This window comes from Rana temporaria, chromosome 3 (assembly GCF_905171775.1).
Source record: "Rana temporaria chromosome 3, aRanTem1.1, whole genome shotgun sequence".
Classification (NCBI taxonomy): domain Eukaryota; kingdom Metazoa; phylum Chordata; class Amphibia; order Anura; family Ranidae; genus Rana; species Rana temporaria.
The window spans coordinates 409,475,049-409,619,227 of record NC_053491.1 but is presented as its reverse complement, the minus strand read 5'-3'; the positions used below and the strand labels follow the sequence as shown (position 1 = coordinate 409,619,227).

The window sequence follows — 144,179 nt, the reverse complement described above, 5'->3', positions numbered from 1 at the left end:
TAAAACTGTCATGGCTTGACCCTGGGTGTTTGGCACGGACATGCCATATGAGGCCATGTGCATCCACAATCATCTGCACATTTATCGAATGCCAATGTTTCCTGTTGCAGTAGATATGCTCGAGGAGCCGGGGGGGGGGCGTAGTGCCACATGGGTACAATCTATTGCACCCACAGTGCGTGGAAATCTGGCTAATGCATAAAAATCACTGATTGCCTTCTGCCGCAGGTCAGCCATGGTTGGTTTGAGAAATTGTGTGCCCATTCGTCTGAGTATTGCAGGGATCACTTGGTGCACACACCTGCTCATGCTGGATTGGGACATCCCCGCCACCACTCCACCTGTGCGCTGAAATGAGCCACTTGCCAAAAAATGAAGGGTTGCCACTACCTTCACCAGTGGCTGCACTGCCTGTCCCCGATGGGTCGGGCTGCTGATGTCATCCTGCAGGATTGTTACCAACTCAAGGATGACCTCAGGGCTAAAGCGAAACATGCGATACACCTCAGTATCAGTCATCTGAAAAAGGTTGTAGCGCCCTCTGTAAATCCTCTCCCGTGCCCTCCTACGAGTCGGCTCAGTCAATATAATATCAAGAACCATAGCTGCCCCTGGCATGTTGGTGCACAGATGTGAGGTCCCGAAAATGTGGGTGCTCTGCTTGTTCAGCTCGTCTGTCTAGGTGCTGCTGAAGTTGCGCGCTCCTTCAGATGACATTTGGCCATCTTTTGCTAACTTGCCCCTGCTTTTAGCAGGAGCAAGTTTGCCCAGGGAAAAAAGCTTGCGCGCTTCCAGCGCAAGATGCGCATCACACGCGCATGTTTCTGAATCATCGGCAGTACCTAATTTGCATATTCGCTGAGGGAATTCCATGAAGGCGCAACTTACACCCCGCGCAAAATTGCGCGAAAATTGCGCCGGAGCAGCTAGGCTGCGTGCGCGGGAAAATGGCCGCATTTCTGGCTTAACTGGTTTACAGAATCAGCGGCAAATTTGCATGGGAGCAAATCAGTACTTGCGCGGCGCAAATCACACTTGCTCCCGCGCAAGTCGTACCTGAATCTGGGCCAATATCTCTAGGATACAGACTAGTTTCGAAGGTTTCCTCCATCTCGTTTCCTAAGATCAAGCGTTTCCAAGGACCCTATAAAGAGGGGATCTTTATTCCAGGCACTAGACAGCCTGCTATCTCAGGGGGTGATCATAGAGACTCCCTTAGAAGAGCAGGGAAGGGGGTTTTATTCAAATCTCTTCACAGTGCCACACCAAACGGAGATGTCAGACCTATTCTAGATCTCAAGGGTCTGAATCAGTTTCTAAACATCCGCTCGTTTCGAATGGAATAAATTCGGTCGGGGGTAGCCACTCCTAGCATCCATAGACATCAAGGATGCGTATCTCCATGTCCCAATATTCCCAGCTCATTAAATTTCTGCGGTTCGCAATAGAACAGCGGCATTTTCAGTTTGTGGCCTTGCCCTTCGGGTTGGTCACTACACCAAGGGTGTTTACAAAGGTGCTGGTACCACTTTTGGCAAGACTCAGGGCCCAGGCTATAGCCGTAGTAGCATACTTGGACGACCTATTACTGATGGATCAGTCCGTAGCAGGGCTAGACCAGAGTGTTGTCCGCACGGTCAGTTACCTGGAACGTCTAGGGTGGATTCTCAACCTAGGAAAGTCTTCCTTACGGCCGCAAAAAAGACAGGAATTTACAGGAGGGGAAAACCATCATACCAGTGATTTGGAGGATAGTAACGATTAATGCCAGCCTCTTGGGCTGGGGAGCAGTCCTGGAGGGGAATACCATCCAAGGAAAGTGGTCGGAATTCGAAAAAATCCCTGCCCATCAATATTCTATTTTTTCAAAGACCGTTTGCCTTACATTCCTTGGTTTGGGCCTTTATTCAGGGGGTGACACGGATAAATCCACCAGTTAGGTCACCTCTGTGCTCATGGGATTTGAATCTAGTCCTGTCGGTTCTCAGAGAACACCCCTTTGAGCCAATGGAGGAGGCTCCGTTGCTCCTTGTGACAAAGAAATTAGTTTTTCTAGTGGCAGTCACCTGCACAAGAAGGGTTTCTGAGTTGGCACCTTTTCTTGTAAAGAGACATTCTTGGTGGTTCATAAGGACAAGATGGTGTTACGTCCTCATCCGTCTTTTTTGCCGAAGGTAGTGTCTGGGTTTCATTTGAACCAGGATATTTCCTTACCTTCATTTTTCCAGAGCAATGCTCTGCAGAGGAAGAATTATTACACTCTCTAGGGAAGCCTGAAGACTTCACTGCCGGTTTCCTTTACTTACAATGCCGGTGCCTGCCCTTGAAACCGATTACCGAACCGGCTCAGGTTGCCAACATCATGGGATCCCTGGACAGGTAAGTTTTCTTATATAAAAAGTCAGCAGCTACAGTATTTGTAGCTGCTGACTTTTAATTTTTTTCAGACTGGAGCTCTTCTTTAGGGCTATCCAAACAGTGTGCTGAGGATCATGTGATTTATTTAATTTAGAGGCTATGTTTCCATTATTGCGACCCCAAAGTTGTGCAATTTAGAGTGAGACTTTGAGTGCAGCTTTGGTCCATCTTTACACTCTCTGGATCAAAGTCCCATTAAAGTAGTTGCAGGCACCTTTTCAAAGTCACTGATTTTCAAAGTCGTATAGAATGGGTGCCATTGAAATCAATGGGCTGTGACTTGTCATGCGACTTTGTGTTCAAAGTCACATTACTAGTTGCACTAGTGGAAATGGAGCCTTACTGTAACTAGTGTTGTAGAGCTTCCTTGTTCACACATATTTATGCATTTAGGTTATCTGCTGATAAAAATCTGTGTCACTTCAATTTTATTTATATTTGTTGTTTTGGGTGCAGCGCTGTCTGTTTTCACCTTCAACAAACATGTTATACTTACCTGCTCTGTGCAAAAGTATTGCACAAAACAGCCCCAAACCCCCTTTGAGGTCCCATGCCAGCATTTCTGGCTCCTCCTCTTCTTTGTGTACCCCCATAGCAAGCAGCGTGAATAGGGGGAGAAGATCCTGGTAACTGCTCCTCCTTCATTCACAGAATGTAATGCATTATGTGAGAGTAGTAATATGACTTTTGTGATTGGTGGAGAAGTCAAAAGGAGGAAGGTAAGCGGTTCAACTTTTCTTAGTAGCAGCTGCTGCTGTTAGCCTTCACAGCATTAAAAGACATCCGCTCAGAGCAGCATTTTTTAGGAGAGGCAGCCACCTGCAGGTAACACCATTACAAAAAGGAGGGAGATGAAGCAGCCGTGCATGATCCGAAATGTGTTACCGCCCACCACCTTCATCTGATGTCACATGTGCGTTTCAGCTTGGTTCCAGAACCTGGGCCCCTCATCGCATCTTCACCTTCTCGCCAATCCACGTCACTAGGGATTCTGACAGCTGCAGGATGGCTCTCTCTCTCCCCCAGACGAGGATTACAGCGATCCGCATGAGGACAAATCATTATATGCCTATGATCTCTTACTATCTTGTGTTTTTAACCCCATTGTGTCTGTAATAAATCTTTTAACCACTGCACTTAGAGGTGCCTTTCTCTTTCCTTTATGAACATCATTTCTAAACCTGATGTGTTTTGTGTAGTTTCCCAAAAACAAATTATAGTGAACTTCAGCTAAACCACACCAAGCAGAGTGAACCATGAATACTATGTAGAATTGCTTCAGTTAGATAAAGTGCATAACAAAATGGAATACATCTGTTAGGAAACAATAACATTTTTTGTTTTGAACAGGGTGAGAACAGAAGAGAGAGCAAAAATGAACCATCAACATTCTTGAAAATGTACCAGAATACCAGTCAACAATACAACATTTCCGTCTGGACATGAGTATTAAAGGGGTTGTAAAGGAAAAAAATGTTTTCCCTAAATAGCTTCCTTTACCTTAGTGCAGTCCTCCTTCACTTACCTCATCCTTTGATTTTGCTTTTAAATGTCCTTATTTCTTCTGAGAAATGCTCACTTCCTGTTCTTCTGTCTGTAACTACACACCGTAATGCAAGGCTTTCTCCCTGGTGTGAAGCTTTAAACTTCATGTTCAAGATACTGTAGAGTAGAAGGAGACGGGTCGGGCTATTAAAGGCTTCTCATTTGATTATATTTCCACATGATGAAATCTAAAATATCAACAAATAAAAATAAATTTATATGAGTGTGTGCGATTGTATCTGTTAGGACCCATTCACACCAGAAACTGCACATAACTATGCATTTTTGTCTGCATGTTTACATGCGTTTGAAGCGCGCTTGACTGTATTTTGCATGCGTTTTGCACTATGTGTAGCAATGCGTTTGCAGTGCATTTTTCTATATGTTTTTAGGCTTGGCTTTATTGGCTTAAAGGGGTGCGGTGCGTTTGAAGCGTGTTTGTAGTGTGTTCCCTACAACCAAATTGTCCTGTCTAACAGTTCATGTTAAAAACAGGGATTTAGGCTACTTTCACACTGAGGCATCTTTCAGGCACTAAAGTGCTAAAAATAGCACCTGAAAAACACCTCCCCTTCCACCCCAGTGTGAGTGCTTTCACACTGGGGCAGTGCGCTTGCAGGATGGGAAAAAAAGTCCTGCAAGCAGCATCTTTTTGGTGTGAAAATGCCCCTGCCATTGAAAGCAATGGACAACGCTGCCGAAGAGGGCTTCGGCGATTTGCAGGTGCTTTTAACCCTTTTTCAGCAGCTAGCGGGGTTCAAAAGCGATCCGCTAGCAGCCTAAAACAATGGTAAAAATAGCAGCACTTTACCGCTGGTGCCCCCCTGCCCCAGTGTGAAAGTGCCCTTAAGTTAGCACACATTTGCAAAAACATGCCTGAGCTGGAGAGGCCGCGACAAGGCACCCTAGTATTATCTGAAGTCCTAACTCCATACATTTTGATAGCCTCCATAGTAGAAGCACATATATAGTAATGGATAGACTGAGGGCAGGGAATTTTTCTTTGTTGTTGTTTCACATGTGTTGCCCTTCCATGTGCTCTTTGCTGTTAAGGCCACGTATAGGTTGGGGCAGTTGCCGTTTGTTTGTACTGTTGGTTATTCGGTAGAGGGATGGACTGGACACCTTTGCTGCCATTTACTGGGTGTCCAGTGCCTTTAAGGAGGGGTGGGCTCCCTCCAGGCAAACCTGCCTTCAATCTATCCATTATTATATATGTGCTCCTACCATGGAGGCTCTCAAAATGTATAGCGTTAGCAGGGCTCAAAATTTCAAGTCCTGAGCTACTAGCCAGGCCTTAAGGGTTACTTACCACCAGTTGCCCCAACCGATCCCTACACGCCCTTATAAATTATGTCATGAACTTACACTTAAATGTTTTATGCAGAATTAAGCTACAAAAATAAATATTAACAACTTTATCAGTGCAGCCTCACTAGTGTCCATCAATGCAGCCTCACCTGTGCCATCATTGCAGCCTCACCTCACCTGTGCCCACCATTGCAGTCGCAGCTTACCTGTGCCCACCATTGCAGCCGCAGCTTACCTGTGCCCACCATTGCAGCCGCAGCTTACCTGTGCCCACCATTGCAGCCGCAGCTTACCTGTGCCCACCATTGCAGCCTCACCTCACTTGTGCCACCATTGCAGCCACAGCTTACCTGTGCCCACCATTGCAGCCGCAGCTTACCTGTGCCCACCATTGTAGCCGCGGTTTACCTGTGCTCACCATTGCAGCCTCTGTTACCTGTGCTCACCATTGCAGCCTCAGTTACCTGTGCTCACCAAGTGTGGCGTGCATTTGTAATCAGCCCCCTGAGTCAATACTTTGTAGAACCTCCTTTCTCTGCAATTACAGCTGCAAGTCTTTTTTGGGGATGTCTCTACCAGCTTTGCACATCTAGAGAGTGACATTTTTGCCCATTCTTCTTTGTAAAATAGCTCAAGCTCTCTCAGATTGGATGGTGCTGTTTGTTCATTAAGGTTCTCTAACAAATCTCTGAGGGCTTCACAGAACAGCTGTATTTATACTGAGATTAGATTGCACACAGATGAACTCTTTTTACTAATTAGGTGACTTCTGAAGGCAATTGGTTCTACTAGATTTTAGTTAGGGGTATCAAAGTTAAGGGGGCTGAATACATTTGCATTTGCACATCACACTTTTCAAATATTTATTTGTAAAAAAAAAAAATTAAGCCATTAATATTTTCCACTTCATAATTATGTGCCACTTTGTGTTGGTCTATCACATAAAATCCAAATAAAATAAGTTTAATAATTTAAGTTTTCGGTTGTAACATGACAAAATATGGAAAATTTCAAGGTGTATGAATCCTTTTTCAAGGCACTTTATGTTCTTGCGTTAAACAGTAAATATTATCAAAATGTTACGGGTAAAGTTCAGTTTTAACAAAAACTAATCTGCATACATAAATACTTATTACTTATATTTTATGAAAAACTGAAAAAAAGATACTCCTATAAAAAATCAGTAAATGGAAATTGATATATATATACAGTATATATATATAATTTCCATTTACTGATTTTTTATAGGAGTATCTCCAGAAGTTGTAAATCCTTATTGAACCCCATAGAGGACCCTGTGCACATATCATTTGGACACAGTGGTGTGATCTTGAAATAAAATTACATTTCTTTTTTGTTTGAGCTGTGGCTCCACTGCAGGCTAAAGCCCAACGATTGGGCATTCCTTTATGTACACAGCCACAAGAGGGCAAACAGTCTGCATGGAGCGTAAATAGCTGGCATAAGGGAGCCACAGGTGCAATGTACAGCCTCAAATTGCAATGAATGGCAGTGCACTGTGACTGTTATACGATGTACAACCCAAGACAAAAAAGTCTGTACACCTTGTGCATGAAGTGCATCTGTATCTGAGAGATGAATTATTAAATACTGTATATCCCTTTCATGCCTATGCCTATGTATGACATTTGGTGTTTACAAGTTAAAATCCATATTTTTGGCTAGAAAATTACTTAGAACCCCCAAACATTATATATATATTTTTAGCAGAGAATCTAGAGAATAAAATGGCGATTGTTGCAATATTTTATGTCATACGGTATTTGTGCGGCGGTGTTTTAAACACAACTTTTTGGGAAAAATTTACTTTCATGAATTTTAAAAAAATGAAAAAGTAAAATTAGCCCAATTTTTTTGCATAATGTGAAAGATGATGTTATGCCGAGTAAATAGATACCAAGCATGACACGCTTTATAATTGCACGCACTCGTGGAATGGCGACAAACTACGGTAACTAAAAATCTCCATAGGCGACGCTTTAAACTTTTTTTACGGTTACCAGGTTAGAGTTACAGAGTAGGCCTAGTGCTATAATTATTGCTCTCGCTCTTACGATCGCGGCGATACCTCACATGTGTTATTTGAACACCGTTTTCATATGCGGGCGCGACTTCCGTATGCGCTTTCTTTGCTGCGCAAGCTCGCGGGGAGGGGGGCGCTTTAAAAAAAATTGTTTTTGTTTTCTTATTTATTTTTTCTAATATTAAATTTTTTTTTTTTTTTTTTTTTACATTTTGATCACTTTTATTTCTGTCACAAGGAATGTAAACATCCCTTGTGACAGCAATAGGTGGTGACAGGTACTCTTTATGGAGGGATCGGGGGTCTAAAAGACCCCCGAGCCCTCCTTTGCACTTCAAAGTATTCAGATCGCCGAAAACGGCGATTCTGAATACTGTGTACTTTTTTAAATCCGGCGCCATTGGCATCTGAGAAACCCGGAAGTGACGTCATGACGCCGCTTCCGTGGTTTCAATGCGGACACTGAATCAAAGCCGTTTACGGCTTTGTTTCAGAGCTCGCCGAGACGCTGGAGGCGCCGGATCGTGGATCGGGTCTCCCGGTGGGACGGGAGGCCCGGTCAGAGCGGCGAGAGGCGGCGGGAGGGGGGGATGTCCCCTCCCGCTCCTCCGGCATAACAACCGAGCGGCTTTTAGCCGCATCGGTTGTTATGTGTGGAAAGCCGATCGCCCGCTCTAAACAACGGTACCGGGATGATGCCTGCGGCTGCAGGCATCATCCCGGTATAACCCCTGAAAGCCGAGGACGCATATATGCGATCCGTCGGCGTGAAAGGGTTATGGGACTCTCTCCCAGAAGATGGCAGTGTTCACCTGCGGGCTAAAAGCTTTGATTTATAACAATGGATCCATCAGCCTGCATTTGATCACTAGGCCAGAGTTTACACATTGATAATGATTGAGAGCCACTCTGTTATTGGTTTCCTAATCATCAGTGGGCACCCCAGCTGTCACTGACAGACAAAATTGAGTACTAGCAGCCACACAAAGTTTCAGTTTTAAAGCGGATAATATATATTAGGATACACTCGGCACAGATGAACATGCCAAAGATCATTAACCACTTCAGCCCCGGACCATATTGCTGGTCAATGACCGGGCCACTTTTTGCGATTCGGCACTGCGTCGCTTTAACTGACAATTGCGCGGTCGCGCGACATAGCTCCCAAACAAAATTGGCGACCTTTTTTTCCCACAAATAGAGTTTTCTTTTGGTGGTATTTGATCACCTCTGCGGTTTTTAGTTTTTGCGCTAAAAACAAAAATAGAGCGACAATTTTGAAAAAAAAAATATTTTTTCCTTTTTGCTATAATAAATATCCCCAAAAAATATATATAAAAAACATTTCCTCAGTTTAGGCCGATACGTATTCTTCTACATATTTTTCATAAAAAAAAAATCGCAATAAGCGTTTATGGATTGGTTTGCGCAAAAGTTATAGCGTTTACAAAATAGGGGATAGTTTTATGGCATTTTTATAAAAAAAAAAAATTATTAGTAATGGCGGCGATCAGCGATTTTTATCGGTACTGCGACATTATGTCGGACACATCGGACACTTTTGACACATTTTTGGGACCATTGTCATTTTCATAGCGATCAGTGCTATAAAAATGCATTGATTACTATAAAAATGTCACTGGCAGTGAAGGGGTTAACACTAGGGGGCGAGGAAGGGGTTAATCATGTTCCCTGGGTGTGTTCTAACTGGTGGGACTGACATGGGGACATGCAAAGAGTTTGAGTATAGCCTCAGATTGGTTTAATGGGAAAAATTAAAATGTACCATCATCCGAAATTAGTTAGGAAATAAAGGGACACCAGGAATAGAGGGGTAGTGGCTGCTAGTACCACAGACTCACACAGACTATTACCTAGTAAAGATGTGTATCAATGGACTTTCTCGGTACTAATAACATGAGTCGATATAATAAAAAATTACATTTATTATACATAAAAACATACAATGTTCCGTAAATAAAACAAGGCTAGGACTAACAACCCCACATAGAGATACAGAAGATGTTATTGCAAAATGGAAGGAACCGTGAGGTATCAGCATATGTGAGGGGGGAGTCCTAGAAGAACCTCTACCGGTTTCGCGGCGAACGTTTATTGAATGGTCTGTGCAATAAACAATACATTTGTCAAGACTAGCAATACATAAAACATAAGAAACAATTAAAACATTAGGGAAGTCAAAAAATGACACATTACACCACACAACCGCTTACCCGGAGTCAAGGACCGCAGTGCAAATTCGCTGACCAAAGTCCACCGTAGCGAACAAGGGGGAACAAAGAGTAGGTAAAAGTCTAATGCCGCATACACACCATCACTTTATGTGATGAAAAAAAACGACATTTTCTGTGAAGTAAAAAACAACGTTTTTGAAACTTCAATTTTCAAAGACGAAGTTGCCTACACACCATCGTTTTTCTCACAATGTTCTAGCAAAGCGAGGTTACGTTCACCACGTTTTTCCATTGAAGCTCGCTTCATAACTAGCTTCTGGGCATGCGCTGGTGTAAAAACGTTGTTTTAAACAACGTTTTTTGCTACACACGGTCAATTTAAAACAACGTTTTTACACCAGCGCATGCCCAGAAGCTAGTTATGAAGCGAGCTTCAATGGAAAAACGTGGTGAACGTAACCTCGCTTTCCTAGAACATTGTGAGAAAAATGATGGTGTGTAGGCAACTTCGTCTTTGAAAATTGAAGTTTTAAAAACGTTGTTTTTTACTTCACAGAAAATGTCGGTTTTTTTCATCACATAAAGTGATGGTGTGTATGCGGCATTAGACTTTTACCTACTCTTTGTTCCCCCTTGTTCGCTACGGTGGACTTTGGACAGCGAATTTGCACTGCGGTCCTTGACTCCGGGTAAGCGGTTGTGTGGTGTAATGTGTAATTTTTTGACTTCCCTAATGTTTTAATTGTTTCTTATGTTTTATGTATTGCTAGTCTTGACAAATGCATTGTTTATTGCACAGACCATTCAATAAACGTTCGCCGCAAAACCGGTAGAGGTTCTTCTAGGACTCCCCCCTCACATCTGCTGATACCTCACGGTTCCTTCCATTTTGCAATAACATCTTCTGTATCTCTATGTGGGGTTGTTAGTCCTAGCCTTGTTTTATTTACGGAACATTGTATGTTTTTATGTATAATAAATGTAATTTTTTATTATATCGACTCATGTTATCAGTACCGAGAAAGTCCATTGATACACATCTTTACTAGGTAATAGTCTGTGTGAGTCTGTGGTACTAGCAGCCACTACCCCTCTATTCCTGGTGTCCCTTTATTTCCTGACATGGGGACATGACAAATCGCTGTTCATACATTGTATGAACAGACGATAGGTAATTTCCCCCCCTGACAGGACCAGGAGCTGTGTGTTTACACAATCAGTGTAATGTCCCTTTCACACAAGGCGGTAATCGTCTCTCCTTATGCTGTCAGTGTGAGGAAAGGAATGCTGATAACCGGCTTGTGTTTACATGGTGATCAGCTGTGATTGGAAACTCTCATGCCGCGTACACACCATCACTTTATGTGATGAAAAACGTCCTTTTTTGCTACACACGGTCAATTTTTGTGAAACAAAAAATGACGTTTTGAAAAACATGCTTCAATTTTTTTTTGTCGTTTTTCACAAGACATAAAACTACGTTTTCCCCCACACACGGTCATTTAAATTGACGTTTTTAAAAATGTAGTTTTTTTTTCATCACATAAAGTGATGGTGTGTACGCGGCATCAGACGATTTCAGAGACATCTGTGCGGTTTCCTGCACAGACGTCTATTGAAACTACTTTTGGGAATCAGTGCGGCGCCATAAAGTCGGCGTTGCACCGATATGGACAGTTCCACTGTTGGCATGTCAAATCGCATCAATGTAAACCAAAGCTGAACGTGGTTTTCATTTGGTAACGTCATTTCATTGTAAAATGTAATGTTAAAATCTGTGGAAGTTATGAAGTGCATCTAAACGGCATTCGTCATCCAATGTACTGAGAATTTATCAGTGAATAGTGTATGGCCTTCTATCCAGAATAATAAAAAAAAAGAAGTTCAGTCTTCAGTTCTATTATAAAGAGTATTCTTCCTCTATGTAAAGGAGTGGATGATGGTTTGGTAAGCTGAGGCAATGGTCACATAAAGAGAACCTCCCTAAATACAAGGCACTGACACCAATGACTTCTACAACATCCCAATTCTATGCAAAATGTGAAAAAATAAAAAGTCCTGACACCTCTATGGCAGTAATTTCACCCTACGACCGGTGTCACTGACTGGTGTCAATTTGTATTCGAGCACTAGGGAGCAGAGGCGTTGCTAGGGGGGTGCGGGGGGTGCGGTCCGCACCCGGGTGACACCCGCTAGAGGGGTGACACCATCCCGACGATGAGAAATTTTTTTCGTTTTTTTTTTTTTCAGCTGACCCGTTCGTTGGTTCACCGCTGGGCTGGAACAACATTCCACTCAGACACCTCCTTCTTCCTCCCCTACTGAGCCTCAGACACCTCCTTCTTCTTCCTCCCCTACTGAGCCAGCGAGCGGCGAGCCCCAGCTCAGCCTGCGCCTGTCACACTGCACTGTGTGATGATGTGACGTCAGGCACGTCACTACACAGTGCTTTCCGTTTCTCCGCCCGGGCGGCGCGGCTCAGCGGCTGCACCAGCCCCGGCTCTAATGTAATAGGCGGCTGCGGGAGTGCGGGTTAGTGCAGAGAACCTGGCCGGACAGGAGGGGAGGAAGGAGCGTGTCTTGAAGGTCATGAGGAGCCTGACAGGAGGGGCAGGTCTCGCAATGGATTAAGCCGCGCTGTATCTGAGGTCTGTGTGAGGGGTGATTTTTAAAGTGGGCTAATTATACAGGAATGGGGATGGGTGTCTGTGCTGGGAGAGGGAAGACAGTCCTGCACCCATCTGCACTCTGTACTCACTTGCATCCTGAACCCACCACCCACCTGCACCCTGAACCCACCACCCACCTGCACTCTGTACCCACCCACCTGCATCTACCACCCATCTGCACTGTGCACCCATTCCTCTGTACCCCCCTGCACCCTCCTGCATTCTTCACTCTGTACCCTGCACTCTGAACCTACCTGCACCCACCTACATTCTTTACCCTGCACCCACCTGCACTCTGTACCCACCTGCACCCACCACCTACCTGCACTCTGTACCCACCTGCACTCTGTACCCACCTGCACCCACCACCTACCTGCACCCTGCACTCTGTACCCACCTGCACCCTGCACCCACCTGCACCCTGAACCCACTTGCACCCTGCACCTACCTGCACTCTGTACCCATCTGCACCCTGAACCCACCTGCACCCTGTATCCACCTGCACCCACTTGCACCCTACACCCACCACCTACCTGCACTCTGTACCCACCTGCACCCACCTGCACCCTGTACCCACCTGCACCCTGTACCCACCTGCACTCTGCACCCTGCACTCACCCGAACCCTGCCCTCTGTACCACACCTGCACCAACCTGCACCCTGCCCTCTGTACCCCCCTGCACCTACCTGCACCCGGCACTCTGTACCCCCCTGCACCCACCACCCACCTGCACTGTGCACCCATTCCTCTGTACCCCCCTGCACCCTCCTGCATTCTTCACTCTGTACCCTGCACTCTGAACCTACCTGCACCCACCTACATTCTTTACCCTGCACCCACCTGCACTCTGTACCCACCTGCACCCACCACCTACCTGCACTCTGTACCCACCTGCACACTGCACTCTGTACCCACCTGCACCCACCACCTACCTGCACCCTGCACTCTGTACCCACCTGCACCCTGCACTCTGTACCCACCTGCACCCTGAACCCACTTGCACCCTGCACCTACCACCTAACTGCACTCTGTACCCATCTGCACCCTGAACCCACCTGCACCCTGTATCCACCTGCACCCACTTGCACCCTACACCCACCACCTACCTGCACTCTGTACCCACCTGCACCATGCACCCACCTGCACCCTGTACCCACCCTGCACCTACCACCTACCTGCACTCTGTACCCATCTGCACCCTGAACCCACCTGCACCCTGTATCCACCTGCACCCACTTGCACCCTACACCCACCACCTACCTGCACTCTGTACCCACCTGCACCATGCACCCACCTGCACCCTGTACCCACCTGCACTCTGCACCCTGCACTCACCCGAACCCTGCCCTCTGTACCACACCTGCACCCTGCCCTCTGTACCCCCCTGCACCTACCTGCACCCGGCACTCTGTACCCCCCTGCACCCACCTGCATCTACCACCCACCTGCACTGTGCACCCATCCCTCTGTACCCTCCTGCACCCCCCTGCATTCTTCACCCTGCACTCTGTACCCTGCACCCACCTGCACTCTGTACCCACCTGCACCCTGAACCCACCACCCACCTGCACCCTGAACCCACCACCCACCTGCATCTACCACCCACCTGCACTGTGCACCCATCCCTCTGTATCCCCCTGCACCTAACTGCATTCTTCACCCTGCACTCTGTACCCTGCACCCTGCACTCTGAACCCACCTGCACCCACCCGCATTCTTCACCCTGCACTCTGTACCCTGCACCCACCTGCACTCTGTACCCACCTGCACCCTGAACCCACCTGCACCCTGAACCCACCACCTACCTGCACCCTGCACTCTGTACCCACCTGCACCCTGCACTCTGTACCCACCTGCACCCTGAACCCACCTGCACTCTGTACCCACCTGCACACTGCACTCACCTGAACCCTGCACTCACCTGAACCCTGCACTCTTTACCACTCCTGAACCAACCTGCACCCTGCCCTCTGCACCTACCTGCACCCGGCACTCTACCCCCCTGCACCTACCTGCACCCGGCACTCTATACCCCCCTGCACCCACCTGCATCTACCACCCACCTGCATCTACCACCCCCTGCACTGTGCACCCATCCCTCTGTACCCTCCTGCACCCCCCTGCATTCTTTACCCTGCACTCTGTACCCACCTGCACCCTGAACCCACCTGCACCCACCACCTACCTGCACCCTGCACCCACCTGCACTCTGTACCCACCTGCACCAACCTGCACCCTGCCCTCTGCAACCCCCTGCACCTACCTGCACCCGGCACTCTGTACCCACCTGCACCCTGCACCTACCTGCACTCTGTAGCCTGCACCCACCTGAACTCTGCACTCTGTATGTAGCACCCTTATGGTATTTAATGACCCTTTTGGACCCTCCCACACCCAGTTGCTGTAGCACGCTCCCCCCCCCCCCCACCCCCCTACTTTGGGGGAAGGTGTGGTGCGAGGTTGAGTTCCTGCACCTTTTCCCCTGAGAAGAATGCCCTGGGTGACACTATCAATTAGCACTGCGGCAGGCTGAGGGACGACGACGTGAGAGGCGCGTGATGCCCCTATCCTGCTGGGGGGGGGGTGACGCCATGTTTCATCGCACCGGGTGACACCAACCCTAGTGACGCCACTGCTAGGGAGGACAGGATTCTCCCCTCAGAGGTGCCAATGACTGCAATGACACCTTTCACACATGAGGTAAAAACACAGACAACTATCCTATATCCTCTGTATATATCTTACAAGTCTCTTATTCCGATAAGAAACACTTTTCCGCAGTTCAGAGATCATTTTGGCGCCCTGCAATCTCTTCCTTCTGCGCCACATCAGACGATCCGAGAACCTTATCGGTTGTAGTTCGTTCATTCGCCCTGCAGATGTCGCTGCCCTTCCTCGCTTCCTCTACCACAAGGTCATACGTACGATGCCGCTGACCGGGACTCGTTGGTACGCTGGAAGATGGCGGCGTCCATGAGCAGTGCTGTGTGTCTATTACAGGTAAAGACTTTGTATCCTGTGCGGGGTTTTTTCTTTCTTGTGTGCCTATTATTCCCTGTCGCAGTAGGCTTTTTAGAGCATTGTGCTGAGAGATTTCCAGTCATGGCGGTAGGAAGGCAAATATCCTAGGTCCTCCTGCACACTGCAGCCTGAAAAAGCTCAGTCCAGATTTTTATTTAAAAGTTTGAAAAATATTAGATGAGATACAAATAATATTTCAATACAGAAAGATTTATACATCCCGAAGAGGAAATAAATCGTAATAAAATGTATCAAAATAAGCAGGTAGAGGAGGAGAGAGGAAAGGACATATAAAGGAGAAGTATTGAGGATAATATATCAAAGCAGGAGTCTAGGCGACAAAACGCCTGAAGCGCGACGCCCGTGCCGCTGGAGGGGAGAATTTCCATTGAAAAAAAGTCCCGGACCCTTTTTTTCAGGCGGCATTGGCGTTCGGCCATAGACATCAATGTAAATTATTTGTGGAAAAAAAAAAAAAGTTAACTAATCGTGGCAAAATACGCCGCGTCCACGGCGTTACAATGTGAATGGAGCCAAATCTCTTTATTTTTTACTGAGCTAAAATACAGCCCGTTTACCACTTAAGGACTGGAAGATTTTCCCCCTTAATGACCAGACCATTTTTTCGCAATACGGCACTGCGCTTTAACTGACAATTGCGCGGTCGTGCAATGCTGTACCCAAACAAAATTAATGTGCTTTTTTTTCCCCCCCACAAATGGATTTCTTTTGGTGATATTTGATCATTTCTGCTGTGTGTTTTTTTTTTTTTTTTTTTTTTTACGCTATAAACGACAATTTTGAAAAAAAAATGTTTTGCTATAATATCCAAAAATAAATTCATTTCTTCATCAGTTTAGACCTATATGTATTCTTCTACACATTTTAGGTAAAAAAAATAATCACAATAAGTGTATATTGATTGGTTTGCATCTACAAAATAGGGAATAGATTTATGCCATTTTTATTATAATTTTTATTTTTTTTTAACAATAATGGCGGTTATCAGCGATATTTTTTTTCTTTTTTTTTTTTCTGAACTGTGACATTGTGGTGGACAGATCAGACACTTTTGCAACTTTTTTGGGACTAGTGACATTTACACAGCGATCCGAGCTAGAAATAGCCACTGATCACTGTATAAATGTCACTGCCAGGGAAGGGGCTAACACTAGGGGGCGAGGGGCGGTCAAGGGCTTAAATGTTCCCTAGGGAGGTGTTTCTAATTGTGGGGGCAGCGTGGACTGACTGGAGGAGAATCTCTCTCTCATCCCTCCCCTGACAGAACAGGGATCTGTTTGTTTACATTGATATATTCCCGTTCTGGCTCCCTGTGGAGCGATCGCGCGTTGCTGGCGGACATCAGTTCCCCCGTCGTGCAGCGTGCGCGCCTGCTATAGCTGTAAAACGGGCTGATGTACAGCTACGGTGATTCACGGGAACGAGCTGACCTGCCGCGGTATGATGGCTGGTCGGCAAGTGTTTAATTGTAATGTGCCCATGCACACAGACTCATAAACAAGCGCCGTGCATTCTTCAGTACAAAAAAATAAAACCGCATTTCTGGTCAGTAATTTACGCTTCATGCGCAAATGTACATTTACATACTGCAGAACAAGAATGAGTTTGTTTGAAAATACATACAAAAAAAAGTTGAAAAAGTAGATGCTCAAGCAGGAGTTTCGTGTGCAAGAGGCCTAGAGCGGTATTAATCATTTGCCATCCGGACTAATTCTGACATTTCTCTCCTACATGTAAAAATCATCATATTTTTTGTAGAAAATTACTTGGAACCCCCAAACATTTTTTTATATATATATATATATTAAAGTAGATGCTCGCTGCCCTATATCATATAATCTCTATCAGAGACACTATAGAATAAAATGGTGTGTGGTCGTGTTTTTTATGTCACATGGTATTTGCACAGTAATTTTTTGGGGGAAAAAATACTCTTTGATTAATTTTTAATGCAAACAAAAACACAATATTTAATCCAATTTCTTTGGGTAAAATATAAAAGATGATGTTACGGCAAGTTAGTAGATACCTAACATGTAACGCTTTAAAATTGCGCACACTCGTGGAATGGCACCAAACTTTGGTACTTAAAAAAAATCTCTATAGGAATTTTTTATTTTTACAGGTTACTTGTTTTGATCTTTAAGAGGAGGTCTAGTGCCAGAATTATTGCTCTAACGTTTGCGACGATACCTCACATGTGTGTTGTGAATGCTGTTTACATAAGCAGGCGCAACCTACGTATGCGTTCGCTTCTGTGTACGAGGGGACAGGGGCACTTTAAAAAAGGTTACGTTTCTTTTTTTATTAAATTTATGATTTTTTTATTACAATTACAATGTCCCTTTTTAACCACTTGCCACCCACCATATAACAGAATAACAGCGGCAAAGTGGTAGTGGGAAGAAAATGCAAAAAATTTAGTTTGGGTACAGTGTTGTATGACCGCGCAATTTTTATTCAAAGTGTGACAGCACTGAAAGTTTTATCCCTATTGTGGGGTCACCAGTACGGTATTTGTACATTGACATCATATCCCCTCTCAAGCGTCTCTTCTCCAGAGAGAATAAGTTCAGAGCTCTCGCAACCTTTCCTCATAACTTATATCCTCCAGACACTTTATTCGTTTTGTTGCCCTTCTCTGGACTCTCTCCAGTTTCAGTACATCCTTCCTGACGACTGGTGCCCAGAACTGGACAGCATACTCCAGGTGCAGCCGGACCAGAGTCTTGTTGAGTGGGAGAATTATCGTTTTAACTCTGGAGTTCATCTCCTTTTTAACGCATGCCAACAATTTTTTTTTTTTTGGTTTCAGGTTTTACCTAAAGGACTAGATTTTATTCTTCCCAGATATTGTCAAATTCGTGCCATTCAGACAACCTCCATATGTCTAAAGGTGAGTTGCCCATATTTTGTTTTCATTTTGGGATCCTCCAGAGACACTATAGGCTCAATTCACAAAGCTTAAATTAAAGCGGGAAAAAACCCTCCAATATGTTACAGCCAGGGAGCTGCTGCCATTTTGCCCTCTGTTTGATCTGCAGTTGCCTTGGTGCTGCACATGTGGTCAATTATGACACCAGCCATTCAATGGCTTGATAGTAATTTACTTGTCAAAACTAGGTACCCCCCTTTTTGGGTGAAATGCAGAGAGTGCATTACGGTAAGAAACCATTAAACTTTAAAACCACTTTAAGTATTTATAAAGGATTGATATAAGGCAGTTATGCTTGAGGTTGAAATTAACTAAAAATAAATGCATTTTGTTAATGGAACAAGCTTTATAAAATATTTCTCTTTGGGGTACACAAGATTCTACAGAATTATAGGTCCACTTTATGATCTGAAGATGTGATCACATCTTCACAAGATGTAAGGACTGATTTGAAAAACTACCATTTAAACCAAGGTCACAGCTGATTGTATATATTAATGTATCTTCATCTTGTCCTAGAACCGGGCAGCACGTGTGCGTGTGAGTAAAGGTGACAAGCCTGTGACCTATGAAGAAGCCCACCCTCCGCACTTTATTGCTCATAGGAAAGGCTGGCTGTCTCAACACTCAAGTAAGAGCTGTTTAACCTCAGTATTCGTTATAAATAAGAACTGTGCCTTTCCTTTTGAGTATTGTAGTATGTTCCTGAGATATAGCTACTTGATATAGCATAATAGCTAAACGTTGGTGACATTGTAAATACAATTAAAACATTTTCAAGTTGACACACAAGTAAAAAGAGGCACTAACTTTCTGGTGGCATGCATCTTGAAATGCCCTAGATCTGCTCCTGAGCTGCTGCAGGTATTTGACCAGTCAGGTAAAGCAGTTGTTTCCCCTGTCACATTGCACAGTGGTTCCTCCTGACAGTTGTATGCCCTAATGTGACATACTAGCTAGAGGGACCAACCACTGTGTGCGGTGGGGGTAGCAGGTATTCATACGCTCAGTGTTAAAGTGTTAAATATGTGCAGCAGCCAGGGAGCAGCATTTTGTGACACAAGCCACCAGACAGTAGATATAGTGCCTCTTCCTTTTACAGGTATGTCTCTACTTGTTTGACCCTTATGCAATACAGTCACTTTAAGATCTACAGGATTTTACATATAAATTTATGAAAAATGATGTTAAAGAAAAACCTGTTTAAGAGGAATGAGTAGGCTGCCATCGTTGACCTTCTGAAAATGCTTGGCTACCATGCTTTTTCAAGAGCCCTAATGCTTTTGGTTGCTGACTCTATTTGATCACATCCTGTTTTTTTTATTATATAAAAAAAAAAGAGTGGAATTTTAGGAAAAATAATCCCAATATTTTCTACTTTCTGTTCGAAAACCTATTCAATAAAAAAATCTATCAAATTTCTTCATAAATTTAGGCCAAAATGTATTCCGCTACATGTCTTTGGTAAAAAAATCCCAATCCCAATAAGTGTATATCAGTTGGTTGTGCAAAAGTTATAGCATCTACAAACACTGGTGTGTGTATATATACTGGAATTTAAAGGGGGTTGTAAAGGTAATTTTTTCCCCCCCTAAATAGCTTCCTTTTACCTTAGTGTAGTCCTCTTTCACTTACCTCATCCTTCCATTTTGCTTTCAAATGTCCTTCTTTCTTCAGAGAAATCCTCACTTCCTGTTCTTCTGTCTGTAACTCCACACAGTAATGCGACACTTTCTCCCTGGTGTGGAGAAAGCCTCTTGAGGGGGGAGGGGGCAAGCAGGAGGGTGAGGACGCCCACTAACACACAGCTCCTTTCTCTATCTGCAAAGTAGATAGCGTCCTGACCCTCCTGCTCGCCCCTCCCCCCTCAAGATGCTTTCTCCACACCAGGGAGAAAGTGTCGCATTACTGTGTGGAGTTAGACAGGAAGTGAGCATTTCTCAGAAGAAATAAGGACATTTAAAAGCAAAATGGAAGGATGAGGTAAGTGAAGGAGGACTGCACTAGGGTAAAGGAAGCTATTTAGGGAAAAATGTTTTACCTTTACAACCCCTTTAAGCAGCTATAGATGCTATACTGTAATGGCGGTGATCACTGACTCTGGTTGGGAGAGTCACTAACTGACGTCAGTAGTGACACGAATACAGTGATCAGTAATATTACTGTACTAATGTCATTGTCTGGGAAGGGGGTTAACATCCAGGGCCTCTGTGAGTGTACACTCACACAATCAGCAGGTTTCAGACAAAACCATTGGCTGAAATCTGTGGCTAAACTCATCCAATCATCTGTGGACAGGTGTCTTTTATACAGGTACCAAGCTGAGATTAATCTCGGCTTGGTACCTGTATAGTAGACACCTGGGATCTAGAAATCTTGCTGATAGGGGATCAAATACTTATTTTACTCATCAAAATGCAAATCAATTTATAACTTTTTTGAAATTGTGTTTTTTTGGGGTATTATTGTTGTTCTGTCTCTCACTGTTAACCACTTAAGGACCGCCTCCTGCAGATATACGTCGGCAGAATGGCACGGCTGGGCACAAGCACGTACCTGTACGTCCTCTTTAAGTGCCCAGCTGTGGGTCGCTGGCGCGCGACCCGGTCCGAAGCTCCGCGGCCGGAGTCCCGCGATCGGTCCCCAGAGCTGAAGAACGGGGAGAGCTGTGTGTAAACACAGCTTCCCCGTTCTTCACAGTGGCAGCTTCATTGATCGTGTGTTCCCTGATATAGGGAAACACGATCAATGACGTCACACGTCCAGCCCCACCCCCCTACAGTTAGAAAAACATATGAGGTCACACACAACCCCTACAGCGCCCCATAGTGGTTAACTCCCAAACTGCAATTGTCATTTTCACAGTAAACAATGCATTTTTTGCTGTGAAAATGACAATGGTCCCAAAAATGTGTCAAAATTGTCCGATGTGTCCGCCATAATGTCGCAGTCACAAAAAAAATCGCTGATCGCTGCCATTAGTAGTAAAAAAATAATAATTAATAATGCAATAAAACTATCTCCTATTTTGTAAACGCTATAAATTTTGCGCAAACCAATTGATAAACGCTTAATGCGATTTTTTTATTTTTTATTTTTATTTTTTTATTTTTTTTTTACCAAAAATAGGTCGAAGAATACGTATCGGCCTAAACTGAGGGGAAAAAACGTTTTTTTTATACATTTTTGGGGGATATTTATTATAGTAAAAAATATTGATTTTTTTTCAAAATTATCACTCTATTTTTGTTTATAGCGCACAAAAATTAAAACCGCAGAGGTGATAAAATACCACCAAAAGAAAGCTCTATCTGTGGGAAAAGGGCGCCAATTTTGTTTGGGAGCCATATCGCACTACCGCGCAATTGTCAGTTAAAGCGACGCAGTGCAGAATCGCAAAAACTGGCCAGGTCCTTTACCTGCATAAAGGTCCGGGTCTTAAGTGGTTAATAAACCTACCATTAAAATTATAGACTGATCATTTTTGTCAGTGGGCAAACGTACAAAATCAACAGGGTATAAAATACATTTTTCCTTCTCTGTATGCGATCCGATTCCTGCACTGCGAACCTATCTGGGGGTGTCATTAACTCTACATTGACACCTCAGCAGTTCACAGATGGTCAGTGTGAACCAGTGTGTCATTCAGGTGCGATGCGGGAACCGGCACTAAATCGCAGGGTTTCCCACATCGCACCAGTGTGAACTGGGACTAAATATTTGTGAACCTGCTTTTACTCTTTTGATAACAGAATCCCTCTTTTATAGGGCATTTTTTTTAAAAAAAAGGTAACATTTTGCATTTAAAATGTTTGTGGTTTCAATCAATAGATAGGCTGAATCGTTAAAATACAAAGGCAGAGATGTATAAAACCTGGGCAAAATGAAGGTTAGGATGGTTACAGACAGCAAGTCCTTTAAATGACAGCTGGAATCAAGCAGCATAATCTGCCTTCATTGACCCATGGAAGCTGATTTCCAGCAAGTCTGTTAACCAATTAAATCTGTGTGATTTGTGGATACATCATTTCACATCGCCTTTGTTTTTTTCACTGCTGCAGTAAAATGCGTCATAGACAGGCCTGAATAGAACAGTGCCACCTTCTGGTTGTACTATAAATGTTGCTGTTTTACAGCAACTCCTAAAGATAGACATTTCCCTTTCCTGATGGCGTTCTGTTTTTATCATTATAAGGAGTATAATTTTAAAGCGTTTAAGAGGTTCTACATAAATGATTCAACAGTCCCTAAACAGGAAAGGCAAAATAGTTCAACCTTCCCGTACATTGTTTTCAAAGTTTCTTCCTTACTGTTGCACTAAGAAAAGTTTGTACTTTGTAATTTAGTTTTTTACACCCAGGATCACCAGTGCACTTTTTGCCAAGGCCATTTCTGGCTTCAGCACTCCAGGTCACTGGCCCAGAGCAAGCATGTTACAAGTGATGTTGGAATAAAGTTGTAACTCTTCTTGGTTTCTTGTTCGAGGTCAGAGACCCAGAAAGCATTGAAGCCACTGGATTTGTAGGGCAGTTAGGCAAAAAGCAATTTGAGAAGTGGTGAACGGGAGCTGCCTATAGTATTACTCTCCAAAACGTGTTCAAGGAATGCGTGTGTGGGGGACCTTCTGTTTGCGTTTGAGCTTCATGGATTTCCAGGGTGCTCATTGACATAACGGATGCAGGCAACTTAAGTCCCTGCTTTTAAAACCTGTACTGAAAATATGGAGGCTCCCTTTTTGAAAATGCTACTTGCATGGCTGTGACACTTCTCTAGTAGCTTCCATACTTTTTATGCCCCTGACATGGTATGAGTATGCAGATGAAGACCTTTTATCTGCTGTTGGTTCTGGGTAAAAATTCAGAGTACTGAATTAGGAGTCAATTGGCTGACTATTATTAGCAGATGGTCCCAATTGGGAAGTGACAAGTTTGCTCTTAACTTTCAATACACATCGGTGGTTTCCTCTCTTAGAGGGACGTTGTCATTTCTGGGCACAGTTTCCACAGCTAAGGACCACCGTTCACCAATATTACCTGTGGTGCCATTGTAGCTGTACTGTCTCTGTGGGGGGGGGGGGGTAAATTTGCTTTCTCGTTTCTCAGGGTAAAATGTTTAAGAAGCAATAGGGGAGGTGCTGGGATCTACAGAAATGTTTTGTATTCAAGGTGCCTTCTGGGTTCTCTGGGGGTGCCTCTAAAATTGAAAACAAGGCGGTAGGTGGATTAAGCCTGCCTTTTTGTTACAGAAAGCTACAGATTTAATTCTATAGCATTACAACCTTAAACACTGTGCAGGACAGCTGCTGGCATTCTAACAACTGTTGATGTCATAGGTTGATAAGGACATCGGACGCCTGAAGTTATTCTTATTTGTCCCTCCCTGTCAGCGCTGGAGTTCATTTAGCTGAATGAGTGAGAGAAACTGAGAAGAGAAATGCAGGGATACTATTACTTTATAAAAAATATCACCTCCAATGTTGGTTGTCCTATGTGTGTGCCGATGCAGCTGCGTTATGTAAAACTATTTGTTTTTTGTTTTTTTGCATTTTAGAATGAGATGCCTTCATAGTGGTTATAAAGCTTTGTTGTGTGTGTTATTTTTATTAAAAAACATGTCATACTTGCCTCCTCTGTGCAATAGTTTTGCACAGAGCAGCCCCGATCCTCCTCTTCTGTGGTCTCCCACCAGTGCTCCAGGGCCCTCTTCATGGGGTGCAACTTTCCCTTGGGGCACCTGTGCATGCTCGCTTTTGAGTCCCGTTGCGTCCATTGACACAGATATGCTGCTATCAATCTGTCCAATGAGGAGAGAGACAGCGGCAGGAGCCACAGTCGCTGGATCTAATCGGTCTCAGGTAAGGAAAGGGTGGGGAGTCTGGGCGGCAGCTGCGGCACAGCAGGTGTTGAAAGGGGTAAAGGAAGAACCTTTCACTGCAGGAGGCAGAAGTGAGCAGCACAGTAGTGATATCACCAAATCACACAAGACTGATATTTACAAGCACTGTGTTTTAAAGCTGCCCTTAAACTGGTTGACTTTCATTCGGTTTCTGATGAACAGGCCATATTTGAACAGTGGGTGGCCTTGTCAGCACTTGCCTGTCTGACATCCTTTGATTCAAAAATTGAAGGAACCGGATTAATCTCAGCTGAACTGTTTGTCTCACTGTTTGCCCACTGCATTCTGACAGCCAGCAGTTTTAGCTGTCAGACTACAGTAGCCTCAGTGGGAGATGGAGAAATCTATTAGATTTTTTTTTTTAGGTCAGCCCGCGGGCTAAAAGAAGAAAAAGATTCTATTAGTGTATAGCAAGTTTTGGATTAACACTACAGATGCACAGCTTTGGGGATCAAGGCACAGGATTGCCTACCTGTAGGTCCAGACACATGACAGGAAGTGCACTATTTTGAGGAGAAATTCAAGTGAAAAGATACATTTTCCATTGGTTTAGGCACAATTTACATTTCTGGATGTTTCTCTATAAAATTACAAATCTCAACTTCTCTTTTTCTTTCTTTTTTTTTTTAGTCCAATTTAATGAATTTAGCTGTAAATTATAGCTTTCTGTATATAAGTCTTTGACGGCTATTGTGAAATCTCCTTTATCCTGTTACTGTTTTTTTTTTTTCTCTTCAGGTAACTTGGATGGTGAAGAGGGCGCTGCAGGGCGTACTATAGAAGATATCTACATTCGAAAATTTATGTTTGGCACTTTCCATGGCTGTCTGGCTAATGAGATTTTGATCAAGAGACGAGCCAATGTTATAGTGATCTGTGCCATCCTTCTCCAAAAGTTTGCTCCAAACAAGCTCTATTTTATAACTGGCTACACCGAGACCATGCTGTCTTACTTGTACAAATGCCCAGTGAGGCTTGAAATACAGACTGTAGAAGATAAAGTCTTTTACAAATGGTTGTAATTCCACCCTTAAGAGCTAATTTTCCTTGTCTGAGTGATCAGCAATTATGGATGATCATTTTTCCAAAATCTCTAAAATGTGTGTAAATAAACTATTTGTTTTTTGTAGCCTTGCCTGTTAGTTGTGTGTTGAGTTTTGCTTTAAGTGTAACTATGTAATGGGGTTGATTTACTAAAACTGGAGCGTGCAAAATCTGGTGCAACTCTGCGTAGAAACCATTCAGCTTCCAGGTTTTATTGTCAAAGCTTAATTGAACAAGCTGAAGTTAAGCTGATTGGTTACTATGCAGAGCTGTACCAGATTTTGAACTTTCCAGTTTCCAGTTTTCGTAAATGAACCGCAATGTTCTAGGATTTCCAAGAATTTTTTTAAATTCCAACTGTTGATTTTGTCGTTTCATTAATGGAGTAGAGCGTATTTACTTTGAATATTTATTGAATTGGGATGAAGCACCCAATGACCCTAAATATTTTTATTCTGGGTACACAACAAAAAGTTCGAAAGTAAGGGGAAATCCCATTGGTTACCTGAGCACATGACACAGAAGATTTTCCTTCTATTCCTTCCTTATTTCTAGTGACAACTCTAAAATCTTGAATTTTCAATTTTTATTATTTTTTTTTTGTCCCTGTGACCATGGTGTCCAGGACCAACAGAGTAATTCTTCCCAGCAGTGCCACAGAGTAATACATATCTAATGGATATTCTATCACACTGTTTTCTTCTGATAGCTCTAATGGATCTTGCTGAGAGAAATATTGTCAAGTCATTTTTAACCACTTAAAGCGGGAGTTCCGCGGGAAAACAGTTTTTTTTAAAGAGCTTTTTGTCACGCTGGTGGTACATAGAAAATAGTACTCACCAGTCTCATCCTCGCTGCCGCTAGCACTACGATATCGCCCAGAAAGATATTTTATAAAATTTTCTGATGGACATTGCCATCTTTACTACTGGCACTCTGAAGCCGTCCTGCAGGATCTTCCGGGATGCGGTGAATGCTGTCCCAGCATTCACCGCTCTATCCCGCGCATGCGCAGTGTGACGGCGAGGCGCGCCGTCAACACTGCTGAGTTGCTAGGACAACGGCCGGCAGCGTCCTGAAAAGGACACTCCCCGCTGTGCCTAGCATATAAATTTATGTTTACTATGGGAGAATTGTATCCGCCCCCGGTCACATGACCGTCACCTGACCGCGTGCAGTCAGGTGACGTTCGAAAGATCGCGAGATTGCTTCTCTAGCTGCTGTGTCTCGTCACCGTCCAGAGACACACGTGTTAGCTCCCAAAATCCTTTGCGGAGCTAGCCGACACGCCCATTCCCGAACCCCTACAACCCGGATGTGCCTGCTCGAGATGCTGAAAAGGGGGTATGTAGATTTTTATATTTTTTTGGAACCGCCAAATCGTCAGGCACACCGGGGGGACTGTTATATCAAACAAAGTGACCTAATAGGGTGAACCTCCGCTTTAAGGACCGGACCAATATGCTGCTAAATGACCCAAGGGGTTTTTACAATTCGGCACTGCGTCGATTTACAGACAATTGCGCGGTCGTGCGACGTGGCTCCCAAACAAAATTGGCGTCCTTTTTTCCCCACAAATAGAGTTTTCTTTTGGTGTTATTTGATCACCTCTGCGGTTTTTATTTTTTGCGCTATAAACAAAAATAGAGCGACAATTTTGAAAAAAAAACAATATTTTTTACTTTTTTCTATAATATCCCCCAAAAACATATATGAAAAAAAAAATTCCTCAGTTTAGGCCGATACGTATTCTACCTATTTTTGGTAAAAAAAATCGCAATAAGCGTTTATCGATTGGTTTGCGCAAAATTTATAGCGTTTACAAAATAGGGGATAGTTTTATTTTTTTATTTTTACTACTAATGGCGGCGATCAGTGATTTTTTTCGTGACTGCGACATTATGGCGGACACTTCGGACAATTTTGACACATTTTTGGGACCATTGTCATTTTCACAGCAAAAAATGCATTTAAATTGCATTGTTTATTGTGAAAATTACAGTTGCAGTTTGGGAGTTAACCACAGGGGGCGCTGTAGGATTTTGGGTTCACCTAGTGTGTGTGTACAACTGTAGGGGGTGTGGCTGTAGGACTGACGTCATCGATCGAGTCTCCCTATAAAAGGGATCACTCGATCGATGCAGCCGCCACAGTGAAGCACGGGGAAGCCGTGTTTACACACGGCTCTCCCCGTTCTTCAGCTCCAGGGAGCGATCGCGATGGGGCGGCTATAAACGAATAACCGCGCCGTCGTCCCGGATCGCTCCCCGCGGGAATCCGACCGCCGCATGGAGGGGGGGCGGGGGGGGTCCCGATCGGAGCCCCGACCCACGTCTAGGCAGGGACATACAGGTACGCCAATGTGCCTGTACGTGCCATTCTGCCGACGTACATATACATGCGGCGGTCTGGAAGTGGTTAAGGGCATATAGAGAGAACAAATATAAAAGCATCGATTTGTAAAGTTGCTGGTATAACAGTGATCACTAACGGTCTCATGTAATATTTATTCTGAAGCATGCCCCCATTCTTCAACTCCTATGGTAAGTTTGCAGTCTTTGACCATCTCTGGTAACATGTTTATAGACTTTAATGTCCTGTGGTCTCAGGCAACTTTTTTTAGGAATCGCATTCACTGAACAGTATGTTCAGTCCTTTTGGTGATATCAGGTTCTGCACTTGAGGCCCCCTGCATTTAGAGACTTGTCAACCACTGATCTAACTTTTTCACATTCTATCCAAATCAAAGAAAAACAATATATCTTACTAATACAACATGAGTTATAGGCTCGTACCTTCAGGTGACTTGACACTGGCAAACTCCACTAGTTTTTCTCAAGTGTCTGTAGAAGGACCTTTTACCTGAGAAATTATTGTATCTTATAAATCTTCGATAAATGTTTAATATCTTGTAATACCTACACAGAAGCAGGATTGGTGTAACCTCAGTAAAACCTAGGGAACCATACAGGCCGAACCCACAGCATGGGGTCCTTGCAATGTTGCTTCGAGCACTGGATCCTGTGTGGGGTGTTCACCATGCCTTTACATTGAGTTGGCTGCAGGGTGCTATACAGGTCCAATGCTGAGATCCATCGCTATGTAACCCAATCCTTTAAGACCTCTTTGGGGGTATGCCCACCATGATGAGTGAAGTCTAGACTTTATATACAGTCCAATTTCATGGACCGGTAAAACAGGGTCACCCTGAATCTCTGACCCTTACTGTGTAAAATGGGGCCATGTTTGAATGAAATGTTTTCACTTCACAGTGCGCAATTCAAAACTGGTGCTAAAATTCAGCCACTCTGAGCTCAGTCTCATGTAGATGACCAGATGTTGCATTACATCACACCATTGGTCACGCACTTTAACACTTCCTCCTAGAACCCTTAGGTACTCTGTGTTTCCTCTCACCCTTTCACCACAAGGATTCGTTGCAGTATGATCTACACCTGGGTCATTGCATACTACTTCCAGATAGGCTTATTCTATCTCCTACACTCTACTGTGAGTACCCCATGGGGGAATACCCTCACTTGTAGTAATTGTTAGGATCAGCTTAAAGGTAACAAATTCTATAAACAGATAAACGAATAAGAGAAAGAACAATAAAAAGATGGCTAGAGAGGGATGGGAGGGGAAAAAAAGAAATTGGGATAGAGAGAGATAAAAGGGAAAGAAAGGAGAACAAAGAGAGTGGTACATCCTAAAATGCAGAGTGGAAGGGACTCAGGGAGAATTAAATGTCCATGGGTTAGGGGCACAAATCACTTGTCTTGCCTTGGGTGCTGACAACCCACGCTAAGAAAATTATTTTACTGTTAGGGGTCCCCACAACTTGGCAAATTTTATCAAGGGGTCATGGCACTAGTAAGGTTGAGAAACACTGTATTAAAGGGTTTGTAAAGGTAAACATTTTTTTCCTAAACAGCTTCCTTTACCTTAGTGCAATCCTCCTTCACTTACCTCATCCTTCGATTTTGCTTTTAAATGTCCTTATTTCTTCTGAGAAATCCTCACTTCCTGTTCTCCTTTCTGTAACTACACACCGTAATGCAAGGCTTTCTCCTTGGTGTGAAGAAGGCCTCTTGAGGGGGCGAGTAGGCAAGTAAGGACACTCTCTACACATGGAAGAAAACCATCGGGCCTTCAGGAAAAAACTGAAGACCCACCTCTTCTGAAGGATAAGGAAGACAACGGATGGAATAAGCGCCTTGAGGCGATTTAGTTTGCATGTGTAGCGCTATACAAGTTATTCACTCACTCAATTTGCAGATAGAGAAAGGAGCTGTGTGTTAGTGGGCGTCCTGACACTCCTGCTCGCCCCCTCAAGAGGCTTTCTCCACACCAGGGAGAAAGCCTCGCATTACGGTGTTTAGTTACAGACAGAAGAACAGGAAGTGTGGATTTCTCAGAAGAGATCAGGACATTTAAAAGCAAAATCGAAGGATGAGGTAAGTGAAGGAGGACTGCACTAAGGTAAAGAAAGCTATTTAGGGATGTTTTTTTTAACCTTTACAACCCCTTTAAGCCAGTGACATTGCCCATCAGTGAATGCAAAACATACACTTTTTTTTTTTTATATATATATATATATATATACATTGTACTTGTACTAGCATTAACCGTAGTGCTTGGTTGTCATGCAATGAATGGTTTCTGGGACAAAAACAAATTCAATCATAACCCAACATCATTTGAACCCCCATTGCACGGCTGGTTGGATGCGCAGCTTTTGACGAAATGCCTCATTGAATGTAAACCAAGCAGACCCACCAAAACCAGATAAAATGCTGGGGTATAAGCAAAAAATTGGATTTTTGTACTCACCGTAAAATCCTTTTCTCTGAGTTCATGGACGAACACAGCACCCACCCCTCCTTTTTTTGTTTGTACTGCTTTTTGACGAACTAAGCTGCGAGACGCAGGGAGAGAGGCTGTACCCAGAGGGACCGCCCCTGGGTGGTACTGTACAGTTTTTGATGTGATTAACACTTTAACATGTTTTTCTGCCTAGTCCTCTCCTGATTGAAGGCCAATACCCACAAGTCAAGACTGCTGCTGGGTCCGTCCGTGAACTCAGAGAAAAGGATTTTACGGAGAGTAAAAAAATCCTTTTTTTCTATTCCGTTCATGGATGGACACAGCAGCAGTCTTGACTTGTGGGACGTCCACAAGCAGTTTCAAAAACGAGGGGTGGGAAAAACAGCATCAAAACAAACTTCACCCCAACAACCAGAGCTCCTCAACGGAGGAGTTGCAACTTTAAACAGCCGCCTGCAAAACCTTGCGGCCAAAGGAAGCATTCGAAGATGCACTCACATTAACCTTGTAAAATTTAGTGAAAGTGTGAACGGACGACCAGGTCAACGCCTTACACACCTGGGAAACAAACGCTAGATGTCGGAAAGCCCAAGAGGCACTTATTGCCCTGGTCGAATGCGCCGTGACAGGAAAGGGGGCGTCCGCCCCTTTTTGGCATAAGCCTGAATCGCGATCTGTCTGATCCACATAGAGATGGTGGCCGACGAGACCGCCGGCCCTTCTTAGGACCAGCCACCGAAACAAACAATGAGTCCAACCTCCGAAGCAGTAGAAGACAAGTACACTTGCAGAGCTCGGACAACGTCCAAGGAATGCAGCTCAGCCTCCTTAGGGTGCGACGGAAGAGGACACAAAGATGGAAGTACAAAGTCCTCATTGAGATGGAAAGCCGAAAAGACCTTAGGGAGAAAAGAAGGCCGTGGACGCAGCACCACCTTATCCTTGTGGAAGATCGCATATGAAGCCTTGCAGGACAAGGCTGCCAGCTCAGAAACCTGTCTGACTGACGTAATAGCCACCAAAAAAGCCACCTTCTAGGAAAGTGTCAGTAAGGGAATCACCCTATTGTTCTTGAACGGTGGGTTCTGAAGCACAGAGAGGACCAGATTCAAGTCCCATAGAGGTAGTGGAGGACAGACCAGAGGAGCCACAGGCCAAACCCCCTGCACAAACTTACTCACCAGAGAGTGAGCCGCCAAGTGTCATTGAAAGAAGACAGCCAAGGCAGAAATCTGCCCCTTAATCATACTTAAGGCAAGCTTTTGGTCTACTCCATGCTGCAAAAACAGGAGGACCCTGGAAACCAAATAAGTGCGCGGATGTCACCTCCTCTCCTCACACATGGCTATGTAGGCTTTCCACGTGCAATGATAAATCTTCCAAGAGGAAGACTTCTGTGCCTTCAGCATGGTAGAAATCACCAAATCCGACAGGCCCCGGTCTCTTAGCACCTGGATTTCAATAGCCATGCAGTCAAAGCCAGCGACTGTAAAGCAGGATGCAGTATGGGACCTTGCGACAGCAGGTCCTCTCGCACCGGTAGACGCCAAGGGACGTCTGCTACCATACGCACTAGGTCGGCGTACCAGGGACACTGAGGCCAATCTGGAGCAATTAGGATCATTGGAATCCCCTTGGCCTCCACTCTGCGAAGCAGATGGGGAGGAAGCTTCAGGGTAGGGAAGGCATCGATTAACCGATACTGGCCCCACGTCTCCACCAACGCATCTGTTGTGTCCGCCCAGGGGTCCTTTGACCTGGCCACAAACCACAATACTTTACGATTCAGTCGAGAAGCCAAGAGATCTACGTCCGGCTCGCCCCATTAGGAGCTGAAACACATCCGGGTGTAAAGACCATTCTCCCTGGTCCAGCAGCTGGCAGCTCAGGTAGTCCGCCTGCCAGTCTTCCACGCCTGGAATGTATACGGCCGACAGGGCTGGTACGCTCCTTTCTGCCCACCTCAGCATGTGAGCGACCTCCGATGCTGCAGCCAAGCTTCTTTTTCCTCCTTGATGGTTGACATACGCCACCGCCATGGCGTTGTCTGACTGGATCCTGACTGGGCGCCCCTGGAGCCTCTGAGACCACATGGAGAGGCAACACCTGATCGCCCGAAGTTCTAGGACATTGATTGGCAGGCGGGATTCATCCAGAGTCCAGCGACCCTGGGCCGACTAAACCCCCCAGACTCCCCCCCAACCGGTAAGGCTGGCATCTGTCGTGATCACCGTCCAGTGAAAAGGAAGGAACAACTTACTGGAAAGAAGTGCCGGTGATGTCCGCCACCAAACCAAGGAGGGCCTGACCAGGTGGCTCACCTGGATCTGACAATTCAGTGATGACGGGCGCTTGTCTCATCTGGACAGAATTTTCCTCTGCAACACCCGAGTGTGGAATTGAGCATACGGTACCGCCTCGAAGGAGGCTACCACGAGACCCAGGACTTGCATGCAAAAGCAGAGCGACGACCATCTTTGGGATGTCAACTGCCGCACCGCAGCCCGAAGAGTCTGTAACTTTTCCACTGGGAGAAACACCCTCGCTTCTGAGGAGTCCAGAACCAACCCCAAGTATTCCAGGCGTTGAGTTGGTACCAATACTGACTTCTGAATGTTCAGCACCCAACCAAAATCTCAGAGGGTCTGACAGGTTATAGACACGTCCTCCTCCAAGTCTGAACTTGAAGTAGCTCTCAGAAGAAGATCGTCCAAGTAGCCCACGATAGCGATGCCACGCTGTGGGCGAGCACCTTGGTGAACACCCTTGGCGCCAATGCCAGGCCAAAAGGGAGAGCCACAAATTGATAGTGATCCTCCCTGACCGCAAATCGTAGGAATCTCTGATGGCTGGAGCATATGGGGACATGCAAGTATGCGTCCTTGATGTCCAAGGACGCCAGAAAATCCCCTGGATGGAGTGCAGCGACAACAGAGCGAACCGATACCATCCGGAACCTTCGTACTTTCACAAAACAATTGAGGGCCTTGAGATCCAGGATTGGACAGACCCCATCCTCCTTTGGTACCACAAACAGATTTGAGTAAAAACCCTGAAACCGTTCCTGCAATGGAACAGGTATGATCACCCCGCGTACCAGCAGATCCCGGACTGCCCCAAACAGGGCTTCCCGACGAGTCGGGGGAAGCTGGAGGTTGGAGGGGAAAAATCTGTTTGGGGGGGCAAGAGAGAAACTCTATCTTCTACCCTTAGGAAACTACTTTGCAAACCCACCGGTCGGAAAGCAGACGTCCACCGAGCCGGCGAATCTGCGAAGACGGCCCCCCACCCGAGCGTGGGGCGGGGGCAAACCTTCATGCGGACGCAGATTTGTCCGCAGGCTTGTTGGGTTTGCGAAACCAGGGACACTTTTGTCCCTCAGCAGGCGCTTTATCGGCCTGGGAGTGTTTACCTGCAGCACCGGGTGGACGAAAAAAACGCTTGTGCGTGGTGAAGGAGGGCCCCTGCCTACGGCGTGGCTCCTTATCCTTTTTGGATTGCGGGAGTAGAGTGCTCTTACCCCCCTGTGGCATCTTTAATAATGTCATCCAGAGAGGCTCCGAAAAAGCCTGTCGCCCTTAAAAGGTAAATCCATCAGGGCCTTCTTAGAAGATTGGTCTGCAGACCAACACTTTAGCCAGGTCAGGCGGCATAAGACCACCGCAGCCTTCTTGTCTGCGGGGTCCTTGAAAGCAGGAGCCCCTTCCACTGGAAGCGTGGTCGCCTTGTTTAATCTGGACACGGGGGTCCACTATCGGGGGGGAGAAGTCCACTTCTTCAGGAAACTCTCCTCAAAGGGGTAACGGATCGCCAAACTTTTTGGGGCCGAAAAAAACTTTTACGGTCTATCCCATTGCTTGTACAAAAGCTTATCCAAATAGGATACACAAGGAAACACCTTAGCAGTGCGGGTCGGCTTACGGAATCCGAAAGGGACCGACATCTCTGTCGCTTCTGCCATATCCTCCATCTTAAGAGTATCCCGCACCACGGTAATAAGTGCTCCTACAAGTTGCTTATTACACGCCAACCCGGACCCGGAGTCATCCTCACTTTCCAAACGGTCACGGCCTGCATCCTCTGACACATCAGAACCAGGGCCAGGAGGCTCCATGTCAGAGTTGTCCCTGAAAGATGGCAGGGGGAGGGGACGCTTTTTACCCCCCCGTGTTCCCATGCACCGCTTCCACCCTGGCAACAAAAGCCTCCAGGACCACCGACATAGCATCAACAGATACCACAGGTGCAGTGGCACCAGTTGCTAACTCAGGGATTTCAGGGGAAAAGGCGTCCACTTCTGACGTCATGCTGACCCACGTATCTGACACCAGCAGGGACGTAAGGCAAGCACACAGCCCACCCCCCTAACTGCCACAGGGCACGAGGGCCCCCCCAGAGGACTCACCACCCGAGCCGGTCACTGCAAACAGCTGCCGTCCGTCTCCCGCTTGAGGTGCTCACAGCACAGCCACCCGTCACTCTGCCGCGTGTGTCCTGACCGTTCGCGCCGTACTGACCAGCACTAGAGGTCAAAATCCCTCCCAAAATGGCCACAGAGTGGCCGCCCTGTGGAAAAAGGCGCGCGGCTACAAGAAAATGGGCGCCGAGGAGAGATAGAGAACAACACAGCGCCCGGCGCCGCCAAAATGGCTTCATGTAAACAAAGTAAAAACACACACATCACAGCAGTGAACACCCAGAGTCCCCCACAGAGGCAGTAAATAGCACCCCCAGGAAAGCAGACCCACACAGCGCAGACCCCACCAGCGGATGGAGCCCCCCCACAGACGCAGCCAGCCCAGGGAGGAGGGGAAAGTAGAAAGGGTGGGAACCCCCTACTCGACCTTTCCAGGAATGTCCAGCCATGTCCCCCTACCGAAGCAGGGGTACTGCTACTTACCCTTCCTGCGTGGACTCGCTGGAAGCATCCCAGACAGACCATCTACCGCACGGTTACGGAGGTGGCTGTCGGCCCAGCACACTGTGACTCAGACACAGAGCCCGGTCATATGCGTGCCCCGGAGCATGTAGCTCACCGGCCACCCCTGGAGCGAAGGGGCATGTCATGAACGGCCCAGCGTGTAGCTAAAGGGCGGAACACGCTCGATGGCCGAAACTGGGGAGACTACAAGGATCTGATGTCCAGTCGGCAGTTGATGGCAGATCTCAGGAACAAAAGAAAAGTAGGAAACAAATAGAAAAAGAAAACTCGGAACCCATGTCCTACTTTTATGCTACGCAGTAAAAAGCTGAGCTGCGAGATGGGCGGTACTGTACAGTTTTTGATGTGATTAAAACTTTAACATGTTTTTCTGCCTAGTCCTCTCCTGATTGAAGGCTAATACCCACAAGTCATGACTGCTGCTGTGTCTGTCCATGAACGGAAGAGAAAACCAATTCAAAATGGATTGAGTCACTGGTCTGCGTCTCTCTTCCTCTGACTTATCTCTTTTGTCAGCTTTAACCACTTCCCGACGGCCGTACGACTATATACGGCCGCCGGGTGGCTCTACTTCTCTGGGAGGCCGTGTTTTTACGGCCGCCCCTTTTCGCGTTCCCCGCGCGCGCTCCCGAGCGCGCAGCGGGGAACTGCTGTGCTGGCCGTGTCCCTTGGACACAGCCAGTCACAGATCGCCGTGAACGGCCAATCGGAGCGGCCGTTTCCTAGGCGATCTGTGCGGCCAATGAGAGATGATCTCATATGTTTACATATGAGATCATCTCTCATTCCCGGCTCTCGCAGACAGCGGTGCTGTCAGGGGAGAGAGGAGACGGATCTGTGTCTCTTGTACATAGGGACACAGATCGGTCACCCCCCCTCCCCCACAGTTAGAACACTAATTAGGATACACATTTAACCCCTTCCTCACCCCCTAGTGTTAACCCCTTCCCTGCCAGTCACATTTATACAGTAATTAGTGCATATTTATAGCACTGATTGCAGTATAAATGTGAATGGCGCCAAAAATGTGTCAAAAGTGTCCGATGTGTCCGCCATAACGTCGCAGTCCCAATAAAAATCGCAGATCGCCGCCATTTCTAGTAAAAAAAATTTTTTATACAGTAATTAGTGCATATTTATAGCACTGATTGCAGTATAAATGTGAATGGCGCCAAAAATGTGTCAAAAGTGTCCGATGTGTCCGCCATAACGTTGCAGTCCCAATAAAAATCGCAGATCGCCGCCATTTCTAGTAAAAAAAAAATTTATACAGTAATTAGTGCATATTTATAGCACTGATTGCAGTATAAATGTGAATGGCGCCAAAAACGTGTCAAAAGTGTCCGATGTGTCCGCCATAACGTCGCAGTCCCAATAAAAATCGCAGATCGCCGCCATTTCTAGTAAAAAAAAAAAATAATAATAATAATTCTGTCCCTTATTTTGTAGGCGCTATAACTTTTGCGCAAACCAGTCGCTTATTGCGATTTTTTTTTTTTTTTTTTACTAAAAATATGTAGAATACGTATCGGCCTAGACTGAGGATAAAAAAAAACGTAAAAAAAAAAAATTGAGCTATTTATTATAGCAACAAGTAAAAATATTATTTTTTTTTTCAAAATTGTCGCTCTATTTTTGTTTATAGCGCAAAAAATAAAAACCGCAGAGGTGATCAAATACCACCAAAATAAAGCTCTATTTGTGGGGAAAAAAGGACGTTAATTTTGTTTTCGAGCCACGTCGCACGACCGCGCAATTGTCAGTTAAAGCGACGCAGTGCCGAATCGCAAAAAGTCCTCTGGTCAGGAAGGGGTTTAAGTGCCCAGTAAGGAAGTGGTTAAGTAAAAGAAATTGGCAGAAGGCAATAAAGATAATAAATCAATATATAACCCCTGCCAAATGTTTCTTTGACAGCTGCTGACAGATGATAACCCAGAGGCAACATAATACATGGAATACATTTCTTGCAACAATTCTCAGTCACTCCCATGTTTGCCAGGCTGACGAGGTGTCAAGTCAGCTCCGGGTGACGGGTTTGCGGGGCAGAGACAGCCGCTGACCAAACACCCGCCGAGACAGGCATTATTTGAGGAATATGTATATTAAAGCGGGAGTTCACCCATTTGTAAAAAAAATTTTTTTATCCCCTTAGCTTCCTGCTCGTTCGGTCTAGGGGAATCGGCTATTTGTATTAAAATATGAGCAGTACTTACCCGTTTTCGAGCTGCATCTTCTTCCGTCGCTTCCGGGTATGGGTCTTCGGGAGCGGGCGTTCCTTCTTGAGTGACAGCCTTCCGAGAGGCTTCCGACGGTCGCATCCGTCGCGTCACTCGTAGCCGAAAGAAGCCGAACGTCGGTGCGGCTCTATACTGCGCCTGCGCACCGACGTTCGGCTTCTTTCGGAAAATCGTGACGCGATGGATGCGACCGTCGGAAGCCTCTCGGAAGACTGTCACTCAAGAAGGAACGCCCATTCCCGAAGCCCATACCCGGAAGCGACGGAGAGGATGCATCTCGTAAACGGGTAAGTACTGCACATATTTTAAAATAAATAGCCGATTCCCCTAGTAAAAACGAGCAGGAATCTAAGGGGGAAAAGTGCCCTCTAAGGGTGAACCCCCGCTTTAACTAAGGGCATATCAAAGACAAATTTTTCTAAGGAAGATGAAATAGAGGACAGTTTTGCAAAAAAGTCTGGCTCACTGCTTCCTAAAGGAATATCTGCTGCAGACCGTGAAGGCAGTGGGAAGAACACTGCACAGGGAGAGGTTCCGGGACGGACAGACTACCACATCTTGCTCTTCCTGCTGGGCGTGACAAACCGAAAAAAAGCCTCTTTTCCAGCCGATCTTCACTGGTCCCGGAGCCACTTGACCCACAGGTAAGAAAAGACACACTGCCTGAGTCAGTTTTCACCTCCAGCCATTTCAGGCCTGCTCCAGAAGCTGCCAAATGAAGGTCTCCATGTTGCCAGAGGAAATGAGAGCCTGGCTGTATTATAGCTCTTCTGCTCAGCGCTGTTTAAACTCCTTCTGGTGACTGGCAAAGACCCCCTTGGCACCTTGCTTAAATAGGAGGCTTAGGAACTTCTGGAACAGTCAGCTGACCTTAAATGACCTATCCTAGCTGACCCCTCCAGAATAGTATATATGTGAGCTAGGGGGCGCTATAAATGGTGATAGTGTGGATAGTAGTGTACCCATACAAATACACATTATATAACATAACTTAAAAACCTTCAAAATAGCGTGAATAGGCAAATGATCACTAATACACCTGTGCAACACTGTGAAAAAAAAATAATAATAATAAAGAGTCCCAACAATATAGAAACACAAAGTCCATAAAAAAATCCAACAACGGAAATCTTGCAACTGTGATGATATCTTCAAATACGGCAATTAATATGTTATCCTTCACCAAACTGTGATAAGTCACCCAAAGTGATTAAATATGTAGTCTGCTTACCAAAAAGATTTGACTTCTTTAACCAAATAGAAAGTCAAACAGCTCTTATGCAGGATTGTGCCTGCTCACATGGAATTTGGCTGGAGATATAAGTACACCTTCCTCCTCATAGATACAGGCCGGATATAAAATGAAAATGGAGGACATCCATAGCGTAATAAAGTTTATTAAAATGAGCAAATTTAAAAAGTATAGCCAAATGGCTACTTACATTTAAAAGTGCCTATTCCGGCACTGGGGCTGCTAGCTTGTCAAACGAGATGTGTGGGGACCGCAGTGATCACGTTTGTTCCACCTGCTCCAAGACGGCAACCAGCAGGACCGGAAATGGCGTGACCAGGTATATTCACCAGAATATTCCCTGATCAGCTGACCTATCAGAATGCCCCCACTAAACCAAATCACAAGGGGATCTGAAACTTCCCACCACCAGGATCCCATGAGGTAGAGGGACATCCTTTTCCCCCCTCACATTCTATACGAGACCATTAACACCTCCTGACATTAAAATTTTTCAGACTCCTTCGTCAAACTCTTCTCCTCTTCCCACATAACCGACCTTTCCTCTTAACTTTAAGGCCTATTTTTTTCTACTGATCCTAGGAGCATTTGGTGTTATTTTTGTTTTCCTGTCTCTAAACACCCCTGCGTGTTATCCCAACATAGGCATTCAGGTGAGTTGAGGCAGAATTATTTTTTAAATCCCACAGCCAGTATATTCAGGAGCAGCATGCTAGGCATGTTTAGAGCTTGAGCATTAATCCATTTCCAAAGAAATAAATAACAATTACCAACATTTAGGCGCTATAGTCCTTTGAAAAAGAGACAAGACCATGAAACGCATTGTCATGGCAGCTGGGTTGCTTGTGGTTCAAGCCTCATTCCTGTGAGCTCATATGGCTTCTTCCCAATCCTTCCGCAGTTCCTGAAGGCACTTCTGGTGCGCCAGCCCAGTGGTATTCGTTGTACAATTTGTCCATACCGTGTACCATCGCTCCAGCCAATTCTGGCCTCGCCTGTTTATTCAGTGATCCCCACAGCGCTGGTATGCTATTACTGTCATCTTTGCCACCACATACATCATCATCATTTATTTTCAAAGAGACATTTTAATTGTTTCTTTAGATATATGCCTTATTTTATAAGATATATATATATATATACTTCTAGACTGTAAGCTCTAACGAGCAGGGCCCTCTGATCCCTCCTGTATTGAATTGTATTGTAACTGTACTGTCTTCCCTGATGTTGTAAAGTGCTGCGCAAACTGTTGGCTCTATATAAATCCTGTATAATAATAATATACACACACACATATGCATCAGTCCATCCAGTATAACTCATCTACTGTGCTTTAGCACCATCTAGTGACCACTTACCAACAGCACTCTTGTTTGTGTGTATCCAAAGAAATAATACGCCCTAGTGTGTGGTGCACCTCAACACGTTACACAAGTTTACAAGTGTCAGATGGCTTTTCTGCCAAAACTGCTGCCAGGAGGAAAAGAGAGTTAGCAAAGTGTCCAATGTGTATGAGACCTTACCCAATCCATCTAAAAATCTATCAGCATCAACCTCCCAAAATAGTATATATATTTACTAGGACATATCTGTAACATGCCCGTTCTGTTTACAAAACTGGTTGTGAATTTTCACTCAGCTGTACCTTAAGGCCCCTTTCACAGGCGTTCCAATTAAGTCTGCCTGTCAGTTTTTCAGGTGGACCTGATCGGAAGGTCCATTTATCCTTCTAGACAAGCAGGTGTAAATGGACTTGTCTGTTTACACCCACCTACCTCTGGGTCAGCTTAAAATAAATAATTATGGAAGGGGATTTAGTCTTCTCCCGTTTAGGCATAGCAGATTGGAGGCAGTCAGGTGTAAAACCAACAGCAAAGTCCATTTCAGCAGCCCATACAACAGAGCGGGCTGTCGGTGTCCGCTCTGCAGAAACTCAGTGGACACAGATGTAATATTCGCCCGCTCTGCTCCAACAAACAGGGGAGTGGTGAGGCAATAGGCCTCTTTCACAGCGTGGATTCTGTTCCCAACTGGCCTCATGCACACTGGACGTTAAAATAACGTTATAAAAACGCCAGTAGCTTTGCAGTGAGTTTTTCAATTTTTTTTTTTTGCTTTTTTCAATAGCGTTTTTCAGTTAAAGAAAAAAATGTTATTTTTTTCAATGGATCAAAAGTTAAAAACCCTGGTGAGTGACGTTTGAGCGTTTATTAGCGTTAGAGTGTTTTTACAGCTGAAAAACGTCTCTCAGAACCCACTAGTTTTTTTTTTTTTACTGCTCAAAAATGCCACTGCCAAAAACTGCTGATAACAGCCTATGTGTGCATGGACACATAGGATAACACGATGGAGAGTTTATTGACTGTAGAAAAAAACGTCTACTGCCAAAAACAGCTGCTGTAAAAACGTTTTTCACGTTGTGATTGCTCTCCAGTCTGACTTGCATACACACATTCATGCAAAAAAAAAAACGTCCGACCAAAGCGCGGTGATGTACAACACGTACGACGGGACTATAAAGGGGAAGTTCCTTTCAAATGGTGCCACCCTTTGGGCTGCTTTTGCTGATCCTCGTGTTAGTAAAAGTTTGGTGAGAGACGATTCGCGCTTTTCAGTCCGTTACAGAGTGACGAATGTGCCATTTCCATTCTGAACGCTAGTTTTACCAGAACAAGCGCTCCCGTCTCATACTTGATTCTGAGCATGTGGGTCTTTTCCGCGTGGAAAAAAAAACCACAACCGTTTTTCGCGATGAGAAAAAGACTGACGGGAAACACGACGCAAAAAAAGAGACCCGGTTTCAATTTTTTGTCGGGTAGTTGTTTTGTCGAGAAAACAGCTAGGGAGCATACACACGACCGGTTTTCTCAACCAATATAAAAAAAATGGCAGTTTTCTTGCTGTGAAAACCGGTCGTGTGTACAAGGCATAACAATTCTTTGGCCAATCTCCCCAGGATTTTTTTTTTTTTTTTTTTTAAACCAAGGATTACCCAGTGAAAAATTACATTCCCTGACACTTGGCAATAGGTTTTTGAATAGAAAGGGTCTTTACCCCCATTTCAACCACGTGGCCAGACCATTTTTTGTTATTCGGCACTGTGCTACTTTAATTGGCAATTGCTTGGTGATTAAACACTGTGTATATATATATCACTCACCCCACACACTTGATACAAAATAGAGCATGCAGAGCCCACATACCCATTAGCACTGGAGGGAGGGGTGCTTTTGTCCGTAATGGAACATGTTATCAGAGCTCCAAATATGTTCAGTAATATTACAAAACTCCTTGATGAGGCACCCGATGTGGACAATGTTGGGGTCTCTGGAACTTGAAAGTTAAGGGTTCGTTAAAATAAAAAACACATTTGTAACTATATGTATGGTTTACCAGGGAGAGTGTGGGTAGGTTCTGCACATGTTCTTCAGATCTCAATGCCTGGGTACTGCCATTGTTCAACCAGTTTTATACAATGTTTTAACTGCAAGGAGCCATGTTTGTCAATTTACCTGCTGCAGTGCACTCCTGTAGTCAGACTGCTAGAAGCAGGCGGTACCCCATGTTAGCTGGTTAATAAAATTGTCTGTCTGCAATCTTAGGCTCAGGGCATGTTAAAGATAGCTCCCATAACGGATACAATGAGTTGAGAATCTTCTTAAAATTGTAGCGGTGTTCACCGATTGCCCAATCACATGCAGATAAAAACGACAACTGGAAGTGAATTATTACCAATTTTATTAGGTAAAGGATTCTCCACTTTCTTAAATCAGCCTCAATGTCTTTTTATAGAACTGTGTGCGTCAAGAAAACCATGACAACATTACAAGAGATTGTTTTATGTTTGGATAGAGTTACCCTATCCTGCTTTGGTCTATGGAGCTTACCTGCCTCAGATCAAGTGCAAGGTGTTCCAAAGAAAAAATTTCTGCCCTTTAACATTTTTTGGTACCATAGCTTTCTGCATCACCTCTAAACCCAGTGCAGTACATTTATACTAGTTTGCACACATGGTGGAGCTAGGTCACATGTAAAAGCATACACTTGGCTGCATATAGTTGTGTGTAGAGCATTATGCAAAAGGTTTTGATTTTTTTTTGTGTAACCCATCAAAAACACAGCGAGACAGAATCCTGTATCTTCATGGTCTGACACTTAGCAGCATTAATATATTTTCTATAAAAAACACAAGACTTTTCTCCCTGCATCCCATTGCATTTACTGAACTGTATATAATGTTAGGTAGTTGGAAAGCGGTCACAGACGAGTGAACACCGATATGGTGGAATTAGTGCGATTTATTTTTGCTTCACCAGTAACAGATGAAAACAGACTAGTGAAATGGACACTATGCAGGACAAAAATCCTTATTTGCATTATCACAAGTCTCCTGAATAACCAGAACTGCACCTTCACAGAGGGGAAAGGAAGAATCCCTATACCCCCAAATCCCAAAGACAGGACATCCGCAACAGAACAAACATACTTTGGATTCTGCTATGATATATAAAAAAAGAAAAAAAAAAGAAACTATAATGGGACATGATTTCCCCACTGATGAGATGAGCAATCTAGGTTAAGATTTCACATTGATAAAGTATCTGGACCTGGTTTGAAGTAGTAAATTTCCACTCAACCATTCCACTGTCAAGCCATGCAATGATCTGCAGGCCTACAGAGAGCAGTGGTGAAAAGTGATATGGAGAAGAGAGAAATAAACATTTTAGAGTCTCCTGGGTGATATAAACAAGATGAGCAAACATTTACATTGGAAAAGAAAAGGCTGACTTACAAGCAGGTTTTATATACAGAAACATTAATACTGAGGAATGATCAGCATACGTATACAGGTAGATTGGGTTGATTTTTTTCTTCTCGTATACTAAAAAGCATTAAAGCAGTTTTACAGCACTAAGGGAAGGCTAGATAATCCTGCTTCAAATCCACATCTTACTCCTTGTTAAAGATCTTGCCCGTCCCTTGCAGAGGGAGCACATTGCATATTCCAGATGTATATTCACAGCCCGTCTTGCAGGGATTGGGAGGGAGGCGATTTGCTTGTGTCCTTAGCAGCTCATGGAGTTTGCACTGATGGGCTACGTGCAGTGGATCTTTGGTCCTGAGAGACTATTCTGGCTAGCAGGTGGTATGACGTTGCATGATCAAACCTGGAAGATGGCATATTTGAAGAGTGCCATAATGCCTGCACTGATCAGGCCAGAGATTGGCACAGTGACAAACCAGGCTAAGAAGATATTTCTGAACAGGCGCCAGTCCACAGCTTTCTTAGAACGCAGCCATCCCACCGACACCACAGAACCAACCTGAGAACAAAATCAGAGAAGTCATTAATGCTGAGATACCGCAAAATGTATTCTGCAGGATAAAAGCAAAACTATCAGGAGGCTCAAGCATTGCAATCTTAACAGCCACTCTCATTTGAAACACTGTAGAAAAACTATATTATCAAAATATACCAGATACCAAATATCAAAGAAAGCTCTATTTGTGGGAGGAAAAAAAAACATAATTTGGGTACAGTGTTGCATGACCACGCAATTATTATTCAAAGTGCGACAGTGCCAAAAGCTGAAAAATGGCCTGGGCAGGAAGGGGGTTTAAGTGCCCTGTATTGAGGTGGTTAAATAAGCTGGAAATTTGTTTCATATAGCTGTTGCTTCAGACGCATTTAGTCCTCAGTGGGTTGGTATCACTTAGTGACTGCCATTCACCAACTACCACAGCACAAATTCTGCCTGACAGCAGCAAGGTCATCCTTTAGCAGCAGCTGCTCTGCAACCAGCAGTGATAAAAACAGAATATAATGTTAACAGCATTACTAAAAAGGTTAGGCCAGTATGGTAGTCTCTGTAAATGGTAAATTGCAGTTTTTAGTCAAAACATAATCAGTAAAAAAAAAAAAGGGGGGGGGGTAAAAACCAAAAATGTCCAATTCCTCACCTTGCAATGTGTAGTACTGATCGGCAGACCAACATTAGATGCAATCACAACAGTTAGAGCAGATGCCAACTCAATGCTGAAACCACTAAGAAAAAAAAAAAAAAACACAGGAAAATAGACAATCAAAGTTTTTATCTGAATAGACAAAAGCAAGATTAAAAATGTAAAAGACTAGGACCACAAAAACTGATTACTACTAATGGTAAACTCCCTACTTTGCTTAACAAGTGGGTACACCACAAGCTGCACCCATCCCTCAAAAACCAAGCACTCACAGGGCATGACACATTACTAAAAGCGATCCTGTCATTACAGCAAAAATGTATACTTGTAAAAAGAAGCGGCACTATACTTACCTTTCCAGTGGCCTGTGTCTTGACCCAACACTGGGATGCTGCTCCGCAACCACTGCAGGTATTCAACATTTCTGTGTGTGTGTGAACACCTGGTGTGGTTTCTCCCACTGGCTCATACATTACTACAGGATGTATAAGCTGGTGGAAGAGCCACTGCATGCTGTGGAACAAACTAGTTTTCCAACTCATCCAACCAAATACTTGCAGCAACCAAGAAGCAGCATCAAGGTGGCATTAATGCCTCCTAGCAGCAGAAGGTTCACTCCCAGGTGGTAAAGATCCTAGCAATCAGTTAAAAGGTACAACAAGGAAACAAATATCTTCTAAGGGAGAAGGCGTTGCCTATACTAGACCATTTACCGCCTCCCGACCCCCCGCCAATTATACTGTGGCAAGGTGGCTTGATAGTACAAAATCGCCATAGGTGTACATCGGTCTGCGCTTGTGATATAGCGGGCCTGTTGCGCGCTGCAGGAGTGCGCCCAGTGGACTCGATGTCAGCCGGCGACCCGCAATATACAACATGGATCTGCCTATGTAAACAAGGCAGATCCCCATTCCGAAAGGGGGATGTGGAGATCTGCTGTTCCCAGTAATCGCAAATAGCAATCTGTGGTGTTCCAGGCAGCCCATCCCCCCTACAGTTAGAATACACCCAGGGAACACAGTTAACCCCTTTCCTGCCAGTGTCATGTATATATTGATCAGTGTTTTTTTTTTTTTAAGCACTGAACTATTTAATAATGTCACTGGTCCCCAAAAAGTGTAATTTGGGGTCAGATTTGTCTGCCGCAATTCCGCAAACAGTAAAAATAATAAAAATCTCTATATCTATCCCATAGTTTATAGACAAGGTAACTTTTGCGCAAACCAATCGATCTATGCCTAGAAGACGACAATTTTGTTTGGGTACAGCGTCGCACGACCGCGCAATTGTCAGTTATAGCGACGTAGTGCTGTATCGCAAAAAATGGGCCGGTCAGGAAGTGGGTAAATCCTTCCGGGGCTGAAGTGGTTGAGTGACGTTAGTGTGTGCGAATAGTCCTTTTCTATTCGAACTCCTCTGCCCTCTATCCTCTTCCAGGTATGCAAAATTGAAAGCATAGTTTTGTACTCTAAAGTGTTTGTGTAGAATTAGACATGTAGACCTTTGGCAAGGGTAGTGGGCGAAAATACATTTAGGATTTGTGCATGTTGCTCCTTACCAGCCCCGCTTTAGCATTAAATAGCAACCCTAAGGTTTTGAGCACTGTGCATCCACATTCAACGCAATTTCAATACTTTAGTATACTGCTGTTATAAGTTATGTAACCTACCTTGATGGTGTAATAGGAGTTAGATCTTTGCCCATAGTCTGGATGACCCTACGTCCCAAAACCCACAAGCCAATGCAGATACCGATGCCTCCATACAGGAGCAGCCAAATAGGGGTAGCAGCTTTGCTGGTCACATCTCCAGTTTCATAAACCAGCCACAAGGCAACCAGTGGTCCAATAGCATTGCTGCAATAAAGAAGTTATTATGAGATGATCATTTAAAAAAAAAAATAATAATAATAATAATAAAAAAATAGCTTTTTGTTGATAGCGGCTTCACATGGGAAATAACTATGTGCCAAACCCAGCAGAGGACTCAAGATAGCCAACACACACACACACACACACACACACACACACTTCAAAATTCACTTGAAGCATGCTTTTTCTAGGTCAGAGACTAATGCCGCGTACAGACGGTCGTTTGTTGTGATAGAAAAAAACGACGTTTTATGCGATGAAAAAAAACGACGTTTTTCAAACTCCATTTTCAAAAACGATGTAGCATACACACCATCGTTTTTTCCAAAAGCTCTAGCAAAGCGCGGTTACGTTCAGCACGTACAACGGCACTCTGTTCCATTCAAACTCACGTCCTAACTTGCTTCTGAGCATGCGCGGGTTTAAAAACGTTGTTTTAAACGTCGTTTTAGCCTACACACGGTCATTTTTTATGACACAAAAAACGACGTTTGGGAAAAACGACACAAAAAATTGAAGCGTGCTTCAATTTTTTTTGTCGTTTTTCAGAAGACATAAAACAACGTTTTCCCCACACACGGTCATTTAAAATGACGTTTTTAAAAACGTTGTTTTTTTTACATCACATAAAGCGACCGTGTGTATGGGGCATTAAGCCTCGTACACAGGCATGGTTTTCTCGGCAAGAACCAGCAAGAGCTTTCTTGCCAAGTAAACCGTGCGTGTGTACTTTGAGGTTTCTCGTCAAGAAAACTGCCCAGAATCTAGACGAGAAAAATAAAGAACCTGTTATCTATTTTCTCGTTGTGAGATTCTCGGCAGTGTTTTCCTGCTGAGAAATCGGAGCGTGTATATACTTACCTCTCCATGGAAACCCGGGCATGCTTGAAATGACTTTGCCGCATGCGCGGTAGCTTCCAAGGCATTGGTAGGGTGAAACAAGAAGGCGGCGACGGCATCGAATATGACAAGCGCATGCTCATCGTAGTCGATGACGTCACCGCGTTTGTGCCATTCAAAAAGAACGGCAGTTCTTTTGAATGGTGTGTGTCTGCACACTCAGCCGGCAAGAGATTCTTGCCAGGAAGCTCGTCAGGGAAAAAAAATACTTATTTTTCCTGACGAGAATCTGGGTCGTGTGTACAGGGCTTCAAATATATTCAAGTTCAAGGGACCAGCATGTCTGCCAGAACTTTCAAAAGAAAACAATAGGTCAGCACTGAAGAGGGCAGGGCTGTGGAGTCGGTAGATAAATGTTCCGACTCCGACTCCTCAGTTTTATGTACTTCCGACTCCGACTCCTCTGTATTAATATGCAAATGTATTTTATACATTCCTTGAGGGAAAGAAACGCAACCTACCACAGGACTACTGGCTGGGAAGCCAACAGTCTACTGCAGGGATTCTCAAACTACGGCCCTCCAGCTGTTGTAGAACTACACATCCCATGAGGCATTGCAACACACTGACATTCACAGACATGACTAGGCATGATGGGAATTGTAGTTCCTGAACATCTGGAGGGCCGTAGTTTAAGGATCCCTGGTCTACTGTATTGCACAGTTTAAGCAAAAGACAAACACAATGAAAACAATCAAGTGACTGGATAGTAGCAGCAGGCATAAACATCAGGAACAGGATCTTTACCAGTTCAAAAATACAAACCACATTATTTGGTTGTTTTAGAACAAAAACAAAGCTTATCTATAATGAACCAAAAACAAAATCTGCAAAACCTAGAAATGGTTTATATTAATCTTGAAATGTAGTTCTAGGCTTAGCAAATGCAAATCAATTCAATGTAGAGTTCTAAGGAAGAGAATTGCCTCTGCCAGATCCTCTTTCATAGAGGCTCTTAAGTCAGACTTTATTATTTTTAGGGCTGAAAATAATCTTTCGACACTGACTTGGGTGGGTGGCATTGCAGTAACTATTCTGGCCACATCACTAACGATCTCTGGATAAACAAGGATGGCTTCTTCAACAGTAAGTTTTGATGAGCGATCATACTTTTCAACTTCTTTTAGTGCTTTATAAAACTCATGTTGGAATTTTTTTATTTGGACACTTACTGGTTCTCTAACATGCGTTCCCTGTAAAAGCAGAACACAACACTATGGAAAGTATAAGTATTGCAGCTCCTAATTGTGCGTTGCGTGCCATATAGTGAAGCACATGAAAAGCATTCTTCTTCACGGTCACTTAACGTGTATGTTTTGCGGTTACGTGAGGCACTGCATGCATTGGTCTTTATTCTTACAGTAGAGAAGTCATTAATTATAACTTTTTGTGAATTGGGACATTTAAACTTGCTTTTTTTTTTTTTTTAATTCCAATCTAAATTTAGTAGGAGTCGGAGTATTGTTTGCCGACTCCGACTCCAGGTACCCAAAATTTCCCCCGACTCCGACTCCTCGACTCCACAGCCCTGGAAGAGGGTAACTGCTTAGAGGACATTTTTCACATTAATAAAAAAAAAAGCCCCCAGAAACGTACAAAATCACACACACACACACACACAAAAAATAAAACAACTCAAATAAACCAGTTTGTAATTTACTTCCACAAGTTATACATGTTTTATGGTGGAAGGATTAATGCAAACCTTTACTTTGCCCGTCCAAAGCAATTTAACAGGCTTGCTGGGTTGTAGGCAAGCTGAGGAGTCTTTACTCCCTCACATGTTATGGGACTCAGAAGTCTTTTGTGTTCAGGTATAAAGGGAATCATTGAACACTCTAAACATGAGATTCTGCCTGATTGCCCCAAGTACCGTCACCAGCCCTAAGTTCTGTGTAAGCTCCAACCCTGTTCACTTTCTAGAATTTCTATGAAAAAATCTGTTCCAACATTGAACAAGCAGTGGGAGAAAGAAGAGCACATGTTCTTTACTATGCCTGCTATTGCCTAGTATGGCCAAAGTACAGGTTCATGTTAAAATATCAGAGAGTTGTGCCCTGTAAATACTAACCTGACATCATTTCCACCATGAGCAAAGGAGCCAAAACAGGCAGTGAGGATCTGCAGGAACTGGAAGAGAAGGGACACCTCAGGCTTATCCTGGTCATGCCATTCTTCTAACGAAGAGTTGCTACTCTTCCTGTCTATCACTTCTTCCTCGGTATTGCCTTCCTCATGTTCTCCAACATCCTGATGCGTATCTGCCACAGCATTGCAATAACTGGTGTAGCTGTCCATGCGAGCCCTCTTCTTCCCATCTGCTGCATGCCAAGTCAACTTCTCAGCTTCTTCAGGGCGTGCCTCGACCTCGCGGTTTCGGAAGGAGTCCAGTGGCATGCCGCAGATTGCCATGGTGTATGAGGTGTAACTGTTGTTGCGGCGCAGAGGCTTCTCACCCGAGTCTCCCATACAATCTCCTACTTTGGCCAAATGCAATTTGTGTAGCAGCTCTTTGTACAGGCCTGAATCTTTGTGCACCGTGTGGTACTGATACTGACCACTAGAATTCATTTGATTACTAACAGCTTGGTTGAACTGAACGTGGTTTCCATTTGGCAACTGTACGGATCCTGGGGAAAAAAAAAAAGAATAAAAAAAAAGTTTAAAATGGTCCACTCATGCATACCATTAAGGTCTGTATATTATTTCACCATGTAAGCCTGCATAGCATAGGCATCAACACATGGTTCAAAACAGCATCTAGGTTTGTAAAACAAATGCCAAAAATGTGGCATATAGTTCTTAACAGCAGTTTAAATAATCGGTGAAAAAACTAGGAACTTGTTTTAAAATTATCTGATGGTTAAAAAAACGATCGGAAAAAAAAAAACGATCGTCTGTGGGCACGTCCATCGGTTAAAAATCCACGCATGCTCAGAATCAAGTCGACGCATGCTTGGAAGCATTGAACTTCATTTTTCTCAGCACGTCGTTGTGTTTTACACCACCGCGTTCTGACACGGTAGTTTTTTTAACGGATTGTGTGTAGGCACGACTGATGAGTCAGCTTCATCGGATATCTGATGAAAAAATCCATCAGTCCGTTTTCATCGGATAAACCGATCGTGTGTACAGGGCATTAGGCCCCATTCATCTAGTGACTGCAGAGCACTGCATTTTTAAATGCATGGTTTTTGCCACATTTTTGGAGCAGCATCATTCATTTGAATGGGTTACTCTCTGCTCCAAAAACATAGCAAAAGTAGCTCTTACCTTTGTTTGGAGCCAACTTTGGCGCATTTGAGCGTTTTGCCAGATTCTGCAGGCGATTCAAGAACATCCAGATGTTGTGAATAGAGCATTAAAAAAAGGGAAAAAAAGGGGGGGGGGGTGCAGCTATCATTTGCTATACATAACAAACCCAATCTGTAGGTCAAACAGTTATTGCCGGTTCACACAGGAGCGGCTTTAAAGTGGCCCGAATCTGAAGCCGCCCTGTACAGCGTGACTTGCAAAACGACTTCTGTATAGAAGTTCTCTATAGTAGTACAGGAACCTTTTTCTAAGTCTGAGTGACTTGAATCGCTCCACTTAGAACGGTTCCATTGCAATGCATGGAGCGCGACTTGTCAGGCGGCTGTGTGAACCGGCACTTAGCATTGCAGAAAGAAGATAAAAGCATGTGTCACATGGTGGTTGTGCTTGCTTGAAAAAGGTAAATAGTACATTATAGGTAGTAGGTGAAAGGCAACATTTTCAGCTGCTCTCTGGTCACATGATTAGCCTGAATGTGTGTAACACTTAGGAGTACAATACAGCAAAAGGCCAGGGCCAGGTTATTTGCCCCAGTAGTGCTATGGCTACATTACTTGGCATTGTCCCTATTGTAAACTATGCTGGAGCCACCAAAGCTGTATTTGACATTCCAAGACAACTCCAAAAAGGGATATTCTGCAGACAAAAATACAAATTTTAAAAAGTACTGTAGATTGTCACCATTTCTTTGGTGTATGCCATTTTGAGCCCTGACATGTTTGTTATCCATTTACCTCAACAATCACATATAGATAAAAAAAAAAAAAAAAAAAGAGGGCATTTTATTTTTTTCGTGTGCTAAAACTAATTTCAATGGGTTTTTGCCTAAAAAATAAATAAAAAACACAGACAATTGATAAAACGGCTGCGCAAATATCGCAACAAAACTGCAACAGCCACCATTTTATTCTACAGGGACTCTTTTTTTTTTTTAAAGCAAAGTGTTTATTTAAAGTAATTTTCTTGCAAGAAATGTGTGAAAATTTTTAAATTGCCCTGGACAGCAGGTGGTTAATGAGTACAGAGCAGAATCTGTTTCCTTGTATTAACCTTTTAACTACAGGTTAAATATAAAACATTGGCTCGTCTGAAAAGGTGAATATTCCATATTCCTCCATCCGTTTCTAACCTTTAGCAGAGACTACCAAACAATTTCCTGCACATCAGAGAGAAGTAATATTTTTCTGCTAGAGAGGATCACACAGATGCAGCTGGCCAGCACAAGCATGAATGGGGCAAGGAATTGGTCTTCAATACAGGCATTGGTAATGTCTGTTCCCTCCCTCTCCTAATCGTGCTTACCCTGTATCAAAAAAATTTAAAAGTTGCCCATTTTTGTTCTGCTTGGGTCACATGATCCTGCAGCTCTGTTTAAGGAACACTCGTCAAAGTCTCTGAATTTCCAGGAGTCGTGATGTCAACCATAGCCCACCTGTTAACAGCATCCCTCCCCCGCAGCAGTCATTCACTGACACAGGGGGAATAGAATTGTGGGATCACATGGCTGGACCCAAATGGATTCGAAAAAGGCAAGTATACAGATTTTTTTTGTCTTCTAACAGCTCAGGACAAGTAAGGGGGAAAGGGGAAATTTTTAAGGTTATGGTTGGCCTTTTCCTTAACATTTACTGCAGGGGGGTCTGGTGGCTATTTAGATAAAATGTGCTGTAACATACAACTATAGTCTATTTTAACTGCCTCTCGTGTTACAGGTAAAACAAATAAACATGAAGGTTATGGGGAGGACTGGCTGGCACATGACAAGAAGCATGTAGCTATACTGTATCATACTTGCAAATATTTGCTCAAAGACTATGTGCCTAGGCTTCACATTACAAGTTTATATGTAGCTTGAAGGGATGGGCAAGCAGAATGTTTATGCAAAGAAAAGCATTCAATACGTGAAGAAAAGCATGTACTATACATAAATACGAAAATACTTTAATCTGTCCTGTATGGTTTAAACGGCTAGGCCCCTTTTAAAATGGGCAGATTCCATTCCGATCAGCTCACAGATCCCCTGCTGTTCAGAGCAGAGCTGGCAGGTGACACATCCATGTCTGCTCAGGTTCTGCAGTGTGGACACTGACAGAACCCACTCTGCTCTATGGGTGGCCAGGAGGCAATGGACTCCGCTGTCAATTTGCACCCGACTATCCTCTTCCTAAATGGAAGAGGACAGATGCCCTTTTATTTATTTTTTGATGACTAGATCTGACTGCATGGACCTTTTTATCAGGCCCACCTGGAAAAACTACCTTGTAGCTAAAAATTATTTACATACCTCCATGGCTGCTCAGAATGTTAACAGTGATTGCAATTGTTTAAAAGGCCTGGATTTCTAAATAAAAATTATGATCACAAGGCAGTCGATGATCATATAACCCTCTACTACATGGCCAGCAGCTGGGACGAGGGGGGAAAATAAAACCTCCAAACACACACACACACACACATTAATTTTGTGTAATATGGGACAAACATATTGGTGCATAAACCAGTGCAAATGTAATATAAACTGAACACAACTATACTCACCACTGTTTGGCTGGTCAATGTTGGTCTCCATACTTTGACTCTTCTCTCTATCTGACACATCATCTCCATCACCCATCTTGAAGGTCACAGTACGTTCCTCTACTGCCCGGGAGGGTATAGGCACAGACACCATGTCTATAATGGGCACCTTAGTCTGTGCTGCGATACCGCTGCCAAGTGGCAGCTTCACCTCTTGATCTGGTTTTAAGATATGGCTGTGATCTCTGTTCTTTTCCATCAGTGGAGATTCTGAGGGGCTGGACTTGATTTCACCTGTTGGAAGAGCCGAAGGGATGATTAAACCTTTTTAGACATTTCAAACCAATAAACTTCAAAAGAGCTGCCAGCTAGTCTTCATTTGCAAGACAAGTCATGAGGAGTGGCTCTCAAGTCCACATGCGTTCTTCCTGTGCCCATGGGTATATAATCCATTGCAGAGGACTTCATGTCATGTGATAAGACAATTCAGAATTGAACATGTCTGAGCCAATTTCAGACTTCCAACACATTCACATCTGACTTTACACTATATCTATTTATACCAAAGCCTCTAGATAAAAATGGAAGAGACATGAGACACTCACGTTCTATTTTCTTCTTCATCCTGGGACAAATGACGAACCAGACTATCACAGCACAAATTACAGCACATCCCACAGAGATGAGAACGATGCCCCACAGAGGAACTTTGTCAAATCCAAGAACTGGAAGAGAAAAAAAAACAGATACATATGAAAACCATCCCCTCCTATAATGCCTACATGTGGAACAGAATTCCGCAGCTTCATCCAAGGGGGTCAGCTTGTGGGTCCAGCCAAAGCCATCACATAAGTGATACACAAGACTAAAACCTGTAGATTCAGAACTCCTTCACATTGTAACACTACACATAAGGAGGCAAACTGTGAATGCTCTTATCTATAGCAGTTACATAAGCAATTATGTGTTGGCAGAAACTTTCAGCCATAATAAAAACTTTGTAATTTCAGAGAAGAGTTCTCTTTAGGGCCCATTCACACCATGTGCAGTTAGTTACCTGCATTTTTCCATCATAGATAGATGCAGGCAACTGCAGCGACATACAGAAAAATGTATTTTGATGTCATGTTCACACCAGAAGGGGGTATTTCTCTGCACTCCATAACTGTGTGTCAGTATGCAGCATGTTTGTGTAATATTGCCCCTCCCAATAGGTCACCACACAGCAACTGTAGTGCACTACTGCGCGCTGACATGAATTAAGTGTCACTTCACATATTACACACAAAAAACAAAAACACATGTGTGATGCGATGCTGCCCGCTCACTAAACCCCTACAGTTTAGTGTGCAGGCAAGTGTGAACAGGCCCCAATAAAAAGGGTTTTGGAGTTCAACATTTAGAAACTTAAACATCACTCAGCAACAAGAACAGGCAACAGAATATGGGAGCTACCTTTACTAAACTTTTTCTGACAATGCTAGTTCCCTCTATTAATACGTTAATGTATAAAACTAGAGTCAAAACTTTTCTCCTTCAGTTTTGGAAAGAGTGGAGAGGGATTAGAACACGTCTGGTTTTATTAGTCTGTGCCCCAGTCAAGGAATTTTCTGTTTTTCATGTTTACCATTATTACTGGAAGGAACAGAAAATCTCCAGAACAGGAATAGAGGGGGAGGTCTCCGACTTCTTGGTTATTGTGGGACTGAAAATAAAGGGCCATCTCTACGATGGGACACAGATGGCAAATTGACAAGGGGGTTTTATAATCCTCTCCAACTCAAATGGGGGGGGGGGGGGGGCGGCACAAGCTTTGTCTTTAGTCCTACTTAAAGGGCAAGTTTATCTTTATAGAAAATCTGTAAGGTGTACCTACGCTGAACCCCCCCCCCCCCTCCCCAGTCCCGCTGTACCTGAGGCTGGCGATCACCCGCTAGGAGACAGACATCAGGTCGCCGTTTCACCAATCTGGGGATTTTAAATCCCTGCGGCCCAATCTCCTAAATTTACCTCTTAAAAAAAGGTACGTAATAGGCCTTCTAACTGGTCAGCGCCGACCAATTAAAACCCGCCTAGCCCATCCTGTCAGCGGGGGAGAAGAGAGACAGCCACAGGGATTTCAAATCCCCAGACCGGTGAATCGGCGACCCGATGTCAACATGCGGGAGATCGCCGGCCTCAGGTACAGCAGACCGTGGGGGGTAGGAGGGTACAGTGTGTGCGTTCACCTTACAGATCTTCTGTAAAATGTGAACTTATACTTTAAGTTATTGACCCAAAAAAATAAAATAAAAAGAACACACACACACCACCACACACATTTAGCATATAAAGCCAGGGTTTCAGATTTGCATCCATCTTCCAGGTAAGCAGATTAGAAAAGTATTAAGGTTATTTAGAGCAGCAAGGCAAAGGTCAGCAATGCCAGGATACATTTTTCCCCACAGTACGTTTTGATAAATTCAAACTGGTTGCTAGTGATTTGGAATTATGGGATGGCAGCTGGTAAAACTCCAGGCTGACCATTTAAAGTGGAACTAAAGTTCTGCTGTGACCAGGTCAGGGCAGGCTGGATTTTATTGCAGATATGACTTGCACCCAGGAGAAGATGCCAGCGAGGGACAGGACCATGGAGGAAAGGCACGTTTTGATCTGGGGCTGAAACAACGAATCGATTATGAAATTAATCGATAAAGTCGGCCAGTAACATAATGGGGTTAAAAAAAAAAGAAAATTAGCCCTTTATAGTACAAAAAGTGCAAATAATCTCTACTGTAAATATTACTTTCACTGTTCCACAGTAAAAAAAAAAATATATGAACACCTTAACAGTAAGCGATTTGCTCTTTTTGTACTATAAAGGGCTAATTTTAGTTTTTTAAACCCCATTATGTTACTAAATGTCTTAGGCCTGGTTCACACCTATGTGTTTTTTCGTGCTTTTTACAGAAACACACTAGTTCATTTAACATGGTTTTCTATGGGACACGTTCATCTACGTTTTTTCAGCTGCTGCGTATTTGGAAAGGGTCAAGGATGTTTTTCAATGCAAACATTTTGCTTTTAATGTGCTGCAGAAAAGCATGTAATACATTTTTGCAGCAATTTGTGTTTTTTAATCTGCCCAACAAATTGGCAAAAAAAAAAAAACAGCAAATCACAGCAAAAATTTAGTGTGCACAAATCAAACCGTACAGCAAAAAGCACTGTAGAAACAGATCAAAAGCAAACTGCATAGGTGCTTACCGAGCCTTATGCTGGCCACACGGATCAATTTTCAGACGAGAATATTAATTTGAAAAATCTTTGTACATTCGCTGAATGAAAGAATGTTTGAAATATTCACTTGTTTTAGACCCCTTTCACATTGAGGAGTTTTTCAGGCGGTACAGCGCTGCTATCCCGCCTGAAAAACTCCTTCAATGCAGACTCAATGTGAAAGGCTTTCACACTGAGGCGATGCGCTGGCGGGAGACAAAAAAATCTCCTGTCAGCAGCATCTTTGGAGCGGTGAGAGGAGCGGCATGTATACTGCTCCTTCACATTGAAAACAATGGGAAACCGCGGCAATACCGCCTACAATGCGCCTCTATAGAGGCGCATTGCGGGCGGTATTAACCCTTTGTCGGCCGCTAGCGGGGGGTTAATACCGGACCACAAGCAGGTGATTCGCGAGGCAATCCCGGCGGTATAGCGCCGCTATTTTTAGCGGCGTTATACCGCCACCGCGGCTCCCGCCCCAGTCTGAAAGGGGCCTAACATTCTGTTTTAAAATTAATTTCATTTCTGAATGAAAACCACATACACTGTCTGAAAATTCCTTTGACCAATAAGTTTTCCATTTCAGATTCACCCTTTAATAGTATATACAGTATATCTCTTCTGTGTTATTCTCAGAGTGGATTAGAGATTTTGCTCCCTAACCATATGGTTTGTTTTTTATATTTACCACTGCATAGAGATATTTAGGAAAAAAATTGCCTTTTTTGAAACTTTACAGATTGACTAAATTATACAACACTTTTTTTTTTAAGGTTATTAACTGATTGATCGAAACAATATTTGGCCAACTAATAGTTCAGCTTTAGGTTACAAACAATACTTTAAAAATGATAGAAATAAAAATTGCATTTAAAAACAGGCTAAACAATCTAAACATTTGAGAAAATATGGGCATTGGCTGACCTGCACCAAAAATTGGATGAATACCCAACCTTGACCATTTTTTAAGAAATGGTTCTGCCTGAATCTAAACTGTCCGATTGGAGATACCAGGAGGATGCAGCTATGGGCGATTAGCAGCTGCAGCTCCTCACGTATTCAATGTTGCAGAACACAAACACATGAACACTAAAGCGATCTGATATGCAAACAATTGAGATCGTTGTTTGCCTGCATATGACTAGCACTTTTAATTTATACACCTTTTCTAATACAGCTGACTGTTTTTTTTTTTATGTCACAATGTAGATAATAATATTTCCTATCATCTGTGCCCAGTCTTGCCACACAGAGTTAATCCAGCTCTGAGCAATCCTCTTTTTATTGTTCAGGGAAATAAAACAAACTTCCAGATAAAAACCAAAGTCCTTGCTTGAGTGACGGTTTATTTACATATCTCGTGCACTGCTTGCAGACATACACAGCTTCTGTAAAAAGTGCTCAATTCACACCCCCCTCCCCTCTTCCCTCTAGCTCTATGTATATTCTGACGGCTGTCGCATTTTCTCATGGCACTGAACTGTGACTCACCCCATATTTTGAAAACATTTAATCAAAACACAGGGGAGGGGATGTGAATTGTGCACTTTTTTTCAGAAGGAATGACTTTGGTTTTTATCTGGAAGTCTGTTGTATTTCACTGAACAATAAAATATGATTGCTCAGAGCTGGATTAACTCTGTGTGCACAGATGATAAGAAATCTTATACTCTACATTGTGACATAAAAAATAAAAGAAAAACATTTTTGAGGTTTACATCCACTTTAAGGACAGATCTGCAAACAAAAAATTCTACAACATTTAGCTTTTCAGCCACTGTGAAAATGTAGATGGTGGCATGTAAGCAGGCAGACAGTAGACCTTTGCTGCCTTAGGCCTCGTACACACGATCAGTTAAACAGAGGAAAACGGTCTGATGGACTGTTTTCATCGGTTTGTGTGGGCCCCATAGGTTTTTTAACTATCGGTTAAAAAAAAGCCAACTTGCTTTAAATTTAACCGATGGATTCCTAACCGATAGGACTAAACCGATCGTTAGTAGGCACGACCATCGATTAAAAATCCACGCATGCTCAGAATCAAGGCAACGCATGCTTGGAAGCATTGAACTTCGTTTTTTTTCAGCACGTCGTTGTGTTTTACGTCACCGCGTTCTGACACTATTGTTTTTTTAACCGATGGTGTGTAGGCGCGACGGACCATCAGTCAGCTTCATCGGATGGACCGATCGTGTGTATGCGGCATTACAGGATTAAGGCAGAAAAGTAACCATTAGTAACGGCTCAACAGCTGTTGAATGTTCAAAAATGAACTCCAAGTGTGCAGTGCTCTCCAGACTTTCAAATCCTCAAAAGCTTCATGCTAAATTGAAGAAAGACTATGGGACTGGAATTAAACAGCTTACAAAATGTAGGAGCAGTGCTGTAAGACGAGTCGCAATACACAAGTTTTGAGTAGGACTTCCTGTCCCACTTCCTCCTTCCAACCGCCTAGGCAACTCCTCCTCTCCCCCTAGACGGCCCCTCCCTCTCGACAATCTTCTGGGACACGTCACAGGTCCCAAAAGATTGCCTGTCCACTGGTAGAGCGCAGCGTGACACGCTCATGCGCACCCAGCCGTGAAGCCGCAACCTTTCAAGGCCGGGTGCCCACAGTTTCAATGAAGGCACCGCAGAGAGGGGGAAAGGAGTGAGGCTCCGTGCGACCGCATCGTTGGACAGGCAAGTGGCTGTTTATTTAAAAAGTCAGCAGCTACACTTTTTGTAGCTGCTGACTTTTAATAATAAAAAAAAAAAAGCCTGGAACTCTGCTTTAAACTCATGAATAAGACAATCATTAAATTATAAAAATACTCTTGCAGTTGCGGCTCTGCAGTTTGCAAAGGTTACCCATTAAGAGAGAGTCTAGGGGCACAGTAATAAGGTGCATTACACCATACCTCAATCCAGCAGGCTCCCTCCATCTGTGGTACCATTCCCACTGGGCTTCTTCTCAAAGGCGCTCCAGCCTTTGGTGGTACACTTACTTCCTTGCATAAAATGCAGGACTAAAAAAAGGCCAGCATTGTATATGAGGACTGAAGGATCACCCACAGCCTGGAGTTTCAGGGAGAAGGCCAGTGATGGCGAAAGGAGTACGGTAAGCAATACAGCTGCTTCCTCTACCCCAAGACTAAAAAAATAGGATTTTTGTACTCACCGTAAAATCCAGTTATGGACGGACACAGCATCCTTTGACCTTAGGTTATATCCGCTTTCTTCCAGGAGAGTTAGGCAGAAACAAAGCACTTTAAGTGTTAACAACACTTTCCTCAGTGCAGCTCCTCCCAGGGGGCGTGGTTCTCCGGGTATAACCCACACCCTGCTCTAGCAGCTCCAGTTCGTAACAAGCAGTACAAACAAAAGGAGGGGTGGGTGCTGTGTCCGTCCATGAACTCAGAGAAATGGATTTTACGGTGAGTACACAAATCCAACTTTAAACTGCTGCCTGTAACACCTTGCGGCCGAAGGAGGCATCAGAAGATGCACTCACATCCACCTTGTAAAACGTTGAAAAAGTGTGGACCGACGACCAGGTCGCTGCCTTACACACCTGTACCACAGAGGCTTGATGCGGGAAAGCCCAAGAGGCACCGATCGCCCTGGTCAAATGTGCCGTAACCAGAAAGGGAGGCGCCCGCCCCTTCAGGGCATAGGCCTGAAGCACAACCTGTCTGATCCACCTAGAAATGGTGGTCGACGAGACTGCCAGACCTTTTCTGGGACCAGCCACCGACACGAACAGTGAGTCCGACTTTCGGAACGGAGACGTAGCAGATAAGTACACTCGTAGGGCCCGAACCACATCCAGGGAATGTAAAGTGGCCTCCTTCTGGTTTTTCGGGTGAGGACTTAAGGATGGAAGAACAATGTCCTCGTTAATGTGGAAAGCCGAAACCACTTTCGGGAGAAAAGATGGCTGCGGCCACAGCACCACCTTATCCTTATGGATGACCAAATAGGGAGCCTTGCAAGACAAGGCCGCCAGTTCAGATACTCGTCTGATCGAGGTAATTGCTACCAGAAAAACCACCTTTTGTGACAGAGTCAACAAAGGGATCTTTCGGATTTCCTCAAAGGGAGCATCCCGAAGCACCGAAAGGACTAAATTCAAGTCCCATGGGGGTAGTGGATGGCGCACCGGAGGAGCCAAATGTCGGATCCCCTGTACAAACATACGCACCAAGGAGTGCGCCGCCAAGGGTCGCTGAAAGTAAACGGCCAGAGCCGAAATCTGACTCTTAACCGGACTCAAGGCGAGAGCCTGATCCACTCCCCACTGTAAAAACAGCAGAATCCTAGACACCACGTTTGAACGAGGGTGCCACTTCATCTCCTCACACATAGAGATGTAGGCCTTCCACGTACGATGGTAAATCCTACGTGAGGTAGACTTCCGTGCACGCAGCATGGTAGAGACCACCGAGCCTGACAGGCCTCGGTCCTTCAGTACCTGGCTCTCAACAGCCAGGCCGTTAAAGCAAGGTGGAAGAACGGACCCTGCGACAGAAGATCTTCTCTCAGAGGTAGACGCCAGGGGGCGTCTGCCACCAAACGCACCAGGTCTGCGTACCAGGAGCGGCGCGGCCAGTCTGGGGCGATCAGGATTGTTGGAATCCCTTCGGCTTCCACTCTGCGCAGCAGGCGAGGAAGAAGCTTCAGAGGAGGGAAGGCGTAGATCAGTCGATAGTGACCCCAAGGAGCCACCAACGCGTCTGACGCGTCCACCCATGGGTCCTTCGACCTAGCCACGAACCGTGGCACCTTCCCGGTTGAGACGGGACGCTAGAAGGTCCACGTCTGGAGTGCCCCACTTTTGGCACAGACACCGAAACACCTCCGGGTGAAATGACCATTCTCCTGGGTCCAGTGTTCGGCGACTTAGGTAGTCCGCTTGCCAATTCTGAACACCCGGAATGTACACGGCCGATAGAGCCGGAACGGACCTTTCGGCCCACCAAAGGATGTGCGCTACTTCCAGCGCTGCAGCCAAGCTTCGTGTGCCTCCCTGATGATTGACGTAAGCCACGGCCGTGGCGTTGTCGGACTGGACCCCAAACGCCCCACCAGTCGGAGAGGCTGGCATCCGTCGTGACCACTGTCCAGTGACATGGCAGAAATTACTTCCCGGCCCGAAGCACCGGAGACGGCAGCCACCACACCAGGGAAGACTTGACCAGTTGACTCAACTGAATCTGGTAATCCAGAGAAGGAGCCTGTCCCAACGTGACAGAATCTCCTTCTGTAGTTCCCTGGTGTGGAATTGGGCATAAGGAACTGCCTCGAAAGAGGCCACCATCAGACCCAGAACCCTCATGCAGAATCGAAGAGACGACCACTTCTGGGATTGCAGAGTCTGAAGTTTCTCCGTTGGGAGAAAAACTCTTGCCTCCGCGGAATCCAGGACTAGCCCTAGGTATTCCAGACGCAGAGACGGAACCAACACTGACTTCCAGATATTCAGAAGCCAGTCGAACTCTTGGAGAGTCTGACACGTGATAGACACGTCCTCTACTAATTCTGAGCCTGAGGAAGCTCTCAGGAGAAGGTCGTCCAGATATCCCACGATAGCGAACCCTCGCTGTCTCAGCAGGGCCAGTATCGGGGCGAGCACCTTGGTAAAAACCTGTGGTGCCGAGGCCAGGCAGAAAGGGAGGGCCACAAATTGAAAGTGGTCCTCCCCGATCGCAAAGCGCAGAAATCTCTGGTGCTTTGTGCATATGGGAACATGCAGGTATGCGTCCATGATATCCAAGGATGCCATGAAGTCCCCCTGATGGAGCGCTGCTATTACCGAGCGAATCGACTCCATCCTGAATTTTTGCACTTTGACAAAGCAATTGAGGGCCTTGAGGTCCAGGATTGGACAGACCCAGGGCTCAAGTCCTGCGGGAACGCATGGGAACGGAGTTCCTGCACTTTTTTCACAGCAGGAACGCAGTTCCCTTTGCAGGACTAGAGCAGCCGAGCCGCCTGAGCCAATCCTTCACTAAGCGCCGATTCCCAGCTCGAGTCACTGTCAGGGCCAGGCAAACCTTACTAATTCTTTATGTTACTGGCCGCTTCCTGAATATGTATTCATCGGGTAGTATTCCGTCACTTCCTCAATGCCGCAATGTCTCCTGGGAGCTTCTGTCATTGTTCCCAGGAGACATTGCGGAGATCTGCCGCGAGTTATCGCGGGATTTAGAAAGAACATGCTTAAAAAAAAAACATGCGTTTTAGTAATTATGCATATGAGGGTATAATTTTTTATTTTTTTTTGGTGGGGGAGTGGATCTTGGGTGGGAGTTCCCACACTTTTTTCCCCAGGACTTGACCCCTGGACAGACCCCTTTCTTTTTGGGGACAACAAACAGATTGGAGTAAAACCCCTGAAACCGTTCCATCGAGGGAACTGGCACAATCACTCCCCTGACCAGAAGATCCTGGACAGCCCCTGACAGAGCCTGCCGGCGAACCGGAGGAAGCTGGAGGTTGGAAGGAAAAATGTGTTTGGTGGACAAGAGAGAAACTCCATCTTGTACCCCGAGGAAACTACTTTGCAAACCCAACGGTCGGAGAGGAGAGACCTCCACCGAGCTGCGAATTCGCAAAGCCGGCCCCCCACCCGAGACCCGGGCAGACCTTCATGCGGAAGCAGGTTTGTCCGCAGGCTTGTGGAACCAGGGGCGCTTCTGCCCTGCAGCGGGCGCCTTAGCACCTTGCTCACCCTTAAAAGGCAAATCCACCAAGGCCTTCTTGGAGGATTGGTCCGCAGACCAGCATTTCAGCCACACAAGGCGGCGGAGGCTCTGGAAAGCAAGGGAAGCGTATCCAGGGCCGACTCACAGACTCATTTTTAGACCCTGAACCAATTGTTCAGCCAGGTCCTTGCAGGTCTCGGAAGCATCCTGCTTCTCCAGCTTCTGCAGCAACAACTTTGCCCGTTCAGTCAGTGTCTGCGACACCAGAGACCCGGCCACGACCGGTCTCACAGCCGAACCCACAACTGTGAGAACATAGAGCGGGCCACAGACTCCACTCTCCTATCAGTGGGGTCCGTAAAAGCGGGAGCCCCTTCCACAGACAATGTGGTGGCTTTACTCAGTCTGGACACAGGAGGGTCCACTGACGGAGGAGAGACCCACTTTTTTAAAAAGTCCTCCTCAAAGGGATAACGGACCGCAAAGTTTTTAGGAACAGCAAAAACTTTGTGGCGTGTCCCATTCCTTACATAGCAAATGCTCCAAATAAGGACTACAGGGAAATACTTTTGTGGTGCTGGGCGGCTTGTGGAACCCAAAAGGGACCGGCACAACTGGTGCTCCCGCCAAATCCTCAAGTTTATGAGTATCACGCACCGCAGAAATAAGAGCTCCAACAAATTCCCTATCATTTACTGACCCTGAGGCAGAGTCATCCTCACAGTCCGTGAGGGTGAAGCCTGCATCATCTGACATTACAGAACCAGAAGCAACAGCAGGCAATGAGTCTGTGTCAGAGACATCCCCAAAAGCAGGCTCAGGGAGGGGGCGCTTTGTACCCCCCTTCTGGGCACTAGCTGCTTCAAACCTGGCGATAAACGCCTCAAGTACAGCCGACACTGCCTCAACAGATGCGGCAGGAGTAGGGGGATTAAAGTATAACTCAGGCATTGCTGGGGCAGAAACACCAGGTTCAGGTTCCATGTTGCCCCACTGCTGTGTACTGCAAGACAGAACAACCCACCGGTCACCTCCTGGCTGCAAAATAGAAGCAGAGGCCTCCCAGGGACTCACCACCCCACCCAGCTGCAGAGAGAGCTGAAAACCTGAGGTGTGCTCTGATGTGCTGGCTGTGCTGTGTCTGTCACCTCAGGGAAGAATCACAGCATTTCACAGCGCTAAAACTGTCACAAGAGGCCAAGAGATTTCCAAGATGGCCACCGTGTGAGGTAAAAATCACCAGCGGAACTTTTACTGTAAAAAAAAAAAAATCACCAGCGTGCTACAGGAAAATGGCCGCCAAGCTATGTATATCGCGACCACGGCAAAATGGCGGCCGTGGCGCAGTTAAAAATCCCCAGTGACGCACCAAACACCTCATACAACACAGTAGCACCCCCTAGAGTAACAACACAGTCTCCCAACAACACACGGGCCCCGGTGGTAATAAAGAAAACCCAGGAGGCCCCCCTTCACAGCCGCTACCCAGTCAGGGGAAGGAGGGAGAGGAAGGGGAGAGAGGAAAGCAGGGCAGACCCCAGTCGACCTCCCCAGGGAAAAACACCACCCATACCACCTTGCCAGGGCAAGGGGCCACTACTTACCCTACCTGCGAATACCGGCTGGAGGCATCCCGGACAGAACCAACGTCCACTAACGGCATGGCTGTCGGCCAGACACACTGTGACAAGGCCATAGAGACCGGTCATATGTGTGTCCTGGAACATGTAGTTCCCCCGGCCGCCCCTGGAGCAATGGGGCCTGTCGTGGATGACCCAGAGCTGAGCTGAGGGCCGGCACACGCTCGATGGCCGAACATGGGGGGACTACAAGAGTCAAGACCCAGCCTGTCACCCAGTCGGCAGTTGATAGAAGAATCACAAAAATGCAGGAACAAAATAATTAAAAGCAAGAAAATCGCAAGAAAAAAATCTCCAGAGTACAGGACTCCAGAGTGCCTGTCCTCTCCTGTCGTTAGGCAGAAAAAAACTGGAGCTGCTAGAACAGGGTGTGGGTTATACCCGGGGAACCACGCCCCCTGGGATGAGCTGCACTGAGGAAAGTGTTGTTAACACTTAAAGTGCTTTGTTTCTGCCTAACTCTCCTGGAAGGAAGCGGATATAACCTAAGGTCAAAGGATGCTGTGTCCGTCCATGAACAGAAGAGAAAGAGAGGTATGTTTTTTTGTTCCCCCACCCCCAGAATCATACTTCCCTAGGTGGATACAACATCTGTCCCCTGGCGCCTCTGCACTGAGAACCAAGCGATCGAACACCGCTGATGGCTCGGTTCTTCACAGCTGCTCTAGCAGAAAGCTGATGACTTGCCAGTCAGCAGCTCTCTGCCCTGCACCCCCTCCCCCCCCCATGCTCACTGCTGGAGGGCTGAGCTGTGGAGGGGCCGTCTCAGCCTCTCAGCTACTCGCTGAGAGGCTGAAACAGGCATAAGTCCAGGCACCTGGCGGATCCAGTCTGTCACGATGACACCGTGTCTGGACTGTATTATGTGACATCAGCAGAGAGCGAATTGCACTCCTGTGACCCATAGGAGAATCCCAGCCAAACAAGCTTAGGCTGGACTTCTCCTTTATAAAACATTAAAACTCTTACAATATGGGAAGGGGATCCCCACTGCAAGGGTACATCACCCAAGTGACGACACATCCCAGAATTCTTATACTAACCTGTTATTCAAACATGAAGATGGAAATACAGCAAAGGCGGCTGGTGAGCTACCACTTGGCAGCTAGAGGACTTATGTTACAAGACCTCTAAAAACAATGCAGTCACATATTTCCTCTACTCCAGGGTAAACAAATCCTAGGAGCCAGGAAGCTTATGTGCCAAAGGAATATACCTAGTACTTGGGCATATTTCTATTGCCATTATAAGCTCCCTCACTGTCATGAGGGCCTGATCCTTAGACTGGCTCCCGAATTCACCCACTTCTATGGAGGTTATGTAGGGTAAAAAATAATAATAATGGAGCTGGCATGCAGCTTGCCAAGCCGTTGTGACTACAAATGGAAGCAGCAGATCATGTTCTGAATGGTAAAAACACCATGAACAGTTAGGAGACAATTAGGAGGGCATTATGACTTCAGAATCTTTCCTACTACTGGTAACCCAGAACTAAACAGCCGCACTTTGCGTTTCAAAACAGTAGATAATAAACCCATTTATTCATTCATTCGGATCAACTGAGCTGTGTAGAGCTACTGTCTCTCCAAAGAATGCCAATAGCTTGCTGATCCCAGTAGTACTAGAGCCTGGCAGTCTATGTATTAACAAAAAATATTATAAAAAAGGGGCAGTCAAGGCTAAAAGATGTCTGAATGCTTTTGCTTTTTCTATAGTTGAGCTGTAGAAGGGATCTAATGTACATTATATAACTACCATTTGTGCAAAGGTTCCTGATGAACCATCTTCAACCTCCCTTGTGGAGTCATTAATCTGTGTGACAATGCATTAAACATTGATCAGCTAGTCATGAGTTACTCAACTGGTTCCATGCTGCATACACCTTAAGTGCAAGAAAACCTGATGACCCTTATTCCAAGTCATATGGCATAATGGTGAAGTTTGGCAAATTAAACTATATGGGTAGTGCCTTGTAGGAGTGACAAGAAGGAAATAAGTGTGAAAATAAGATTCTTCTGCATTTCTTCATAGCCACCGACAATGCTGAGGGGGAAGTAGTGGGGAGAATAGGCATAACTGCTGGAGGATTTGGGAGGAAAGGGCTGTAGGGATTTAGCCAGGTTGGTTAACTAGTTAGGTTAGAAATGTCAGCATACACTAGCCTGCAGCCTTCTTTAACGGATACAGGCCAGCAGACTTCTAGAAGATTTCAGTCCTGTAAAGTAAAAAGTAGTAAATTTTGGGTTTAATGCTGGGCTCTAAAGTACAAGCCAGAGGTAAATAGACCAACATCTTACAATAAAAGGTTTACTCACGTGGAGCGCCTGAATACATGATGGAGAACAGGTTTATTCCAATTGTGCAGGCATAGAAGACAGGCAGAGCTCGCAGTCCATTGGGTACAGGGTCAGCCTGCAAGAAAAAGAAACACCACAATTAAAAACCAAACATCTCCAGAGCATGGAAAAGTTGAATATCCTTCCTTTACACTGCACCAAGTGCACCATTGTACATATGACAAGTATGGAGGGAGTGTACTCTACTCAGGACAAAGTAAAGAAAACTATGTGCATTCTATGCAAATTCAGCCCCTTCCCATCATATCACATACTATGCCCAGAAAGACTATTACAGGCACTGAAGTCAAATAGCACTTGATTTGTGCTAGAGGCTTGACCTTAAAGAGTTTGTTCACCTTTACTAAAAAATTGCCTACATTTCTGTAAATCTAAAACTGTGCAGATTTGCCTAAAGTTGAATAATGCTCTTGCTATAGGTGTAGGCCATTTACATACCTCCTGAAGCCTGACTGGAATACACCTAGGACATTGCCAAGTGAGACCTATTCATTACTGCTCACATTCACCATTGCAGAAGTGAGCGCTCAACTGCTGAGCTCACAGTTACTGCATCAGGGGAAGAGAAATAACACATGAGGGGGTTTGAATCAGAAATAAAAGCACACTCCTGTAATGGTGGAGGTGAACAATAACTAGGTCTCACTTAGCAATGTCTTTTTTTTTTCTTTTTTGGTAAAAGGGAGCTAACCCTGAAACATGACACATTATGCTCCACTGGGGCCAAGACTGATCAAAAAATGTACAGGCGGTCTCCTAGTTACAAACATCTGACTTACAAACGGAGGGAGAAAACACAAAGTGAGATGAAATCTACTTCTAGGAAGGGAAATTCACTCCTGTAAGGCCCCGTACACACGAGAGGATCCATCCGCTGAAAAATCTCAACGGATCGGTTTCAGCGGATAGATCCCCTGGTGTGTACGTTCCAGCGGATATTTATCCGCGGATATTTCCGAATTCCAGCAGATAAAAATTTGTAGACATGCTTACAAATCTATCCGCTGGAATCGGCACCAGCGGATCGATCCGGCGGTCTGTACAGACTCACCGGATCGATCCGTCCGAACCCATCCCTCGCATGCGTCGTAATGATTCGACGCATGCGTGGATATCCTTATATGACAGTGGCGCGCACGTCGCCGCGTCATCATCGCGGCGACGGCACGACACGTCACCGCGATGGGAATTCGGCGCGGATTTCGATCCGATGGTGTGTACACTCCATCGGATTAAAATCCGCAGAGGATTTATCCGCGGATAAGGTCCGGCGGACCGTATCCGCGGATCAATCCTATCGTGTGTACCAGGCCTAAGAGAAATTATGGGGGGAAAAAAAGGTACCTCCACTAATGCTTTAGCATCAAGGCTTGTTTCCACAACAATCCAAAATTTTCTAAATCCAATTGTCATTGGGACAGGAAGTGAGGTAAAATCTTGTAAACAGGGGCACAGACAGCAAAACAAACGGGATAACCCTTCCCTATGTTATCCAAAAAGCTTAAAAATAGTTTTTTTTGGCTGGAGCTACAGATTCAACGTAAGAACAAACCTACAGACCCTGCTCTTGTTTGTAACCCGGGGACCACCTGCATTAGGTACACAGACTTTATTCGGAACAGAGAGGGGCTGTATTTTGCCATATTACAAAGTGCACTAAGAGCAGTGTAAAATGCAGACTGATGGAAGCATCAAGCACCCATCTTAATTTACAGTCTGCTACATATATGTATAGCAAAGGGGTTGATTAAAAAAAAAAAAAGGGAAGAATGGAGGAGAGGATAGAAAAATATTGAGTTGCCACAGAAAGTTGTAGGCTCCAAAATCATCTTCATCTTGGCAATGACTCTTTTGTAGCAACCCCAGGATTAGATTATGGCCCTGGCACCCAGTTTACTATTCTCACTCTGTACTGTACAACCAAACCAGGTTCACACATATCCAGCTGCGGTTTGCAGTAAGTCCAGTACAGTTTTGTTTACCGGTTCAAATGCAAAATTTCTACTTGAATTCACACCTGAACTGGACCTAAAATTGCACAGAACTATTAAAAAATGAAACGCATCTAAAATACATCACTTTCCATTGTGGAGTAGTTTCAACGCTCAAACGCTACGAAACCACGCATAGGGAGCGTTTAACTCTTGTAAAATGCCCCATTCTAAAGCTCACTGACACCTGTCTGACACCCATACTAATGGTATAAAGAAGCTTTAGGAGTGTTTGTTGAGCATCAGTAATTTAGCAAGTGTGAATAAGCCCTAAGGGAAAATAAAACCCCCCCCCAAAACTTTTTTTAGGCCTTTAAAAACTTGTCCATAAACAAAAAAAAGTCAAAGGCCCTAAAAACACCAGTATTTACAAACTGTAGCAGCGCTTAGATCAAACACCTGTTTGAAAGATTCTTAAAAGTGTATATAGGAGACAGTAGTGCAGCTGATGGGGATGATTGTGATAGGTCAGAAAGTCTTTACAGCAGTGCTTATTTCACCAAAGTATTAATCACCACGTGGCATTTACATTTTGGTGAGTGCATCCCCAAAGGGGATTTGAATCCCCCCACGTGGTGATTAATCATTTGGTGAAAGACGCACTGCTGTAAAGACTTTCTGACCTATCACAATCATCCCCATCAGCTGCACTACTGTCTCCTATATACACTTTTTGGGAACCTTTTAAACGGGTGTTTGATCGAAGCCCTGCTAGTGTTATTTTGGACTCTGGGACATTAAGGAGTTTTAATATCACTGTTGATACATATTTATGATTTTTTAAGCAGCAGCTATATGTTTTAGATTTACACATTTATAGCCAGATTCAGAAAGACTGGCTTAACTTTGAGCCGGCGTAGCGTATCGCATACACGCTACGCTGCTGTAAGTCAGAGAGGCAAGTGCTGTATTCACAAAGCACTTGCCTCCTAAGTTACGGCGGCGTAGCGTAAATGGGCCGGCCTAAGCGCGCCTAATTCAAATGAGGAACAGGGGGGCGTGTTTTATGTTAATGACTCGTGACCCGACGTGATTGACGTTTTTAACAAACGGCGCATTCGCCGTCCGTGGACATATCCCAGTGTGCATTGCTCCAAAGTACGCCGCAAGGACGTATTGGTTTCGACGTGAACTTAAATTACGTCCAGCCCCATTCATGGACGACTTACGCAAACTACGTAAAATTTTCTAAATTCTACGCGGGAACGACGTCCATACTTAACATTGGCTAGGCCAGCTTTTTGTTCGACTAACTTTACACCGGAAAACGCCTTACGTAAACGGTGTATCTTTACTGCGACGGGCAAGCGTATGTTCGTGAATAGACGTATATCACTGATTTACGCCCTAGCGGCCGGCGGAACTAGACACCTAAGATACGACGGCGCAGGCAGTCGTATCTTAACTACATTTAAGTGTATCTCAATTTGAGAATACACTTAAATGTACGACGGCTTAGATTCAGAGTTACGAGTCTTACGACGGCGTATCTACTGATACGCCAGCGTAAACCTCTCTGAATCTAGCTATAACAGTTTTATTTTCCTTAGTGATCACATTCTAAGCGCAAAGTGGTGCTTTTAGATAGTTTGTTTTTTTAAGTACTTTTCTTGGTATTTACCAACTGTCTATGCGGGCCTGTGAGTTAGGAGGTGCATTGAAGATGCTGGACAAATATCTCTATAGATGCATGCTCCATTTCCAAAATGATCAATTGCAGAAGTCACAATGCTGTTTTTTTTTTTTTTTTTTTGGACAAAACCAATTTCACCAGCGGCAGTGCAACTAAAATATTTTAAACACCATTTCAAAATACTTCAAAACCTCAGCTCATGGCTATGACTGACAAACTGAAATAGGGCTCAGACATAGAGTCACAAGCTGCAGCATTTGACTGTTTTATGCCCTCTCATAGTCATGAAGTATTTTACAGAATAAGAAACAGCTATAGAAGAGATATCTTCCAACAGGGAGCTCAGCAGCAGGCCCATATAAAGAACTAAGAACACAGAAAGACAAGCAGCAAAGCAAAATTACAACAATCTAATGTTCGTTCACTTTTCTGGATACAGAAACAAAGATTTCTCAACTTTAGGAAGCTTAAAAAGGGCAATTGGACTAGAATTGTGGAACCTTTTTATTACTGCAAGTGGCATTTTCAGTTACAAGTTAAAAAAAACAAAAAAAAACACACTGTTTCCCCATTTTAAATAATGGTGGTAAATCTTTCTGGTCTTTACGGTTTGAGATTCCCCAGGTAGGTTTAAGTGTTGCAGAAGCAATGAGAAATTATGATAGATAGGATCTCAAACACATGGTTTATATTTTGCTCTAGTGCCACTAGACTTCTTTTGTGAGCAAGCCAAATCTTTTTACACTAAATCATGTAGACACCATAAACAAGTTGTTCTATGCAAGCATTCCAGGGTTTCATCTTGCCTTGCCAGGAGATACATTCATTTAGTGTGAACATGCCATCTGTGGATATTGTTCCATCTATGGTGGCAATGAGGAGTGAGCAATCCCCTGTGGTCATTGTGCAGAGGGGAAGACGCTTAAACAGGACAGAGCAAGACCTAGAAGTGCCAACTACTATAGTGAGTGTCAGGGCGTGGCCAGGACAGGCATGTGAGAAGAAGAGTGTCTCGCAGCTCTGCTCCAGCACAGGCAATTGATCCTCTCCCAGCAGTAACAGACGGCTTCCCACCCGGTCAACCTTCTGGCCCTCTGCACCTACGGAATGGGCAAACAGAAAAATAAAGAAATAAAAGGATTTCTTGGGCCCCGAATTCCAAGAATTCCTGGTCTTTTTATACATCAGAAGCAGTACCGCCGGCAACCATTGGATGGCGCATGGATACACACAGTTGTACAGAACTGTGAGAAATATTAATACATCAGAAGCAGTACTGCTGGCAACCACTGGGTGGCGCATGGATACACACTACAGTTGTACAGAACTGTGAGAGAAGCCCAGGCATCCATCCAGTGGTGCAGGCTGCTGACGTCGGTTCCGATATCGAGATCGCGATCGCGATCTTATTACGATTAATCGTGCAGCTATAATTCATATAATACAAATCTTTCACTCAATGGCTGAGTAGTACTCCACCCAACTCAATTTTTTTCTGGGCGTTGAACGAAATTAACCATCACACTACTGAAATACAGCGCTATATACACTGTATGTAGCCGAGGCTGCATACCGTTCAGAGCCGAGAGTCGCTGCATGTCTTAGCAAAGTAAATAGTTTACTTGGTCCAACTATTTAAACATCACTAAAAGCTGAAGATAAAACTTTAATCACTTTAAAGCTGGTTTTGTTTTTCACTAAAGACAAACATGTTATACTTACCTGCTCTGTGCACTCGATTTGCACAGAGCAGTCCAGATCCTCCTCTTCTGTGATCCTGGCCCCTTCCTCCTTTTGCATGTCCCCACAGCAAGCAGCTTGCTATGGGGGCACCAGAGCAGAGTCACAGCTCCCTGTGTCCATTTAGATACGGAGATGCAGCCTGGCCCCATCCCCTCTCTCCCGATTGGCTGAGACGCAGCAGCGGCGCTATTGGCTCCTGCTGCTGTCAGTCAGCCAATCAGGAGGGAGTCTCGGATGGCTGACGGACTCTTGGACATCATTGGAGAGAGAGGTATCTCAGGTAAGTATTGGGGGGCTACTGCACACAGATTTTTATCTTAATGCATAGAATTTAATACTGTAGTCCATCTGCTTTAATGTTTACTACGGTAGGAAAGCTTTAACAGAGAACATATACATGCCGCTTTTTCTGCATGTAATAGATGGTTAACAAAAAGGCAGTTTTGTTCTTCCTAAAAGACCGCTTGGAATTGTGATCAAGTATGTGTAATAAGCTGAAGTATATCAGATTTGCACATCAAGTCTGCTCATTCTAATGATTTTTTTAAGTGCTAATAAACCCAAAATCAATCGTTTACTGCAGCTTACCAAATCATAGATGCAATTACAGTGTAATTATTATTTTTTTAGGCCCCCTTTATTTTCATCCGGTGATCTGACAAGACTAACAGAAAAGGAAAATGCATCTACAGAAGGAGTAAGCTAGAACTGAATCAGTCACTGACAGATTCACTTGACCAGTGTAAACAAACATACAGAAAATAAATAAATAAAATCTTGCTAGCCAGTCTTGCTCAGGCAGGCCAAAAGCACCAACTTGAAACTACTTTTTAATCTCATGTGCATAAAAAAGTTTCAAGGGAAAATAAAGCTTAAATAAATAAAGGCTTTAATGATGGACTAGGACACCTTTGGAGCAAAATAGTTAAAACCTATCCTATGGCCAACCAGCCGCCATCATTATCCTGCGGCAGGTCGGCTCGTCATTGCAGACTGTCATCCTCTTGAGTCTTGAGTGGGATAGCGGGTGCACGGCACAGCCGATGCTTGTGACCGGCGGTCGCGATGACAGATGGCCACGAGAAGCAGAACAGGGACATGTGTGTTTAAACACACACACACCCCTGTTCTGTCCCTGTTCAGATCATGATACCTACAAGCTGGGAACCATGATCTGTCATTTCCTATAGCGAGTCCCCTCCCCCCACAGTTATAACACATTAGGGAACACAGTTAACCCCTTGATTGCCCCTAGTGTTAACCCCTCCCCTGCCAGTCACATGTACACAGTAATTAATGCATTTTTTATAGCACCAATCGCTGTATAAATGCCAATGGTCCCAAAAATGTGTCAAAAGTGTGTGATATGTCTGCCATAATGTTGCAGAAAAATAAAATATAAAAATAAAATATATATTAGTATTATTATATAGCAGCCATTATTAGTTAAAAAAAAAATATAGCAGAGGTGATCAAATACCACCAAAAGAAAGCTCTATTTGTGGACGTCAAAGGACGTCAATTTTGTTTGGGTATAGCGTCGCACGACCGCGCAATTGTCAGTTAAAACGACGCAGTGCCGAATCGCAAAAAAATGCTCTGGTCATTGAGCAGCCAATTCTTCCGGGGCTAAAGTGATTAAGGCACAATTTTTTTTTATATGACAGAGGTATACGAGTCTCCAAAGCCGCTAGTATACAAAATGTGTGAAACCGATATGACTGGCTAAAGGCATTAAAACTACAGAATTCTTACCTTGCGCAGGATGAACATTCTCACAAGGAAGAAAAGAAGAGCAGACATGATTCCAGATAGCAGCGGAGAAATGAACCAGGACAACACTAGATGGAGAAACACATGGATCAATTAGATGCTCATGTAAAACAAAAACAACAACAAAAGTAATAGTAATATGTGAAGGGTTCAAGCTACATCTGGGAAGCAGATGTCTCTTATTTGCATCAGAGTTCAGAAGGCTAAAGTAAAGAACTCCTGAACTGCAGCTACTATAATCAGTGTATTTATTACTAATCAGTACATAAAGTGTTACTAAACCCAGGACCCTGCATTCACTATATCTATGTGCAGGCGCCGTGAAGAGCCAAGCCTATTTCGGCTATTTCCGGAGAAGCGTGACGTGCCAGAGCCGGCCGTCAATCATCCTCCGTCTGGAATCTGGATAGGAACACCCATTCCCCGCGGGGAGTCGGTATCTTCAATGTAGGATTGCACTGTGAGTACCGCGCTAAAAAAATCAAGACAGGCATACTGTAGCTCGCGCTACTATGCCTTAATTTATGCTAGAAGAAAACATTTTTTTTTTTTTGTTTGTTTATAGGGTGAACCCCCGCTTTAAATGTGATAAATGATTTTAGCAAATGGCTGCAATATAACAAAGTGTGAAAAATTTAAGGGGGTCTGAATACTTTCAGTACCCACTGTATATATATATATATATATATATATATATATATATATATATATACACACACACACACACACACACACACACACTGTGCTATTGTATGCCTATGGAAGGAAGCCTTCCCCACTTTCAGAATACAATGATCAGCGCTGCAGCTATAGCCTGCAACACTGATCAATAAAGGAAAATATAATAGGCTGGTTGTACAGAAGTTGATCGGTGTTGATGCGATTATTTTATGGTCCATGCAACCGCGATCAAATTTTAAATTGGTAGTTACAAGACAACATGAACCCTAATAAACAAGGCACACTGAGCTTAGAAGATCCAACTAGGCAAAATATTGCAGAAGTTCACTTGGAGGCCATTGACCAAATTAACCACTTCCCTACCGGCCCATAGTAAAATGACGTCCACAAAGAACTTCTGCCGTTCAGAGTGGACGTCATATGACGTCCTTGGCTTTCCGGGTGGATATCTGAATGATGCCTGCAGCTAAGAGGCATCATTCAGATATCCTTCTAAACTGCCGGCGATTCTGCACAACGTAAGAACGATCATAGCGGCGGTTCCGCCGCTAGATCGTTCTTACAGGCGGCGGGAGGGGACATCCCCCCCCTCCCGCCGCCATCCGGTGCTTCTCCGGGCTCTCCCGTGCCATCGGGGGCCCGGAGAACGAATCGTCCGGCGCTCGCAGGAAGCATAGAGATGACTGGTGACCAGATGGTCACCAGTCATCTCTATGACCGTCGGAGGACCCGGGCGCGATGTGATGACGTCACGCCCGGGTCCCGTAAGTAAACAAAGCCGCGATTGCGGCTGCTAAGCAACCACAAGCATGAGATCGGTGAATTTTTTTTCACCGATTTCATGCTTTCCAGCCTGGAGGAGAGATGTGGGGTCTTATTGACCCCGCATCTCTCCATAAAGAGTACCTGTCACACACATTCCTATTACAAGGGATGTTTACATTCCTTGTAATAGGAATAAAAGTGATAAAAAAAAAAAAAAAAATTAAAAAAAAAAGTGTAAAAAAGAAATAAATATATATATATAAAAAAAGAAATAAAAATTTATTTTTTTAACGCCCCTGTCCCCGGTAGCTTGCGCGCAGAAGCGAACGCACACGCAAGTCCCGCCGACATATGTAAACGCCGTTTAAACCACATATGTGAGGTATCGCCGCGTGCGTTAGAGTGCCAGCAACAATTCTAGCACTAGATCTCCTCTGTAAATCTAAACTGGTAACCTGTAAAAAATTTCAAATCGTTGCCTATGGAGATTTTTAAGTACCGAAGTTTGGCGCCATTCCATGAGTGTGCGCAATTTTAAAGCGTGACATGTTAGGTATCTATTTACTCGGTGTAACATCATATTTCATATTTTACAAAAAAATTGGGCTAACTTTACTGTTTTTAAATTTTTTTAATTCATGAAACAATTTTTTTCCCAAAAAAAGGCGTTTGAAAAATTATTGCGCAAATACCGTGCAAGATAAAAGGTTTCAATGACCGTCGTTTTATTCCCTAGGGTGTCTGCTAAAAAAAACATATATAATGTTTGGGGGTACTGCGTAATTTTCTAGCAAAAAAATTATGATTTGTACATGTAGGAGAGAAGTGCCAGAATAGGCCCGGTATGGATGGGTGTATAACTGCCCGGTATGGAAGAGGTTAAACCCACCAGTTGGTCAAATTTACACAACAGTATCATTGCATAAAGGCTGAGCTGTATATGGGGGGGGGGGGGGGGGAATTTGAGGACTGCCTAACTCTAAGGCCTCATACACACGACCGTTTTCCTCGACAGAATCCATCAAGAAACTTGGTGGCAGAGCTTTTTTGCCGAGGAAAACGGTCGTGTGTATGTTGTTCGTCGAGAAAACTTTTGTGGTTCTCGACAAGAAAAAAAGAGAACAAGTTCTCTTTTTTCTCATCGGGAGTCTCAATTTCCTCGTCGTGTTTCTCGTTGGGCTGGTTTACAACGAGAAACACGTTTGTGTGTATGCTTAGAAACCCGCGTATACTCAGAATTAACTATGAGACAAGCCTGACAAGGAACTCGTCGAGGAAAACGATGTTTCTTTTACGACGAGTTTCTCGGTCGTGTGTACGAGGCCTCAGATGCTACCTGTTGCTTTTATAGATCATTGAACCCAAAAAGCAGAGTTCCACAGTGTACATTCGCAATTGTCAATTTTGCCAAGCACGCTGGGTAAAAGAGGTCTCGGACTGCCGCACCCCTTAAAACGAGTAAGCATCACACGATGTGAAACATGTCAGCCATCCTTTTCCTTTTGTTCACTTCTTTTTGACTGCAACATTGTTGGTTGTTTTTTGGATTTCACTTGCTGAATAAAGATATCGTTTTAAGGAGTGCGGCAGTCCAGGACCTCTTTTCATCCAATGCACCTGTGCATAGCCAGCACCCTTTTGGCTTGGTGGGACGGAAGCAAAGCCAGGGGATCAGCAGTTTTCTGAGCGGTATTATTTCTCAATTCAAGCACGCTGGGTAACATGGAATTGGATTGGAGCATGGCTACCAAGACCTCTTGCTTTCCTTGGATTGGAAGCTTGTTTGGGCAATCTCCTTCCCATCGTTTCAAGTACTTGTGTTTATATTGATGCCACTGCATGTCCTCACTCTTAAAGGAACACTAAAGGTTTTTTTTTTTTTTTATTAGATCAATTGATTGCTGCAAGCTAGAGCATTTAAATATCACTTACCTCGTTTTTCCTTTTGACCTCCAAAATACAGTAATCCAGGTTTGAAAATGCCACTTCCTGTCACTCCTCTTCTTGCTTTCCACCAGCATCTGAGCCGTTTTGCATGGTGGAAAGCAGAATGTGCTCACCCCCTCCCTAGGACTACAGCCCTGCATGAAGATGCTCTCTTATCCCTCACAGGCATGGAGGCTAAGCCTAAAGGGAACTGCAGTTCCCATTAGGCCGTGATGTAGCAAGAATGAATGCGCACCGCAAACCAGGAAGTCAATGAGAATAACCTTTCAGGAGTGACGGAGGTGAATAAAACGGCTCGATTTCAACAGGTATCAAACTAGTTATAATGCAAAACATTACTTTTTACACGCACACACCCAGATACTAATATTTCTACACCCAGTGGTCTGTCCATTCCCTAAATAGAACCAAAAGTGTGCTCCATTTTAAGCAGAATACATGGTATATAGAAGTATGTAAATATCTTTTGAAGAAGTAGTAGGCCTAAGCAAATATAAAAAAGGAGGATGACATGTCAACACCTGAACCCCAATATAATCTTGCTGGTAAGCGACATGTCCACTGTCTATTCATTACATTCCAGAGTGTTCTTAAGGCTGTGAAAGCATGGGTCAATAGTACAAAAAAAAGGTGCTGTCTGAAGAGGACCCCATTGCTGACTATTAACCTCAATCAAAAAGGTTAATTTCCCACTTTCCAGGGAAATGCAGAAAACCTCTAAAGTACCTATTTTACAAGAAAAATATCACTGCAAAATATAGGGCCAAATTCCCTTCCTGCAAAATACAGCAGCAAAATTAAAGATCCTTCAAAAAAACACTTACCAATACGAAGCAGCTCAGACCACTTAACGCCTTCTTGTCCTTTAGCCACCAGAGAGAAGCCAATGGTGGCTCCTACAATGCAGTGCGTTCCAGAGATTGGTAGCTTTAAGAAAGAAGCAGCAAGCTGCCACACAGCAGAACCTGCAAGACATTGGAAAAAAAATAGGTCAAAGATTTTTCAACTCCATGTTAGAAGACATTCTAATGAAAAAAAAAAGGACTGTCAGAAGTTACACATATGTTACATACACATATGTATTGTATATATAATACAAGTTGAAAGCCAAGCAAAAAGTTAAAATCTTACTTACCAAACATAGAACTGACGGATCCAGCCATTAGCAGGTTCTGTGTGTTATTGTACATGTTGACGTCAATCAGCCCTTTGCGGATGGTTTCGCTTACTTTTGCGCCCAATAAAACAGAGCCCACGGTTTCAAAGATGGATGCCAGGATACAAGCTTGCCGAAGGGTTACCACACCAGAGCCTACAGCCGTGCCAAAGGAGTTTGCTACATCATTGGCACCAACCGAGAAAGCCAGCACAAAGGCTATGACAAAGCCCAACACAAGCAACCAAAGGTAGTCAGACATCACAACCCCAACATGGGTGCTAACGGCACTGGTAACGACACTAAAAATTGTTGTTGATTCCATATTTACTTTTGGCTCAATGATCAAATAATAAAAAAATCTAATAAAATACTTAATATGTAAACAGAAAAAGTGAGGTATGAAAATAAATTCAATAAATTATTATAAAAATTAAATATGCAGTAAACTGAGTAGAGCCGAGAGTCTCGGACTAAAGTCTTTGCTATTTACTGCGTATGGAAATTGACTTTCTAGAGTTCCTTTGGCTCTGGTGGGTTAGAGTTGAGAAAAATTCCATGATGAAGAAAACAGAGAAGCAGGCAGACTCTTCATTCTGTAAAAATAAAAAAAACAAAAAGTGAGCAAAAATAAAAGACTAAACACAGCAGGATATGCACAAGACACCTCACTATGCTCAATATGAGCTCACACAATGTCCCAAAACCTTATATTGGCAATTTAGGGACACTTTGGCCAAGTTACACTGGGTGTATACTTCCTTTATTAAACCATCATTTGGCTCAATACCAGTAAAATGCCAATAGGCAAATCCCACAATTAAAAACGATGAGTGCCATCAAAATGGGCCATTTCCTATAAACAAGGAGAAGGACCAATAAAGCAATTAACATTTACAATTAAAGACCAATTACTAGGTCTTTCACACAGCAAAACAAAGCTGACTGCCAGGTACCTTGGCTTTTTTGCTCCCTTATTGAATACATTTGGAAATCGCCGTCAGGAGCAAAGCGGTAGAGCTACAACACTGGACATTTGGATTTGGAACAATTTGAGATGTGATTTGACATGTCAAATCGCATCTCAAATCGGCGGCAATTGTCGGCAATGGCACTGTCCTAATCAGTGCGACGCCGCATCTGCGATTTCAAAAAGTAGTTCCTGTACTACTTTTTGCGATTTCGGGCCGCGATTTACATTAAATTGCGGCCGAAATCGCAGCCACGAAATCGCGGTAAAATCGCGCATTTTACCGCGATTTTGAATTCGCAGCAGTGTGAACCTAGGCTCAAAGTCACCTTTTTTTAACATGTTCCCAATGCTGCAGCTCCTGCCCGAATCCCCCCTCCCTGTGACAGCAGTACGAAGTGAAGTTCCCTGTACTAGCTGTGACATACGCCTACGTCATTTACACAGCTCTGTGTGTGACTAAATCACAAGCCCGACATCTTAGTGCATTTATCATTTTTTTCTAAAAAGTTAACTTCTCCTTTAAAAAGGGCACTCAGATCTCCCCTTGATGAGAAAGGTTGTCTAAAATAGCCTTTGTGGGGAATTGTGGGAGGAGGCGCTACAGGCCGTGAATACTTGCTCGCTCAATGTGTCACAGAGGGTCTCTCAACTGTATATATATATCTCAGGGTCCACTTCACCCCGGTAAAACTCTTCAGAATGGGTCGGGGCTCCGACCCGCTGTGTGGACGCTGTAGGGCGGCCCAGGGAGATCTGATTCACCTACTCTGGCGTTGCCCCAAGTTGCATAGATATTGGACGGAGGTCCTGGCTACGCTGAATTCAGTGTTCCGGACCACTGTTCCACTAGACCCACTTTGTTGCCTGCTGGGTGTTCTGGAGGGGGCGATAGCGGAGGAGGTGACCAGGGTGGCATCCGCCAGGGCACTGTTCCAGGCAAGAAAGCTCATTCTCCTTCACTGGAAGTCGAGGGAACCCCCTTCGACCAAGACATGGGTACAACATGTGGGTAGAACACTCTTAATGGAAAAATACATATACCAACACAAAAGGAACGCAGGGAAATTTCTTAAACTTTGGGGTCCATGGCTCGCGACACCTGGGCTGAGCCCCTTGGAATTGGTACAGGCAAGGCTACTTGGGGGGGATGTAGGGGCAGAGGCTAACTGACAGGGATCCCTGCTTGGTCATTTGGTAGGATATCTGAAGGGTGGAGGGGTGGAAGGGCGGGAGGGGCAGGGGGTTCTGTAAACTGTGTCAAGCTGGTAGAGATGTTATTTTGAGTATGCGACATAATTTCCTTTTGCACTTTTGATGTTTGACCTGCAATTTCGCTGCCGTGTCTGTTGGAATACAGTGTGTAGGATGTCATTCTTTCATTGTTTGTATGTTTTGTGAGCGATAAAAACCTTTTTGATTAAAAAAAAAAAAAAAAAAAATAGCCGTTGTACTGGATCCACTGGAAGTTTAGTCCCCAAAACAAATGCAGTTATCGATCAGCCTCTCAACCCCTGCAGGAACCCTTGAAATAATTTCAGGTCTCAGGGAATCCATGTCAATCAATCAATTTGTCAGGGATCAGTGGAAAAAATTACCTTACATTTTTGACCAGTGGTAAGAATGCCACCTATAGGCCCCGTACACACGACCGAGGAACTCGACGTGCCAAACACATCAAGTTCCTCGTCGAGTTCAGTGTGGAAGCCGCCGAGGAGCTCGGCGGGCCGACTTTCCTCATTGAACAACGAGGAAATAGAGAACATGTTCTCTTTTCGGCCCGACGAGTTCCTCGACGGGTTCCTCGCTGAAAAGTGTACACACGACCGAGTTTCTCGCCAGAATCCAGCTCCGTCCGAGTTTCTGGCTGAATTCTGCCGAGAAACTCGGTCGTGTGTACGGGGCCTTACAAACAGCTAAAAAAATCACTGGTGTCCCCTTATTGGCTCTGCCAAGCTGTGTGCGGAGGGGACACCTATGAGAGCCCCTTGAGCTTGGCCACACCCCCGCTACCTCCTCACAAGATTTGATTGACAGCAGCAGGATCCAATGGCTGCCACTGCTCTCAGTGTCTCCTGTGAGACCAGAAGAGGCAGAAGCATGGCCTCTACTAGAAGGTCTCTCTCCCCTGTGGGCTTTTTAATTTGATTTATATTAAAAAAAGATGAGTGGGAACACTACCAGAAACTGAAGCAGGCCATAGAAAATGCAATTTTCTTTCCTGCAACTCTGGATTGCAACACAGTCGGGAGGCCATCCTTGCTGGGAGAATACAGCGATTACTGCTAGCAGCTATAGCCACTGGTAATAATCACATGCTAAAAATTCAACATGCTGGTTGTACACAAGTTGATCAATGAGGGACTTGGTTACCATAAGCCTGCCCATAGATGGTTCACATCTCGGCCAGTCCCTAATGAACCAGTTGAGATTTGATTTCTATTGTCGGCTTAAAGGGGTAATAAAGGTTCGATGTAAAAAACAAAACCAAAACAAACATGTCATACTTACCTCCACTGTGCAGCTCGTTTTGCTCAGTGTGGCCCCGAACGCCGTCTTCTGGGGTCCCTCGGCTCCTCCCCGCTTCAGATAACCCCCTCTGGGAAGAGCTTTCCCAAGGGGGATACCTTGCGGGCACGCTCCCGAGTCTAGCATTTGCTTCCATAGACACGAATGCTGGACTCTGCCCTGCCCCCGCATCGTTGGATTTGATTGATAGCAGCGGGAGCCAATGGCTGCGCTGCTATCAATCTATCCAATAAAGAGCCGAGAAGACCGGGCCAAGATCCAGCATGTTCTCGACGCGGGACTTTTGAGGGCTAAGGTAAGTAAAAACGGGGGGCTGGTAACTATCAGATGTTTTTTCACCTTAATGCATAGGATGCATTAAAGTGGAGTTCCACCCATAAATATAAAATTACATCAGTAGTTTTAAAAAAATGTCATTAGTCCTTTACGAAAAAACATTTTTTTTTTAGATGCCTTCAAAGTGTTGTTGCTAGGCAGAATAGTTAATCTTCCCACTTCCTGCACCTAGGTGCTTAATGCTTCCTAACCTACACCGCACAGACTCCTGGGAATGTAGTGGGTGTAACTTTCCAGGAGTCTGTGCACTCCCCAGTCTCAAAGAATCATGTGACTTGGACAGCACAGGTGCTAAAACCTGATCTGACACTGCTTGTGCAGCACTGAGTGACTTGGACAGCACAGGTGCTAAAACCTGATCTGACACTGCTTGTGCAGCACTGAGCATGTGCGAGATCTGCAAGGCTGAAATCCAGGAAGTCATACAGTCTGGCTTCATGATGCCCACACTTAAGATGGCCCCAGTCAATTTCTATTTTATAAAGTGTCTAAATGCTGTAACAACCTAACAAAACTGACCTTAGTTTACAGGCCAACTTTACTAGAATACATTAAGCTTGTGTATTACAGGGGTATTTATATTTAAAAAGTGAAATTGTGGCCGGAACTCCGCTTTAAGGTACAAAAAAACGGAAGGTTTACAACCCCTTTAAGTTAAAGCTACTCAACTCAGTCTTTCAAACACTATCCAAGTCTAGCCGAGAGTTGCAACTATTGCAGTGTCAGCAATGGCAGATACAGCTCTTCTCCTGATGGTTCACATTTCTGTTCTGTAGGAATCTCAAATCTCTTGGCATCAACAGATCTCCGGGTACCATAGCACATCATCTACGTATGGCCACATGGGTTCTTTTAAATTAGATCTGTATTAGTTCAATTTTGTAATGGTTCAAGGCGGACTAAATGGAATCTTCCTTAACCACCTGTCCTCCAGCTCCTAGGCTAGATAGTAAAACAGGCTGCATTGCCCTGTTACCCATCTGTTAAAGAACTTCCATTGTTATACATACTGTAAGGAAAGGCAGAACCATCAAGAGTCACATACTAAACCAATCATTGTGGATTTGTTCTTTAATCTGTTAATCCCATCTAGACTTTTCTTTTCAAACACAAATGAATTCCAACAGTTGCCAAGCAATTAAGAACATTTTCAATTAAACTTTCTGAATATGAGATCATTCAGATCCCTCCTCCTCACCCCCCCACCATTTCACATTAAGCTGGACCTGTGTGTACTTGCCTGGAGGAAAATACATGTCCGATTTAGAAAACAGAACCATAAAGACAAGAACATGACTCCCAATATAAATGTTGTTATAGACGTTCTTACTGAAACTGTTTCAAATAAGATTATGTAGGTTATGCAAGAGTTACAAACATTACAAGCATATGCATGTGTGTGACCTGCAGAGTTTTAAATAATCGGCCAACAAAGTGGAAGCTAGACCTTCCTATCCAACTAATGGAAGACATAGAAAAGTACATACAGTCTGGCCTTTAGTCACACAAAGAAAGGAGACATGTTTGGCTTTTCTTAACGGAAAGATTTCTATAAAACACTGTTCGCCATTAATGCTATCCAGCAAATACTGCAGCTGTTCTAAAGTCCGAAGTCGCTAAGATTTCTTTACCTTAAAGAGGAGGCTCCTTCAGAAAAAAATTAAATAAGTCAGCAGCTACAAATACTGTAGCTGCTGACTTAGGCCGCGTACACGCGGTCAGTCCATCCGATCAGAACGAATGGACTGACCGCTGTCATCGGTTAACCGATGAAGCTGACTGATGGTCTGATGTGCCTACACACCATAGGTAAAAAACCAATCGAGTCAGAACGCGGTGACGTAAAACACAACGACGTGCTGAGAAAAATGAAGTTCAATGCTTCCAAGTAGGGATGTGCCGATACCGATACTAGTATCGGTACCGATACCGAGCATTTCCCCAAGTACTTGTACTTGGGGGAAATGGTCAGATACTTCACCCGATACCTGGTCAGTCAGGTATCAGGTGGTGGGGGGAGTTACTAGTCTTCTCCGTGTTGTCTTCTCCCCCTCCGTGCCGCTCTCCCCCCAGTGCCTTCTTGTTCCCCCGTGTCGCTCTCCCCCCGTGCCATCTTGTTCCCCAGGGCCGTCTTGTTCCCTGTGTCGCTGTCCCCCGTGCCATCTTGTTCCCCAGGGCCGTCTTGTTCCCTGTGTCGCTGTCCCCCGTGCCATCTTGTTCCCCAGGGCCGTCTTGTTCCCTGTGTCGCTGTCCCCCGTGCCGTCTTGTTCCCCCGTGCCGCTCTCCCCCCGTGCCGTCTTGTTCCCCAGTGCCGCTCTCCTCCGTGCTGTCTTGTCCCCCTCCGTGCAGCTCTCCCCCCACTCCCATGCGGTCTTGTCGTCCCCGTGCCGCTCTCCCCCCTATCGGTTTTGACCTATCGGTTAGGCGTCCATCGGTTCAATTTTAAAGCAAGTTCTAAAATTTTTGACCGAAGCATAACTGACCGATGGGGCCCACACACCATCGGTTTGGACCGATGAAAAGGTCCTTCAGTCCGTTTTCATCGGTTTGGACCGATCGTGTGTACGCGGCCTTAATATAAGGACATGTACCTGTCCAGGGTGCAGACATCTCTAGTAAAGAAAACCCGAAAGAGAAGACTTGCGGCTTCACAGCCTGTTTCCTACTTGTGATTGGTCCCATAGTCTTCTGGGACCTGTGAGGTGAGGGTGCAAACAAATGGAGCCTTTTCTTTAGGGAGGAGCTCAGTTTTAACCAGAACACAGAGCCACTAAAGTGTACTTCCTAAAATTGGTGCTATACAAATTTTCTTCCTCTTCCTCCCCACTCTCTGCTGCTTGTATTGTTCCAGGACAATTTAAAGCAAACCTTCACCTCCGCCTTTTTTCAACTTTCCATTAAAGGGGTTGTAAAGGAAAAAAAAAATGTCCCTAAATAGCTTCCTTTACCTTAGTGCAGTCCTCCCTCACTTACCTCATCCTTCCATTTTGCTTTTAAATGTCCTTCTTTCTTCTGAGAAATCCTCACTTTCTGTTCTTCTCTCTGTTACTACACACCGTAATGTGAGGCTTTCTCCCTGGTGTGGAGAAAGCCTCTTGAGGGGGGAGGGGGCAAGCAGGAGGGTCAGGACGCCCACTAACACACAGCACCTTTCTCTATCTGCAAAGTAGAGTGCCCTGACTTGCCTGCTCGCCCCCTCAAGAGGCGTTCTCCACACCAGGGAGAAAGCCTTGCATTACTGTGTGGAGTTACAGACAGAAGAACAGGAAGTGAGGATTTCCCAGAAGAAATTAGGACATTTAAAAGAAAAATGGAAGGATGAGGTAAGTGAAGGAGGACTGCACTAAGGTAAAGGAAGCTATTTAGGGAAAAAAATTCCTTTACAACCCCTTTAAATCTTCTGCCCTTGTTTTAAATTTGATAAGTCGTTGTTTTTTTTTTCTCTGCCAGTGGTCATTAGCCTAGGATTATGACATCATGCACAGCTCACAAGAGTTTTTGCCAGAAGGGGGGGGTTGGGAGGGGAAGAGTCATAAGAGGGCCAATGAGAGCTGCAGGTGTGGCTCTAAATCCAGGAAGTGGACAAGCAGCAGCTTCAGCTGCCCACAGTTAAAATGATTGCAGCCAGACTCCATGGAGGGAGATTTCTGAAGCATATTTGGCAAGTACAGAACCACAGTATATATAAAACTTGCAAAGTGGTTGGAGGGAAGCTTCAGAATGCCAAAGATGTTTTTATTACGAATTATGTGAGCAGACTGCAGTTCCTCTTTAATATGTTGGCTTTGAGAACCTTCATATGGATTTTTTTGGCATAAAGCTTTGTGTGTCGAGAAGACCTGCTAAAAGGCCTAAAGCTAGGAACATACTGAAGCTTTTTTATTTGTTCAACCCAGCGGGCTGGACAAAAAACCTGAGAGATGTCCATAGTAAGTGAGGTTGGTGTGACAATATCCCCTGCAGTGCCTTTGTGCTCTGAACACTGATCAGCGCTCGCAACCATTGGCTGTCAGTGCTGTTTGGAGGCTGGTTTTCCAGCACGTTCGTTTGACAGAAACCAGTTGCTAGACTGGCATCTGCTGGACAGACTGCTGTATACACAGGCTGAACGTCATCCGATTTCTGTTAAACTGGCGGACATTCAGCCTGTGTGTACCTTAAAAGCGAGAGTTCAAGTCTGTAGAGAAAAAAAAAGTCAGCAGCCACAAATACTGTAGCTGCTGACTAATGAGGACATTTACCCATCCAGGGATCCAGTGATGTAGCTATTCCTAGTCAATCAGCTTTGGGTGCAGGCATCTGTAGTAAGGGAAACATGAAGTGAAGCCTTTACCGCTTCACAGCCTGCACATGTGCGAGTCAAGCTGCGCTTTCTGATTGTCCACGCCATCTTCTGGAACCTGTGTGTCGCCCAGAAGTCAGCGTGGAGAAGGAGCCGGAAATGACATAGATGGCCATGCAGCAATCTTACCAGGGAGTGGGTACCTGCTCCCCCGCCCAAAAGTGTCAAATGTGGCAGGGGAGGGTGCGAACAAGCAGAGCTTCCCCTTTTGGGTGGAGCCTCACTTTAACTCCAGCTTCATCACCACTTTAGTGTGGGCCAAGCTGTCCCAAACAAAAAAAGGTTCCTTCACCAACAGCTGCATTCAGTGCTGTGTAATCGGTATATGCTGAATCAGCTATTTACCATACAGTGTGCTGTAAGACAGATAATGACCTTGGCCAACAAAAACTGGGGACTGTAGATAGCAGATATCTCCCCTGTGTGGGTTATGGGTGAGCCCCTGGAGAGGTGACATCTGTTCCCTTGTCTGTCCTACACCATGTCAGCCCACACATCTACCAACACTGTGCATGAGCAACTACTACTATACCACCCACTCCGATATTAGTACTACACAACACACTCCATGCAGCACAATACTACACCACACACTCCTCACAGTATACTAGAACTACACCTCTCTCCCTCCATACAGTATACTAGTACTACACCTCTCTCCCTCCATACAGTATACTAGAACTACACCTCTCTCCCTCCATACAGTATACTAGAACTACACCTCTCTCCCTACATAGAGTATACTAGAACTACACCTCTCTCCCTCCATACAGTATACTAGAACTACACCTCTCTCCCTCCATACAGTATACTAGAACTACACCTCTCTCCCTACATAGAGTATACTAGTACTACACCTCTCTCCCTCCATACAGTATACTAGTACTACACCTCTCTCCCTCCATACAGTATACTAGTACTACACCTCTCTCCCTCCATACAGTATACTAGTACTACACCTCTCTCCCACCATACAGTATACTAGAACTACACCTCTCTCTCTCCGTACAGTATACTAGAACTACACCTCTCTCCCTTCATACAGTATACTAGTACTACACCTCTCTCCCTCCATACAGTATACTAGAACTACACCTCTCTCCCTCCATACAGTATACTAGTACTACACCTCTCTCCCTCCATACAGTATACTAGAACTACACCTCTCTCCCTCCATACAGTATACTAGCACTACACCTCTCTCCCTCCATACAGTATACTAGTACTACACCTCTCTCCCTCCATACAGTATACTAGAACTACACCTCTCTCCCTCCACACAGTATACTAGAACTACACCTCTCTCCCTCCATACAGTATACTAGAACTACACCTCTCTCCCTCCACACAGTATACTAGAACTACACCTCTCTCCCTCCACACAGTATACTAGAACTACACCTCTCTCCCTCCATACAGTATACTAGAACTACACCTCTCTCCCTCCACACAGTATACTAGAACTACACCTCTCTCCCTCCACACAGTATACTAGAACTACACCTCTCTCCCTCCGTACAGTACACTAGAACTACACCTCTCTCCCTCCATACAGTACACTAGAACTACACCTCTCTCCCTCCACACAGTATACTAGAACTACACCTCTCTCCCTCCATACAGTATACTAGTACTACACCTCTCTCCCTCCACACAGTATACTAGAACTACACCTCTCTCCCACCATACAGTGTACTAGTACTACACCTCTCTCCCTACATACAGTATACTAGTACTACACCTCTCTCCCTCCTTACAGTATACTAGAACTACACCTCTCTTCCTCCATACAGTATACTAGAACTACACCTCTCTTCCTCCATACAGTATACTAGAACTACACCTCTCTCCCTACATACAGTATACTAGAACTACACCTCTCTCCCTCCACACAGTATACTAGAACTACACCTCTCTCCCACCATACAGTGTACTAGTACTACACCTCTCTCCCTCCATACAGTATACTAGTACTACACCTCTCTCCCACCATACAGTATACTAGAACTACACCTCTCTCTCTCCGTACAGTATACTAGAACTACACCTCTCTCCCTCCATACAGTATACTAGTACTACACCTCTCTCCCTCCATACAGTATACTAGAACTACACCTCTCTCCCTCCATAGAGTATACTAGTACTACACCTCTCTCCCTCCGTACAGTACACTAGAACTACACCTCTCTCCCTCCATACAGTATACTAGTACTACACCTCTCTCCCTCCATACAGTATACTAGAACTACACCTCTCTCCCTCCATAGAGTATACTAGTACTACACCTCTCTCCCTCCGTACAGTACACTAGAACTACACCTCTCTCCCTCCATACAGTATACTAGAACTACACCTCTCTCCCTCCATACAGTATACTAGTACTACACCTCTCTCCCTCCGTACAGTACACTAGAACTACACCTCTCTCCCTCCGTACAGTACACTAGAACTACACCTCTCTCCCTCCATAGAGTATACTAGAACTACACCTCTCTCCCTCCATACAGTATACTAGAACTACACCTCTCTCCCTCCATACAGTATACTAGAACTACACCTCTCTCCCTCCATACAGTATACTAGTACTACACCTCTCTCCCTCCATACAGTATACTAGAACTACACCTCTCTCTCCTTATGGTATACAGTATATTAGTAGCACACGCGCTCCTGGCACGTGATATTAGCATTAGCCCCGGGTTCAAACCAAATGCAGCTCTGCAACTGCACTACTTCTGCACCATTTCAAAGCTGCTGGTCGGTGCAAATTCATGTGCAGATGTCAATATTCATGAAAGTCGCAAAAAAAAAAACAGGAACCTTTTCAAAGTTTGTGCAAGACAGAGTTGCAGCGGCTTATACAATTCCATAGGCAGAAATCAGGTGCAACTTGTCATGCAACTTTGGTCTGTCAAGTCGCACTGGTGTGAAGGGAGCTTACACCTCATTCTCCCCTCGAGGCCCCCATTCATACTTCAGTGTTCTGTCAGCACACACAAACCATACAGCACATGTAACACTTTCAGTGACATTCATTGTTCATGACACCCCAAAACACAGCAACACAACACAATACCAAAACACAGCACAACACAATACCAAAACACAAGAAAAAAACTGCAAGAGGATTAAACGGCCCAAAAGGTACAGGAGATATGGCAGGTTAGTGGTGTGTAGAGGAGCTCATTGAATGTATGGCCACCCTATGTGAGTGTGACCCTCACTCATAGTAAATATATATAATATATACACATTCATACTACACATCACACATACACCCTCCATGCAGGGACCCTGGCACTGCCATCCTCTCTCCATGCAGTATGATGGAGTTCTATAACACACTCATTCCGTGCGGCTGCCCTGGGTACTCTCTGTTAGGAGTCGCTGTGTGATGTCCCCGGCATCCTGCGGTAGATGTGACCTTGCAGGGGTCGGTGTGTGGAGGAGGGGGTGGGGGGTCGGTGTCCGTGTACTCACCGTATAGCGGTCCCGTCACCTCTCAGACTTCCCGCCCGATGTAACAATAAAGGGCGCTAAGCGGGGGGAGGGGAGGACCGAGAGAGCGCCAAAACCTTCCTGTTTAAACAGGCCAGTGATAACCCCGCGGGGAGGAGGACTCCATCCCTCCATATAATATAATATATAATCCTCGCACAGCCGGCCCGGGTAAAATGTACGGGGCCGGTGTAGCATGGAGATCTGTATCCCATGAAGATCGGTAGCTCCGCTATACACAGTGTCATTGTACAGTACACAATTCCCGCCATTACAGGGTCACCACTCACCAGTCCTCCTCAGGACACGACGACCACCATTTACACAATCACAGGGTCACCAGTCCTCTGGAACCACAAGGCCCAGCATGCCCAACAAGCAACAGACGGAACGTTCCTATGGAAATTCCTTGTACATTCAATTACTGGACGAATGTCCTTGGGAATTACTTCATAATGCCTTCATCACTTAATTCTGTACTAACCAGCAGGGAGGTCAGCGGGACCTGTACTAACCAGCAGGGGGTCAGGGGGACCTGTACTAACCAGCAGGGAAGTCAGCGGGACCCGTACTAACCAGAAGGGAAGTCAGCGGGACCTGTACTAACCAGCAGGGAAGTCAGCGGGACCTGTACTAACCAGCAGGGGGTCAGTGGGACCTGTACTAACCAGCAGGGGGTCAGCGGGACCTGTACTAACCAGCAGGGGGTCAGTGGGACCTGTACTAACCAGCAGGGAGGTCAGCGGGACCTGTACTAAACAGCAGGAGGTCAGCGGGACCTGTACTAACCAGCAGGGGGTCAGCGGGACCTGTACTAACCAGCAGGGAAGTCAGCGGGACCTGTACTAACCAGCAGGGAAGTCAGCGGGACCTGTACTAACCAGCAGGGGGTCAGCGGGACCCGCACTAACCAGCAGGGGGTCAGCGGGACCTGTACTAACCAGCAGGGAGGTCAGCGGGACCTGTACTAACCAGCAGGGAGGTCAGCGGGACCTGTACTAACCAGCAGGGAGGTCAGCGGGACCTGCACTAACCAGCAGGGGGTCAGCGGGACCTGTACTAACCAGCAGGGAGGTCAGCGGGACCTGTACTAACCAGCAGGGAGGTCAGCGGGACCTGTACTAACCAGCAGGGAGGTCAGCGGGACCTGTACTAAACAGCAGGGGGTCAGCGGGACCTGTACTAACCAGCAGGGGGTGAGCGGGACCTGTACTAACCAGCAGGGGGTCAGCGGGACCTGTACTAACCAGCCGGCAGTCAGCGGGACCTGTACTAACCAGCAGGGGGTTAGCGGGACCTGTACTAACCAGCAGGGGGTCAGCGGGACCTGTACTAACCAGCCGGCAGTCAGCGGGACCTGTACCAACCAGCAGGGGGTCAGCGGGACCTGTACTAACCAGCAGGGAGGTCAGCGGGACCTGTACTAGCCAGCAGGGAGGTCAGCGGGACCTGTACTAACCAGCAGGGGGTCAGTGGGACCTGTACTAACCAGCAGGGGGTCAGCGGGACCTGTACTAACCAGCAGGGGGTCAGCAGGACCTGTACTAACCAGCAGGGGGTCAGCAGGACCTGTACTAACCAGCAGAAAGAGTGGCAATTGCAATATACGGTTAAGCAATCCAGCAATGTGATAGAAATGAGGACAGGTAACATCTGTTTACACAGCAAACCTTCCAAAAATCTGTGCCTGGAGTCGGCCTTTATCCGTGCCAAGAAGTTGCATAATACCAGGGATAAAACACATGCCTCCTGGTACCTCACAAACTTTTATCACTTTATTTCTGCAGTGAGCCCATTGGTGTGCCCTTTAATTACAGAGTGGCTTAATAAACTGCTGCATTTTATGGGGGGGGGGGGGAACACTTGAAATTTAGAGGGCAATTCAATTGAACAATCATATTTTTTTAATCATTCATAGCCAATTACAGAGTACCATTCTACAAATAGGAAGTAGATCACATAACTTTTTTTTATGGCTGGGATGGTCAGTCCTGTAAAGTGCGTTAAACTTGAGTAATACTCTGCCCCGCCCCGTGTCAGTGGATTTGATTGACAGCAGCAGGAGCCAATGGCTCCTGCTGCTATCAATCTATCCAATGAGGACCAAGACCGCGGCTAGAGCTGCTGGGCTTGTTCTCATCACTGCAAAGATGGGGATTCAGGTAAGTAAAAGGGGGGCTGCTGCACTACAGATGGTTTTTCAACCCCTTTAATAAACTAAAGACGTGGATTTACCCCTCTGCAGTAACTCATTTTACATTTGTTCAGGTATGAATCCAAATAGGAGTTCCTGCTCTGCCATATCATCCTGAAGGTTGAGGCCCCGTACACACGACCGAGTTTCTCGGCAGAATTCAGCCAGAAACTCGTTCGGAGCTGAATTCTGCCGAGAAACACGGCCATGTGTATACTTTCGGCCGAGGAAGCCGACGAGTTCCTCGTCGAGCCAAATAGAGAACATGTTCTCTATTTCCTCGTTGTTCAATGAGTAAAGTTGGCTCGCCGAGATCCTCGGCAGCTTCACACAGAACTCGACGAGCAAAACGATGAGGCAAAGCTCTCATGGCAGTTTTCCTGCCAGGAAAAACGGTCGTGTTCACGGGGGAAAAGCTGCCAAGCAGGTTTCTCGACTTTTCAGGCGGTAAAAAGTCCGCTGGGAAAACCGATCGTGTGTACGAGGCATCATTGTATTCAGGCAGACATGGGTGCAGCAGCTGCCAGAGGAGATTCCACTATCCACATGGTTTCAGAACCTAATCTAGCGGTCTATGCCTCGCATAAGACTTCAATCAGATAACCATGCTCAACACAGATGGGTCCTTGCAATACGTAGCTGTTGGCAAGTCTAAAGGAGAATGTACAATTAGATTGTAACGTGTGTTTGGCCAGCTTCAGATGAGTCATTCACTGAAATACAATCTTTATTCTATTAGGGACGTTTGCCCAGGATTAGACATTATCGGCATAAATTCAGTAATCTACAATCTTTTGATGCTACCATAGATTTAGGAGCAAGTATGAAAATGAATAAAATAGGATTTGCTACTGTATGTGATGAAATTCCAATAATACAACCATGCCAGTTTTTTTAGTTATGATTTTAAAAGAATATAGATATAGCCCATTTTTCTCTGAAACATCTTCAATAAAAATGTAGGCCCCTTTCACACTGGGGTGTTTTTCGATCGTTATTCGAGCGAAGCCTCATCTGCAATCCCAATGTGCTGGTAAAGCACCACTAAGACCCTAACGTTTTAGGGCATTTTTGCAGTGCCTCCGTGTGAAAGGGTAAGGCGTTTTTACAGCGCTTTCAATTAATTTCAATGGAGAGGGGCGTTTTTTTCAGCGCCCAAAAGCTGCTCCAAAGATGCTGCTTGCAGGACTCAGTGTGAGGCCTCGTACACACGACCGAGAAACTCGACGGGCGAAACACATCGTTTTGCTTATCGAGTTCCTTGTGAAGCCGTCGAGGAACTCGACAAGCCAATTTTCTCCATTCCCGTCAAGGAACCAGAGAACTTGCTCTCTTTTTGGCTCGTCGAGTTTCTCGACAGTTTCCTCGCCGAAAGTGTACACACGACCGGTTTCCTCGGCAAAAAAATATCTCCCAGCAAGTTTCTTGCTGGTTTTTGCCGAGGAACTCGGTCGTGTGTACGAGGCCTGAGATGCATGGAGAGCGTTTTATGAGCGTTTTAATATCGCTATTTTTAACGCTAAAACGCTGTAAAAACGCTTCAGTGTGAAAGGGGTCTTAGGGAAAAAAATCATAAAAAATACGGTCTACATAACCAGGGGTATGGCTGCCATAGGCAACACCTTCAATTTCTTTTGTTCACACATATCCAATTGCGGTTTGCAATCTGGAGTCGGTGCAGTTTTGTTCACCGGTTTAGATGCAAATTTTTTCACACCTAAACCAGACCCAAAGGTTTCATATCACCCCACAACCCCATGAAATAGGGCCCAGTGGGACAAGGTTTTCTTCAGTCCTCCTATCTGTGGTGTAGGAGGATCCTAGGCAGACTGTCGTGGAACTACAAGTCCCAGCCTTTACCTGATGTGGCATGCTGGCACCTACACGTCAAACGTTGCTGAACGCCTGCAAAGACCTGTAGTTTAATGATCCTTGTGGAACTACAAAACACTGCACCTCCTTGCCCAACGAGGTGCCACATGGCAAGGCAACACTTCCAACACGGAAAGCCACAGCTGTCACCACCCTTCCGTTTGTGGCCATTGTCTGCAACGTCATACACAGCAACCATGGCACAGAAGGACGGCAACTTCTTGTCTTCACAAACAATGCAGCCATATCCTCAGAATGTAAGCACGGGGTATGGCCGACATAGAATGCACGCTGCTGGGTGGGCAAGTCTATGCTTACTCACTGACAGAAAGTGACGACATTTCCTCACCAAACCCTCCTCCCTTGCTTCATTACACAAAGGAGAAACCGGCTCTTACTGGTTGCCCCATTACTCAGAATCTGCCAAACCCCCACCCTTTCCTTTGCCGCTGAGCTACTGGCTAATAAGTGAATGCTTCTCCCAAGGCCAAGGTCACGTGACTGCCAGACAAAAGAGTCAGGGAAATGACATTCCTAATTCATCATCTCCTGTGTGCACAGCATGGAGTGGTCAGGAAAGGGTGTCCTTCAGACTAGGGAGAAAGTTACCATCATGAACACCGGATAATGGCCTGATCAGTTCACGATTCCACAACGGAGTATCAGGTAATTCTATGCCGGTGAGCATCAGCACACCTCAACAACCCACCATGATGCTTTCCTATAAGCATGCGCACAAGGGAATCTGGATGGTAGAAGGCTAATGTCTATCGTTAGCTTTATCTGCATGCTGCCACATGTCCGAAGATGTTAAAGGTATAAGAAAAGAAAAAAAACACTCCTCAACTTGCAGAATAGACAATTAGCGCAATTCAGAAAATGTACCTCGTGTACTAGAAGTCCACTTTGGACTCAAGAGTTTAAAAATTAACGATGAACTACAAAAACCAGAATGAACTCATACAATAGAATCTGTACACATTAAATAAATTCAGTAAATATCAGAAGCAAGCGATGCCTACAAAAGATTCGTAAAGTTTAGATCGGGACTGGGAAATCCCTATTGTCAGGTCGCCAATACTTCTTAGAAGTTGGCACCTAATTGAGGTTCTCTAATCAAAAAAAATTGAGCTTTGAGTTGGCCAAAAAATAAAAAAACCTGGCGGCTTCTAAATGCCGTAACTGGTCTATGCCTGCTTTAGATCACTGTGACCCAGCTTGCTCTCTAATGATGGGCACCTTCAGTTCTGAAGGTCACCCCCCTGCCAGGAACGGCTGCTCTCCCAGGATAATGCCGCCAACAAGAAGATCTGTACTGCAACTATGTGACACTTGCCAGTCAGATCATGAACACATGGACAACTGCCATCTAAATGCTGAAGGAGCCAAATCCACCAATCCTATTTTAACCCTTGACAGATGGTACAGGATCTACGTCATATCTGGGGTACTCCATTGATAACAATCTACCCACTCACAATTCTGGACCGTGATCCTCAGCCATGAATGTCAATCTCTCTACACAGCTATCAGTTCGGGTGAACTACTAAGCGCACCTAAAGCAAATGTATAACCTTGCAGTGAAAACTGTTTACTGTAAACTTGTTTCCGTTTTAGCAGCTACTTGACACACTATGGTTAAAGTGTAACTGGGGAAATCATACTGCAAACAATAAAAGGGAGGACAGTTCATTGCAGTTAGCAGATAAGTGACTGATCAAGTCTAGCAGTGACAGTTGTCAAAAACAGTCATTGATCAATTCCATTTATTTCTTTTATATTCCTGCAATAAAAGTTATCTGTATCACCCTGGGCACAGGAAAGATAAGGATGTGCTCAAGGTCTTGGACACCAATTTCTACCCCATGTACTGCCAAGAGGTAGGTGATAGCACGTACATGACCACCCTCACTGCCAACTGCCCTATAAATATAAACCCTCCAACACACCCCATTCACTCTGACAGCTGATAATACCCTACTGATTGTATATATGCACAATATACTCAGCCGTGGGTGTAAATCATGCTATTGTTGCGAGATTATCAAACTGCGTATGAGAAAAAGACAAGAATTTTATCTAATCTGTAGTACAAGAACAAAGAAGACTTTCACTACATAGCAACTGATCAGACCATATAAACAACCCACAGCCAGGACATGCAGAACTATGATTCACAGACATGTTACTTTGTGACTCAGTTCGGTCTTCCTAAAGCCATAAGACTTGTGAACGGAAAACTTTCTGCTGCAGTCATTTCCCACTGATGATGTAATGAAGGTTCACTGTGTCTTTTCTACGGATCTTTCTGAAGAAACAGAGCTAATAAAGCAGCCGTTAATGACCAGGAGGTTGGTATGGGTTCCTAAAGTACTCAGTAATTTGAGACTCTCAGACGATCAACACCAACGATCTTTTTAGTCATATGTATAAGGGGGGCACTACCAATACAAGTGGCATTCTTTCCAAAAAACAATTTAATGGTCCCTGCTTCCAAATTAACACCAGAGTAAGAAGCCCCCCCAAACCAGTGGTCGCCAAACTCTGGCCCAGGGGCTTTGCTTGCTTTTATCCAGCCCTTGGGGTGCCATTTTATCCACTGACACCAAAGAAGAACACAATTCCTCCCAAAGACACCAACGACAGGGCACAGTTCCTCCCAATGACACCAAAATGGTGCCCAAAGATGCCAATGATGGGGCACAATTCCACCAAATGACAACGATGGGGTACTATTCTTCCCAATGACACCAACTATGGGGCCCAATGACACCAGTGATGGAGCACAATTCCTCACAATTCCACCAAATGACAACGATGGGGTACGATTCCTCCCAATGACACCAACGATGGGGCCCAATGAGGCCTCGTACACACGGCCGAGGAACTCGACGGGCGAAACACATCGCTTTGCTTGTCGAGTTCCTTGTGAAGCCGCCGAGGATCTCGGCGAGCCAACTTTTCCCATTGCCGTCGGGGAAAAGGAAGACATGCTTTCTTTTTGGCCCGACGAGATCCTCGGCGTTTTCCTTGTTGAAAAGTGTACACACGACCGGTTTCCTCGGCAAAAAAAAAAACCCAGCAAGCTTCTTGCTGGTTTTTGCAGAGAAACTCGGCCGTGTGTACGAGGCCTGACACCAATAATGGGGGATGGATTACGCCCACTGACACTGGCTCATTTTGTACTCCCCATAGACACAATACGCCCCCCCCCCCCAAATCAGAAGAATAGTAAACTGGCCTGTTTACTGAAAGTTTGGAGACCCCTGTGCTAGACAAATACGGAGCAGATTCCCATCCATCTGTTTTTGGTAGATTAGATGTCAGTGGGTGTAATGTGCCACTCTATAAAGGATAACAAAGGGTCTGATTGGGGCCACCTAAAAAGAAGACAAGTGGACCCGATCGGTCGATTACGGGATTAATTGAATTACTTTTGCAGAGCAGCCGTCGGTATCGAATACTATGCCATACTCCTTGGTCTTATTTAAATCGAACGTATCCTTCGCTGTAGAGTATCCCCAAGAAAGTTTTTCTTAAGGGTTCCTCTGTATTAAAAAGCTCAAGACAGGCTGTACCCGAGAAACAATTTGTATATCAAAGAATATATGACCCTGCTAGGGAAATCTGTTCCAGGCTGGAGCAAAACGCCAGCCTGCAATTAATCCCTGCTCAGAAGGCCAGCACGTGTCCATGCACAGGCCACGGTGTCACAGCTGGCAATGTATGCATCAGGAAGGGAAGGATCTGACTCTAGGACAGATTCTTAAATGTACATCGCCACCAGCCATTAGACAGGCTGAAACTTTGACAGACAGGTATACACTAGCAGCCTTGTACATCACAAGCCTACACCCCCATCATCTACTTAGTAACAGCGTCGCAAACTGACCCAGACTCTGAGAACGCTGTACGAGTTTGCGGATAAAACGCTGCAGGAAAAGAATCGTAGAGGACGTTCTAGAAGTCTCAGGATGGCAGTTTAACAAAAAACAGGATTTTAAAAATGGAAAAAAATACGTTGATTAAGCAGATCTCAAAAGATCAGGGTTAGAATATGATCTGTATTAAAGCACATTCTATGGGGGTTATTTACTAACGGCAAATCCACTTTGCACTACAAGTGCACTTGAATTTGCACTGAAAGTGCAGTCGCTGTAGATCCGAGGGGGACATGCAAGGAAAAAAAAAATACATTTTAGCTTGCACATGATTGGATGATAAAATCAGCAGAGCTTCCCCTCATTTCAGATCTACAACGACTGCACTTCCAAGTGCAATTTCAAGTGCACTTTGTAGTGCAAAGTGGATTTGCCTTTCGTAAATAACCCCCTACGTGTTCCTTTTATATAACCTGAAAGCAGAAAAAAAAAAAAAAAGTCTTAGCAGTTAGATGAATCTATAAAACAGATCCTCTCCCTCCCCCCTATAAAAAAACGATCCCTTTCTGACCCACCCTGGATAAAATCTTTAAAAACTGATTCCCCCCCCGTAGATCCCTCTTCCCCTCTAGATAAAATCTGATCCCTTGTCCCCCCCCTTGATAAATCTATAAAAACAGATCCCTTTTCACCAACTAGATACAATCTACAAAAACAGATCCCCCAGATAAAATCTCCCCCCCCTATAAAACACCCCTATATCTATAAAACCCCCAAAAAATAAGGTGTCCCCCTACCCCTAGATAAGTCTTCAAGACAGATCCTTCGTCGTCACCCCCCCCCCCTAGATAAATCTATAAAACAGATCACCCCCCCCCCCAGATAAATCTATAAAACAGATCACACCCCCCCCCCCCCAGATAAATCTATAAAACAGATCATCCCCCCCCCCCAGATAAATCTATAAAACAGATCACCCCCCCCCCAGATAAATCTATAAAACAGATCATCCCCCCCCCCCAGATAAATCTATAAAACAGATCACCCCCCCCTGATGAATTATCCCCATGCAGATCACAGATCACGAGACAGGGGTAGGATATAAAACTACACACCTGGATTGTAAACTGGCCAGTGACGAAAGAATACATCACAAGACTCTCAGCTCACTATACAAAGCCAGAATATAATCAGAGAGAGATTGATTTCAGCCATGTGACTCCTTTAGAAATCAGATTTATAGCCAAAATAAATAAGTGGACTTAAATAAAAAAATAAGGATCCTCCCCCTGGTGTGTGTGATCTTCATGGATTGCTCCTAAGGAGCTGAAATAAATGAGTATGGAATGTGATTGCACCAATCACAGCAAGGGAGTGATCCAAGCTCCATATTATGGGATATCCTACTATAAATGTAGGATAAGAATACAGGTTTGTATTGTCCTGCTGGATGCCATCTATACACAATGTCACATGGTACAGAGAGATCTACAAATCATAGATCAGCCTGGAGATTGGACAGATGGACCATGCTGGGTGTTGTAGTCCCTGATGGTCACATGATGATAGAGATACATATAGATGTATAAATAAAATGCTGGCCTAGGGTGGACTCACCACTGTGGGTCTCTCGGTAGCGTCTCTCGGTGGGTGGGTTGGTCCTGGAGATGCCTGTCTCACAACGTCCTCAGCGCCATATTCACAGCACCGGCCTCGTGTGTGTAATATAAGAGAGCCCAGGGGGCGGGGTCAGCAATCTCGCCCCGCCCAGCCAACAGCGGCCATTCATTCATCCCCCACACCCTCCCTGTAACCACCTCGGCCTCCACCCGTTCCGCCGGTACCCCACGGGGGGGTTGTTGGCGAAATAGACGTTTTTAGTCGGTGGGGAGCCTGGAAACCAAGGGAACGAGCGTGGCGAGGGAGGGGCGCAGATCCCTGGAAATGACAGCTGTATCCCTCGTGTATAGAGATAGAGGAATGTGATTGGACGGGGACAGGGGAGGGGGCGTACGTCACAGATGACGCTAATGGATGGGGAGAGTGCAGAAAGGAAGAAGTGATGGTTTGGAGGGGATCCTTATAATACATTGGGCGAGATTTACTAAAACTGAAGAGCGCAAATTCTAGTGCAGCTCTGTATAGAAACCAATCAGCTTCCAGGTTTTTTGGTTAATCTAAAAAATGTAAAAGTCAGCAGCCTCATGCACACTGGACGTTAACCACTTAAGCCCCGGACCAAAATGCAGCGAAAGGACCTGACCAGGTTTTGCGATTCGGCACTGCGTCGCTTTAACAGACAATTGCGCGGTCGTGCGACGTGGCTCCCAAACAAAATTGGCGTCCTTTTTTCCCCACAAATAGAGCTTTTTTTTGGTGGTATTTGATCACCTCTGCGGTTTTTATTTTTTGCGCTATAAATAAAAATAGAGCGACAATTTTGAAACAAATTCAATATTTTTAACTTTTTGCTATAATAAATATCCCCCAATAATATATAAAAAAAAATGTTTTCCTCAGTTTAGGCCGATACCTATTAATCTACCTATTTTTGGTAAAAAAAATCGCAATAAGCGTTTATCGGTTGGTTTGCGCAACATTTATAGCGTTTACAAAATAGGGCATCGTTTTATTGCATTTTTATAATTTTTTTATTTTTTTTACTACTAATGGCGGCGATCAGCGATTTTTTTCGTGACTGCGACATTATGGCGGACACTTCGGACAATTTTGACACATTTTTGGGACCATTGTCATTTTCACAGCAAAAAATGCATTTAAAATGCATTGTTTACTGTGAAAATGACAGTTGCAGTTTGGGAGTTAACCACTAGGGGCGCTGAAGGGGTTATGTATGACCTAATATGTGTTTACAACTGTAGGGGGGTGTGGCTGTAGGTGTGACAACATCGATTGTGTCCCCCTATAAAAGGGATCACACGATCGATGCAGCGCCACAGTGAAGAACGGGGAAGCTGTGTTTACACACAGCTCTCCCCGTTCTTCAGCTTCGGGGACCGATCGCGGGACTCCAGCGGCGATCGGGTCCCGCGGTCACGGAGCTTCGCGCCCGCGACCCCACGGCTGGGCTTAAAGGGCAACGTACATATACGTTGATGTGCCCAGCCGTGCCATTCTGCCGACGTATATCAGCGTGAAGGGGTCCTTAAGTGGTTAAAATAACGTTATAAAAACGCCAGTAGCTTTGCAGTGAGTTTTTCAACGTTTTTGCAATAGCGTTTATTAGCATTTTTTTTCAATGGATCCAAAAATGCTGCTGAGCAGCGTTTTTGAGCGTTTATTGACTTTTAGCAACGTTTCTCAGCGTTAGAGCGTTTTTACAGCTGAAAAACGTCTCTCAGAACCTACTAGTTTTGGTTTTTTTTTACTGTTCAAAAACGTCACTGCCCAAAACTGCTGATAACAGCCTATGTGTTGTGACAGGAAGTCAGGTAAATCTGGGGGTGTTGTCACAGACGGGAGATACATTTCTGCCTTGATTAGAAAATTCACCAATTACTATCAGGTGTCGGCTGCAGAGGTAGCCAGAAAGGTTTAAGGACGTTGGATAGCGTCAGCTGTTCAGAATGAGGCAATTAAGGCCTCTATAAGTTGTCCAGAGGATTACTACTGAATGCTGCATCCGGAGGCTTTTTGAGTTAAGGAGAGCAGTGAGCGGAGGAAGACTTCTGAAGGTGAAGTGGTTGTTGATCGTTTTGCTGTGTGATAAAAACCAAAAAGACTATTGTTTACTGCTGGAAGACCAGCAGTGTCTGCCCAGCAGTAGGCTGTGCCAGACTCCATAGATAGGTTCCTGTGTTGTGAAGGTAGACGCCCAAGTGGCCAGGGTTTATTTTATGTTTTGTTTATGCTGTTTGGACGCTTGCACTTGTTTCCAGCCAGAGGCGTTGCTAGGGGGGTGCGGGGGGTGCGGTCCGCCCCGGGTGACACCCGCTAGAGGGGTGACACCATCCCTAAAAAAAAAAAAATTTTTTTTTTAGCTGACATGTGGGGGGGGGCGGCTCCCCCCCCCGCGACTGCAGCCATGAGCGCCGCGGAATCGGAGCGCCGAGCGCCGCAGTACAAGAGGAGGGGGGTTGCGGGGTGACACCGCAGCACCATCCATCCCCTCCTCTCACAGCCACGGGCTGTTAGCGGTGGTCGGCACACAGGCACAGCCCCCTCCTCTCTGTTTGTGTGTACAGAGGGGCCGAGGGGACCTTCTGTCCATGTGCCGTGGCGCTGCCTGCGATGATCTGAGGTACTGAATGGGGAGGGGGGTGTTTGCACCTGGGGGGATTTCACTGAAGGGGTGGGAGGGATGTACTAAGGGGGTGGTTGCACTGAGGGGGTTTTCACTAAGGGGGGTTTGCACTGAGGGGGGGTTTTTACTAAGAGGGGGGGTGTTTGCACTGGGGGGTTGCACCGAGGGGGGTTGCACTGAGGGGGGGTTGCACTAAGGGGGGGGTGTCTGCACTGAGGGGGTGTCTGCACTGAAGAGGGGTCTGTGTAACATGCAGGGGTCCAGAGGTGCAGGTGGCTGTGTAATGTAAAAGGGGTGCAGTGATGCAGGGTGCTGTGTAATGTAAAGGGGTGCAGAGGGCTGTGTAGTGTAAAAGGGTCCAGAGGTGCAGGGGGCTATGTGATGTAAAGGGGTGCAGAGGTGCAGGCGGCTGTGTAATGTAAAAGGGGTGCAGTGATGCAGGGTGCTGTGCAATGTAAAAGGTTCCAGAGATGCAGGGTGCTATGAGATGTAAAGGGGTCCAGTGATGCAGGGTGCTGTGTAATGTAAAGGGGTCCAGTGATGCAGGGTGCTGTGTAATGTAAAGGGGTCCAGAGGTGCAGGGTGCTGTGTAATGTAAAGGGGTCCAGAGGTGCAGGGGGCTATGTGATGTAAAGGGGTCCAGTGGTGCAGGGGCTGTGTAATGTAAAGAGGTGCTGTGTAATGTAAAGGGGTCCAGAGGTGCAGGGTGCTGTGTAATGTAAAGGGGTCCAGAGGTGCAGGGTGCTGTGTAATGTAAATGGGTCCAGAGGTGAAGGGGGCTGTGAGATGTAAAGGGGTCCAGTGATGCAGGGTGCTGTGTAATGTAAAGGGGTGCAGTGATGCAGGGTACTGTGTAATTTTAAAGGGGTCCAGTGATGCAGGGTACTGTGTAATTTTAAAGGGGTCCAGTGATGCAGGGGGCTGTGTAATGTAAAGAGGTCCAGAGGTGCAGGGGGCTGTGTAATGTAAAGGGGTCCAGTGATGCAGGGGGCTGTGTAATGTAAAGGGGTGCAGTGATGCAGGGTGCTGTGTAATGTAAAGGGGTCCAGAGGTGCAGTTGTGGAGAGGGGGTACACAGTAGTAACACAAAGATATTGAAGGATACAGAGGTATGCAGGGGGCACAGTGGGGTGTTTTTACATTTTAACGTGGGGGGTGCCAGATATTGGATCCGCCCCGGGTGACAAATGCTCTAGGTACGCCCCTGGCCTATAGGCTCCTGAGATGTGAATTCCGGTTCTGGAGAAAGAGAGGTGGGGGGAGGGGACAAAGAAAAATGGAAAGAAGAAGGCATAGAACGAACAAGAAAGATGGATAGAGAGAGAAAAGGGGAAGAAAGGAGAACAGAGAGCAAACAGTAGGGTAAAAAATATTTGAAAAATGTTATGGGGGGGGGGGGGTGACACCATATTTTACCGCACCAGGTGACACCAACCCTAGTGACGCCACTGTTTCCAGCAATATGGAAGAATAAACCATAACCCTTTTTTTTCAACCACCCTCGGCTGCCTCTCTGTATAGTTCAGTGTGTAGTGAACCCACTCAGGAGGTCCCACACCCCGCTACCGAGCAAACCCCTTACAGTGTGCATGAACACATAGGATAATAGAACAAAAAATCTCCTGCGCTCCGGTGTTTCAATAGACACTGGTGGTGTAGTCCAGTCTTTAGTTTAACTGCTTGCTGACCGCCCACCGTCGTTTTACGGCGGCAAGTCGGCTCCCCTGCGCGAGAGCCCGTAGTATAACATCGGCTCTCGCCCAGGCCACCAGGGGCTCGCCCCCGACTCCCGTGCGCGTGCCCGGCGGGCGGAATCGCCGCCGGGCACCCGCGATTGCTCGTTACAGAGCACACAGCTCCCGGTCCTGTCAGGGGGAGAAATGCTGATCTTCTGTTCATACAATGTATGAATAGAAGATCAGTCATTTCCCCTAGTAAGGCCACCCCCCCTACAGTTAGAACACACCCAGGGAACATACTTAACCCCTTCCCCGCCCCCTAGTGTTAACCCCTTCACTGCCAGTGGCATTTTTATAGTAATCCATTGCATTTTTATAGCACTGATCGCTATAAAAATGCCAATGGTCCCAAAAATGTGTCCGCCATAATGTCGCAGTACTGAAAAAAAAAACCGCTGATCGCCGCCATTACTAGTAAAAAAAAAATATTAATAAAAATACCCCCTATTTTGTAAACGCTATAACTTTTGCGCAAACCAATCAATAAATGCTTATTGCGATTTTTTTACGAAAAATATGTAGAAGAATACGTATCGGCCTAAACTGAGGAAAAAAAATGTTTTTTTATATATTTTTGGGGGATATTTATTATAGCAAAAAGTAAAAAATATAATTTTTTTTCAAAATTGTCGCTCTATTTTTATTTATAGCACAAAAACTAAAAACCGCAGAGGTGATCAAATGCCACCAAAAGAAAGCTCTATTTGTGGGGAAAAAAGGACGCCAATTTTGTTTGGGAGCCACGTCGCACGACTGCGCAATTGTCAGTTAAAGCGACGCAGTGCAGAATCGCAAAAAGTGCTCTGGTCTTTGGGCAGCAATATGGTCCGGGGGTTAGGTGGTTAAGGCAAAGTCTATAGTCTTGCAGCCCTCCTCAGAACATTGGGTGTTCATATAGCTAGAAAGAAAAGAAGGAGGGCGCACTGGCCTTGTGCTTTACCAGTTATAAAAGTTTTATTAAAAGCAATAGTCATGCTCACAAACAAGCTTAGGTACAAGCTTTTCTGACAATCAAGCAGAATCTCTTGGCACCTACAGGTAAGACTTGATGACAAGATGATCGGACGGTACCCCTAACCGCTGAAAGAGAAAGAGTTACCGCTCCAGGTGGATTGTGTTAGGATGATCAGTATGGTCTCAGGAAATCGAGGGTGCTGGCAATGCGCAAGGCAACAAGTAGAAAGAGGAAATATGGACAGCCGCACTCCAAAAAACCTTGATGGTTGTCTTTATTTAAAAAAGGAAGGATGCACTACAAATCACAGCACACGACACAGGGGTAAAACAGCTGACTCGTTTCGCACTATTGGCTAGTGCTTAATCATAGCTGCAAATAGAAAGGGGTGCGTTTCTGGGGCGCACCCCTTTCTTCAGACCACGGACCGCCTAGGCTGTGAAGAAAGGGATGCGCCCCAGAAACGCATCAGCCGTTAGGGGTACAGTCCGATCCTCTTGTCATCAAGTCCTACTTGTAGGTGCCAAAAGATCCAGCTTGATTGTCAGAAAAGCTTGTACCTAAGCTCGTTTTTTGAGTAGGACTATTGCTTTTATTCTATTTTTAATAAAACTTTTATATCTGGTAATGCACTATGCCGGTGCGCCCTCCTTCTTTTCTTTTTCTTTCTGGACACATAGGATAACACTATGGAGAGTTTAATGACTGTAGAAAAAAACATCTACTGCCAAAAACAAGCAGCTGCAAAAATTTCCAAAAACATCCAGTGTGCATGAGGCCTTAAAGGGGTTGTAAAGGTTTGTTTTTTATTTTCTAAATTGGTTCCTTTAAGCTAGTGCATTGTTGGTTCACTTACCTTTTCCTTCGATTTCCCTTCTAAATGTTTTTTTCTTTGTTTTCTTTGTCTGAATTTCTTACTTCCTGTTCCTCCTCAGTAAGCTGTTCTGGCTGATTAACCCCCAGCCAGATGATGGTGGAAAGCTTACTGAGGAGAAACAGGAAGTGAGAAATTCAGACAAAGAAAAAAAACATTTAGAAGGGAAATCGAAGGAAAAGGTAAGTGAACCAACAATGCACTAGCTTAAAGGAACCTATTTAGAAAATAAAAAACAAACCTTTACAACCCCTTTAATATTAGGGCACTTACCTGTCCAGGGAGCCCGCAATTTCAGCACCCCAAGCCAATCGTCCGCCACCATTCCTGGCAAGGGAACCAGGCAGTGAAGCCTTTTGGCTTCTTCCCTGGTTCCCTATGGCGCATGCACGCTGCGCTTTCTAATTGGCCCAGTGGCGGGGGGAAGGAGGAGGGGGGCTGGACTTCTGGGAGATCAGGCCACAGCCCTTTGTCCAGAAGTGGGGAAGGGGACCTGTCATAAACACAAATTTGAGATTCTTATGGTCAGTCAAAATGAGGACAGGCACAGTGGTACTCTCGAGGAGGTGCCTTCACTCTTTCAGAAGAGCTAAAATGATGGCTAATAATTCTTTGTCCCCAATTTCATAATTGCATTCTGCTGGAGACAACTTCAGGATGTGCCAGTACTGGAGCTGTGACAAAAGCGGCCTTGAGGGACTCAAAGGCTTTAATGAAACCCAGGGACCAATCCTGTGGGTTGTCATCTTTCCTGGTCATATCAGTCAGACTCAGGCCCCATACACACGACCGAGTTTCTCGGCAGAATTTAGCCAGAAACTCGATCGGAGCTGAATTCTGCCGAGAAACCCGGCGCGTGTACACTTTCGGCCGAGGAAGCCGACAAGTTTCTCGGCGAGCCAAATAGAGAACATGTTCTCTATTTCCTCGTTGTTCAATGAGGAAACTTGGCTCGCCGAGATCCTCGGCGGCTTCACAAGGAACTTGACGAGCAAAACTATGTGTTTTGCCAGTCGAGTTCCTCGGATGTGTGTACGAGGCCTCAGAGGTTTGACCAGAGAAGAGAAATTATGAATACATTTCTGATAATAATTCACAAAGCCAAGTAAATGTTGTAGAGGACATAGACCTATCGGTCAAGGCCACTGTAAAACTGCAGATAGTTTCTCTGAGTCCATTGAAAGCCGAAAGCAGAAATGACATAACCCAAAAATGTAACCTCTTCACAATGGAATTCACACTTTTCCAACTTGCAATACAAGTTGTTCTCTTTTAACCTCTGTAGCACACGGGAGACGTCCATGTGGTGGTTCTCGTAGGATTTGGAATATATGAGAATATCATTGAGGTAAACCACCACACATTGCTGCAGCATATCTCAAGGGAAATTGTTACTAAATTCCTGAAAAACTGTAGGAGCATTGCAGAGTCCAAAGGGCATTATGAGGTATTCGTAGTGTCCGGTCATAGTATTAAATGCAGTTTTCCATTTGTGGGACTCATTAATCCTCACAAGATTCTATGCCCCTTTAAAATCGAGCTTAGTGAGGACCATTGCTCCCTTGAGGCTGTCAAATTATTCTGTTATCAATGGAATCAGATAAGGGTCTCAGTTCACCACTCTTCTTTTTCACAAAGAAAAAAACAGCACCGGCGGGTGAAGAAAATTTGTGGATGAACCCCTGGGATAGTGAATCCGCAACATACTCCTTCATTACCCTATCCTTCGAGACAGACAGAGAGTAAACCCGGCCATGAGAAGGAATGGCACCAGGTTGAAGGTCGATTGCGCAATCATAAGGCCAATGTGGTGGCAAAATACAGGCCTAACATCACTGAATTCATGAAACTCTTCTGGCAATGAAGAGTAGGAAGATGTGCACATGACTTTAATCACTTTCTAAAAACATGTATTAGTGCATTGTGGCAACCATGACAGAACCTTAGCACTACTCCAATCAAATGAAGAATTGTGCCTCTGTAACCAAGGATAACCAATGACAGCTGGGTAATGGAGGTGAGGAAATGACTTGGAATTGGATTATCTCATGGTGAAGAACCCCTACAGCCATGGTCAACAGAGCAGTTTCATGGGTCACATGGGCAGGCTTTAGAGGTCTCCCTTCAACAGCCTCAATGGCAAGTAGGGAGGCACGAGGCTGCGGCGGTATAGAGTGCTTCAACACAAAGGCACTATCTATGAACCAGCCTGCAGCCCCTAAATTGATTAGTGCCTGGGTATCGATGGAAAACTCAGACCAGGAAATGGTAACCAGAACTAGAGACTTATCCTTCAGGATAGCTGGGGATGCAAAGATGCCACCTAAGGACTGTCCACTACAGGACCTCAGGTGCAGGTGTTTCCCAGATTGGTAGGACAAGACTTCAATAAGTGACCTGTCTGGCCACAGTAAAGGCACAATCTCTTCCTCCTCCTAAAGGCCCTCTCGTCAGCAGAGAGACGTGTGAATCCCAGCTGCATGGGAATGTAAAGCTCAGAGCCAAATGTACAGGAGGCTTCCTCTCAGAGTCTCTCTCAGAGTCTGGAATCAATGAGAATGGCAAACGAGATCAACTCCTCAAGATTCCTAGGTATATCTCGAGCTGCAATCTCATCTTTAATATTATGATAGACGCAATGGAAAAAAGCCACGAGAGCCCCATTGCTCCAACCAACCTCTGCTGCCAGAGTACAGAATTCAATAGCGTAGTCGGCAGCAGTTCTCTTACTCTGTTTAATGGACATGAGGGTTTTGGCAGCAGAGGTGGAGGCGGGAATATCAAATACCCTTTTAAAGGAGGCCACAAATTCAGGGTAATTCTGTACAACAGGTTTTTGTGTTTCCCATAGAGGGTTTGCCCAAGCCAAGGCTTTCCCAGAAAGAAAATAAATAATGAAGCCTACTTTGTTTCTGTCCTAGGGGAATGCCTGGGGCAGTATCTCAGAATATATTTCAACCTGGTTGAGAAACCCTTTGCAGTGAGCTGAATCGTCCCAAAAATGCTGGGAAACAGAGCAGAACCCGTCATACCAATTACATTGGTAGCATTAGAGGCAGCTGCCTGAACAGAGACAAGAGCTGCGGCAGGGATGGCTTGCAACACTTTTTGTACTAGAGCAGCCGTAGTAGGAGGATCTAAATGACCAGTTTGAATCTGCTTGTCCAAGCTGGATAAAACATAACTAGATGAATTGCCTGCATCTTCTGGATTCATGGCCCATGTGTAATGTCAGGATCCATAGACTCGGTGGAGACCGAAAATGCAGTTAAAATCACATCTTATCAAAATAGCAAAAAATAACACAGTTCAAGAATGTAGTCATAAACTGAAGCCAGGGTTTGGATGCCAAAGCGGGTAATCAGATGAGCCGAGGTCAGGAAGCCAGAAGTCAGCATAGTAAGGAGCAAACGCAGGAATTGGTATCGGAAGAGAAGTCAGCCAGGCCAAGTCATACACAGGAACACGCTGGAGATAGATAGACCAGGCAAGGGCACCATGCAAATGAGTAAAGCTGTTTAACCACTTCCTTACCGGGCACTTAAACCCCCTTCCTGCCCAGAGGACTTTTTGCGATTCGGCACTGTGTCGCTTTAACTGACAATTGCGCGGTCGTGCGACGTGGCTCCCAAACAAACTTGACGTCCTTTTTTTCCCACAAATAGAGCTTTCTTTTGGTGGTATTTGATCACCTCTGCGGTTTTTATTTTTTGCGCTATAAACAAAAATAGAGCGACAATTTTGAAAAAAAATAAAAACATTTTACTTGTTGCTATAATAAATAGCTCAAATTTTTTTTTACATTTTTTTTTTATCCTCAGTCTAGGCCGATACATATTTTTAGTAAAAAAAAAAAAAAAAATCGCAATAAGCGACTGGTTTGCGCAAAAGTTATAGCGCCTACAAAATAAGGGACAGAATTATTTTTTTTTATTATTTTTTTTTTACTAGTAATGGCGGCGATCTGCGATTTTTATTGCGACTGCGACATTATGGCGGACACATCGGACACTTTTGACACATTTTTGGCACCATTCACATTTATACTGCAATCAGTGCTATAACTATGCACTAATTACAGTATAAATGTGACTGGCAGGGAAGGGGATAAAACTAGGTGGTGAGGAAGGGGTTAAATGTGTAGCCTATTGAGTGTTCTAACTGTGAGGGAAGGGGGGTGACCGATCTGTGTCTCTATGTACAAGAGACACAGATCCGTCTCCTCTCTCCCTGACAGCACCGCTGTCTGTGAGAGCCGGCAATGAGAAATGATCTCATATGTAAACATATGAGATCATCTCTCATTGGCCGCACAGATCGCCTAGCAAACGGCCACTCCGATTGGCCGTTCACGTCGATCTGGGATTGGCTGTGTGCAAGGGACACGGCCAGCACAGGAGTTCCCCGCTGCACGCTCGGGAGTGCGCGCGGGGAACGCGGAAAGGGGCGGACGTCAATTGACGGTGCCCCAGAGAAGTAGAACCACCCTGCGGCCGTCAATAGTCGTACGGCCGTCGGGAAGTGGTTAAATAGCCAAAAGGGACTGGCTGGCTGTAGGCTGGACTAATGAGGCAGGTCATGGTAACCAGGTGAGTCACTGGGGAAACAATGAGTGGATGGTAATTAACCGACAGCTGAGCAGCCTTTGTGCACTGAAAGAAAAGAGCTGCTCGTAAGCAGGAGCCCAGCCCTGACAACAGGTAAAACATTGATGTTTGCATGTTTTTTCCCCCTAGTAACTAGCTTTCCATTGGCTAAAAATAAAATGAACACAAAACACCTGAAATACAGAGAAAATATGCCCTTACAAACACTAACAGGAAAGTCTGAAAATAAGCAAAGCTTAAAGTGGATGTAAACCCACTCTCATTGTTTCTCAACTACTGCCATAGTGGTTATCTATAAGGATAGACATGCCTCCTACATGTATCCTTAGCTGTCAAATGTCTCCCCTCTGTCTGTTATGAGACCCGAAAAACTGCAGATTCTGTGGGTGGGTCTGTTGTCCAGGGCTTGGTGGGTGAAGTCGTGATGTCAGTAAACTCCCGCCCACCTCTACACTCCCCAACATGCATTTTCTCCTTTCTATTTCTTACACTGAACTTCTGCTATGATCACTAACATTCAGTCAAAACCCAGAAAAGCCACCAGATGACTTCAGGATGCCCAATCATGCTGAGGTGTGGAGCAGCCAATCCTGGGAGAGCTGGAGAAGAAAGGAGCAGGGGATCTGAAGTACACAGAATATCTCTCTCAGGCTCCTGCATGAGATATGTAAATCACCTATAAGATGAAAACAATCAGCGCCAAAAATATTGTAAATACTGTGCTACTAATTATTGTGTTATTAACCTATTATAAACGTGCACAGCTGCTAAACAATCTAAGTGATACACCACACTGGTTGAAAAAAAAAATGTAGCGCTATGTATATAAACCAATTAATAATAAACTAAAAGTGCATATATCTAATAATCATAATTCATGACATTGGTGATAAATAGTCGATAAATAAATAAATAAAGACTCTTTGTATGGTCAGTGTTTCAACACCATTCCATCACTGTGATTGTTCGTCCTCAAAAGGAGTCCACACCACCACCAATAAAAATGCGCGCTCACCTCCCAGATGAGTTAAAACTCATAAATAGATCTCCCCACAAGTTCACACAATCTCCTCCTTTAAATAATCAATGGCAGGTAATCAAGCTGGCTCTTTTCTAATTGGCAACTCAGCACACTTGCATCCAGGGAAACAAACCACCTCTTAGCTTTGATCAAGATTTCAGGGATTTAGGGCATGTAAATGATAAATAGAGAGACCAGGGTGTTCTCTGTATACAAAATGTATTAAGAGCCCCCAAAAACAAGCCACACTTACAGGATAAAATCTTTAAAATCACATATAAAAGCTCCACAGTAGCGCCACCTTGTACACACTGTGCCTGGCTGGACATCACGTTATAAGCTCTTTCCCTGTAGGTGCGTATCGGCCAATCACAGGCCTTCCTCAGTAAATCATCTGTCACTCACAGCAAGGGGGAGAAACAGACTCCTATTTCTCTGTCTGCCCATTTTTATCTCACTGAAAAAAAGGCAAGAGGACTGCTCAAAACTGGATTAACTCTTTGTGGCACAGATGTCATGAAAGCCTTAATAATAATAAAAAAAAATAATAAAAAAAATTGGGTTTACATCTACTTTAAAGTGATTAGAAAGTCTTGTTTAAAATAAATTAAAACAATTACAAACATGTTATACTTACCTTCTCTGTGCAGTTGGTTTTGCACAGAGCAGCCCGGATCCTCCTCTTCTCAGGCCCCTCTTCGCTCCTGGCCCTCCCTCCTGTCGAGTGCCCCCACAGCAAGCATCTTGCTATGGGGCACCCGAGCCGAGTCACAGCTCCGTGTGTCCATTCTGACACTAAGCCACAGGAGCCAATGGTGCTGCTGCTGTGTCTAAGACAATCAGGAGGAGAGTCCTGAACTGCTAAGACACTTGTGGACGTGGACATCGCTGGAGAGAGATGGGGATCAGGTAAGTAATTAGGGGGTGCTGGGGAGGCTGCTGCACACAGATTTTTTTTTATCTTACTGCATGCAGTAAGATAAAAAAATCTTCTCCTTTATAATGGCACCATAGGTAAAGTGTGCTAGGATGATGGACTGCCATTAATTTTAAAAGGTAACCTAACACACTTTGCCAACAAACATGCATTGCAGCACATCAAAATTGCATGGTAACACACTACATTGTTCTACAAAAATAGTGCATGCATGAATGAGCAACACATGTTATCCCTAATGCAACACAACAGTATATATATATGTCCCTACCAATAAAATCCAATTACTGTATATTCTCTATAGGTCATTGTATGACTCAAGTGAGGGGTTTGGCAATAATGCATTAAGATAAAAGCCTTCTGGCTTTAGAACCACTTTAACGTATACAGTCTGCTCAGTGTTTAATATATGTAAGTGTGTGGGACATTGCACAAACGTTGCCCCAATAACATTCAACACAACATTCAAGCTGTAGATTCTTATTACTTGGAGGACGTGGAGGAAAATCAATTAAATGTTCAAAGCAATTCCTCGTCGACTCTGGTGCTATATGTTGTTCTGCAACCATCCATAAAATGGCTTGTTAAAGCTGTAGTAAACTTTGCTTTTGAACTTGTACCTATAGGTAAGCCTATAATAAAGTTTAGCTACAGCGAATATTTCTTAAACTTGCAGTGTTTAGGAGATATTCACAGTCGATGCACCAGATGACATCCCTTCAGAGCTCTGTGCCGTAAATTGCAACTGCCGTGCTCATGAGCAGGAGTTATGTCATCGTGGCTCAGTCATTAATAGGATCAGAGCCAGTAAACCCGGAAGGAAGACTGGGGGAAGATGTAAGCCCTGTCAGTGGTGACAGTGCATCGCTGGAGGGCTTTGTTCTAAGGTAAGTATTTCATAATGTGCTAGTATGCGGTGCATACTAGCACACTATGCCATTGCCTTTTTATTTATTTTTTGGAAAGTCTATGGTTTACTACCGTTTTAATAGTACAGCCCTAAATGCTTTTATTGCTGCAGTCAAAACCATACTACTACAATACTATACTGCATAATATTGGCAGTAGGCCAGTTCCTAGAGGTAAAAAAGCAGGCTGATCATAGATTTATATCAGTCAAACATATTTTTCTTCATCATCAGCAAAAATGCAGACATGTCATACAAGTACATGTACATATTGTGAAGATACTATAAGCCAGGTGAGGCTCATTAAAATGTTTTGTGTAATAGGGGTGATCCTAGCAGAGAGCTTTGGCTGCCAATGGTTATGCGCCTACGTCCTCCAGCAATGAAAATTTGTCTCTGGCTGTAAATCTATACAAACCAAAGGCAAAAGTACCAGATCGAGAGCCTGATGCCTAGTACACACGACCGGTTTTTCCGTCGCTTAAAAAAACGTTGGTTTCCCGGACAGAATTCCATTCAGCCTGCCTCGCATACACACGATCAGACAAAAGTCCACCCGTCCAAAGCGCAGTGACGTACAACATGTAGGACGGCACTATAAAAGGGAAGTTCCATTCCAACGGCGCCACCCTTTGGGCTGCTTTTGCTGATCCTCGTGTTAGTAAAAGTTTGGTGAGAGACGATTTGCGCTTTTCAGCGCTTTGCAGCATGACGAATGTGATATCCCCATTATGAACGCTAGTTTTACCAGAAAGAGCGCTCCCGTCTCATACTTGATTCTGAGCATGCATGTTTTTTTGCCCCTCGTAAAACTATACAGACGAACGGTTTTCCTACCAGGATTTTTTCCTGAAGGGAAAAAAGAGATCCTGCTCTCTTTTTTTGTCCGGCAGTTTTCCCGTCTGAAAAACTGCGAGGGAGCATACACACGGCCGAGATTCCCGACAAAAAGCTCTCATAGCAGTTTTCCCGTCTGAAAAAACGGTCGTGTGTACGAGGCATGAGATGTACAGATCTTTTGCTACCAATTTTCTCATTGCAATAGATGGCTTCTTACAGGTGCCCTTATTACTTTTTAGTGCCTTTACATGCTAAGCAAGGGAAGAAACATGTGCTTCTGAAGTAGAAGGACTCTCCGATTCTGCAGTGAGAAAGACAGAAAGCTTGGGAACTGGTGCATAACGTGACCAGGGATGGACTGGCCATTGGGACTACAGGGAGTTTCCTGGTGGGCCGATGGCTCAGTGGGCCGGCTTCAGTGACAGTGGACCGCTGCCCCCCTCCGCTCCTCTGTCTCTCCCTTCCTGCAGCACTTACCTGGGGGGAACAGAGAAGCATGGGGGAGGGGACAGATAGCTGACTCAACAGCTATGGCCTGGGAGTTTCTCACTTCTGCCTAATCTTGTCCCATAATGGGGGGGCACCAAACTGATTCTTTGCTCCGGGTGAAATAATGTCTAGCTTCCCCACTGGTACTGCCTATAAGAGTTCCAGTATCTAATAAAGTAGAATGGCTAGTGGCTAGTGAAGGGGGAGAGGGGGTTGGGGGGGGTGCAGGAGTTCTCCGGCCACAATGGGAGAGACCTGTCAAAGTGGGCCAGTCTGGATGAAGTCCAGGGCCAAATTTTTGTCCCAGTCCAGCCCTTAACGCGACCATGGATTTAGGTAAGTAAAAGGTGCTCCTAGGTAGCTTTTATTATATATGACCTAGTGATCAGTTAGGGGAGTGAAGTGTAAAAGATGGGGTTGCAGATCTTGACCGCACAGTTGTTGCAATAGCTATCCTTGATAGCAGAAAAGTCCTAGTATGCAGCAGTTCTCCTCCTATATATCACTGCAGACAGCTCTGAGTCCTACAATAACAGATGAAACCTGTTTTATATTTTTAGTTTTTTATTTCGCTCTTCGGCAAAGCAAATAGTACAGTACAACAAAAAGTAGCGTGCCAAACATGGTAGATCAGAAACCATCATAAAATACACAACAGTAATAGCAATGAGAAATTTCAATACACATTCGGAACCATATCAACTTGTATGAGTCTGTAACCATTAGAAATCCGATTACATAGAAAATGTTAGTTCAGAACAAGACCCCTAGAACATACAATTCAAAAACATGCAATACTAGTGCATAAGTGGGGGTTCCTACCCATGCAGGCTTAAGCAACAAGAGCTTGGTTTCTTTTTTATAAAACCAAAATTATAACATAGATGTGGAACAAGGAAGAATAAGTGAGAATAAAGGAAAGAGAAAATTGGAAAAAAGGGACTGGTGCAGGGGCTGGTGTCCACCCAGAAAGCTAGCTGAAGAGTTCCGAAATTATTATTACTGGGCTGAAGCCCGTACAACTCAAGGGGATAGTTATGAAGCGTAATCTTGTGAACACTCAAAGTCGTGCCAATAATACCATGTTTTGCGAACCTGTTCCTCCTTAAAGTGGAGGTTCCATCAAAAAAAAATTTTTTGCTTTAAACTGTAGCTTACGACTAAAAAAGAAAAAAAAAAGATTTTTTTTTTTACTCATCTGGAAATGCCTGTTGCTATGCGGTCCTACGAAATCTGCCTTTGAAACCACCTAGGATTCTGACATCATCTCCCTCTAATGCTCCGGGGAAATGTGTGTCATCATTTCCCAGGATGCAGTGCGCTGTCCAATTATCACTCCCCATCCAAGACTTCCAGGAAGTAAGTGCCTGTTGGCTTCACAATGCCCAAAAGCAAAATGACAACGGTGTAGATATAGTTTTATAAACTATCTTTTTTGAATATCTATGTGGATCGGCGGCGGATTGTAAAATAGTAAGTGACCAGATTTATATTATAAAAACGCAGGATGAAAGGACATACATTTAAAAAATGCTAATTGTGGTTGGAACTCCGCTTTAAGTTTCATGGCTGCTGTTAGGCGTTCCATATCGTTGATCTTGTTTACCACAGATATCCATTGACCAACCGAAGGAGGGTCAGTGTGTTTCCATTTTTGTTGGATGCACACCCTGGCCGCATTAAGCATGTGGATCAAGAGGGATCTCTTGTACCTACATCTCGAGAGTGGGGTAATGTTTAGTAGAAATGTCTCTGAGATAGATCAGTAAGCTTATGAATTAATCATCTGACATCTTCCAAAAAGAGTTGTACGCTAGGACATGACCAAAAAATATGTAACAACGAGTCTGGTTCTTTTTGGCATCGCCAACACAATGGAGAAACATTGAGTAGAACCTATCGATGAGTACAAGGGTCCTAAACCAGCGGGTCAGAACTTTATATCCTGCCTCCTGGTATCTGCTGAGATGAAACCTGTTTTCCTACAAATGTGAATGATTTCCTAAACCACTGGAAGGTGCTGTGCAGACAGAAATGATATGATCTGCCGTAATAAAATGAAATTGTATTCTGAAGATGTTGTTTTGAAGATTCTTTCTATCGATGTGTTCTGAAGATGCTTTTGTACACCAGGTAATCCAAAAGTAGCACAGGGTTGTGAAGCCACATTCTGCCCCTCTCAACAGGCGCTGTCAGTTTGACTGTATCCTACTCTCTACACACTTTTGGACCTGTGAGTTTTCCCAGCTGGGCTGCCTTCCCATTGGGTTAATTGTGAACTGTCTTTACATTACTTAAATTCAAATTCTTTAATAGCAAATCAAAAGAGAAGGTGCAGCGCTGTTAAAAGTCAATGAAATATACAGGACACCATCCGTGAATACTTAAGTGCTGGTACACAAAGGACATGATATGGTGACTCTGCGGGTGCGATAAACCTCCACCAATAGAAAGATTGGCCTCTCGCCTGTACGCAAGGACCCTTTAGTTATGGGGGGTCAATCACACATTCCCTTACAGGCAATACAAACAAGTCCACAATCGATCAGGAACCAAAAAGGATCACGATGATGATCTCAGGTCTCATGCAATCATGTAAATACAAAGGGCAAGGACATAGTGCTCTCTGTCTCAGTAATAAATTTAATAAAAACAAGAATAAAAAAACTTACATACACAGCACCAATTCAGGTGCCGGATCATACAGTGTTGTGTACAATGATAGCGTGATGGCCGTGGGTGACATCACAACGCTTCTTCTGTATGCGTTACGTCCCTTGTAGGGCGGGGGCTTCTTCAGCAGATATGGAAGCGTCAAGTTCACCCGCTAATGTGTGGATAGGTTGCCATGGATACCCGATGTCCTGCCCAAGACGTGACACAGCAAGGGGAGGTGCTAAATTTACACTCGTATCCAATACTATTGACATTAATGCTGCATCATGTGAAGCAATAAGAGGAAGCCGACATACCATGGCAAAATGTCATAAGAATGACGCCAATGTAAAGGGGGGCTAACCCAAATGATCACAACTGTAGAATTGCAATCAAACAGAAATTTGCTAATACAGCACATTTCCCATTATATTATATACAAAACGGCAACACTATTGATAAAATTAGTTGATAAAAAAAATATATAAAATATCTTTATCAGAAAATATGTTCAAATTAATACAATTCTAATAGAAAAAAAGGGACATCAACCGCGGCCATCAATACAATATACAAATAATATACAAATTAACGATCAGTAATAAAGCAATTAGTGTCTGTAACGGAACCCCAAATGGGACAGGGGTTAAATCCGTTTAAGATATTCCATTCCGAACCCCACTGTCTGCTTTGACTTGTAGTGCTGTTTCCATTTTTTACTATTAAAAGCAACATTTTAAGAATTTCGTGGAAGTGCGGCTGTCCAGTCTTTTTCTCCAGTCCCCGAACCCAAGATAGCTATCGACACTCCACAGTCAGGCAAACGAACCCCAATAACAAGACACCGCTCTGTTTGAGGTTCAAAACGAATAGAGTCTTTAATGAGAAAACCAGGCTCTTATATACAGTCAGTAACAAAAAATGAACAATGACTCAACTCCACCCACAACATGACATAAGGAGCCCAATACACATCTTTTGGGTAGACTTTCTGGCACCAGGTCTGACATAATTTACATGAGCTAATTAACTAATCATTTACCCAGACAAGGTGACTCTGGGATATGACCTTTTAAGATAGACATCCCGGCTCCTCTCACCTGCTATACAATAAACATTCCTTTAGTAGACATAATTATATAATATACAAAACGTGAGAGGCCAATCTTTCTATTGGTGGAGGTTTATCGCACCTGCGGAGTCACCATATCATGTCCTTTGTGTACCAGCACTGAAGTATTCACGGATGGTGTCCTGTATATTTCATTGACTTTTAACAGCGCTGCACCTTCTCTTTTGATTTACCTACAGGGATTTTATGATTATTGACCCTGGTGTTCAGTCGCTTCATATAGGGTTGTAATTTATTTTTTGTGCAGATTTGTTTTCTCTTTTAAGTTCTTTAATAGCACTGGGACTGTGTGTGTTATTGCCCCCACACCATGCTGCACCCCACCTACACGCTTGACATAAAAATCGCCAGCAACACCTAGAAACTTTCCATCTTCTCCCCTCCCTCTGCATTCAAATAAGCTTTCAAGAAAGCAAAGCCCTCAACTTTATGGAACCTTATGGAGAGCTGTAAGTTCATGACTATACATCAGACCCCCCTTCCGCCGCTAATGTTTACAGACAGCAACTAATTTAATGCAAACTGTATAACTGGTTCTAAATTTAGTTTGTAGAAACTTTTATCTCAGTGGTCATGGAAGAACAATCTGAGGAAAAATTACTAGCTGTTTAACCTATACATTTATGGCTTAGTTTACGAGGTATATACAAAAACACTTTAATTTGTTGAAACATATTAAAATTGAAGTGGTTGTAAAGGTTCATTTTTTATTTTCTAAATAGGTTCATTTAAGCTAGTGCATTGTTGGTTCACTTACCTTTTCCTTTTTTCTTTGTCTGAATTTCTCACTTCCTGTTTCTTCTCAGTAAGCTTGCCCCCATCATCCGAGACGTTCTGGCTGGGGGTTAGTCAGCCAGAACAGCTTACTGAGGATGAACAGGAAGTGAGAAACTAAGACAAAGAAAACAAAGAAAAAAAAACATTTAGAAGGGAAATTGAACCAACAATGCACTAGCTTAAAGTAACCTATTTAGAAAATAAAAAAACAACCCTTTACAACCCCTTTAATGTTCTTTTTTTCTAAATAGGTTCCTTTAAGCTAGTGCATTGTTGGTTCACTTACATTTTCCTTCGATTTCCCTTCTGAATGTTTTTTTTTTCTTTGTCTGAATTTCTCACTTATGTAAAATAAAAAACAAACCTTTACAACCCCTTTAATGTTTTTTTTTTTTATTTCTCAAGTTTTGTGTCGGTTTACTGGGTTTCCTATGTCTTTGTGATTTGCACATTCTCCAGGTAAAACTTTTTATGTTTTATTTGTAAAGCGTATGGAAGGGCTACACCCTCATTGGGGAGATTCACACCTACATTTACACTGCTAATCATTGTCACCAAGAAAGAAAGCAAAGGGAAATGCAAAATTGTAGAGTTGGTCCCAGAAAAAAAGGTAAGTGAAAATCTTTTAATGGGAATGCCTGTTCCAAGGACAACTACCTAAGAAGGGAATTGCCTTCACTTTGGGAGATTTCCTACCACTTCCTGTTGCAGCCCTAGGACTACTAAACCTGCCTTACCTGCTCTTCCTGGCCATCCAACATTGTAAGTAGGCAGGGTAATGTTACGTATGTGTTCCACGATACCTGGTATTATTTCTCTGGTGGCTCAGTGGCTGCAAAACACAAGGAAGGTACGCACAGTCAAGGAAAAGTCTCTAAAGAACCTGTTACTTTGACCAGCATGGGCAACCAAAGGGTTGACTTTTAGGTACCTTTGTAGTGCAACTCTGTCAGGAACTTTACCTAGGCTCTCCAGAATAAATGGGGTTGATTTGCTTAAAAAGGAACTTCAGTCCCCTTTATACATCACCCCACTCCCCATTTGTTTATAGCTGGGTTATCCACAAAAAAGTACTAATACACCCATTGATCCAGAAGTGTTTGTAGGGATATGCTGTGGCAATGCAGCACGTTGGGTACCACACCAATATCTTCTTAAATGATGTAATCAGAAGGCCAGCTGTCTTTTCTAAGTTCTTGATGGCCCTCATGCAACACAGTACTTCATCAGGACGATGGCTGCAGAAATCAGGAAGAGGCATCCGGTCCTCCTGGTCACGTTTTGCAGCGGGATAACCCATGACCTCTTCAGATGCATGGACTAGGTATCCCAAGAGGCTGCGGGTACTGTACACATCATTCTTTCCAAGATGATAATACAGGAAGCACGGAGATGTATTCCCGAAAAAAGTGTATCTCCAGGTAAAACTTTTTTTTTTAAATTTGTATAGTGTAGGAAAGGGCTAGACCCTCATTGGGGAGCTTCACCCTTAAATTTATACTGATAACCATTGTCACTGAGAAAGAAAGCAAAGGGAAATGCAAAATCGGAGAGTTGGTCCCAGAGAAAAAGGTAAGTGGAAATCTTTCAATGGGAATGCCTATTCCAAGGACAACTATCTAAGAAGGGAATTCCCGTCACTTTGAGAGATTTCCTACCAGTTCCTGTTGCAGCCCTAGGACTACTAAACCTGCCTTACCTGCTCTTCCTGGCCATCCAACATTGTAAGTAGGCAGGGTAATGTTACGTATGTGCTCCACGATACCTGGTATTATTTCTCTGGTGGCTCAGTGGCTGCAAAACACAAGGAAGGTACGCACAGCCAAGGAAAAGTCAATAAAGAATCTGTTACTTTGACCAGCATGGGCAACCAAAAGGTTGACTTTTAGGTACCTTTGTAGGCAGGAATTTTACCTAGGCTCTCTAGAGTAAATGGTGTTGATTTGCTTAAAAAGGAACTTCAATCCCCTCTATATATCACCCCCCTCCCCATTTGTTTATAGCTGGGTTATCCACAAAAAAGTACTAATACACCCATTGATCCAGAAGTGTTTGTAGGGATATGCTGTGGCAATGCACAGCACCACCATCTTATGAAATGATGTAATTAGAAGGCCAGCTGTCTTTTCTAAGTTCTTGATGGCCCTCATGCAACACAGTACTTCATCAGGAGGATGCAGAAATCAGAAAGAGGTAGCCGGTCCCCTTGGTGACTTGGTGCAGCTGGATAAACCATTGGCCTCCTGGGACTCATGGACTAGGTATCCCACGAGGCTGCGGGTACCGTATACATCATTCTTGCCAAGATGAGAGCACAGGGAGCACAGGAAGCATTAAGATGTATTCCCAAAAACAGTAAAAAATAAATAAGTGTTAAAAAAAAGTTCCTGTAGGAGAGAAAGGGGAGAGGATTTGAATGAAAGAAAATAGATGGGAAGATTGAAGGTCAGATTTAAAAAAATTATTTTTATTCTGTTCGGTAAAATTACTTATAAATCAACCCCATTGCAAAGCTGGCCAAACACATTGGCCCAGATTCAGGTAGAGCCGCGCAATATTTGCGTGGGCAAAGGGCAAAGATTTTGCTCTGCGCCCACGCAAATATTTGGATTTGCCCGCGATTCACGGAGCAGTAGCTCCGTAAATTGCGCCGGGCGCTATGCTAATTAGCCCTGCGTAAGGGCACCTAATGTAAATGATCCCGCCGGGGGCGGGAATCATTTAAATTAGGCGCGCTGCCGCGCCGAGCGAACAGCGCATGCTCCGTCGGGAAACTTTCCCGACGTGCATTGCGGCAAATGACGTCGCAAGGACGTCATTTGCTTCTAAGTGAACGTGAATGGCGTCCAGCGCCATTCACGAATCACTTACGTAAACGACGTGAAATTTAAATTTCACGAGCGGGAAGAGCGGCTATACTTTAGCATTGGCTGCCCCTACTATGAGAAGGGGCAGCCTTACGCTAAAGTCGCCGTACGGAAACTCCGTACCTTGCGTGCGCAGGGCCCGCGCAACTTTTGTGAATCGGTGGTAGTATGCAATTTGCATACTATATGCCGATCACAATGGCCGCGCCCCCTAGCGGCCAACGCAAGAATGCAGCCTGAGATATGAAGGCATAAGGAGGCTTATGCCTGTCATATCCTAGGCTCCAGTCCGCGTAGCGATGTTCCTGAATCAAGGGCATTCGCTACGCGGGAGCAAAACAGCTATTGCGCCGCGCAACCTATGGTTGCGCGGGCGCAATAGCTTCTTGAATCTGGGCCATTGTTAATTTTTTCGTTCAACCAGTGTGTTGAACAAAAACAACGGACTCAAATCCCCCATTCATACATTTTGGGGGGGGGGGGTAAGTCTCTCGGCTCTGTCTATTACATTGTGACAGTGGGGATACTCCCCCGCCATCAGCCTATTACCTGCGGCGCTGATTAAGGGAACATATACTGACAGAGCAGTTGAACGAAAGTCAATCGGTAGATTGACTTTTATTCAACCACATTTTCCACACATGAGTCATACTATGGCCAGTGCCCGCTGAACCGGCTGCATTTTGATCCATATAGCTTGAGAGATAGCATTGGGGAAGAAGGTCATTGTCTACAAGAGAATCCCTGTCTCTGATTCATTGTCTGTCCCCCTTGGCCAGATAGCAAACTTATGTAATTGTGCACGGTGTAAACAAGGTGCTGATAAGAAGTTATTCTCTACTGTATTAGTAGCTAATGAGTTCTTTGTATTTGTGCTCTTAAAGACATTAGCTATTTGTTAAACATGTACATTTCACTTTTGTGTATAATCATACAACTAAAACGTCCCCTACCTGTGGCTATTCCAGCAACGGAGATAAACTAATACGGTAGTAAACCTTATTGTATCTCATGTTTTTTTACCCTAGGGTATGAAAAGTATTTGTTTTGTTACCATAATAAGAAACAATCTTTTACTAATCTAATCGTTTGTGTCTGATTGCATTATCCTTGTGGGGCTGTTTATGTCACTTTTTTCTGGAGTTGACTAGAATTGTGTTGTACAAGATATTTTGTCTCAAGGTCTTCTAGTCATGTTTCCGCATAGAATGTAATGGAATTTTTAGGTGCTAAATATTACACAGAGGTGTAATTCGTGAGTACAGATTTATTACCTATGTCTCATTATCTTATAAGCTGTCACCGGCTGTCAGAATGATTTGTCTTTAATTAGCTTGTTTTATAGCTGCATATTTATTGACAGTATATCTGGGTTTATATTTCTAGTAACCAAATCTACATGGGAAACAGTACTATCATATGCTGGTTTGTGCACTTAAAGCGGTGGTTCACCCTAAATAACAACATTCTACCATAAAATACAGCATACTAGCGTGAGTTACAGTATGCCTTTATTTATTTTTTTGGAGCCGTACTCACAGTTTAATCCCATAGTGAAGTTTCAGACTCCCCGCGGGGAATGGGCGTTCCTATGGAGAGGGATGATGATTGACGGTCGGCTATGGCGCGTCACGATTCCCGTAAATAGCCGGAGTAGGTCTCGGCTCTTCACGGCGCTATACGGCGCCTGTGCACAGACTAGGCGCAGGCGCCGTGAAGAGCCAAGTCCTATTTCGGCTATTTCCGGAGAAGCGTGACGCGCCATAGCTGGCCGTCAATCATGTTCCCCTCTTAAAAGGAATGCCTACTCCCAGAGGGAGTCTGAAACTTCACTACGGCATTAAACTGTGAGTACGGGGCCAAAAAATAAAATAAAGGCATACTCTAGCTCGCGCTAGTATGCTTGATGGCATGCTAGGAAAAAAAAATGTTTTCTTAGGGTGAACCCCCTCTTTAAAGTAGAACTATAGGCAAAACTTTTTTTTTCATTCTGGATAGAGCAACCCCAGTCAGGTGTTTTTTCTGCCATCTGTGCAAATTTCCCTTCACTTCCTGTCCCATAGCTAAACAGGAAGCGAGAGAAAATCCCTGCGGTCACCAGAACTAGTGTCCCTGTTGGAAGATTTCCTCTCTATTACTTTTCTGGGGACAACCCAAAATTTAGGATTTTCTTTACTTTTGATTGTAACAGTAAACCTGACACATAAAGAGGGTGAATCTCCCTAATGGGGGCACATATAGCAATAAAAACTGACAGGGGTTCTAATCCCTCTCCACTCTATTCAAAACTAAAGAAAAAGTTTTGACTTTAGTTATACAATAAAATGTATGTAAACCCTAATCTACAAAGTATGAATAGCATTATGACTCATTGCTTCATGAAGCGAAGTTCTGCCCCCCTACGAAAAAATGTAAAGTCAGCAGCTACAGTATTTAATATAAGGACACTTACCTGTCCAGGGATCCCGCGATGTTGGCACCCCAGCCGATTTTCAGATCAGCTCTCGGGTGCTGCCACCGCAATTCGTGGTCAGGGAAAATGTCAGTAAGGCCCTTTGGCCTCACAGCAGGTTCCCTACTGTGCATGCACAAAGTGCACTGCGCTTTCCAACTGGCCCGGAGGCGAGGAAGGAGGAGGGGGGCCGAACTTTCTAGGGACGTCGCCGTGTCGCAGTCTCACGGAAGTGGGGATGGGTACCTGTCAAAAACATGTACCCGTTCTCCCCTTCCTCCTGAAAGGTGCCAAAGGTGCCAAGTGCCAAGCAGATAAGTGGAGGTTCCACCTTTGGGTGGAACTCCACTTTAAACAAATAATGTTTTGTAAATCTGTTACAAATCTTTTTGCCTAGAGATCCTGCCAGTAACAATGGGGGTTATTTACGAAAGGCAAATACACTTTGCACTACAAGTGCAAAGTGCACTTGAAATTGCACTGAAAGTGTACTTGGAAGTGCAATCGCTGTAACAGGGGTCAAGTCCTGGGGAAAAAAGTGTGGGGACTCCCACCCAAGATTCACCCCCCCCACCAAAAAAAAAAAAAAAAAAGCACTCATATGCACAATTACTAAACCGCGTGTGTTTTTATTTTTTTCTGATCCACTGTACCTTAGTTATCCTTTATGTTACTGGCCGCTTCCTGTATATGGATTCATCGGGTAGTGTGCGGGTATTCCGTCACTTCCTCGATGCCGCAATGTCTCCTGGGAGCTTTTGTCATTGTTCCTAGGAGACATTGCGAAGGTCTACCGCGATTTATCGCGAGATTTAGAAAGAACTTTAAGCAGGAATGTCTCCTCGAGCTTGGCATCGCTGCTTAGTGAAGGATTGGCTCAGGCGGCTCGGCAGCTCTCGGCTGCTCTAGTCCTGCAAAGGGAACTGCGTTCCTGCTATGAAAAAAGTGCAGGGACTCCGTTCACACACGTTCCCGCAGGACTTGAGCCCTGGCTGTAGATCCGAGGGGGACATGCAATGAAAATAAAAAACAGAATTTTAAGAACTTTGGACCCCTTGGACCAATTACTCTGCAAACATTACCACCCCCTAATAGTACTAACTTAGATTACCTGATGTAATATCTTTATACTATGATTGTAAACATTATATTCCCTGTTCTCTCCTTACTGCCTTCAACTTAACTGTCATTACGCGAATCTCCCGTTTGTTTCCCTTCACTCCCCCCACCCTTCTACTATTGATACCTAGTACTTGAAGCATCATTACTTACCCGCATTTTAGCTTTCACATGATTGGATGATAAAATCAGCAGAGCTTCCCCTCATTTCAGATCTACCCCTCAGATTTACAGCGACTGCACTTACAAGTGCACTTTCAGTGCAATTTCAAGTGCACTTTGTACTTGTAGTTTGTACTTGTAGTGCAAAGTGGTTTTGCCTTTTGTAAATAACCCCCAAGATTTTTTTTTTGCGAGGATATACATACACTTTAAATAATCACAATCCGGTCTTGAAAAAGTATGTGAGGCCTTAAAACCTCATTTAGCAGAAAAAAACCTCAATGTAATGTTTCCTGTAGCTGCTTGTGAGCAGGAGGGCAGGTAAAGGTGACAGAGTGGTCATCACGTCCTTCATGTTTCCCTCCTCGCTGGGCACCAACTTGACAAGAGGGAGGGGCCAAGAGTGCCAGCGGGGGACCCGAGAAGAGGAGGATTTGGGCTGCTCTGTGCAAAACTACTGCATAGAGCAGGTAAGTATGACATGTTTTATATTATCTTTAAATACATATTTTCCTTTACAATATAACTACTATAGATATGAACGTACACCGTGTACACTTGCACTGCAACTGTTTTCCAGTTAACTCTCGGGTACTTGTGACGATGTACAACATTTCTGTAATCCGCATTTAGGCATGCTGAGTCCTGTCCACATCCACCTGTCTAATGTTTTTCACTATCATTCCCCAGTAGGGGAGTGGACCCCACAGTGCAGCCTGTGTGGGCTCCACACATGTACCTAACTTGACTCTTGAACTACTGTACCTCTGTACAGGATGGGAACCTCTGCCATGCAAATCCACTCCCATAGCTATGGGAGACATACCGCTGGCAGGAGGAGTGCCGACAACATCTCCCTCACTGCTGGAGGCCATTCCACCTGTAACAGGTACATGCTACTGACAGGCTGCTGTTAAACATTTCCCAAGGTAACCACTTGTGTCTTTACACTGCTCCATTTCCACACCAATGTCTTTATACCCCAGTGTGTTTAAGACCCATTTGTTAGACTATTTGTCCTTCTTACCTGCATTACACCCCTTTCAGTAACTTCAGACCAGGCATAGACATCATTTCAAAAAGCTTTATTTAGAAAAGTGCAAAAAAGGCGATTACAAAAGACATACTTCTTCCCTATTTACATAATTCTAACTACAGGTTGTGTGCTGCCCCGACATACCTGCAAAGGTAGTATTGTCTGTGTCATACAGAGTTCATCAGAGTGCATTCTTCCAGTGGCTGTTGTCTTTGGAGAGAACCCAGGTTCTGATGACTTTACATCCAGGTAGTGATGAGCGACATCCTTCTACTTCCTGCGGGTGTTGTTCTCCATCTCATTCCCTTATGGGCATCGGGCCTCTCTCTCTCAGTCTGATGAGAGACCTGGATTCTTAAGAACTCTTGGAGGGCTCTCTATGGCCTCATACACACGACCGTTTTCCTCGACAGAATCCATCAAGAAACTTGGTGGCAGAGCTTTTTTGCCGAGGAAAACGGTCGTGTGTATGTTTTTCATCGAGGAAACTGTTGAGGAGCTCGACGAGAAAAAAAGAGAACAAGTTCTCTTTTTCCTTGACGAGAGTCTCAATTTCCTTGTCGTGTTCCTCATCGGGCTGGTTTTCAACGAGAAACACGTTCGTGTGTATGCTAAGAAACCCGTGCATGCTCAAAATAAAGTATGAGACGGGAGCGCACCTTTGGTAAAAGTAGCGCTTGTAATGGAGATAGCACATTTGTCACGCTGTAACAGTCTGAAAAGTGCAAATTGTCTCTTACCAAACTTTTACTTAACAAGCAGTAACATGAGATTAGCAAAAGCAGCCCCAAGGGTTGTGCCAGTGGAATCGAACTTCCCTTGCCGTTGTATGTGTTGTACGTCACCGTGTTTGAGAACGAGGAGATTTGGTCTTGACAGTGTGTACGCAAAGCGAGCTTGTCAAGTTTCTCCACAAGCCTGACAAGGAACACATCGAGGAAAACAATGTTTAATTTATGACCAGTTCCTCGGTCGTGTGTACGAGGCCTCTGAGGTACATTTCTTAGCTCTTCACTAGGACTTTTTTCGGGACTCCGTACCTGACCACTTTCCCATATTTATAATCACAGGATTAGAGGGCCAGGCTCAGGGAAGAACCCACCAAAAGACCAAAGAATTGTTAAAGGCATTAACTCATATCCTCCCATCCAAGACAATGGGGGTTATTTACAAAAGGAAAATTCACTTTGCACTTCAAGTGCACTGCAAGTGCACTTGGAAGTGCAGTCGCTTTAGATCTAAGGGGGACATGCAAGGAAAAGAAAAAATAGCATTTTTAGCTTGCACATGATTAGATAATAAAATCAGCAGAGCTTCCCCTTATTTCAGATCTACCCCTCAGATTCACAGCGACTGTACTTCCAAGTGCACTTGCAGTGCAAAGTGGATTTGCCTTTCGTAAATAATCCCCAACATCTAACTGGCTCTTTCAACCTGCTTTCATGCTGATTATACATTACAGTTTGGCTCCTTTTACACAGGTCTGTCTCCCTTTTTTATTGATTACCTGAATCAAACTAGACCTAAGGATAAGAGGATGTGCACAGACTTGCTGGATCTCTAGATCCATTCAGGTTTGTCGGACCGAATGTAAAAAGTTTGCGTAAGAGTCTGCATTTACTGAACAGATCAAAGATGGGCAGATCTAGGCAAATGCATGTCCGCTTACCTTCTCCCACTCATAGATTTATGGAATAAAAATGAGAATGGACACGATATACGAAATGTGACATTTTTATTGTTCTGATCCAACTCAGCAGGGGATCAGGAAGAAACTGCCAGTCATGGATTATCTGCAGGAATAGCGCTGGGACTGGTTAGAAAACCTGGATGTTGTTGGACGTATCTGCAGGGTACCTGCTGTCTCTATAGGCCTAATCAGAAATGGTCACGTTGGGCAGCACTGGCTGGGAAAGTATGCTCATATTTTGGCTGCACATTAAACCGCCATCAGCTGACCAGCTTTAGAATGAAGGAGCTTTATATGTACATTTTTCTCACAAGGAAACCTCTGCGTTAAGTAACACTAAACTCACATTTTTTTTTATTAAGACAAATGCAATATACAGAGGCCCAGATTCAGGTAGATTTGCCCTTTAGTTGCACATGTGAAGAGCAGCTGATTTGCTCTGCGCTGGGGCAAATTGGAAAGATTGCCACCTGATTCAGGATTCCTTTTGTCTGCTAATTTGCTCCTTTGTAAGGCAAAAATCAGGGCCTAAGGCAGCGCAAGTGAAAGTGGGTGTGCCCTATGCAAATGATCTTTTTTCCACTCAGCAGTGGTTTGCGCCTATTTTCAGGGCAAATTTTGCCCAACTGCTTACACTGAGCAAATAAATAGGGGCAGACCTGCGCAGGTCCTGTGCAAAATTACATCCTGCTTGTTCCACCCCCCCCTGAGCAAGGTAATTTTGCCCTTTGCTGCGAGATGGCACCTCCCGGCCAAAGAAAAAAGGCTAATTTTGTGGCAGCGGAGATGGAGATCATGCTAGAGGCACTGACGCGCCATACTGCTGTTCTGTATGGCGCTGAACGCCAAAATACTACCGTAGCCCAAAGGAGGGCAATATTTGAGGCGATAACCTTAGACATCAATGCCCTGGGCTTTGAGGACCGGACTTGGATGGACATCCAGAAAAAGTTCACGGACATGCAGCGTCGCGTCCGGGACAAAATTGTCCTCATTAAAAAGCACAGCAGGGGCACCGGAGGAGGACCAGCCTGTTCTGTGCGACTCAATCCGGAGGAGGAGGTCATCTCTCAGAGTCTAGCGCTGGAGCAGGTGGAGGGACTGCCAGGCTATGACTCCACTGTTGGGGACTTGGGGACTGGTAAGTTTTTTGTTTTTCATATCTGCTGTGTATCATGGGAGGGGGTAGAAGTGAACATATGAGGGGGTAGAAGGGAACATGTAGCAAGTTTTTGTTTCTCATATCTGCTGTGTATCATGGGAGGGGGTAAAAGGGAACATGTGACAAGTGTGTTGCTCCAGCAACATTTTTGTTTTGTGTCATCCACAGATGTTGATGATGAAGCTGGGCCGTCGTCGGCTGTAGGGCAACCCACGCCATCCCCAGAACATCATGGGGTGCAGTCAGGCCCTCTGCAGATCCTGGGCATGTTGGTGGAGGAGGATATCGGCCAGAGTCCATCTAGGGAGGAGGAAGTGGTGGAGGAGGCCGTTATCCTCAATCTGGAGAAAGCAGTGTCCCTCCAGGAGGATCCCACCATCCCTGACCGACCCACCACCCCCCCGACCATAACATCATCCCCCTCCAGGGCAAGCCCCTCCAGTGTCCCCCCCTCCAGTGTCACTCCCTCCTGTGTGACCCCCTCCCCTTCTGCTCCCTCAGTTCGTGCCCCAGCCTCTCCTCCAAGGAAGGCTCTTTCTAAAACTAGGGGTGTACCCTCCAGCCTCCGTGAGGGTCTGCAGGAGGAGCAGGCCCGGAAGACCCACCATATAGGGGAGATGGTGGGAGACCTGGGGCGGGTGGCGGACAGCCTGGCATCCTCCTCCTCCTCTGTCCAGCAGGCCCTCACCCACCATGCTGACCGGGGGGACCGACAGAATGAGACCCTGGAGGATGTTAGTGGCAACTGCGCAGCCATTGTGACCTGTCTGGTTGAACAGCAGGATGCCACTGCATTATTAACTTTGGAGGTGAGCAGGTTGGCAGGTGCGGTGGAGGCCAACACTGCTGCTGTGCGGGAGGAGGGGAGACTTACCCGACGGCAGTTGAGGATCACCACCACATGGCAGATGAGGATGTTGGGACAGACCAACACCGTCCTCAACCGCCTGGCCAACGCCATGGAGGGCTTGCAGGCACCACCTGCCAGGAGAGATGAAGTAGGGGTTGATGCTCCACCCCCCTCCATCCCCACCCCATGCTCCACCACGGCGTCTGAGGAGCCAGAGCCGGGGCACCCTTGGGCCAAGGATGTCCAAAAGAAAAAAAAAATTATGACCATTTTTTTTTTTTTTTTGTGGCTCAGATTATGAGCTTGTTTTTTGGTTATGTTCAGATTTTGAGTTTTTTTTTTTTTTATTGATGCTCAGATTATGAGCTTTTTTTTATTTTTGTAGCTGCCCCTGGCATGTTGGCACACAGATGTGAGATCCAGAAAGTGTGGGTGCTCTGCTTGTTCAGCTCGTCCGTCTTGGTGCTGCTGTAGTTGCTCTCCAGCTGACCTGTGGCCATCTGTTGCTAACTTGCCCCTGCTTTTATAAAGTGCAAATTTGCCCCGGCCAAACAGCTTGCGCGCTTTGGGAGCAAAATGCTCCTCACACGCGCAAGTTTATGAATCAGTGGCAGTTCCTCATTTGCATATTTGCTGAGGGAAAACCATGAGAGTGCAAGTTGCTCCCTGAGCAAAATTGCCCCTTAATTGCGCCGGGGCAGAGAAACTGCCTCCGTGCAAAAATGGCACATTTAAGGCTTAGCTTGCTTTCTGGGTCACCCGCAAATTTGCCTGGGAGCAAATCCGTACTTGCGCGGCGAAAATCACACTTGCTCCCGCGCAAGTCGTACCTGAATCTGGGCCAATATCTAAAGATATACCTGGAATGTATCTGCAATCTCTACCTTCCTTCTCTCAAATTAAAGTTTATTTCTGCTGGTTGCAGACTTCCTATTCTGGGTTGGCTACGTTCATTCTCCATGCCTCCCTTGTGTATAAGAATGAAGCTACTCTTTCCTGCTTGCCTCGAAGATGGATGACTAATCTACCTACAGACACATTCCTCTCTATGATAATTTTAGTACAAATAGAGAGGAACATGTGACCAGAAATTACGGTGCTGCTTGCTCTACAATAGCAGAAGTGCTGTATCAGTGGAAGATAGCGAGCATACATAGAGCAACAAGGAAGCCTTAAAACAATGGTAAGAGACTCTTGAAAGGAAAAGAAAAACATTTAGCCATAGTATACTTGATATTTTAGAACGATTGATGTTAAAAAAATGTGTTTTTAATTTAGATTAAAATGTAGGGTTTAGTGTCACTTTAACCCCTTTCTGCCCAGCCTATTGTAATATTACGGCCAGGCGGGAGCACCATTACCCTGAGAGGATGTCATATGACATCCTCCCAGGATCGCGCCTCCTGTGCGTCCCACTGGCCGTTTTTGGCACAATCTGCCACCCGCTGTGTGCATCGGACACAGCCGATGACAGCTCACTATACCGGCCCACTGCTGGTGCCATGTGATCGCTGTGGCCAATTACAGAAGATCACATGTGAATTGTACACAATTATTGGTTTTGTTACATGCCATTCATTTGTAATGATGAGCTCTGTGATTGGTGACAGTGATCACATGGTACAGGCAGAGCCAATCACAGCCCATCTGTACCATGTGATTAGCTGTGGCCATTCACAGCTAATCACAATCGTAAACATGGAATGGTTTTGATTCAGAAAAAATGGTTGCTGATAAGTTAAGCACGGAGCAAGTGCTTTGTGAATACTGAACTTGCCTCTCTAAATTGCGGCGGCGTAACGTAAATAACATACGTTACGCCCGCACCAAGTTAAGCCGCCGTACGTGAATCTACCTACTAGTTGCTATGAACAACTCAGCACCCCCTTCTTTCACAAACTTCCATACATGACCTCCAATGCGCTTGTTTCTGAGACAAATGACCCAATGGCTTTTTTTCTCAGATGAAGAATTCTGAGTTCTTTGGTGGCCCTAAACAATTGATATTTTTTTCCCTTGAAATGAAATAAGTGCCTTTAAATGATTTGCACTCCTGTCATGTGTTCCCAGATTAATTCTTTCTTACCAGCAGAAATAATCGGAAAGGTTGAAAAGGCCTAAGCTTTTACGCTTGGTGACTAATTTCAAAGAAAGAAATCAGCAGCCTTGATGTCCGGACAACACAATGGTGCAAGGCTTTCATTAGCTTCACTGTCACAGATCCTTTGTCCATAAAGCTTTGTCACTAAGTTCTAGTGTGTGTGAATTGTACCTCTGGGAACAACTTTGTGTATTTAGATCAACTTACCAAAGCTAATTAGTAACTAAAGTAAATTTGATAGTAAAACGCAGAACATTGTCATGCGACAAGGAATTACAATAAGATATAGTAACATATAGTAAATATTGTATATACACATGTGCAATAGATTTCTTCTTCAGGATAATCTCATTACATTTTTAAACTTTCTTGATGAACTTCCAACAAGTTCGTTTGTTAATTGATTGATCTCTTTACCTTCAAAAAACAAACAAAAAATAAAAAATAAAAATAATTTTTTTAGCCTGCCAGATTAAGATGGTGATATACACTATATTGTCAAAAGTTTTGGGACACCTGCCTTGAAACGCACATGAACGTTAACCTCCTTAGAACCGCACGCCGTCAAATGACGGCGGGCGGAATCCCCTGTTGTTCTGACAGGACGTCATATGACGTCCTATCATTAGAAGTTGCTAGGGGGCGCGCGCGCGCCCGTCGCGTTACTGGGAACACTGTGCGCGTGCCCGGCGGCCGCGATGGCCGCCGGGGCACCCGCGATTGCCCGGTAACTGAGCGGGGACGTGGAGCACTGTGTGTAAACACAGAGCTCCACGTCCTGTCAGGGAGAGAGGAGACCGATCTGTGTCTCTTGTACATAGGGAGTTAGGGACACAGATCGGTCACCTCCCCCAGTCACCCCCCTCCCCCCACAGTTAGAACACTGATTAGGCTTCACATTTAACCCCTTCCCCGTCCCCTAGTGGTTAACCCCTTCCCTGCCAGTCACATTTATACAGTAATCAATGCATATTTATAGCACTGTTCACTGTATAAATGTGAATGGTCCCAAAAATGTGTCAGAAAATGTCCGATGTGTCCGCTATAATGTCGCAGTCCCGAAAAAAAACCGCAGATCGCCGCCATTCCTAGTAAAAAAAAAATCAAAAAAAATCATAATTATGTCCCCCTATTTTGTAGGCAATATAACAAACCAGTCACTATACGGTTAATGCGATTTTTTTTTTTTTTTTTTTTTTTACCAAAAATATGTAGAAGAATACGTATCTGCCTAAACGGAGATACATTTTTTTTTTTTTTAATGGGATATTTATTATAGCAAAAAGTAAAAAATATTGTGTTTTTTTTCAAAATTGTCGCTCTTTTTTTGTTTATAGCGCAAAAACTAAAAACCGCACAGGCGATCAAATACCACCAAAAGAAAGCTCTATTTGTGGGAAAAAAAGGACATCAATTTTGTTTGGGAGCCACGTGGCACGACCGCGCAATTGTCAGTTAAAGTGACGCAGTGCCGGAAGCTAAAATTTAGTGTGGGCAGGAAAGGGGGTCTATGTGCACAGTAGGCAAGTGGTTAATGGCATCCCAGTCTTAGTCCGTAGGGTTCAGTATTGAGTTAGCCCACCCTTTGCAGCTATAAACAGCTTCAACTCTTCTGAGAAGGCTGTCCACAAGGTTTAGGAGTGTGTCTATAGGAATGATTGATCATTTTTCCAAAAGCGCATTTGTGAAGTCAGGCACTGATGTTGGATGGGAAGGTATGACTCGTAGTCTCTGAAAGAATGAATGAATGAATGAATGAAAACTTATATAGCGCAGCACATGCAAATTTAATCGCCTCTGGGCGCTTGTTGTTCCTGTCTCCTTTGGTATCAAAAGAGATGAGTCTTGATCTTTCTCCTGAATGCTAAGTGATTCTCCTCCAACCGAATGCTGGTTGGCAAAGCGTTCCATAGTCTAGGCCCTTGGACCGCGAATCTCCTTTCTCCTTTGGACTTGTATCTGGCTTTGGGTATCTGGGGGAAATTTTGATTGGTGGAACGCAGAACGCGATTGGGTTTATGAGCTTTTATTTTTTCGCATAGATAATGGGGAGCATTCCCATAGATACATCTATGCGTTAGACAGAGTGCTTTAAAAGTGATTCTGTCTTTTACTGGTAACCAGTGAAGGGCTCTCAGTGAAGGTGAGATTGATTCCCAAGGTTTTTTCCCAGTCACAAGTCTAGCGGACGTATTGTGAACGACTTGTAGACGAGCGATTTGGTACTTGGGGAGTCCGAGGTAAAGGGCATTTGCATAGTCCAATCTTGAGTTTACAATAGCTCCCACCACGACCGCTATGTCTTCCTTGGGAATAAAAGGAGTAAGTCTGCGTAGTAGGCGCAGCAGATGGTGAGATCCGCTGACTACTGACCCTATTTGTGCGTCCAATGTCATGTGAGAGTCAAAGATGACCCCGAGACTTTTGACTTTGGCGCTAGGGGTGATGATTTTGCCCAGAATGGGCGGGGGGGTCCAAGTTGTTGTAGGTTGATTCATACGCTTGGCGTGAAACAGGAGAAGTTCTGTTTTCTCTCCGTTTAAGATAACTCTTTGTCATCCAGTCCTCTATCAAAGAGAGGCATGTCTCTAGATTGAGGTGATGATCCTTTTTATTGCAAATGCGGAAATATAGTTGCGTGTCGTCTGCATATGAGTGGTAGAGCAGTTTTTGACTGCTAATAATCTCAAAAAGAGGGCGAAGATAGATGTTGAATAACACCGGCGACAGGGGGGATCCTTGAGGGACTCCGCACGATACCGTGCGTTTCTCAGAAGTGAAAGGTCCTAACTTCACTATTTGTGATCGGTTTTCCAAAAAAGAGGAGAACCAAGATAAATCGCCTTCTGCGACTCTGGCTACTTCAGCTAGCCGAGTCAATAAAAGCTTGTGGTCTACTGTGTCGAAGGCTGCGCTCAGGTCCAACAGAACCAGAAGAGAAGATTCTCCTTCATCTGCGGCCTCGAGAGCGTCATCCCATATTTTGAGCAATGCGGTTTCTGTCCCGTGTCCAGGCCGGAATCCCGATTGAAATGGGTCAAGTAGGTTGTGGGTATCTAGATGATGTTGCAGCTGTTGTACCACTACTTTTTCCATTACCTTTGAGAGTACATTTAGACCTGTTATTGGACGACGGTGGAGTGGGTCCTTGGGGTCCAGGTTGGGTTCCTTCAAGATGGGTCGAATTATACCCTCCTTCAACTGGGAGGGCACTATGCCTTCCCTGAAGGATTGGTTGATAAGCTGCGTGATAGGAGGTGCCAGGATGTCGGCGCATTCCTTCAGCAGTTTAGTGGGGATGATATCATTCGGCGCGGTGCTGTTATGCAGAGTACCGATGATATTTTTAGTGGCATGGATAGAGATAGGTTCCAGCGTGAACTTACCTGGTTGTGGTGAATTACTGCAGGTATTGTGTAAATCATTACGGGGAGAGTTGAGGGGGGAATTATTTTGCTGAATGCTTTGTCGGATCCCCTCGATTTTATTAATGAAGTAATCCGACAATTCACTGCAAAATTCTTGTGAGTCCGAATTGGGGGCTTCAAGACATCTTGGATTCATGGTCTGAGTGACCAATTTAAAGAGTTCGCGTGGGCGATTAAGGGCGCTGTTGATAGCCTCGGAAAAATAGTTTTTCTTGGCTTTGAAGATTTCTTTGTGGTATTTTCTTGTTGTTGCTTTGTAGACGATAAGGTTCTCATCTGAAGAGCTTCTTTTCCAGGCGGCTTCCGCCCTTCTACGCTCTTGCTTCAGTAATGCCAGTTGGTTATTAAACCAGCTGGAGTTATTTTTCCGGATGCGGGTTTTACGTTTCGGCGCTATTAAGTCGGCTGACTGTAATAGGGCTGTGTTTATGGTATCCAGCGTTTCTTCAGCCGTTTGATGCGGCTGAATTGTATTTATTTTTTTCCTTAACGTGGTTTTGAAGAGTTCCGAGTGGAGCTTCTTCTGACATCTAGTCCAGTGTGTTGTCACTAGATTTGATGTTTTAGTTAAGGGTGGGAAATCGGAAATAATGAATTTAATTGCATGGTGATCTGTCCATGGCAATGGTTCATTTTCCAAGATTTTTATTTCCAGATCTTGTCTGAAAATAAGGTCGAGTGTGTGACCTGAAGCATGTGTGGGCCCACATACTAGTTGTTGTAGCCCTAATCCTTCGAAGTGATCAATGCAGGCGTCGGCAACGGGGTCATGCGGGGAGTTGGCCCAGAGATTGAAGTCCCTGAGCAGCAAAAGGTGTTTGCTGTTAAGGCTATAGGTGGAGATAAAGTCCGTCAATGATGGGAGAAACTGCGATTTTGGGCCAGGTGGCCTATAGCAGAGTAGAATCCGGACGGTCTCCTGGGAGTTTGTTTGTAGTTGCAGGGTAAGGGTTTCCATAAATGGAAGAGGGTTTTGAAGGACAGGTTTAGTGATTGCAAGATGAGTCTTATGGATCACCGCCAGTCCTCCTCCTCTTTGCCCTATTCTGTTTTCAGTTATGATACAATAGTTTTCTGGCACCAGTTCTCCGAGAATGGTGTTACAGTCAGCTGTAAGCCAGCTCTCTGTAATAAAGAGGCAGTCTAAATCATATTGTAGAATGAAATCATGGATTTCCAGTCGGTGTTTTACTGCCGATCTTGTGTTGATCAAAGCACACGATATATGCTTAGGCTGGGGTAAACGGCTGAGATTTTTGATAGTCGATCGTCGATCAATTCTCAATTGCAGATTAACCATAGTCGCCAAACACCAGGGGGAGGAGGGAGGGGGGATTAATCAAGGATTAACTTAATCCTCGATCCTGACTTGGTCCAGAGGAAGGCAAAAAAAACCTGGTTGTGCTACGCCAATATGCTACGACAGGGGCATATTTGAGAGGCGATCGGGCGAACCCTGGATCAAGTACAAATGGTATTTGAGAGAGGGGGAGTGGGGCTAGGGTGTTGCAAGATGGCCACCACTCCGGCTGCAAAGAGCCAAGGTGGTGACCTCGAGGGGGGGGGGGCAGGGGGGGGGATAGCCAACTGGTAGTTATTGAGTTAGGAGATGGTGGTAGGTGACCCAATTACAAGGGGGTAGCAGGCTGGTATCAGAAGGGGAAGAGTGGGGAGCCACTCGGTCGCGGCGATGAAGGGAGGGGGAAGGAGGATGGGGCCCTACCTATCTACATCCCGTGGGCCACACGTCCTACTCCTAGGAAGCGTGCGCCGGTAGCTGCCGGGATGCAGTTCTGGCCCTAGGGAAGAGGGGGGTCCTGCTGGTGTCGGGGGGGATTGATGTGCAGCTGGCAGGTGAATGGTGTATCGGGGGGGGGGGGGCGCCAAGCCGGGGAATACAGAGTTGCCGCCGGGGGCTCTCGGTATATCAAGAGTTCCAACTTTATTAGCTGCAAGCTTGTTCTGTATCAGTGATTGGAAAAAATAATGAAGACTCCTGTCTTACCTCCTGTTTCAAACTCCAGGTTTTTAACTCCGGCACTTTTGATCAAAGAATGCACTTCTGGTCAGAGAATGCACATGTGAGGCCACCATCAACTGGGAGCCAGCTCCTCTGGGAGCTGGTACAGCCACTTTATACTCACCTGTGAAGACCTGTGAACAAACCCACACCTGTGAACAATTAAACCCTCCCCTTAATTAGCAGAGAGGAAAAAGAAAAAAAGCTGTTTAAAAAGTGTCAGAGAAAAAGAGGGGAAAAAAATCCACCCTTGCAAACAGAAGCAGTTGATAGCAAACTCCAGGTTTTTAACTCCGGCACTTTTGATCAAAGAATGCACTTCTGGTCAGAGAATGCACATGTGAGGCCACCATCAACTGGGATGTTCTAATTCATCCCAAAGGTGGTCTATCGGGTTGAGTTCAGGACTCTGTTCAGGCCAGTCAATTTCCTTCACCCCAAACTTGCTTATCCATGTCTTTATGGACCTTCCTATGTGCACTGGTGCGCAGTCATGTTGGAACAGGAAAGGACCATCCCCAAACTCTTCCCACAAAGTTGGGAGCATGAAATTGTCCAAAATGTCTTGGTATACTGACTCCTTAAAGCGGTGGTTCCCCCTTAAAAACAACTTTTTTTTATTCCACTGCCCCCCCACATTACAATCGAATTAAGGCTCTTATTATTTTTTTCCTGCTGTACATACCTTAGTACAGCATATTCACCCGTGCATCCGGGTTGCGAGTCCCGCGGGAGTGGGCGTTCCTCACATGCTGTTGATTGACGTTTTGCCCAAAAACGAGCTCTCCCCCCGTCGCGTAAGCTGCGTCACGATTGGCGAAAGGAGCCGAACGGCGATGCGCATGCGCAGTATAGCGCCGACTCGCCGTTCGGCTCCTTTCGCCAACCGTGACGCGACTTACGCGACAGGGGAAAGCTCGTTTTTGGGCAAAACGTCAATCAACAGCATGTGAGGAACGCCCACTCCCGCGGGACTCGCAACCCGGATGCACGGGTGAATATGCTGTACTAAGGTATGTACAGCAGGAAAAAAATAATAAGAGCCTTAATTCGATTGTAATGTGGGGGGGCAGTGGAATAAAAAAAAGTTGTTTTTAAGGGGGAACCACCGCTTTAAGAGTTCGCTTCACTGTAACTAAGATGCCATGCCCAACCCCTGAAAAACAAAGCTTTGTGCACTGGTCCAAATCATTTGGTGGAGGATGGATTATGATGTGGGGTTGTTTTATTATGGGTTGTCAGGAGTGTCAGATGGATGTGTCCCCCACCATGTGGCATGGCTATATCCTCCATATTTCTTCTGATTATCTTGCGTCGATGTAGGGGTCAGAGAATAGAACCATAGCACGTGGCTCAGTACAGAGACATCCAGCAAACCTGAAAGTAGTCAATGCCAATGACACTGACAAAGGCTGCAGCGCTTGAATGGAGCGAATGAAGGAGGTGCAGCCATTGTAGTGGTAAGTATAGGTGCTCTATTTCCAGACACCAGATTTCAGCACTGTCACACTTTTAACCACTTCCAGACCTGCGCACGACGATGTACGTCCTATTTTTAAAGACGGATATCTCGGTAACGGCAGCAGCTGCTGTCACAACCGAGGTATCCATCTTTAGTGTGCGCGGTCTGGAATCCGATAATGGCGGTCTCCGCAGCGGATTCACCGCGAGATCGCCGTTATCGGTGGCGGGAGAGGGGCTCTCCCGTGCCCTCCGCCGCTTACCGGAGCCGTCGGTAGCGGCGGAGGCGATCGGATGCTGTCGGCTGGTGAGCGGGGACGGGACTGAAGGAAAAATCTCCTTCGCCCGTCCCCATAGCTCGGCTGGGCGGAAGTGACGTCAAAACGTCAGTCCCGCCCAGCCTCTTAAAGAGACACATTTTTTTTTTGGTCATTTGAAAAAATGACATTTTTTATTTTTTTTCTATTTTTTGCATTTAAGCCCAAATATGAGATCTGAGGTCTTTTTGACCCCAGATCTCATATTTAAGAGGACCTGTCATGCTTTTTTCTATTACAAGGGATGTTTACATTCCTTGTAATAGGAATAAAAGTGATAATTTTTTTTTTTTTTTTTTTTTCAGTGTTAAAAATTCTAAAATAAATAAAAATAAATGCGAAAAGCAAAAAAAAATTTTTTTAAAGCGCCCCGTCCCGACGAGCTCGCGCGTAGAAGCGAACGCATACGCGAGTAGCGCCGACATATGAAAACGGTATTCAAACCACACAAGTGAGGTATCGCCGCGAGCGTTAGAGCGAGAGCAATAATTTTAGCCTACTCTGTAACTCAAAAAATGCAACCTGTAGAATTTTTTAAACGTCGCCTATCAAGATTTTTAAGGGTAAAAGTTTGACGCCATGCCACGAGCGGGCGCAATTTTTAATTCAAAAAAGTGAATTTTTTCCAAAAAAAGTGCGCTTGTAAGACCGCTGCGCAAATACGGTGTGACAAAAAGTATTGGAATGACCACTATTTTATTCTCTAGGGTGTTAGAAAAAAAAATATATAATGTTTGGGGGTTTTAAGTAATTTTCTAGCAGAAAAAAATGTTTTAGTCTTGCAAACACCGAATCTGAAAAACACCTAAGGTCTGGAAGTGGTTAATTGCTAATTACTCAGTCATACAACACTGTACCCAAATGATTTTCTTTGCCATTATTTGAGACAGATAGAATGTTTTTGATGGCATTTATCACTGTTTTTTTAATTTTTTATATATAAATAATAATAAAAAAAAAAAAAATCTTAGTTTCTGTTATAAAATGTTGCAATAATGTAATCTTCATAGATTTAGACAAAAATGTGTTCTGCTCCATTTCTAAAAATTGCCCAAATTAAAGTTATAGACCAGGGGTGTCAAACTCAAATTAATCGTGGGCCGCATCAGAATTATGATTGTTCTCAAAAGGGCCGGTTGTATCTGTAAGATTAGATGTCCAGCACATTCCCTCCCCTTACATTAGATGTCAAGAGCCACCCCACCGTCAGAGGTTGAGTCCCCCACTCTCCCTTACATCACAGTGCACCCCCCTTTCCTTATGCTGCTGGGAAGAAGCTGAATGCATTGCTTGTAAGCAGAAATTAGGGGTCTGGAGGAGGACCAGAGGAGGGCTGGAACGAGGGCCACATGAAATGGCCTGGAGTGCCAGATTCAGCCCCCGGCCTTGTGTTATAGAGTCTACAGACTATGGTATATACAAGGGGTCTTCAAAATGTTTCCACACATTTTTGTATTTAATAAAGTTTAAAAAAGTGCAGAAATTTTATATACGAGAACCCTCGTATATATGAAAATTGATCAGTCCTGATGTACTAATGGCCTATCTAATATCTTGAGGCCCTAAAATGCCAGTACAGTACAAATACCCCCAAATAATCCTTTTTTTTTTTTTAAAAAGTCACCCAAGCTATAAGCTATTTAGTAAGAGGCATGGTGAGTTGAGTTTTTTGAAATTTTATAATTTTATTGTTAACATTTTGGGGAAAATTAAGTAATTAAAATATATATATATGTATTTTGCTTTTTTTTTTTTTTTTTTTTTTTGTGGTGTGGTGGTGATTAGGGATACTGACTGGTGACAGTATGTAAATTTTTTTTTTTTTTTTTTTAATTCTTTTACTTTTATTTGTACATAATGTGACCAGAGCAGTGCAGTGTAAACATAGTGACACTGTATTGCTCTGTGTAGGTGATCAGTATTGATCACTGTTGTAAGCAATCATTTTTATAAATGGCATCCATTTATGTGCCATTTTGTACTTTTGTGATAATGGCGATGGACAAAGCTATCACGTGGTACAGGTCTGCTGTGATTGACCCTTGTACCATGTGATCACAGAGATCACAATAGTACACAATGAATGGCCATGAATGAAATCCATTGTGTATAACTGACATGTGATCACTGTGATTGGTGACAGTGGCCACATAGTACCAACAGCTGGGCTCGGTACAGGGAACCAGGAAGACTATAGTGAATATTAATTTGCTATTGTCACACACGTGGGTGGGCTTGGGGCGTAGTGCTCTGCGCCCTGAGCCCACCCTTTTTGAAGCCTCCAGCTTGAATCATGTGCTTCTTAAAAAAAAAAAACATTGGAATCCATGCGTCTGGTGCCCTGCATGTTTAACCTAACATGCATGTATGGCCTAACGCATGGATTAGAGGGGGCGGCGCCCCTGGGCCCTGCATGAGCGGCCTCCACTAAATAGACCCCCCTCAACACCGGATCGCCCCTGCAACAATAGACACCTCCTTTAACAGTAGATCCCCCCAGCAACAATAGAGTCCCCCACCAGCAACAACAGACCCTCCCAACTATAGACTTCTTCCAGCAGAAATAGATCCCCCAGCAGCTAGAATCAATAGATTCTCCAGCGTATACTAGCACCCCTTGCCATTACATATATTTAATGCTAGAGGTGCCGGAACTGCGTCCCCCTGCTTTCCCACAGGGGGACGGACGCTTGTTTGCTCTGTTTGTCACATAAAGCCACAGTGTGCTTTTGGAGGAAATATGCCACACAAGCCTTCATGCAGAGTTACCAGAGAACTGTACAGAACTTAGATATAGATATACATCTAAAGCTGAGTTATGTCTATCAAATTTAGTATTAGAATTCCGTGTGCAGCCAAGGAATAATTTTATGAGCACAAACATCAAGATTATGAATTGCAGTTCATCCTGTACAGCAATATATCAAAACTATTTTAAGGTTTGGTTGGATTTTCCCATATGATTTATATATATATGAGACTGATAAAACCAGAACTATTTCCCCAGTTCCTGAGAACAGACAGGGTTTGACCATTATTGAACGACCTGCTTTGTTTTTGTTTTTGTTTTTCTTCTTCCACAATCGTCCAAAAATATAGAAGATCCGGAAAAAATAACTTTAGAGTGGGATGGAAAATTGTGGGCAGTTTTAGTGAAAGGATCCGAGATTGACCAGAGTGACAATGTAGAAAATAAAAACAGCCATTGTGGGAAAATAATGCTGAATTCAAAGGTAGCAGACCTGATAGATGCCAACAAGTTAATAGGTTAATAAAAGGGATAATCAAGGCTTCTACAAGGCTGTGCTAATTCCATGTGTGTAAGGATGAGCACTGCCAATCACACTGAGATTATACCTTTATCTGACAGTAGATAGGGAGCAAGTTTACTGCTTGTTGGAGGCTGCACTGACCCTGTGCACACAACTCTGCTTTCACTGTAACCTACTTAGTGGACTTATGGTAAACTGTTTTTCAAGCCTACAAATCTTCCCCTGAGTCTAGCTAAAGACAATACAAGAGAAAGGTGATAAAGAAGGAACTGCTTTATGCTAGTGAGCATCATAGTATTCCTTAATACGACCATACATACACTATATTACCAAATGTATTGAGACACCTGCCTTTACACACACACATGAACTTTAATGGCATCCCAGTCTTATGGCCGGATTAAGGTAGGGACGCGCATTGTTATGGCGGCGCAGCGTATCGTATTTACGCTACGCCGCCGTAAGTCAGAGAGGCAAGTACTGTATTCACAAAGTACTTGCCTCCTAACTTACGGCGGCGTAGCGTAAATGGGGGGCGTGTTTTATGTTAATGGGGGGTGACCCGACGTGATTGTGCCGTCCGTGTACATATGCCAGTGTGCATTGCTCCAAAGTACGCCGCAAGGCGTATTACGTCCAGCCCTATTCACGGACGACTTACGCAAACGATGTAAAATTTTCAAATTTAGGGACCGACGACCATACTTAACATTGACTAGTCCAGCTATTTGATGGAATAACTTTACGCCTGAAAACGCCTTACGTAAACGGCGTATCTTTACTGCGACGGGCGCATGTACGTTTGTGAAAAGGCGTATCTAGTCATTTACATATTCTACGCCGAACTTAACGGAAGCACCACCTAT

The 144,179-nt window shown here is 44.8% G+C and overlaps 2 protein-coding genes across 3 annotated transcripts; one reads left to right on the top strand and one right to left on the bottom strand.

The window, feature by feature from the left end:
* The first annotated feature begins 15,057 nt into the window (after nt 1-15,057).
* On the top strand, nt 15,058-25,184 carry MRPS24 (mitochondrial ribosomal protein S24). Its single transcript, XM_040345996.1, has 4 exons — nt 15,058-15,183; nt 18,041-18,121; nt 18,680-18,791; nt 24,794-25,184. The coding sequence occupies exons 1-4, from the start codon at nt 15,145-15,147 to the stop codon at nt 25,075-25,077; spliced, it is 516 nt and encodes a 171-aa protein (XP_040201930.1). The 5' UTR covers nt 15,058-15,144; the 3' UTR covers nt 25,078-25,184.
* A 16,894-nt stretch (nt 25,185-42,078) lies between these two features.
* On the bottom strand, nt 42,079-100,097 carry SLC20A1 (solute carrier family 20 member 1). 2 transcript variants are annotated; one of them, XM_040345993.1, is made up of 11 exons: nt 99,796-100,097; nt 78,536-79,152; nt 78,225-78,365; nt 73,990-74,075; nt 66,826-66,922; nt 53,529-53,648; nt 52,945-53,217; nt 49,163-49,721; nt 45,991-46,176; nt 44,319-44,403; nt 42,079-43,681 (listed from the first exon to the last, which is right to left on the bottom strand). In XM_040345993.1, exons 2-11 carry the CDS (start codon nt 78,879-78,881, stop codon nt 43,520-43,522), a joined length of 2,055 nt encoding a protein of 684 aa, XP_040201927.1. In that variant the 5' UTR covers nt 78,882-79,152; nt 99,796-100,097; the 3' UTR covers nt 42,079-43,519. The 2 variants fall into 2 exon arrangements, with proteins under 2 accessions (XP_040201927.1, XP_040201928.1); XM_040345994.1 differs by lacking the exon at nt 99,796-100,097 and adding an exon at nt 90,214-90,294.
* Between the last annotated feature and the right edge of the window lie 44,082 nt (nt 100,098-144,179).

Excerpts from the sequence above, each read along its gene's own strand:
- SLC20A1 (XM_040345993.1), bottom strand. The coding sequence starts at position 78,881 with ATGGAATCAACAACAATTTTTAGTGTCGTTACCAGTGCCGTTAGCACC. Across the intron at positions 53,218-53,528 it reads GATGAAGAAGAAAATAGAAC|GTGAAATCAAGTCCAGCCCC; the intron begins GTGAGTGTCTCA and ends CTCTTCCAACAG. Across the intron at positions 49,722-52,944 it reads CATTGACCAGCCAAACAGTG|GATCCGTACAGTTGCCAAAT; the intron begins GTGAGTATAGTT and ends TTTTTTCCCCAG.
- MRPS24 (XM_040345996.1), top strand. The coding sequence starts at position 15,145 with ATGGCGGCGTCCATGAGCAGTGCTGTGTGTCTATTACAG. Across the intron at positions 18,122-18,679 it reads CAACCTCCATATGTCTAAAG|AACCGGGCAGCACGTGTGCG; the intron begins GTGAGTTGCCCA and ends ATCTTGTCCTAG. Across the intron at positions 18,792-24,793 it reads CTGGCTGTCTCAACACTCAA|GTAACTTGGATGGTGAAGAG; the intron begins GTAAGAGCTGTT and ends TTTTCTCTTCAG.